At 40.2% G+C, this 144,179-nt stretch overlaps 2 protein-coding genes across 5 annotated transcripts; both read right to left on the reverse strand.

Annotated features, from left to right (window-relative positions):
- Positions 1-28,031: 28,031 nt before the first annotated feature.
- On the reverse strand, positions 28,032-70,547 carry gabrg2 (gamma-aminobutyric acid type A receptor subunit gamma2). 2 transcript variants are annotated; one of them, XM_089017146.1, is made up of 10 exons: positions 70,075-70,547; positions 61,884-62,023; positions 57,087-57,154; positions 55,303-55,523; positions 54,647-54,729; positions 51,074-51,211; positions 39,677-39,829; positions 37,430-37,635; positions 35,083-35,106; positions 28,032-31,885 (listed from the first exon to the last, which is right to left on the reverse strand). In XM_089017146.1, the coding sequence occupies exons 1-10, from the start codon at positions 70,209-70,211 to the stop codon at positions 31,607-31,609; spliced, it is 1,449 nt and encodes a 482-aa protein (XP_088873272.1). In that variant the 5' UTR covers positions 70,212-70,547; the 3' UTR covers positions 28,032-31,606. The 2 variants fall into 2 exon arrangements, with proteins under 2 accessions (XP_088873272.1, XP_088873273.1); XM_089017147.1 differs by lacking the exon at positions 35,083-35,106.
- An 18,540-nt stretch (positions 70,548-89,087) lies between these two features.
- On the reverse strand, positions 89,088-122,756 carry gabra1 (gamma-aminobutyric acid type A receptor subunit alpha1). 3 transcript variants are annotated; one of them, XM_089017145.1, is made up of 10 exons: positions 122,529-122,756; positions 120,865-120,969; positions 115,143-115,240; positions 113,489-113,556; positions 111,461-111,681; positions 109,575-109,657; positions 106,722-106,865; positions 105,698-105,850; positions 95,767-95,969; positions 89,088-94,393 (listed from the first exon to the last, which is right to left on the reverse strand). In XM_089017145.1, exons 2-10 carry the CDS (start codon positions 120,942-120,944, stop codon positions 94,073-94,075), a joined length of 1,371 nt encoding a protein of 456 aa, XP_088873271.1. In that variant the 5' UTR covers positions 120,945-120,969; positions 122,529-122,756; the 3' UTR covers positions 89,088-94,072. The 3 variants fall into 3 exon arrangements, with proteins under 3 accessions (XP_088873271.1, XP_088873270.1, XP_088873269.1); XM_089017144.1 differs by lacking the exon at positions 122,529-122,756 and adding an exon at positions 121,863-121,994; XM_089017143.1 differs by lacking the exon at positions 122,529-122,756 and adding an exon at positions 121,305-121,375.
- Between the last annotated feature and the right edge of the window lie 21,423 nt (positions 122,757-144,179).

Consider the following 144,179-nt stretch of genomic DNA (forward strand, 5'->3'; position numbering starts at 1 on the left):
TGGAGATGAAAAAAATGCTCATTGTGGACTTATTTGTCTAGTTAGGTGATCATAAAAATGATTGAGCAATCATTTTTAAGTGTACAGGCAACATTAAAAAAAACATTTCCACATTTATTCAATGTTTTCATGTACTGGAATTCAATTCCATCTCCACATTGGCAGTTGTCATTATCATCAACTTATTGATAAGCAGCAGTCATAGCAACATGTCGTTGGCCAGGTGTTTTGATGATAACCACGGATGAGAAATCAATGACTCGGCGGGAATGCGTTCAATATAGTGTTGAGTAAGATAAAACAAGAAACAAAATAAATAAATAAATTATAAAAAATGCATTTTCGGGTGTATAAGGCGCACCCAAAAGCCTTGATTTTCTTGAAAAGATGACCCTGTGCCTTATATGCCTCTGTGCCTGATATCTGAAGTCATATTGAGCCACAACAGGTCTCGCAACTCCTGTCAGCCCGCAGCCACACTCCAAGAAGTAGTGCATAACCCCAGCCTCTACCGTAGCGCCTTATAATGTGGTGTGCCTTATATTTTGACATTTTTTATATATTTAGATATTATTTTTGGATAACTTCTTTCATTCATTATATACTCCGGTGCACTTTATATATGGAAAAGGTTTGAAAGTACACCATTTATTGGGGGTGCGCCTTGTACTCTGGTGCACCTTGTACACGGAAAATACGGTAAATAAACAAATAAATAAATAAACAAGCATCCCAAAAAATATTCATTTTGCTTTTTAAATCCTTTTTAAAAATGTCATTTATTTATTTAAAACCATATTCATTATCTTATATCTTGTAGGCTTTGTCTCTCAAAACTGAGACACAAAAATAATGCAGGAAAAATAGTTTAAATGATAACGTTAAGCGGAGGAAAACCAATACGGATAAAAATCAGTCGCCGCCGTGGGCGGATGGTGGGTTTGTTTTGCGTGAAGGTCATCTGCACCGGGTCCTATTCCTGTGTTGAAGCGAGTGTTTAAAAGCTTTTGTGCTAATGAGATGCAAACTAGCTCTCAAGGACAAGCGCACATCATGGTGAAAAGACCAGGACACGATTTGGCCACTCTTGATTCGCGATGGAGCAAACTGCTTGGTAGACAAAAATTGAAATTTTAGTTGTATTTCTTGGAACGAAAACATGTATTAGTTGTATTAAACTTTTAGACCATATCTAGTGACTAACGGTTGGCAGTACAGTATACAGATTAAAAAACAAGCTTGATGTCTGTCATTTAGTTAGAAAAAAAAAAACATAACGAAAACAGACAGTCGATTAGTTATCTGTATTCAAACCGCCGGATGACCGATGGTCTGTTCAATTGCGAAAGGTCACGGGGACTCTAATGAGGTGCCTGCTAGGAAAATAACAAGGCCCGTATGCCTCGATAGATAGCTCCTCACGTGACGGGAGGTCAGCTGAAGCATGATGGAAAAGCTTGAGCCTGCCGATGGTGACAACATGGCCGATATTTTTTTTTGTATCAACTCACGTGGACTATACCATATTTAGGTGCGATAAAATGGCACAGTGATCGCAAGGTGGATGCCTACCGCCATTATCATCTTGATGACTGGGCATGTGTCACATTACAAAAACAGTTAAAAAAAAACAACTGAAAGTCAAAATGAAAGAAAAAAAAAATAGTTCGCGATCACTGTACATCACGAGTGTATTCATTTATCAATTTGCTCCATTTGGTTATAAATACCGTCGGGGCGGAACATCTTTTGACTTGGTGCCATGCAGTAGGGGCTATCGTCATTGTGGCCTCCTGTCAAATGGATGCTACATAATGCCTCATTTGATCGGCCCTCAAATAGACATCTTGAGGATTAATCGTCACTCCTAGGCCTTCAATACTGCTATGTCTGAATGATTCCACAGCTGTGAGTGTGGTATGATTTACTACATGTTCACGAGAAGGTTCCGTTGGCCAGTAAATATTGTGTGACTTGAATAAACCTAAGAAATACTGTCATTAAACTGTTCAAATTTTTACTATGAACGTGTGGATTCATCATAACTTCATAAAATTGCAATATTATTTGGTATTTTGGCTATCTTCTGAAATGCTAGCTTTAAAAAGTCCCTCTTGAAATTGGCTTTAACAGTATATCTGCAACCAAATCAATGTCTTCTCTCCCTTCAGCTATTGTGGGTTGACAAAAATGTGATTAAATCAACACAAAAATGTATTTGCTTATGCAGCTTACTAGAGAAACAGTGTGCTATCCTACCAGTATGCGCTTATCACTACCGGCTGGTGATACTATGATTGGCTAGTGACGAGCCAATCATGTGACTTACCAATCATAATTTGTGAAAACTCTGATGTTGCCAGCGCCTTTGAGCAGGCTTTGTGTTGCCAACTCGAACTCTGTTAAGGCAACAGTTTCATCAACATTAATTTTTATAATCCTATTGAACTGATTGTGAATGTGTCCAGGCAGATTTCTGACCCTGGTAACTCTGGTGGTATGATTGGTTAAATACGAAAACACTCATCTGGAAGCAGCACAACAGGGGAAAAGCAATAAAAGGAAACTGACAATTCATAATTATTTAATACAAATTAATGGACAAAATATAATTCACATAAGTCTGTGATTCAGATATTTTTAGGCCAGCAGAGAAGGCCTTGCAGGCCCTGACGGTCCACCACTGCATGAATTTCGATACATGGATTTTCTAGCCCTGCCTGTAATTGAAAATGAGGTATCCTCGGACACGATAGAAGAAAATACTTGACATTAAATCTACATTCAAGAGTTGTACAAAAGCCGCATTTTAACAAATACATATACGATTAATAACCCCGACTCACAATACATTTGTCATATTGCTTATTACACACCATGAGGGACGCTTTTACTCTCCAGCCATTGATATCAACGATCACCTCATCTATTCATGCGGGTTTGAAAGAGATAACACGCAATATGATGTATCTTTCCCGGTGGGTACTTGGCTCATTGTCGCAGAGCTGCAGCCCTTCTGACATGTGAGGCTTTTCATACAATAGCCACACAATGGCGGCTGTCACATTTGCGCTCTAAGCCTGCATGTAACAGGAATGGGCGCGCACGTGTCACATGCGCACCGAAAAGAAGGCAGTGCTGACGAAATGTGAAAGCGCAGCAATGTGTGTGGACGGAAGGCCAGGGTGGCAACGCGGTGTCCATTGTGCTGTTTGATGTCGGCCACTGTCACGGTTGACAGAATGCGGGCGAGGGGATCCGTCTGTGTTGTCGACTGATGATTTTGATGTTTGTTGAGGCGCTGTCATACTGTCTCGATGAAGTTCACTCGTAGAAGGAAGTGTATGGAAATTACAATAGATAGCAAAAGGCTCATGTTGACCGAACAGCACAGAGGTCGTGGCTTCGATCCCGCCTTCGGTCTTCCTCTGTGGACCTTGCATTTTCTCCTGGTCTCTGCATGGGTTTTCGCCGGGTACTCCGGTTTCCTCCCATATTCCAAAAATATGCACGGCAGGCTGATTGAACACTCCAAATTGTCCCTCGATTTGAGTCTAGATCGTCTTGTGATTGGCTGGCTGACAACCGGTTCAGGGTGTCCCCGCCTACTCCCTGACGACAGCTGGGATAAGCGCCAGCACCATACAGTTGGCACTTCTTATACAGTGATACCTCGGCTTACGAACGCCTTGGCTAACAAACTTTTCAGTTTCTGAACGTTAAATTCATGAGAATTTAATCTTGGCATACAAACTATTTTTTGGGATACACACAGAGCGCCACAATGAGTGATGTGTCGTCTGCGAACGAGCTTGTTCTCCTCACAAAAAAATGGCATCCGACTTGTATTTGTCCTCTATTCCACGCCCCCAGTCTTCGGTTCAAGCCGCTCTGATTGGTCAGAGAGTGAGAAAATGGATAGAAAACACAGTGAAATTTTAACTCGTTTCAACTTTATTGGCAGAGTGTAGCCTGCAAGGTTAAACTATCCCATGAATCAGGCTCCACAAATAACTCGCACAAGCCATCTGGACACTTGATGCAAAAAGCTAGCAACCCAGCTAAACTGAACACAGTTGATGAGGAACTAGGTAAAATTATCAAAGAGAAAGCAAGGCAACTTCACTCGGATATATTATTATTATCATTATATACATTTTTATCACGTGTATAAAATTACAGTTTGAGACAACGCCACTTTGATTCCGATTATAGGTATTTTAAATTGACTTCTCTCGACGACTATAAGAAACAGCAACTGATGGGTGCAGGTATGAAAACTTCTGTCAAAATCCGATTTGCCGTAGTCCCGCGAAATACGTTGGGATACTTTGCTGACTTGCTCACGGAAGAGCTTTCAGCTGCTCCTGCCGCCAACGCAAGTTTGCAAACGTCAGCGCCAGGTTCCGATGAAGGAGCCAATTTGCCGGAGAAGTGGGTGTTAATACACAGTTCAACTCGGCGTGACCTTCTGAATTAGCAGTATCTCTCGGGATTAGGAGATCCTGGGACATCAGGTTTTGATGTTTTAATGCCGTCTTTATTTCACTCGCTTGCGGTCTCTGTAGATTTTTTTTTTCCCTTACGTTGCCATTCCCCATCAACTTTTATTCTTGAAGCAGCCCCAACAAAAGGTTCACTTACACACAGTTTAGAGTTAGATTTTTTTTCAAATGCAATTTGGATAGTCAACTCAGCAAACTGAATTATATTCCGTACGCGTGTACTGGCAAACTATATCATTGTTAACCGTTCCTATAATTTAACCACCCGTATCTCTTGCCTAGTGTGACACAATTTTCAGCACCCTCTTGACTCATATATTATGCATGCCGTGTTGATAATCCAATGATAATCTAATATATATGCAAATTCCCCACAGAGGCAATAAGAATGATGATTCCAGATGCATTTTTAATACGTTTCTATGCCCACTAGAATTAAAGTCAAAGTTGGGTGATTGCATTGAACTTCAACAAGGGAAGAAAAAAAATAAAGATGATATTAATAATTAGCATGCAAAGAAAGCATCTCATCTTTACCCGAAACTTGCTAGTTGCTTTTGCTAGTTGCAGGGTTTCTGGAGAATATTAATGTGCTTAAATAAAAACATGTGTGGGGAAATTTTGATTATCTGGACCGTAAAGTGTCCTTGAGAGTTTTGAAAGGCGCTGAGAAATTAAATGTATTATTATTATTATTATTATTATTATTATTATTATTATTGAGGTGAAATTGCAATGTTGCTTGGAATTTGCGGCTTAGAATTGAAGCAGATTTACGTGGGGTGGGCGATGTGAGACATTTTCTTTTCGTCAATGGATGCTACAGCTGCGTGTTTGGTTTCAACATTTCACCATGACATCATTGATCCAATGGTGAAAAGGGCGCTTTGATCTTCTCCTCTTTCATCTAGAAATGCTATATAATGCAAAGGGGGTGAAGGAAGTTTGACTTAGAGATGGCACTGCGAGAGTGTCTGCCTCTTCAGCAGCTCCTGTATTTTGTTTTTCTACTTCTTCCTTTCCTTTATTCTTCCTTACACAACTTTCATAAATTTCTCCACTGGGAGACTACTAAAGGTTAATCCAATCCAATTCTTCAAAATCACAAGATTCTTAAATAATCATTCACGCGAACTCATATTTCATGTAGTTTATGAATCAAGGTCATTTTTTTGGTCAATTTTACCATTCTCCCTGGTTTCATCCACAACCCGTTGTGCTTATCGGGGCACAATGAAAATCTCCAGAGACAAATGGGATTGACTGGTTAAAATTGCGGGAAGGTGACTTACTTCAGTCTTCATATGAGAAAATCATTCAACCGGGAAAATGAAAATAAAAGCTCCTCAATGAATCGGCTCGGCTTCAGAAGTCATTATCTTGCCGAATGGGTCGTTTTTGTGAGGCTTTTTATCAAGAGTCCGCACGGGTTGAAGGGACTCTGCCATTTTTTCATCTGCGTTTCTTTGAAAGGTTTTCAATAAAATGTTGCATTTTAAACGCACGTTGCTAATACGCTGACGAGAGGCAGTTCTACTAATGATTAATTTGATGAAACCGCGCCAGACGTATGATTAATGACCAGCTTCATCCCGATGATGCATCCTAATCACTTTTCAAAGCTTTGTTTTTCACTCTTTGCGGCAAATATGGATCAGAGTTAAATTTGATGGGAGGAGAGTGGGGATTGGGAGGGGGGCTATCTGGTCGATCGGTCATTCTGCACCGTGCATCATTCTTTATCCGCCCTCCCGAATCGGACTTAGCAGGCACTTCATCAATAAACATCGGTCAATTCTGGAGCCAAAGGAGAGTCCTTGGTGGTCAAACCAGACAACCTTGGTAACCTCTCAAATCCAAAAGACATCAATCTGAGAGATAATGATGCTGTGTCATGGCCAAAATAACATGGAAGATGCTTCTTGTCTGACATACGCCTTGCACCTCCATTTTTGGAGTCATAAAAAACTTCAGAGGAACTGATATGACCCCCCGACGTCGTGGTTTGGCAACCCGTGGTTCTTCTTCTTCATCCTGAGGTTTACGTCTTTGAGGCTCAAGAAAATAAATGACAAATGGCCGATGGAAGTGTTGCAAAATCAGATTCCAATTCAGTAATATTCCAACAGAGCTTGCGCATTTATCGATAATGTTTCACCGTGAAGTTGAAAGAGAAATCAAACTTTTTTTACATCTGTTATGACAAAATATAAAGTGCCTTTCATCATCGGATCGTGCTTGAAAATGGTGGAGCATTAAATTACATTCTAATAAAAAAGGAAAATGATTGAGTGTTAATGTCACATTTTATTGATCAGGTAAACCTGCCCACACATTTCCTGTACAAACAAACCTTAACAGAGTCAATTTTCCAAGATAATAAAATGATTTAAAAATTAAAAGTGGTATTTTTTTAGAATTTTCTTCAGTCGGAAAAACAAAAAAACATGCAAATGCATGTTTTTGCTCTTGAGAAGCTCTTTCATTCCACATCAAAGCTTGCGTTCACCCATTCCCTTTTATATCAGTCCTTTTTTTGTTTACGATTTTCAGAGCTGGAACAAGGATGCCAGCCCTGTTTTTATGTGCGGGTGTGCAACTTCAAATACAATCTCATTAAAAAGGTCACAGATAGGATAAGGCTGCATCACCATCATCATGATTAGCTTTTGACGTGTGCGCAGAAAGCTATTACTTACCATTGTCGTCGCAATGGAACGTCACTACCTAAAAACTCCAGCCTCCAAAAATGATTTTGTCAGATTAATCGCAAAGCTTCACACGCAGGAAATGAGCAGCTTGGCTTCACCCATGTGGAACCGAGCACTTGAAATACTATTGCCACATCACTTCACAAATGTTTGATTGGAGAACTTTACTTTTTGAACTGTAGATGGGATGAATCATCAGAATTTTAGATGTTACCTTTTAGAGATACAATTTACCTCACGCGGAACTTCAGTTTAAATCCAAATTAACTCCTACACTGCCAGACAATGTGCAAAAAAAGTGTCCGGTGCCAGGATTTTTGTCATTTTCACTAAAATTCCAGAACCCACGGAATATTGCGTTTTAGGTCTACATAAACATTCAATAAAGCGTAAGAAACCTTAGACTCTCTTCTTTCATCAGAAACAAATGATTTATATAGCACTTTAATAACAGCTGAACCTATAACAAAGCGCTAACATGGACAAAAGGCAAATACTGCCCCCTCGTGGGAGGGAAAACATTGCCAGAGGTCTGACCAGTGCTTGATCGGCTCCCCCTGCAAGAAAAAAACTAATCCCGAACAAATTCGGGAATGGCGCTCCATGTCATATTTTCAATTCCCGAATAAATTCGGGAGTTGCAGTGAAAGATAAAAGAACATCGTGGCTACTTGCTTGTTTGTGTTTGAGGGAACAAATGATGGTGCAACACATGCAGACAGATATTATAGAATTGACATAGTAATTTTTGTATAGTATAGTGTTTGCTTTCCCCAAAGCACCAAACATCGTTTGAAATGCCCCCCTAGGTGGTCAAAGTGCAAAGACCAGATGGGAAAGCTCACCAAATTTAGCAAAAAGTGTTTATTTCTCTACATTGTATTTCATGCGTCATCATAGTATTGTTTTATATACAGTGATAAAGTCCGATTTTTTTTTTCTCAGTTATAAACATTTCCAGATGAATTGTAGTTGCGTTTCGGTGATTTAAATTATAACCGAAGATAAGTTCAATTTGTATCTTTTATCTCACTTACCACCGCAGAGACAAAGTGTATGATGATTTAAACATTCTCTCTGCACAAACTTTTGGCTTGAAGATTGGGAAGAAAAGTGATATCGCCTTAAGTTATTTTTAACACTCGGGGTAAACAGGAGGCATCCAACTATTCCTTTTTTAGCTGACTAAGGAAGTTTTTATAAAGCGATGCATTTGAGCTACTTCTGTTTTGCATTGTTCACGAGACAAAACGAGAAAAAGCTTTTGGAGACTATGAGATAAGAGCATTTGATTTTTGTTTTTTTTAGTTTGTTTGTTCTCCACTTGACTGTTGTCACCCAAGAAGAATAACTGCGTGTCTGAGGGCCCAAATGTAAACACTCAAACACGATGTAAGCAACCCAGAAGTGGCACCCGGTAATTTATTCTGCGGTTTGCCGGGATTTTCTGCGCTCACGTATCCCATCAACTTATTTATGTTGCCTTTACTTGACAACTTGACAGCCTGCTCGGGTTCATCGTGCATCCAAAAGTTCAATGCTGGATTACCCGCGGAAATCCGTGGTGAAAAAAAAATGTTCTCATATGGAGTCACTTAAACAAACGATCCCACGTGAAGCAAGACAGCTATTAACTCATTCACTGCCAGACGTGCAAAAATGTGTCCACTCCAGTGCCAGGGTTTTGTCATTGTCACTCAAATGATGAAAGAAGAGAGCCTAAGGTTTCTAACACTGTATTGAATGTTTATGCAGTCCTAAAAATCAATATTCTGTGTGTCCTGCAATTTGAGTGAAAATGACAAAAACCCTGGTACTAGAGGGTACACATTTTTGCACATCATCGTCTGGCAATGAATAAATTAAAATGGTTCATTTCTCAAAAATGCAAACAAAGGCATCAAAAAGTCACATTGGCTGCGTATTACAGATGTATCTGCTTCCATGTAGCATTTCTTTTTTGTTTTTAAATCGCCGGGCTATAGTTTGGTGAGCTTATTGGTGGCCTGACTGTTCTACTAATTGGCTCTCCTTTTCTCCAGTCAGCATCTCATTATATTGTGAGGTCTGTCTGGGCCAACTCAATGGGTAATGGGTAAGCATTCCCAGCACCAGTTGACTTGTCACCCAAAATTGTAACTAATGGATGTCATCCTTCTCCTCCCTCCACTGACAAAAGACTTATTTTCGCTCTCCTCACGCATCACACCCGCCGGCTTTGAGGCGGAGGGTGGCGTCAAATCGCCGGCGAGCTGTTAATGAACAGCCTTGACGGTGAGGAGGGCCGTATTATATATTTTTTGGTTCTCACTGCTTGCTTGTTTTGTCAGTGAAGAGTCTACGGGGATACGCGAGATGTGAGGTGTTTTGAAGTCGAGTCATTTATTTCCAGGTTGTCAGCTTCCTCTCCTTTCCATCGTTCTTCCCCAGTCCACTTTTTTGTCTCGGGAGGCGAGTCCGCTTCACGCCTGCCAAGCATTTATTTTGCTCCTCGGAAATTCTGAGGCCTTGTATGTTTTGCATCCAAAGCGGCAGTCGATTCGAAAAGCGTCTTCAAATGGAAGCTTTTGTGGAGCTTTGCCACGGCTTTTCTCGGGGTGGCTGGTCCTTTGTAAATGGGGTTCATCTTTCTGAGGCCTTTCCAAAATGCAGAGATTCCGCTTGTGGTGAGAGACGGTTCATAGAATATCAAAAGTTTATAAAGCGAGAGTTTCATAAAGTGTCAGACACTGAGGCCTACTCCTCACTATCAAATTGATTTTTATATGGGCCGATTTCTTTGGAGTACCCAGATTTTTTTTTCTTTCTTACCCATTGGAACATAAAATAATTTTATCCAGCTCAAACTTCTTTTTCTACATTTTTATAATGCTTCTGTCAGTTTATAAGAATGAAGAATTTTAGAATGAATAAAGTCAATGGAGTAGTTTTACAAACAAAACAGAGTCAGAGTATACTGCAATCCTATCGTAGACGCTTGACTAGTCATATCCCCCATCAAATCCCACTCAATCTATAATAGCATCATGTTTCTATGACGGGAGGACCAGCATTTCAGTCCAGAAAGACAGGAAGATGAAATAGCAAATAAATACCGTATTTTCCAGTGTATAAGGCACACCTAAAAGACTTGATTTTCCTCAAAAAATGACCCTGCGCTTAATATGCAAGTGCACCTTATTTATGAAATAATATTGAGTCTGGTGCACCTTATACAGTATATGTAAATGTGAAAATACACTCTTCGTTACCTTATACTCTGGTGCACCATAAAATATGGTACCCTATTTTCCGGAACATATGTATCATGTATAAGGCACACATCATGTATAAGGAACATTCAAAAGCCTTGATTTTCTTCAAATGATGACCCTGCACCTTATAGTCCGGTGCGCCTTATATATGGAAAATGTTTGAATATACACCCTTCATTGGGGGTGTACATTATACTCCTTTGCACATCCAAAAGCCTTGATTATGTTCAAAAGGTGAGCCTTTGCCTTACACGCCAGTGCGCCTTATATGTGAAGTTATATTGAGCCACAACAGGTCTTGCAACTAAAAGAAGTCGTATGTAACCCCAGCCTCAACTGTGGCTCCTTATAATGTGGTGTGCCTTATATTTGGAAAACTTTTAAAGACTTGTATTTTATATTTGGAAAACATTTGTTCATTCATTGAAGGTGTGCCTTACAGTTCGGTGTGCCTTATATATGGAACAAGTTTGAAAATACACCATTCATTGGTGGTGCGCCTTATACTCCAATGCACTTTATACACCGGAATATACAGTAATGTGGGGAAAAATACCAAGTGCCTAAATAGTGTGTGGAAATGACTTTGGCTGTTTCCATTCACATTCACTTTTTCTGTAAAAGACGCCACATAGGTCATTTGGGGGTGATGGGTAGGGGGTTGAGTACGGAAACATATAATGGGCCGCCTCCTGCTAAAGTGCTGCTATCACAAGAGAAGCATGTAATAGCATGTTCAAGTATAAATTACCCAAGTGTGTCCCTATTAGATTCCTATCCAGAGCCCATTTCCATTAGTTCGAATGCACATTGATCGGATCCAGGCAGGAATGTTGGATCGGCGCAGTACCGTCCTTGTGTGTGTTTGTAAGCGTGTGGCCGTGTGACTTTTGTTAGGCCACCGCCACTTCGATAAGCTCTTAATCGGTTAATTTAATTGCATTTTAATGGCAGGCTTTGAAACATTGTTTATTTTCTCCATGGTACTCGATCTACTTATAATGACTTCCCTTCTTGACTTGAGACATATTCCTTAAACTTTTTTTTCTGCAAGACTTCACTTGAACCTTTTTTTTTTGTTTTCTTTTGTTTTGTTTTTGTATTACTACACTACGTCACTTTACATACGACACTACCTCACTTCACTTTCAGAAATTACATGTGTTGTCTGTTGTCAATTGTCTTTTTTTTGCCACATTATAAATGCCTTACACGCTGGGTCTGAGAGGACATTAATTTCATCATTGCTGTATGTCATGCATATTAGCATATTTGACAATAAAGCTGACTGACTTTTTCACTTTGACTTTAAACCAAATCCTCATACGCTACTCGTCTCTTGCCCTACCTCACCTTATGACATTTTTTATAAATATTGGGCCTCATATGATTTCCGAGGGGTGGCAATTGTAACCTATGACGCTCATTTGTCACCCACCGGTGATACAGACGCTCCCCAAATTACGAACGAAATATGTTCCGAACGGTAGTCCGTAAGGTAAATTAATTCGTAAGGTGAATTTGTTCGTAAGTTTCTTCAGTGTTATATTTTGTATTTTTAAGGTTCATATAAGTATGTTTAAGGCTTGTATAAGTAACCTGTATTGGTTTGTACTGTAAAATAAACATTGAAGAAAATATATGCTCTATAAAGATATGTACATGTACAACTGGAGAAAATACTACATATATTACTACAAAAAAGTTTGTATGTACCATTGTTCGTAACTCGAATGTTTTTAAGTAGTGGGGGCATCTGTAGTGAACGTATTTTATCCATGAGACCAGTTCTTAGTGCTGATGACATATTGCTCATATTGCTAAAGAAAAAGGGTGAACACTCGCCAGATTGCTTCTGACAGCGCTGGGGAGACGATTTTACAGGCTTGCCATATTTTTAGTATACTGTCGCTTCACACCGTGCCCACTGTGCACATATAAACGACTAAATGTATAAAAATAATGCCTATATGTCCTATACTTAGTTGGCGCCAGGTGTGTTTATCGTTAAGCGCGTGATCCACCCATGAGTTCTTTCTTTTTACATGGTTGACCTGTTTTGATGAGATTTAAAGTGAAGCAGGAAAATGTTTTGCCACATTGTCTATTTGGCATTCAGGACAGTAGCGGGCACACACAAACGCACACCTACCTGAAGGACAGTTTGTCCTTTCACGCTGCACCATGATTCATTCTAGGTGTTTGTGTGTTTACGTATGTCTACATGCATCAGAATCAGAATCAGAATCAGAATACCTTTATTCGTCCCGCAATGGGGAAATTTGCATGCAGCGACGTACACGTCTGTAGGCAGACGGCAGCCTGTGGCCAGAGCTAAATGAAGTCCCTTCACCTGTTTGTGGCTTTTTTAAAGAAGAAAGTATTTGTGAGAGTCCACGGAGGGGCGGGGCTGATGCCACGCTAACTTAAGGCCTCTGCAACGCTCAGCAGAACCAACATGGCCCGACTGATTGCGAGAACCTGAACTTGTGTCTCAAAATAGTTTCATCGTGACTGTTTCTGAAGGAAAGACGTGATGATAAGAGTGAGGCATGGCTAAGTTCACAATTTGAACTGACAGTTTATGTAAATTGGTCGATAGGTGTGCAATGGTGATTTTTAAGCCACATTGTTGGGTTATACACATATTTTGAAGGCGTTACACAGCTGCTGCTCGATAATAATGTCATTTTAAAATGGAGGCATATACATCTACTTCATTTGTGGTAAGTTTCTCTTTAGTAAACTTAATTTCAACATGTCCAGGTGGAAATCATAGTCATAAATATTCCATTATGTTTGGGGATGTTCCAATGAAAAACTCACACGACATTTGGTGGTGGGGGACTTGATTAGGAAACCAGCCGTCTGTTGTGAAATTGACCTTCCAAACTTCAGTTTTCAGAAAATTGTTGTTTCTTTCATGTGACTCCAGCTCCTGAAAGAAATCAATCTTCAACTTCATTATGTGAAGATTTTTTGATTGCTTATTAATTGATCATAACTGAAAAAAAAACAAAAAAAAGGCAAATATCATATTTTCCAGTGCATAAGGCACACCGGAGTATAAGGCACACACCCAATGAATTGTGTATTTGTTTCCAAATATAAGGCGTACCACATTGTAAGGTGCTGCAATAGAGGCTAGGATTATGCTCTACTTCTTCTACAGGGGGAAATGGAGTCAGTGGCTGCTGACAGTAGTTGCGAGACCTGTTGTGACTAAATATGACTTCACATATTAGGCGCACCGATGTATAAGGCGCACGGTCATCTTTTGAAGAAAACAATAGGCTTTTGGATGTGCCTTATTTGCGAGAAAATACTGTGATAATCTTCTCCTAGACTTACTCCGACATTCCGCTCTCCTTTCAAGGAGAAGTCCAAGAACTATGGATAAGGATTGTCCCACAGAGAATATGTGACCTTATTTCCACATGTCTCTGGGATATAATCGCTTTAAACACTGCAGGGGAGGGAGGATCTGACGGTAAAAAAATGTCTATATTTCACCTTCACGTACGTTCACCTTGGCCCTTAAAAGTGAGGCTAATAAGGCTGTCGAAGAAAGAAACAGTGAATACATTGTAGAATACAGATAAAGCCTCAAGTCTTGGGAAATGATCCTTCCTTGTCAATCTCACCTGTGGCTTGCTCGTGTGACAATGTTGGAAGACCACGCAAAGCATTTTGACACAGTAAAGCACTTTGAATAATTAATCGGGCAAGAGCAAATATGGCGTACCTCGGAGACTGGTCTGCAATCCTTTCGTGGAAGTACGCCAAAGCTACTAACGCTTGACGACCGCAATCGGCGATGCTCCGAATGACCATTGAAACCTGCGAGATGCGCTTTGAACAAACTTCTACCATCCATATTCTTCTACACGATTCTACTGGTTATTTCATATTAGGGTGTAAACATACCAAGAAGTACTTTAAGAACCAAAATCCTAATAGATAAAACAGTCAAAGCAGGGACTCACTCGGTAGAAAATCTGAGTCAGAAATGGCATCCCTGGTTTGTAAACCAGATGAAGCAATGCATGAAGATGTACATAACACAAGCCAAGTTATCAATCTGCTAAGCAATCATTAAGATGATACGCAGTGACGGAGATAAACACGCTGCTCTGCTCCACGGGGGCCTTCGTTCGACTCTCCATGTTGCTGCTCTGGGATCTCTGCGGAGAGTGATTGCGGTGGTCCACAGATCAGGGAAGAGACCTTACACACACTCCGCCTCTGGTCCAAACCCAATAGTGCTCTGCTAGAGAGGGGCTCAGGGACCCCCAACTCTACACAGAAGCCATATTACCTGATAAATTGCCTTCTCTGGCAGGATTACACCGCGGGAGATTCCCCATGGTCTTCCCTCTTTGAGAATGAGGGTCTCAGCAGTGGGGCAATATGTTATTGAAATGGACAAGCAATGATGGGCTTAAATCATGTACTTTGTCATATACTGGGCGTTCCATCACATTTAGCTATTAAAAGAGTAATCCTATTTCCAACATCCGAAAGCAACGGAATCCACGGAGAGTTGTCTTTGCGTACTCGGGTCTGAGCTGAATTCCAATGAGCGGGGAAAAGGAATTCCGAGTCATTTTCGGTGGAAGAGATACCATTATACATACAACTAGTTGTCATTGCCTCTAAATGTGTACCACCCATGTTTCACTCTAAAATTGTTCGTTTTCTCGCAATGTTACCCAAAGTCTCCTCTGGAATCCAAATTAATATATTGCCTTAAAAAAAATTATGGCGATGATGATCTAAAATGAATACTGCCACCCTTACTAAATGACTTTCACTCCTGGTCAATTGCATTTGAGCAAACATTGACCTTATTCACTTTACTTTCTTTTGTAGCCTCAAAGAGTTTGTGTTTTGGTACCATCTAAGTTCTTTCTTTTGAGGATTAATACCTGGAAACATTGTTCCCACTTTCAATCAATCATGATATCGCCTCACTTCCTCTCAGTTCCTCGCACTAGGCTGCCATCAAATAAACCCAGTGTTGCATGACTGTTCCTTCACGGCCCAGAAATTGCAGGAATCATCCCACTATCAGGACGAGGCGACATTGCTCCACAGAAACAATTCTGACAGATACCTGACACAAAATATAAGGGGAAAAAAATAAAAGGACCATTGAAATCAAAAGTTGAAAGCACAAGATCTACTGGAGCTAGCCGGCTAACCTTGCTAATGCTACTTAAAATAATTACACTTTGAACATGATCCAGAACCTCCATGATTGTGTATTACTGTTGTAAGTATGGGAATTCCTCAGGAAAATATGTCTCAATCCTCTTCTCCGTCTACAACTACCCATACCCTTCTGTTATGGCAGGAATGGTTTCTTCTTCTCAAGGCCTTGGCATGAAAACCCAAAGTCGATCCCCTCGGAATTCCGAAGGTGTCAAAGTCGACACTCCGCCTGAAATAATTAGAGCTTTCATTAGCATTGAAGAGTGTGACCCTATTCGTTACCTGCTTGGGGCCTCTGTAATTGGCGACAGCACTGTCAGAGGCTCATGTCCCCTGACACCAGTCACAGAGATCTCCATGATAGGTCACGAGACGAAAGACTATGCTATCAGGCGGCTTTGTCGATCAAACATTTGGAACTTTCACTGCAGTCACCGAAAAACTACACCATGGCAAACTATCGGTCAACGCTTCCGTCCGTCACAATTTCAAGAAGTTGCCAAATATGAGAAGGACTCTTCTTCTGATGCTTTACCATTGAAGAACTTTTGGAAAATTGCAAAATAGCATGCAGGGTTTTTTATTTTGGCTAGCAGCTCATTCTTGAGCTCAATTAAGAATAGGTTAGCTGAAAATGGCCATGCTTTGGGTATGCTGTTGCTGATAGTCTTTTCATTGGAGAACATTTACACTCGAGCATTCTCGATTAATGTTCTATTGGTAATTAAACTTAACAGATCATGTTGGGAATGGGGGAGGGGGTGTTATTGCCACATGTTTAATAGTGTAACCCAATTATTGGTAGTGAAAGAAAGATTTCGGTTGATGACTAAAAATATGCATATGCAATCTGCCCGGCAACAGCTTGCTCATTATTCAATAGAAGTTCTTGTAAATCGGTATGTGTTGCCAAGTGTTCATTTTTTTTTTTTTTTTTTTTTTTTTTGGGGGGGGGGGGGGGGGGTAAATGGAATAAGTCTGCTTCTCCAAGATAAGAAGAGGTCACGCTTGGCAATCCATAGCGGCAAAGGATCAATAGGGACAGAGGATGCTTTTGAGTTGTTCCCCTTCTCTTTTCATGGATCTTTTTAATTGGGATTTATTCCCCGTGGCACGCTAAGCCACAAAAAAGTGGCTTTTTGATGCACAATGTAATCACTTAGCTTCTGGAAATGGATGAAAGAAGTCCACAAAACCCATCCATCAATTAACCTTTATAAAAAGTTACTTTATTTGTTTATGTATTCATTTTTTTTATGCATTTACAACCCGTGGTCGTTTTTCGTTTCTCCGCTAGATCAAGCCCTCGCTGACCACGGCCGACAGAAAAGGTAAAAAAAAAACAATATGCAGTGATGCAGCATTTTTACTTGAACGTTACACTTGAGGCGGTCATAATTTAAGTGACGAAAACACGATTCCGTACAAAACGTATTTTGCTATAAAAATAGAAAAGGTTCCAAAACGGTTGCCCGCATCCCATCTACGAGGAGCCCTCACGTTATGGTTTTCACATCAAGAACACAAGCAGGGAATACAATCCCTCACATCCTGGACATTCTCATGCCTTGGGGGAGTTATTCGACATTTCTCTGAACTATGTCAGCCATTACTTGTACGGCATCCTGGTCCATTCTTGCCATGTAAGCTGTCATGTTTTAACTTAAAAGGGGTGAGTCTCAAGGCCAACGTAGATTTGCTTAAAGGAAAAAAATACCATCTCTGACGCAACGACGTGGGTTCCGTCAATAATTCAGTAGCAGGTTTTGACAAAAAGTAAAATCAATGAGCATTTGTGGTGTGTTACGTTGAAGAGCTTTCTGCAGTCGGCCTGCTTAGTGGTATGGCTTTGGGGAACGGGGCAACACAAACTTACATGGAGCTTCACTAAGTGGTTTGGTGGCGTGTGTAGCGAGAACAAAATCTGGCTCGCAAGACAAGAAGACAACATAACGTTCAATTTACCGACCGGAATGGCAATCCGTTTAGAGTCTCCATTTAATGGAAGTTCAGTGGTAGTTGTTTTTCAGACACTTTGATCTGGTTTACTTTGAAAACAAAATGTATGACGTTATTTAGAATTTTTTTTCAGTATCCAATTTTAACTTATTCACTGCCAGACGTGCAAAAAGTTTTTGTCATTGTTACTTGTCACACCCACAGAATATTGAGTTTTAGGACTACATAAACATTCAGGACATCGTTAGAAACTTTAGACTATCTTCCTTCATCAGAATAGAAAAAGTTAATTCCTGAATGATATGGGTCTGGAGTTATATGAGCTTTAAATGAGGGTGGATGTACAAATTATGTTACAATACATACACATTGGTTTATATAACGGTTTCACAACAGATGAAGCTGGAACAAAGCGCTAACATGGAAAAAAGGGAAATACTGCCCCTTCGTGGAATGGAAAAAAACATTGCCAGAGGCCATGGCCAGCTCTTTATTGGCACCCAAGCATGAAAAAAAAAACAAAACCCGAGCAAATTCGTGAATGGCGCTCTACGTCATATTTTCAATTCCCGAATAAATTCGTGAATGGCAATGACTGAGTTAAGGACCATTGGAAGCTCTGTCCACGATAAGAACAAAAAAAACTTTGTTCATGGCCTGCAATAATTGGATGCTTTTTTTTGCACACAAAAAATAGAAGGGATAATGGAGACAAAATCACTCACTCGTAAGAAATTTGATAACAGGTTGATGAGGTGTAGGATGGCACCAAGGATTGAAATGTAACCTTGGTGTGTGACTGTTGGCTTAATGCAATCCCCATTCAGTCAACATTCTTTTTCTTTGACTTCAACTCACAGCAGCGTGAGCACCCCCCCCCCCCCACACACACACATCTGCTGGATGGCGTGAAGCGCCTGACAGGTCAGTGAACAGCAGCACCCCTCTTTTCATTGGTTTTAGCTTGAGGCTGTGGCAGGTGGTGTGCGACTGTGTGTCTCTACATGCTCGTTAACAAAGTCCATAGACGTATTTTTTGTGTGTGCAAACTTTAAAAGTTGCAAGCGTAGTTGGATCGTTCCTGTTATGATGGTGCTGTGAAGTCAATATTATAATAGTGGTCATTTCTTTGCCCTAACTTCTGACCTTATTGTCCTTCAAATTACATTCCCTGCCGATGTGAGTTGGCTTATAATGAGAGCAAATAACTGCAATCTTAAAACTAATGTATGCTCCCCAGATGCAAAAAAAACCCAATCAATATATAAAATAATAATGAATAAAAAATCCATTGAGATCAATTACATTTGGAATAACTATTTCCTTGGCAGCCTCTGATTGCGCCCTGTAATAAGGTCCGTTATGTTCAAGCCACATTGGTTGATTTGCCAGTTGGGGCAGGTTACGATCTGACTACCGTAAAGCGTATTTTCCGATGTATAAGGTGCACCCAAAAGCCTTGATTTTCTTCAATATATGCAGGTGCGCCTTATATGTGAAGTCATATTGAGCCAAAGCAGGTCTCGCAATGTCTGTCAGCAGTCACCAACTCCATTTCCCCCAAAGGATGAAGTAGTGCGTAAACTCAGACTCTACTGTAACCCCTTAAATTGGAAAAATATTATATATTTCTATACAGATACTCCCCAATTTACCAACAAGATACGTTCCGAACGGTCGTCTGTGAGGTGAATTTGTTCGTAAGTTGCTTCATGGCTACATTTTGGATGGAATGTGTGTTTAAGGCTTATACACGCGTGTTTAAGGTTGCTATAACAATGTTTAAGGCTTGTATAAGTAACTTGTATTGGTTTGTACTGAAAAATAAACATTTAATAAAATAGTAGAGAACTAGAGCATAACCCCAGCCTCTACTGTAGCACCTAATAATGTCGTGTGCCTTATATTTGGAAAATATTTATACATATATTATATTTGGAAAACTTTTGTCATTCTTTGAAGGTGCGCCTTTCATAGAGAAGTTATCATATGTAAAAGTTTCATGCTGTTGTATGCTTAGTCAACAAACAACAAACTTGTCAGTTCATGGGAAACACAATGTTTCCCATGGCGTGTCCCCAAGGCGTGGTATGCTAATCAAGAAAACTATGTTTTACTAATGTATCACTTTAATTTGCATGTATTCTTAATAAATAGCTTGGCAGAGGGGTGCAGAATTCAGACGTATGTCATAGATAACTACGTTTCCTGCCGGCAGTGGAGACAATCTTTCTGGTTCCGAGTCTCTGTCCACAGTGTCTGACTGTCATATCTCTGACAGCCTTATACATAGAAAAAGTTTGAAAGTACACCATTCATTGGGGTTGCGCCATATACTCATGTGAAAATACGAAACTTTGCCACCACACCTCAGTCAAGCACATTTGAAACTGCACAGGCATGTGTGAGGGATCGAGAAAATACATGATTGTGCAGAACATTAACAAGTAGAACGTCTGAGGCTATACCTGAGGGTCCAAATCTCGCCTTTATCATAATGTGCCTCAAGGAGAGAAAAAAGCCAAAAGGGGTAAAAGGCAGAGAGTTGCGATTTTATGCAAAATGAGGAATTGGCATGAAAAGCGAGCAAGCATGCTCAGTCAACATCCTCCGTCTATCAGCGGGATTAGGCCATCCTCTCTTACATAATGTTGGATGTAATATTAATTTGGGTGTTTTCAAGCAATGCAAATAGGAGCTGAAGTGTAATGCCTTTTTTTTGCTGCTTTGTGCATGACAAAACATGCTTTAACAGCTGGCTCTTTCCATTTTCATCAAACTTATTTTTGGTTTAGACACCCCCCTCCATCCACACCTTTCTTTCCCCCTCATTTATTGCGGCATTGCTCACTAATTGCTCATGTCTGGCTGAACCTGGCTGGTGTTTTAATTTGATTTATTTTCCTTTTTTACCTCCACTCATTGCTGTTTTCGCTATTATGGGTTAAGATTGTTGCATTGTATAAACCTTTGTTGTTTACAAAACTACAAACGGATCCATTTTGAATGTGTTCGATTTGTAGTAGTCGGTTGTTGATGCAATGTTGTCTCGAAGCTGGCATCAATCGACACGTCAATCAATAATCATTCCCACACAATCAAAAAAATTCTGAAGTGACTTATTTTTCAACAGGATTGGGGAATCTGTGTGAATTATTTTAATCTTGGCAATGCATTAATTCGATTAATGCTGCCTAGAGGAGTTGCCAGAGGTGACATGACTTGATATGATAGCGTTTTTTATTCAGATGGCATCCAAGATGGCCTCTGGTAACATTTCTAAAACAGTATTCAAACAAAAATCAACTGCTTATTTTTAAGAATCCATAATTATGCCCAGCCTGAATAGTCGACAAAATGGTAAACTAGAACTAAAGAACAATATAAGTCGAGCACATTCAATGCAAATAATGTAACACGAAAATCTTCAAGACATTATAAATTTTATTCAGATGGCCATTTCTAATCAGGGTTTGCTTGATTAGATTTTTTTTTTAGATATCTCCATTGCAGGTAAACAGGCCTCATTGTTTGTCCTCACCGGCTTTTTGTGGTTGAGTCCAAGGGTTTGCTCTTTGACATTTTGTGGAGAGCCAGAGGTTGGAAAAAAAAATCAACGAACGGAGACAGATCTGATTAAAGTCACATTAGCATTCAGAGAGATTTCATCAATCAATGCCACATCCCTGGGTATTCTCTGAAAGGCCACCAAATACCCGAGGACTCTGCAGATGTATTTTTGGCCTGCATGTGATGATATATAAAAACTATACAACCTTTGGTCAATACCTGTGATTTATCACATGACTTGACATTGTTTATTTGAAGGCACTGACCATTGACTCCACTGACAATTTGTTTTCAAAAAGGGTTTGATGACCTTGGCCTCATTTTTTGTACAGTTTCATTATTTCTGGCCACTTTCATTGTTCAGTCTCCTTGGGAAAGGTACAAAGGGTTGCTGGGGGAAAACAGGAGGCTCAACCAACCATGAAGCTCATTAGAGATGCTCGGAGCAGAAGCCGCCGCTCTTGTTGCACTGAATGGAGTCGACTGGCATGTTGGGAGATGTGAGCGGGCTGCCTCTTGATCGTTTTGCCTTCAGAGTTGCTTTAAGATTATAAGAGAAGGGAACCTCACGACACAATTTAGTCCCGAGTTGGTGGCAGGGAAAAATGGAGTCATTAATGAAGCCCTGAGAGGAAGTCTATCGGTTGTAACGTGACCACAAACTGTTGACAAGTTTGGCTTATCTACTTTGGTTGACTGGGAATTGGATCATAGCATTCACATCACAGTCACGGCATGGCGCTATATCGATAGAATAGCATCAGTGTTTCAAAGTACAATGTCATTTTCGGTTTACACTGTACATCCTGTTTTTCCACTAAATCCTTTTTAAGTGCAGTGTAAACATTCGAGACGATGGAAATCGGGGAAGAAACAAAATCGTTGCGTATGATAAGAACAGAGATGGCCTGTCAGCATCTCCGCTTAGCTTAAATAGACAGAAGCAGGAAGTGACATCCGTGCTTTAGCTTTCCGACAGTCTCTTTAACAATAACATCTATTTGCTTACGCATCGGAGAATGTGGGGTTCCTGTATGGACAAACGCACTACATATTCTGTCTCTGCGAGTTAGCTTGGGTGAGTCATTTCGATCTGGGGATAGCGGACTGTCAAGGCAACAAATCATACAAGCATTGGCCCTTCAGTCATGAAATAAGGATCCACTTTTCCAATGAGACATGTCTGTTGCTGCTAGAGTCACCTCAGGGAGACCCGGCAGAGGTGCTCATGTGGAAGAATAGAGTGGGGAGTAGTCGTGGTGGTGGTGGGGGGGGGGGGAGGCAGAGAGAGCCAGAGAGCAAGTCTCAAGGGAAATGTGCTGAAGTGTTAGCTAAATGTAGCCCACACACTAACACCCCCTCTAGTGTTAACACATAGATGGATAAACCGGCTCTGCAGGAAAAAAATCAATACAGAGAAGTTGAACATCCTCGTGATACATTACCAGAACATCAGATAAAAATACAAATCATGTCTTGCTCTCCATGACATTTATGAATTTGTAGGTGGCAGTCCTCAAATGCGGGAAGACATTTTCAGGTATATGTGTCATTGGTTCTTAGTTGCCTAGAAGACAACTGTGTTGCTTTGTGTAAGCGGGTTCAGTAAAATATTTTTTTATTGATTTGATATAATGATTTTATTATTATTATTTTTTTATTATTATTTTTTATTAGGACTGTCGTCTTAGTACTGACTGACTCGCTGCGGTGCATGCTCTGTTTTGGTCTATAGCCAGGAATCGCTCGCAAATACAATTTGCTAATATCATTAAATCTCCTTTTCTTAATATGACATTTGAAAGGCACAGATTCTTCACCTGTGTACACACTGTTGGAGAAATAATTGACCAATATGAAAATGAGCTGAAAAACAAGTTCCGCTGTGTGCTTCTCATAAACTCTGATACGACTGACTAGTTGCAGCGCATCCTCTGTTTGGTCGATAGACAGGCATCACTAGTCGAATAAGCAAATGTGATTTGCTCATATCATTTCAACTACCAGGAAATACTTAGATCTATTGCACTTACATTTCAGAAATCAATCTGCCAGTCACCATGATGGCATGAAGTCCATGACAGTATATATATATATATATATATATATATATATAGCTTCATAAAATATCTGATTAAGTCTTCCGAGACTTATCAGGTGAAGTGTTTGAACGAGCAGCTCAGAGTTTAAATATCTCTAGAGGAACGTCAAGTCTCAGCTATTGGATTGATGAGTGTCTCCATTGTGCCGAAAGCAATGAGGCGAGTGACTCGGATTATAGTCGATGTCCATCAAACACAACCATGCTCATAAATGTAGCACTTGCCGCAACCATCACGTCTCACGGAGCAGTCTTAGTCACCTCAATGGGGGACGATCACAGCTTTGACAATCCGTAGCCTTTCTTTCCACGAATGACGACTTTTACATGAATATGTGAATTAATTTATATACATATTTATTTTTGTTTTATTATTTGTATTACACTCACAGCATTCTCTTGCGTGCTAACACTCACGACAAGGGATCCATTGTTAACATCCGTGATTCCCCAAAGGGTCGTTACAAACTTTTTTTCTCACCCACTCCCATTTCCTGCCCGGCGGCTACAAAGTGATCACTGTAGCAAAAAGTAAATGACATCTGACACGTCTACTGGCAGCCATGAAGAACACTATTTTACGTTAATTTCTTTCTACTGAGTTTTAACGACATCTATCCTTCAACAATGTTAGACGGGATAATCGATCAGCAAGTGCTTAAAAAAAGACATGTTTCAGATATTTAAATGAGAACTTGATGTGAAATGTTGTCGTTCATGCATATTGGTCATATTAACTCATTTATTGCCATTCAGGAATTCATTGGGGAATGGAAAATATGACGTAGAATTTGTTTGGGTTTTGTTTTTTCATGCTTGGGTGCCGATGAAGCACTAGTCTTGGCCTCTGGCAATGTTTTTCCTTTCCACAAACCAATAAGGATGTATTGAATTGTATTTTGGACAGCTGCTCTCATTTGAAGCTCCTATACCTCCAGACTCTTATAATTTAGCTCTTAACTCTTTTTTTTAGCTCTTAACTCTTTTTTTCTTTTTTCTTACGCTTCATTGAATGTTTATTCCATCCTAAAACTCAATATTCTGTGGATCCTGGAATTCGAGTGACAGTGACAAAAATCCTGGCACTGAGGCAAACACGTTTTAGCACATATCTGGCAACGAATGAGTGAAGTAGGTTAGAAAAATTGTTGGACATTAGTCAAGTGTATGCAACCTGCACCTGTGACATAATTGCAGAAATATTGGAAAGCCTTTTTTCGTAATGGGTCAACGCCAGCCAGCCATTCATCAATGACACAGGTGTCCAAGTTAAGGCCTGGGGGCCAAACCTAGTCCGCCACATCATTTTATTCGGCCCACGAAAGCAAATCAAGCATGTCAAGTGCCTTGATGCTTGCTAAAGTCCCAACCAAAATTTCTAATTGTCATATGTAAACCATAATAATAGTCATTATTCTTGACTTCAGATTTGAAAACTAGTTATTCATTAATTTGTTGTGCATTTTAGATATAAGATGTGGGGAGATGAAACATTCTAATGTATTCCCCAATTCATAAAAGCCCCCGAGAGGAACCCGTAAATAGAATGTGGCTCGGGGCAAAAAATGAGTTTGACACCCTTGATTTATGATCCTATTGATGTACTGTTGACATATTTTGGTGGAGGGGGTGTATATATTGCCCCTGATTTTTTTCTATCTTCCTTTTGGCTGTTGACACCTCAGCCTCTTTTGAAAGCCAAGGAACCCTAAGTATATTTTCTTTGTAGACAGCAAATGGTAAATAATTCATTTGATGAAAAATGTCTGCTAACAAGCGCAGCATTTGAACATGCGTTGCTGGAAACAAGGTCAACCGTATCAGCAAAAATAAATAAATACATACATACATACAGAAATAAATGAATAAAAATGATACAGCAAAAAAGAAGGAATGTGCTGAGATGTTGAATATTTTGTTGGTGAAATGCATAGCAACTTTGAGCCTGTTCTCAATATACCACTAAATTATGAACATTGGTAATTTGTGAATCAGATTTTGTTGCAACGCTGGGGACTGACCAGCTTCAGTTTGTTGGGCATCGTAATTTTCCACTGGTCTATTTGAACAAACTGAAGTTCGACGGCGAGTAAAAATGTGCAACTCTCGGAAGGATCGTTGCAAGATTGCAAGAATATTTGCTCTCAGGATTTTGGTGTTTTCATCAAAAGTAGCAGGAACAGGCCTTCCGCTGGATAGTTTGTGAACAACAGATTTTGTTTTGGGGGAAAATTGATTTTGGTAAATTGTACTCCTGCTGGAGAGTGATGGCCGATTGGTCCTCAACTGCAATTTGGGCCACAAAAAAACTTGTTGCCATGTGGTTATTTTACAAAAGCTGCTCCAGTCATATAAGATGAAGCTTGTAGACGAAGGAACAAATGACCATAAAAGAAGAATTCCACTGAGGTCATTTCTTTTTTTTTAATGGTGCAATGTATAACCACCTTCATGTTTATTGAATGCTGAAAGTAAGAAAGTGAAGTTGAAGCCAATAGCTTTCAAATGACAATGCCAGCATCACCTCACAATGACATTTTTGAAATGCTTCATTGCGCTGTGCAAAATTCGACTGAATTCTCAAGGTGAGCGAGCGGATCACTCCAGGCCCACGAAATGCACCTCCCATAGATTCTAAAGGTGAGGACGTATTGGGCATGACGGGTGCGGGTTGAGTGGCTAATGCGGACGTACTTTTTCAGTGTTTACGTACAAGCCCAACAGCGGTTCCAGTGCAATAAGCATCCTATTCATCAACCTGCCCTCGGCGATTGCGGATCGGCACGTCTTGACGGTTAAGCCACTGTAATTAATCCGTGTTTATGTTGTGTCTTTGGCTAAGGGAAAAGCGGAACTTGTGCAACCTAGACTTTCTCAATGCAAAGTTGCTCGCAGTGAAATACCTGCAAGAAAAAAAAATGTTTACTTGGATCATTCACGCCACATGTCACAGCCTTCATGTCCAAGGAAGGTCAAATTATCTTACGGGTGACATTTTATGACGTGCATCATCAAGTTAGCGGTTCAATGGTGAATAAAATGTCAACTGTAATGAAGTATCTTACGTGTTGATGGACCTGGGGCGTCATTACGTTTCTTAAAGGATTTCATCATCAAACGCTACGCTACCAAAAAGTAGACTTCAGTTGTGATGAGAACATTACAATGAGAACATTACAAATGTATCTATCTTCCTCAATGTCTTCAAAGTTAGTCCAGGTAAACTTTTTCTGGTCAAGCTGTCTCAATGACATTGTAATCATTTTTAACGCTCATATCATTTTTAAAATAAGTGAAGTACCGTATTTCCGGGTGCATAAGGTGCACCCAAAAGCCTTCATTTTCTCCAAAAGATGCCCCTGTGCCTTATAGAAATGAAAGGCAGTCTGGAAAAATGCTAGCCTAATGTGTATCCATATATTTGATTATCATAATGCTAACAATTAGCCTGATACAAAACATCATATCAAAGCGAGCAGATGTTAGCATAGATGCTACGGTAATTATAGCAATAAAAAAAAAATCTGAAACAAAACATGGAGTAGCAAAATGTACAGATTCAATTCCTGACAGGAATATAATGTTTTTTTTGTGGCAGCAACTGTAATTTGAGCTCTGTTGGGACCTTCTTCGCCTTTTCTCGACCTCAATTAGTCATACAAGTCGTGTCTTATGATTTGGTCGGGAGACTCTCGATTTTGACCACAATACTCACAGTAGTACTCACTTTATAAAGCAACTATTGACACAATACAGATAGTTTATTCATAAGGTGAAATAAAAGAAAAATTATTATTAGTTTTTTACTAATTGAATGTATAAATAAACAATGATAGCATTTTTTGTTTTTTTGCCTGTGAATTCCCCCTGAAACCCCGTATTAAAATATTTGTTTGCATTCAAACCTGTCGCCCATTGCACTCCTTGTCCTGCCCCGCTGAGAGCTCGCCTCTCATGACATCACAATTGATACATAATTTCTACAATAGCAAACACCTGAAATATCTCCGGCAAAATAATGCCACATGCAGATGAATGCAGCGGTTTTATTGTAAAATTTCACTGTTATGTGCAATTCCCTTATGAAAAGAACATGTTCGGATACTATGCGGACGCTGTGACAAAAATACATAAATAAAACATACCCCCCCCCCCTTAAACCAGCCAAAAATTACATTAAAAATAAATTACATAAATATGATGATGATGATGATTAGTTTTTTGCTCATTGATACCTTTTTTCTAATGCTTAAAGTATTTATATCATGATTGTTTTTCAACATTGATATCAGTCAAAAATATTTTGTCGACTCCTAAAATAAACCACAAAATAAATACAGAGTGTAGCCAAACAAGCTGATTCAGTCCTATTCCACAAACCTCCTGCGAGTGAAACTCAACATCCAACATGCTCACACTTCACGGCAACCCCCATTTCTTTACATTTGACACGTTTATTATGTTTGTTAAAGTCATTATAAGTGCCTTGCAAGCTAGGTCCGAGAGGACAGTAATTTCATCTGTGCTGTATGTCATGCATATTAGCATATTTGACAATAAAGCTGACTTTGACATGGTGAATAAACTACAACTGTATGAAATGCATATTTAATTTTCTTTTTTAGTTGTCATCTGGACCGATTAGGAATATGGAGGGTCGCGTGTCACTGACGCCTTTGAGATTTGAACCCATCCCACAAACACTTGTACAACCAAAAAAATGATATGTCATTTATTTTTCTACGTTGCAGTGCGTCCAATTAGTATTTCAGTCCGTAGCACTCGAAGCACAACACACAGATGAAGAGCAGTCATGTAAAGAGGACACCAGAGTGATTGAGATTAGACAACAAGCGTGGTAGTTTATGAACCAAACATTCAATTCAAAACGTACAGGAAACCATGAATAGTCTAGAACCGAATCATATTTTTTTCCAGAAGAAACTTCTAGTACAAGCAAATAAAAATGTTTGTTGGCTGATTTTTTTTTCCTGCATAAAATCTGTGCGGCCTTTTCAGGACTTCATAAAAACGAAACTGGCCGCTGCGAAGAAAAAATGGTTTCCCACTTATGTTGTAGAGGTTTACAAATGCCTAATAACCCCCCTGCACCCTCAGAAAAAAATCAATGAAACAAATTTGAGCCCCCTCCCTCCTCCCAGTAATGCCGAAGCTCCAAAAAGCAGAATCACAATTGAACAAACAGGGGCAGACCTTTGTGAGAACATCGACCACAACATAGAAAGAACGAGAGAAACAAGAAAAGTTTATCATAAACTCCATTGACAGACTGACAAAAAAATAAAAACATTAAAAACTAACAAAATGCACCCTTGATGAATGCATATTTTTTTAAGACAATATGAACATAAGTACAATTTATTTCCATGAAATAAATACAATAAATATTTAAATAAATACCCCCACCGTTGGATTATTCTATGCCATTAAATAAGTCTAATATACTGTCATTTTATATAATGCAGCAAGCTGAAATTACAAAATATATATTTTATGTAGACCCGTTGCATTTCTTTTTTATTGTTTTTTTGTAAAAAATCCAAAGGGTTTTCTTCATTTCATGATATATATACATCAGAACGGCCTTCTTACACGTGCTTTTATGCAACGACACTAGCCAACAGTGAGTTTTAATCAGAGATGCCTCTGTGGCTCTATTTGTCATGTAGGATTAAACATGCTTTTACGTCTGTACCGTATTTTCCGGTGTATAAGGCGCACCCAAAAGCCTTGATTTCCTTCAAAAGATGATCTGCACCTTATACACGGTGTGGCTTATATGTGAAGTCATCTTGAACCACAACAGGTCTCGTAACAACTGTCAGTAGCCACCAACTCCATTTCCCCCCCACTGTAGCAGAAGTAGTGCATAACCCCAGCCTCTATTGCAACGCCTCATGATGTAATGTGCCTTATATTTGATAAGGTTTTATATATTATATTTGGAAAACTTATTTTTATTTATGAAGATCTGCCATATAGTCCGATGTGCCTTATATATGGAAAAAAATTACAAAAATACAGTCTTAAACTTCTCTGTGCCTTATAGTTTAAGTATTATTGAGCTACAACAGGTCTCACAAGTACTGTCAGCAGCCACAGACTCTATTTGCCATTATATTTGCCATATACTGTATTTGGAATACTTTTATCTGTTTATACATTTGGAAAAAAAATTCATTCATTGAAGGTGCGCCTTATACTCCGGCGTGCCTTACATATGGAAAAAGTTTGAAAATACACTGTACACCATTCATTGGGGGTGTGCTTTATACTCCGGGGCGCCATATACTCGAGGGCGCCTTATACATCAGAAAATACGGTACATACGTACTTTTTTCCTGTTTTGACTCAAAACCTTTATCATGAGTTCTAATTGACAAAAACATATTTCCCCTAATCAAACACCCCCCCCCAAAAAAAAAAAAAAAAAACATTTATAATATTTTATAGGCATCTCCGATTAAAAAATCGCTGACTAGTGCCCAGTCTAACAAATAGACAACCCCTCAGCCCCTCCCAGCCCCCGCTCCCTTCCCAATGTCTTCAGTGCGTTTCTATATTACACGACATGATACACAACATTTACAACGGCATTATTAATGTCCTCTCTCTGCTCCACACCATTCCAAGCAAACAGATCGGAGGAACTAAACATTTGGGAATTTTCGGCTCCAACAAAGCATGAAGATGCTCGGCAATAAGGCTCTGGTAGCTTTGTGTTTTGTGTCATCTTTGAAGTGAGCTTCTCAAAACCATCCGCCGTTATCTGCACTGACATCCGCTTTGGAATGTTGATGAGTTACGTGGTCGTCTTTGTGATGCTGCGTTTCTGTTTTTTTTTTCTCACAAGCAGTGAAGGGCAAGCTCACAAAGACAAAAGTACCATTGCTTGTATGTCTTCTTGCATACAAAAAATGCATTATGCAAATGCTGGCTTTTAAAAAGTAAACGATGCTTGTTTTGAAAGCTGTGAGGAATGACAAAAAAACAAATAAACAAACAACAACAAAAAAATTGGAGCTAACCTTTCCCCATATTGGAAAGATATTCATTTTTTCATGATCGAGAATTCAACCCGAATGGTAACCAGCAATAGCTGACAAAATATTTTTTTCTGGCCTTGAAAGGTACATGCAATAAATATAAACACACTATGCAGTAGTAAAATATTTACATTATTTGTACACATGTCCATAAACATCGTAACCGCCGTCACTTTGACTGTACACGTAAAAACGCTATCACATTGGCCAAATTTAAATCCCTATTCAATTAAAGATGGGCATCGTAATTGATTGATCGATTAATTGATGGTTACGGATGAAGTGGATTTGAATAGGCTTGCGGTAAAATGCAGCGCGTTACCGGACTGCAACAAACACAGGCGCTGTTGAATTGGTGTCCATCCCTATTTGGAAGACTTTTAACTCATTCACTGCCAGACGATGTGCAAAAATGTGTCAACTCCAGAGCCAGGGTTTTTGTCATTATCACTTAAATTCCAGGACCCACAGAATATTGAGTTTTAGGATTACATAAACATTCAATGCAGCGTTAGAAACATTCCACTCTCTTCTTTCATCAGAAAAAAAAGTTAATTCCTAAATTATATGGGTCTGGAGTTATATGAGCTTGAAATGAGGGTGGCTGTCCAAAATACAATGCAATAAATACATTTTGGTTGATATAGCGCTTTAACAACACCTGAAGCTGGAACAAAGCGCTAACATGGAAAAAAGGGAAATGCTGCCCCCCTTGTGAAAAACAAAAAAATCTCAGAGGCCATAGCCAGCGCTTTATCGGCACCCAAACTGAAGAAAAAACAAAACCCGAACAAATTCGTGAATGGCGCTCGACGTCATATTTTCAATTCAATACATTCGGGAATGGCAGTGAATGAGTTAAAGTGCTTGACACCTTGCAGCACAGTGATGCTATCTATTTTGTATTTGTCCACACGAAAAAAATAATAAACAAACAAACCTAACAAGAGACGTGTTGGCACAGTGAACAGAAGATTATCACGCACGGGAATACTTCCAATTGCCGTTGAACGATCTTGTCATGCCGCTTGATATAATGCTACAGGATTCGCGACGTCTCCGAAATTGATGAATCCAATCCGGTGAACATATAAAGTAAAGGAAGAGCGCGAACCAATAAATAGGTGGCGTCCTCCCCTATCCCTATATCCCCTTGCATCCCACTCTCTTGAAGAAATGTCCCAGACAACGTAAAGAGCGCGGCGATAAGGCTGGACGTGCGCTCTTAAAGATACAGATAGGAGACCCAGTAGACCAGGTTGAAGAGCCCGAACGCCGTGGGGAAAAAGATGCGCGCGTACGAGTCAATCTTGGCGATGCGGATGTGCAAGCGGCCGTGCCGCCAAGCCCCCGAGCGGCAGTCTTCGAAACAGCAGAAGAAGCTGGTGCAGTCCTTCCCGTCCAGACACTCATAGCCGTACTCCTCGTCGCGCTCTTGCATGTGCGTGGCGTTGTTCATCTGGATGGCCGTAGCCGAGCGCGGGCGGATGTCCACCGTGGGCGTCTGATTTCAAACAGGAAGCCGAGAGTTAGCGTGTGTACCTGCAGCGTTGGCTTAGTGAGTAGAAAATTTCATCTGATCCAAACCCAGTATATATAAAAACAGTATATATATATATATATATATATATATATATATATATATATATATATATATATATATATATATATATATATATATATATGCTTGATTTGTATTTATTTAAGGCATTTTTGAAAATTATGGGAATGGTAAAATATTAACTATAGGTTAACTTATAACCTTAAAAAGAGAGATACCAAGAAAACCCGTCTGATAATTTTTTTTCTCCAGACTTTCAAGGTGGAGAGTCGTTTTCTGCCTTTTAATAAATCCCTTGCCCCTCTAATCAGCAATCACGAAGCATAATCCGCAAACCACCGCCACCTCTGCGAGGAAATACGGTAGGACAAAAATGTCAGCGTCTGTCATTATCATGGGAGACAATGAGTATTTGAAGATGCCATTTCAATCCGCTTTTTTATCTTCAAAGTCATGCCACTTTCTGTTGCATAAGTTGGGATTCCAGCAAGTTTGGCAAATTAAATGCTTCGGCAGAATTGGAAAGATTCTCGACCTTGCTGATAAAGAGAGGTGTCAAATCTGTCTACTCGAAAGACTGGACATGTCGAGCATCCTAAAAAGCTCAAGCAGCATTTCGCATCACAACTTCTCACCCAACCCCTACCCGAAAAAAGTGGCTTTCTTTTTTATCTTCTTTTTCTGTGGTGATATTTTAAACACATTCTCGAAAATAGTCCCTGCCTAAGATTCCGTAGAAGTTCAAAAATAATTATTCATTGATGTCTTCCTTAGGGTGTGGGCACATTCTGCTGTTTGCATGCGTCCTTAAAGGACAACCGACGTCACTTTTTTGTTTCCTAACTGACATCAGTAAAACGTTTTATAGCATCTAAAATATCCAAAACACGCAGTATGATATTTTTATTCAAATGCAAAACACCAATAAAAATGACTTAAAGTGTCCAAAACCTGCAAAAAATTGAGCTGCGAATTGGGCATTTTCAGAAAGTCCCGTCCCCAGTTCGTGACGTCACGGCAAGACGTTTTGCATTGCTGGAGAATCAAAACAATGGCTTCAGGTTCGGAGAATATGCCTTCTTGTTACTCATCCAGTTATGAATATGATTCAAATAGTTATGAAGAGGAAAGCATACATGTTTGCAATCGATTAAAGAACTTATTCCGTGCCATTTTGAGGCAATAGGGGGTGAGGGGGAATATAGCACTAAAAAGAGGCAGAAAATGGTGACAAAGCTAAGGAATTAATCAGCCCATTTCCACAGGCTGATTAATTCCTTACACGAAGCTTACTTTGTCGCCCTCATCTGCCTCTTTTGGGTGCAACACAAGGTTTTCAGACCAAACAATACAGCAAAATACATTGACGTGATAGAAGGACTGCTACAATGTGTCCTTTTTTCAGTCAGGGGTGTTCCTTCAGTGACATAGGTTGAGGACTCGTCACCAACTCAAAAACAAGACTTCCGGAATATTCAGCGCGAGTCTATATAACTATATATATATACATATAGCTATATAAAATATAGCTATATGTGGTGCAATCTTTGTAAAATATGCTCAGTAGAAGTCATTTAAAGCCATTTTACAAATTATGGACACAGCTTGTCCGGAGACGTCGGTTGTCCTTTAAACTATCTGAGAACAATTCAACTTAACTTGACAGATGATTCCCTACAGCCTCATTTAGCCCAGCACTTGTGCACAAAGCCGTTGTCCCTTTTGAAAACGACACATAACCCCACATGGAAAACGACATATGGGTTGCTTTGAGCAATTTGTCTTTTTTTGTGTGTTGTATTTGGTTGAGTCCAAATGAACGGACAGTATGTTGAGTTAATGAGGGGATTGCGACGAGCAGGTTATGACATCGTTCTCAAAGGGGGATTGGTTTAGAACCGGAGGCGGAGCAATGAGTGGAAGCTCAGGCAGAAGGAGCATTAGCGATGTCCCACTCACGCCGGGGCTGTGCTGGGTCAGTGTTAGCAAAAAAAATAAAAATAAAAGAAAGGAAAAACACAGTGACGTTGGCAACTTTAACTGACTGAAAAGTAGACAACCTCTCACATTATAAGAGGGTAAATTCTGTGTGACACTTTCAACAGGATGACTCAGTACCCACTCGGCTTGGTTGAAATTCAGTTCGAAAGCAAATTAGTAGTGCAAAAAAAGGTTTGTACACTATAGGACTTGAGGATCCTGCAATGAGAAGAAATGAGCCTCAGCGCAAAGAACCGATGCGTATGTATAACTGACGCGGCTTGGAATTGAAGCAGATCTATACGGGACAGGAGATGTGAGACAATCTCTTTTGGGAAAGACATCTTGACTCAGATTGAGGAGTTCAAGTATCACGGAGCCTGGTTCACGCACAAGTGAGGGCAACACGGATGTGTACGGGGTCTATTGCTTCGCACCATCTAAGTTATGAGAGAGCTCAGCCAAAAGTAAAAGCTGGAGGAGACAGCTGTCCATGTAGTGCATGTGGAAATTTGGATTGTTGCTTACTCCTTTCCACCTTGGATGCTTCCTTGCGTTTCACCTGATATTTACTTCTATTGACTTCTAATTGGTCTCAACACTTTGTCGGGGTGGGCGGGGGCGGTTGTCTGTTTCAGTCTGTTAAGGCTCTGCTGACTCTCTAGGAAGTGTCAGGTTGAGAAGCCCAACGAACACAGAGGTAAAGTCTCATTGGCAGGAGGGAGGTGGTGCTTGGGAGGGGGAGGAAGCTTTTGCAGCCGTAACGCGTTGTGGTTAAAACGACAAGAGTGAAACAGGACAGAGGAAGCCAGTAGCAGTCCAAGCATGGCCTGGACCTAATGTTCCATTGGGTAGAGGATCAGTTGGATGCTCATTTAAATTGTTAAAAAAATAATAATACAAATACTTGAGTCTGGCTGGCTGCCTCCGCACTGTGCACAGCAGAGAACACATTAAATGTCATTTTTCTGAAAACCACTCATCAAATGAGGAGGTGTGTAATAAAATATGCAGGTAGGAGAAAGAGGGAATTGAGAGATGGACATTTTGGCTGGAGATCAGAAAAGCAGTATGGTGCTTGAGGCATCAACCCCCAGAAAAAATACAATAAATAAAAAATAAATGCAGCAGAGACATGCAGTTAGACACAGGCAATATACCTTGGAGTAAAAGAGCCGGAGGAGCTTTTGTCCAGACAGGAAACAAAGAATGTGAGGAATTGAATAAGAGAATCAACAACAAACAGAAAAACGAGACATCAATAACCGGAATTCAAAAGAAAGCACAAGGTAATGCATTAAAATAACAAATTGCACCAGTCGGAATGGAAAAAAAGGAGATAGTGTAGAAGGACATACAAACAGATGACAAAAATGCATTGTGGAATATAAATTGGCTATTTCAAAGTACTCTCCTCCATCAAACTTTGCATTAGCTAGGATAGGATTGCTATGTCAAAATCATCAATGGCAAAATCTGTAAAAAAAGATGCAGTGTTTATCATTAATGTCACCTTGTGTAATCAAATGGAAAACAAACATCCACACACACACACACACACACACACACACAAAAATGAACGATTGACTCATATATCCTTTCTGTTCAGAATCGACAACTACTTGGAAGGACAGGCTTCAGCCGAGCCGCATGATCCCTTGATGGATTCAGGGCGAGGCTGAAGCCAGCGCCCTGACATGTGACATGGGTCTAAATTACAACTGTAACAGATGTGCGGCGGATTAGGCGATGGTTTGAGCTGAAGGACTCGCTCACCGAGTAAAGTCGAGGTGACAGTGATCGGGAAGATGCTCCCTTAGGGATACTAAGCTTTTTTTTGCCTCCTGAGGATTAATGTCAGTGTAATACTTTGGGGGAGGGACAATGAGCGATTGAACATTAACCTACTGTGGATATATGTATACAGTGAGACCTCAATTTACGAACTTAATTGGTTCCCAGACAGAGTGTGTAAGGCGAAAAGTGTGTATCTAAAAAAAAAATCCCATAGGAAACCATTAAAATGGAAATAATCCGTTCCCGGGTTTCCATAAAATGTAGTTTTTAACTAAATAAGCCTTAAAACTACACACAACATACCTTATTCTATGTATAATAATTGTGCTATTGTATTGTAATGAAAGAAATACACTGCATTGTATCATAAAGTCACAAAGAGAGGAACATTACATGAGGACTGTAATTAAAGAAATAAACTGTGCTGTGCTTTTTGATGGTCGTTGATGGCTTATGGAAGGACAGTCACCTTCCATAAGGACTGTTGATAACTTAACCTCTGGTTTGGCTTCTCTTCTTTTTTCTTTGGAGACTTATAATTTTTGCTGATTAAAAACTTCTTAATTGACACCTGTTGCCTTCTGACTTGTAAGGTCTTACGAAACTGAGGCATCACATTATCGTTCATCATGTTGATGATTGTCATTGCAAGTCTTTTCTGGATGGAACTGTTCGGGAAAAGCCTGCACATCATTCCACTTTGCCAACATTGCCTTCTGTCCATCCGTTAATGGCTTTAAAATCCTCAATAAGCGGCGGACTTTCAGGTTGGCGCATGGCGATATCGGCGTGAATTAGCTGTGCTTTCTCGCATAAAATAGCTTTACTCGCGCTGTCGCCGGATAGCTGCTTTTCGTGAATCCAAATTAACAGAAGTTTTTCAACTTCTTTGATTGCCCGAGACGTCGCTTTGAGAGCACGGAAACACCTTTTGCAACAGACGCACCTTTGATGGACAATGGGAGCAATGGTTGACTTAGCATAGCCGTGCTCGGCCACTAAATCACACAAACGCACACCTCGTTCATGTTTTTCAATTATCTCCTTCTCAGCGACGGTGATTTTATTTCATGTCTTCTTGGGCTGAACAGGAGCCTGTGGTGTTTTTTTTTTTCAATCCCATCATAGTAAAATTATCAGCAAAAAGATTGACGTGTGCATTCAATGAGAGGGGGTGTGCAAAGTAGCGCCGGCTGGAGCGCTGTTCAGTCGAGTGCTTCCGCCGAAGATCACGCCGCCAGCCGTGGTGGGTGTGTATTATGAAAATAGTGCTTATTACAAGGTTTAAGATCCCCGACACCCTGCCCACCACCTTTTTCCAGTTACTCCCTTCAGGAAAATTCTACGGCTTCACAATGGTACCCTGGTATTATGAAAAGTCTTTTTTAGACTTATGCCATGTTTTTGTTTATTACAACCCACCGGTTGTTGTTGAGATACTAGTGTAACCTATATAACCGAAGGCAAACTCCTTGTGTGTTCTACAAACCTGGCCAATCAAGGCTGATTTTGATTCTTTTACTGATTGATTTTAAAGTAGCTCTGATTAACCCCATTTTTTTTTCCTTGACATTTTTTGTCAACAAACAGCTGAACTTGAATTGAGGTGAATGTAAGGTACTCTAAATGGTGCGAGCAGTTGTGTGCGAACTGCAAGTTATCCAAAATAGAAGCTAAAACACGAGCTCTTAGATACACAATCACACTCACCGGGTTTTTCTTCTTCTTGTCCTTTTTGGCGCTTGGCTTCCGATTGCTGACAAAGTAGTGCAAGGTGCCATACTCTATTAGCGCGGCAAAGACGAAGATGAAGCAGACGGAAACAAAGAGGTCCATGGCTGTCACGTAGGAGACTTTAGGAAGAGACTTCCTGGCTATGGTACTCAACGTGGTCATGGTCAGCACGGTGGTGATGCCTAGTAATGACATAATAGATGATGGTTGAGGACCAAGTTGTTAGCATCTGGGCTAGAATTATTGCAAGATCACAATATATGATAGATCCGTCATTTTCTCCTTACGAAAACTTTTTTGTCAGCCTATAAATGGTTTTGGAAGGTAATTGTCTGGCCCATTTGACATGAGTTGCTAAAAAAAATAAGCAATACTGAGACAAACGTAAAAATGTATTTCACGATGGCGATTCATCATATTTTGGTGCAATATTATTTATGTTAAGATGTAGCAATCCACCCACTTCCAATAGACTTTTTGTTGTTATATATCATAAATTCTAGATTCGTAACACGCAACATTAGTGCATTCATTTTGTTTTTTCTTGCTGGGTTGCCGATGAAGCGCTGGCAGAGACCTCTGGCAATGTTTTCCCTTCCACAAGGGGGCATCATTTCCTTTTTGTCCATGTTAGCGCTTTGTTCCAGCTTCAGCTGTTGTTAAAGCGCTATTTAAACCAATTTTGACCATATTTCATTGTATTTTGGCCAGCCACCCTCATTTCAAACTGATATAACTCCAGACCCATATAATTTACTCTCTGCTTATGATGAAAGAAGATAGTCTAAGTTTGTTCTGCTGCACTGAATGTTTATGTAGTCCTAAAACTCAATATTCTGTGGGTCCTGGAATTTGAATGACAATGACAAAAACCCTAGCACTGGAGTGGACACATTTTTGCACATGTCTGGCAGTGAATGAGTTAATATGAAGTCAAACAAACAAAGGCGCATGGAAATACCGGGGCTTTTAATTGATGCAAAATGAGGATTAACAGAGGCTGTTTGACTATGTGCTCTTAACAGTCGGATCCCCATGGGAGATCACATAAACAGCTGTTTTGTATTCCCTGTGATCCATACGGTTTACGGTTCATCTCCCATTGACCACCAACACACCGACACTATGTTCCAATAAACACCATCTGGTAATCCTTCGCCCAGTCTTGCTCTGATGATGTGGAACAAGGCGCATGGAAAGGGTTTATATGATCACTACAGATTAGCATTCCCGTCCATGGCATAATACGTCCGGAGTACAAATAAACAATTCCGCCACCTTCCCATTTAATGAATGGCCGACCATTGGGTATTTGGTGCAGAGCAATAGGCATCTGCCTGTCTCAAAAAGAATATTTCAGAATTATGAGTGAATTGGTTTATTTCAAGGTGGCATTGACAGATTAAGAATGATGTCATCTGAATTAATCCACTCCAACCAACCACCTGGCTGCTTGTACTGCCTGTATAATCTTTCAAAGGGGAAATTTGGATTTTCCTCTCTTGGTATAATTTTAGCAGGGATTGGACTTTGTTCGCATTTCCGCAGCAAGTGGTCCTGAAATCCACCAACGCTCGAGCTATTTTTAGAGATTGATGGCAGACAAAGTAATGACGACAGCAAGGTAGGAGGAAGCGTTCTTCCCCGGTGGATTATTGTATGTTTCTTGATGCTCGATAATGATCGCATCGCATTGTGCTTGGGGGCAAGATTTTCAGCCTTTCGGGTCCGAAAGAAAGCTGACAAGGAGAAAGCTACATGACAGGAAAAAAAGCACATTGATGCCATGTCCCCTGCAGGTAAAGTGAGTTCAATGCGGAACATGGTTTGTTGACATTTAAACCTTTTCTCTCGTTTTAAGTTCTGCGTCTTTTTTCCATTGTGTGGATCGAAGCTGCAGTATCCTTTATTCTTCTTGTGCTGAGGCTGCATCCTGCTGTACTGCATAATGAATGTCTCATGAAGGCATGCGTGAAAACATGTGCCAGGATTGGCTCTTCTTATCAAGATGGACTAGATTCCTGAGCAACGGGCTTGTCTCAGAAGGAAACGGGAGTAAAGATAGACACCGACAATGTTGACGGCTTTTAAGTCGGAGGTTAAGTGGCTCCGCTGCCCACCTCTTCATACGTTTCAAGGGCATACTGTGTGTGGGCCAGTCTCAATATGCTATTACAGATCATCTGAATTCGGCTTACCGGCATTTGACAAGCATAAACTCACCTAATGACGTCCTGGCTGGCACAGCATCTTTGTTGATCCAGAATGAGACCCAAGAGAGAACCACAATAAGCGTGCACGGGATGTAGGTTTGGATGGTGAAGTAGCCCATTCTCCTGCTCAGATCAAAGAAGACCGTCAATACCACGTAGTCACCTAAAAGAGAGGAGAAGAGAACAAAACAGATCAGATTGCAGTTCGCTCGATATAAATAAGATCCAGACTGCCTGGATATTCAATGACGATCCCGTCCACATACACATAATAGAAATGTAAACCAGATCAGGCTTTTATTTTATTTTGTTTCATTGCGAACAGTGTACTTCTTCTTTTTCTTTCGGCTTTTCCCTTCAAGGGGTCGCCACAGCGAATCAGTGTTCAGAGGTTTGATTCGCATGTTTGTTTTGGCCAAGCTTTTACGTCGGATGCCCTACCTGATACAACCATCTGTATTAATCCGGGCTTGGGACCGGCACAAGAAGACACTGGCTTATGTCCCCTTGTGGCTACAGAACAAGCAACTTTATGAACTTGATGAAGATGCTCAGTAAAAGGCTCAGTAAAACACAAAATAGTCACCGGCACAGCAACATTCAAAAAACCAATTCAATTTATTGCATCAAAACTCTAAGGGCTAATTTAGCTTGACATTAATTCATCCTAAATTTTTTTGACTGTTTGTTGAACTGGCACCAATATTAAGTCATTGGTTGCCATTAAAACAGAATTTACATAGAATTTATTCGGTCTTTTTTGTAAAGGTGTTTAACTTTTCTATGTGAACCTTCATATTTATGTTTCTTCTTAAAATCCTTTGAAATCTTGTCTCATGGATCACTTTTGGTTTCGTGTCACGTTTTCGATGTGCGAACAAAGTAGGCAGAGAGACACAGAACCAGAGAAATCACCAGAGAGTGAGAGAAGATATCTTCATCTGTTCACCGTCATTAAAGTTTATCTACTTTCGGTTAACAAGGTGCACATAGTACATTATTAATTTGCTTATTTACTTTATGTCTTGTCTCACAGATTGTAGTGATGTCAATTGTTGTTTTAGTTTTCAGTGTTCCACAATAAAAATTTTGGACATCAGTAAGAGGTGTCATTGTTGACTGGGGTAGATACAGTTTGGGATAATCTGAACTGATCTATTCAGCCTATGGATGAGCTCATTCCAGTTAGCTTTAGTAGTGCTAAAGCTACTTTTTCAGCCTCAACAGACTTTGGATCTACCTGTTGGCATCCGTTGGCTCGTTTTAGTAAAAATGGAAGATCAGTGTCGGTTTAGCTTGTCTGCAAATTGATTAACATCAAACTGTTAGCAGTGTCGGAAACCTCCGCTGGCCCTTCATGATGGCTTGTAACCTGCAGGGCACAAGCCTTCTCTCTGTCTCAGTTGTCAGTGTGATAGTGAGTGAAAGAGTGAGGGAGAGAGAGAGCGAGAGAGATTGTTCGATGGCTGCAGGCGCTTTGCGATAGACTGGCTGCAGCTGGGGTACGAACAGCTGGCTAATAATTTTCCTCATGAGAAAGGGCACACCATAGTTTATTGCGAGGGCAGCCGACATCTGTGTGTTTTGCACTGGCGCTAATGACAGAGAGAGAAAGACGCGAGACTGTTGGTGTTTATTATTTTGTTGCAGTCGGCGCCAGCGAGTACCTGGAGCATCTGGATGGGGGGGGGGGGGGACCAAGTCTGGGCAATAAGAAATAATGTTCGGTGACCCCTACAGCGCAGCCATAACTGTTCAGATGTATTTTTCTGCTGATGCAGGCATCGAATTTGTGGGCAATACAGGACTTGTGGGTGCGCCAGAGCATAGTTTACATTTTATTAGCCTGACCTGGACAATAACCCCTTATACCAAGGTCCATCCTTTTGTGGCTGGTTAATCCGGGTAATACTGATTTGGTCAGAAGCACAAAACCTATTTTACATTTCCATACATAGTGCTTGAAATTAGAGGTTACCCATTCACCGGTTTCGTTACACGCCGCATTATTTGCAAACATGACATTTTGTGGAGTTTTAATCGATCCGTGCTCTCTACTGTGGCAAACTGATGTATCAGTATCAGCCGACCTTGACATGGCAGCAAAAGGGTAATGCATTAGCTGGTTAATCACGTCCTGATTGCACTTTGAAATCACATTGTTTCAAGGCTTTGGCGCGTTGATGATATTTCACAAAAATCAAGCATAAATTTGACGCTAGCTTGCAATTTTCCTGGTCGTTAGAGACTTCAATCCTGATCCGTTCACTTCACACAAAATGACCACTTTCCAAAAACGGAGTTCTTCTTCAAACCCTAGAAATTATTATTATTTCAATGTTCCTTTTATCATTTCAAATACTTTTTTTATTTTATTTATTTACTTGTTTATTTTGCTAATAATAATACATTTCATTTATAAGCACCTTTCAAAACTCTCAAGGACACACAGGACGACAGTCACAGGATGTTTTTTCTCGGGGTGAGCAGTGGCAGCAAACACGCATTAATTTCCTTTCCTGTTGATACATTGAAATCACTTTAGGAGAAAAATTAATACAGGTGGGTTTTCTACAATGAATGTTGATTAGGTTGGCCCAGTAGTCGAGTATTAGCATGCCAACTTCACAGTGCAGAGGTCGTCAGTTCAAAACCCGGTCCTGTGTGGAGTTTGTATGTTCTCCCTTAACGCACGTGGGTTTTCTCTGGGTACTCCCACAGTCCAAAAACATATATGGCAGGCTGATTGAACAATCTAAATTGTTCTTAGGTGTGAGTGTGGGAGTAAATGGTTGTTCGTCTCTGTGTGTCCTGCGATTGGCCCGCAACCAATTCAGGGTGCCCCCCGCCTCATGCCCGAAGACGGCTAAGAAAGGCTCTAGCACCCCCAATAGCCCTAATGAGGATTTAAGCAGTCCGGAAAATGTATGGATGAATGCGTTTTTATGAGAGGAAATGTTGGCGCAGCTCACACTTTGGCGGAGTGTTTTCAGTTGAATTCTGTATTCAGTCTTTGTAACAGCACTGAAACTGGGAAAGAAGCTGCAAAGTGAGCAGCGAAACCCCTGACATGGAGCTCTCACGATCTAATGTTTTCTCTTATTCATGACCATCACCACCAAGGGGTCCAATTTACACCCGGCGGACCAGCAGTGAACGTAATGATGGAGCTTTACGTGCTGCTGTGATCTCCCGGTCTTTCACAAGTATCCGACATCGCCCACATTTTCAGCTCCAAGCCGATTCATCTCCTGCTAACAATCATCTAAAGTGCTAATTTCTTCTGTAACAAGACCACAATGACAACAGATCAGGACAGTTAAGGCATCCTCTGCGAGGGTCTGTCGTTCATTAAATGAGCTTATCATCCATCACTGAAATGACATTTCTTTTAAGTCAGACGCAGTTGAAAGAAGAATAATTTTTGCTGACCTAACCCATGCAAAAATAATGACAGCAGCATAAACCTGCCATTGAAATATTATTGTTGTTTTCTCTCTTTTATTTTTATTCTTCTCACCAAGGATCACGGTTTCTTAGATCTAATGTCATCTACGGAAAGCATCAGAAATTAGATCTTTATTGTCAGTTATAGCAGGAAAGTTTCATGTGGAACAGAAACATGCAACCTGGCATGAAACTCCAGGATTGCTGACCAGATGAGAGGAATCAAATTTTAAAAAGAGTCACATGAGGATATCAGATTGTCATTTTGCTGGCGGAGAGGTCGCAAATCGTTAGATACGCGCGGCAGCAGGGACCTGAGGCTCTGGCTGGCTAATCGAATATGAGGCTGCTAACAGGCCAGCCTATAAACGCTTGGGGATATAAGAGGTGACAGTGTATGTAAATGTGAAGGTTTGACTGAAAGATGGGAAGCTTGCTAATGACCAAAGTTAGGCCTTTGCTTCTTGCCAGGGTCAATGGTACTTAGCCGGAATGTTACCTCATCACTCTGGTGACATGACAAATGGCGGATGATGAACAAGTTCGGATGTAGTGGCCATTGTATATCTTACCTCCTGGTTGTTTAAATATAAAAGGAAAATAAGAAAAAACAATGTCGCATTTTTATATTTGACAGACTTGTCCATTGCTAATTGCAAAACTCCATCATGCAATTCATTCAACGGTTGTTTTTTCTCCTTTGTTTCTGTTTATCTTCCACCTCATCTTGTCTAAAAACAGCCACTTGTTTTTTAGCCATTTGTTTTTTTGTCCTTTTTTCACACACTGAGCCGAGATGGGATTCAAAGCCGTTATGTAAGTGTTGGCGTGTTAAAATTTAAAGCTCGCCCTCCTTCCCTCGTTGATACCGCACGTCGCCTGCGCCTCATTTTCACTACTAATACAACATACTATGACCTCTGATGTCTGACAATGACACAACAGATTGGACTTCACAATCGCTATCAAGACATTTAATAGACGTATGGATAGACGGGTGAAGTTTACAAGCCTTAAAGTACCCGAAATGGGCCTTGGTTTATCATCTCCTGTACCATGTTAATCATATTTCAGATACTGTAGCGCTTCCCTTTCCTTTTAGATGCTGCAGTTTTGTGAAATGAGTGTCTTTGATGAATGATGAAGCTGTTGTCGTTGCAACCCATCTTTTTATAACTCCTCTCCCTCTATGCTAAAGTCCAACTATTCCAGTGTAACATTCAGAAAATATTGCTTCAAAGAAATAGAGATAGCTGCACTTGCGAGCACCTTTGCATGGAAGCAGGTTAATCCACTTAGTAAACACAGTCAGAGCGTCGGTGACTTCAAACTGAATGTCATGGTGTCCTTTTGTAAAAGTTCATGGTCCTAAACCACCGTCAATTTGCTACTATAACTTTGATACTCATTATACAATAGCATGCCGATGTCAATCTAAAGCTTCTGGAGAAACTGTTGACGTGCCAATGAAAAGTAAATTCTGGAACAGGAGCACAGGTGAATAATCTGGTAACACAATTTTAGTCCATCTTAACTCATTCACTGCCATTCACAAATTTATTCAGAATTGAAAATATGACATATCATTCAGTTGTTTTTTTTTTTGCTGGAGTGCCTATAAAGCGCTGGTCAGACTTTTTGGCAATGTTTTCCCTTCCATATGGGGAAAGCATTTTCCTTTTTTCCATGTTAGTGCTTTGTTCCAGTTTCAGCTGTTGTTAGAGCGCTATATAAACCAATATGTATGTATTGCATTGTATTTTGAACAGCCGTCCTCATTTCAAGATCATATAACTCCAGACCCATATAATTTCGGAATTAACTCTTTTTTTCTGATGAAAGAAGAGAGTTGCATTTAATGTTTATGTAGTCCTAAAACTCAATATTCTGTGAGTCCTGATTTGGGTGACAATGACAAAAACACTAGCACTGGATTGGACACATTTTTGCACGTCTGGCAGTGAATGAGTTAAAACTGTGCGATTGTAAAAAATAACAATTATATTGCACCACTGTGATTTCAATTAGGGATTGGAATTATAATCATTGTTGAGAATGTGGTCAATTCTGTGGCTGGGTTATGAAGTGTCTGGAAGTCACTGGGTTCAAATGAGAGAGCACCAATGTAAGCGCGCCTAATTCCGCCATAACAAGAACAAGTTACTTCAAAACAACACCACCATTGGTAGCACTATTACGGCCTCTAAAATGTATCACCGCGGTCGAGTAAAATGATTTTTGGCAGTTGGCCATCAGTTGCTAAAACGTCCCAAATAAATAAGAGAGCCTTCAAGACATTAGCATCAATCAATTGCAATTTTATTGGAACAGGGAAAAAGGTCCTTATTTGAAAAAAAATAGCGCTTCACTCCACTTGCTCTGCGTTTGTCTTCACAAGACACAAACCTCTTTACTAATGCATGTGGAGCAAAACAGTCATCCATTTAAGTAGTGTTACCGTGCACCCTTTGGTTCCGCAAACCATCAATTATACATATCAGGAAAGGTGATTTGGGTATTGCTTGAAAGAAAAGTTGCTCCTTGTAAATCAACTTGAGTGTAACGTGACCAGTGCGGCATATAGGCATAGGTGGGAGGAGGGTGGTGGTGGTGGTTATGTGTGTCAAGGGGGATGATGGCATGCGGCGTAAATTGCTATTTAACTAGACAAAAAGACGATACGGGCTGAGTCATTTATCCCGCCCCTTGCATGCGTCACCAGCAGAGAGGAAGAAAGATAGAGAGACAGTGACGAGTGCGGGTAACTGGAGGAAGGGATTAAGAGCGAGTTGCTACAATCGCAGTGTCGTCTAGCTGTGGCTAATGAATTGTTTTGGCACTCTTGAACCTCTTTTCTCTTAATAAACGCAGGATGATCTGCATCTGATTAAAGAGATCCAGTATTTTCCCCTAGTCATTCTTTTAGTCTTATAGATTATTATTATGATGTAGATATTGATGAGTGAGCTCACATTGTTTTTTTTTCTTATGTTTTTAATACTTTTTGATTGCTAACGGGATTGACATATCTCTCTGACATGCACTCTAGTGTGATTTTATTGCCAGGTTTTATATCCAATCAGGACTACAATGTCTCTGTAACTGTAAAATAAACAATTGCCGTGTTTTATTGCTTTGCCGTTTTTTTTGTAACCACTTTTCTTGATTAAACAAGAAGCAGTCGGTAAGCGACCTTGCCTATGCATTTATTCCCGAATTTAGTCAGGAATTGAAAAGTGTGACGTTGAGCACCGTTCCCAAATTTGTTCGGGTTTGGGTTTTTATTGCGGGGGGTGCCCATAAAGCACTTGTCAGACCTCTGGTAATGTTTTCCCCTTCGACAAGGAGCAGCATTTGGCCTTTGTCCATGTTAGCGCTTTGTTACAGCTTCAGTTGTTAAAGCGCTATATAAATCAATATAAATGTATTGTATTTTATACAGCCGCCCCCATTTCAAACTCAGATAACTCCAGATCCATATAATTTAGGAATCAACTGTATTTTTCTGATAAAAGAAGACAGTCCAAGGTTTCTTATGCTGAATTGAATGGTTATGTAGTCCTAAATCTCAATATTCTATGGGTCCTGGAATTTGAGTGAAAATGGCAAAAACCCTGACACATTCTACTCATGCATTACTTATCACTACATTAATAAAAAAAGAAAAATGTCACCTGCACTTGTTTTTCACATAATATCCGTCGTTGAAAGATTTTGGTTTGAATGTTCTGAATTCCTGTTCCAAAGCCATCATCCAAGTGTGTGTGTGTGTGTGCGTGTGTGTGTCAATCAAAGTCTTATCTGATGTCCTGACCACAAAAATCAACAAATTCTTTTCTCGTATGATGTACCGTATTTTCCTGTGCGTAAGGTGCACCGGAGTATAAGGCGCACCCCTAATGAATGGTGTACTTTCAAACTTTTCCTCGGCTCACCGGCGTATATTGCATACCTTCAATTATGGACAAAAGTTTTTCAAATACAGTAAAGTCTCGTTATATCGATATTCAAGGGAGTCCGAAAAAATATCGATATAACCGGGACTATCGATATATCCGACCCTGTTTGCATGTAATTTTCTCCGTGCGTGCATAGAAATAGTATCGATATAACCGGGACTATCGATATATCCGATATCGATATAACGAGACTTTACTGTAAAATATATTAATATATCAAAGTTTTCCATATATAAGGCACACCATATTATCAGGCACGACAGTAGAGCCTGGGTTTACGCACTACTTCTTCTATGGGCTGGAAACGGAGTCGTGGCTGCTGTCAGTAGTTGCGAGACCTGTTGGTGCTTAATATTACTTCACATAAAAGGCGCACCTGCGTATAAGGGTTATCTTTTGAAGAAAATGAAGGCTTTTATACACCGGAAAATACAGTATTTAAATAATATAATGTCTTGCATTTGGTTCAACAAACACATGGCAAATTGAGGTGCCTGTCTCCATTTGTGGCTGTCATGGCCTAAAGATAGAACCATGCTATACTTGGTCATACAATAAGAAGGGTAAAAAAATCATTTCCGTTTCCATTTCGCTCGTCTTCTTAAGCTTGTTCCTTGCATAACGGCCCCCCAAAGTAGATTCCCCTCCCCTCCATCAACAAATCATCTGTAAACTGTGAAGCTTCATCACCGCGACAGGCCAACTGATGTGTCTCGGGGCTTTGTCCACTCAAGCTGAATCACACAGGCGGACAAACGCAGACAACAAAGAATGCACGGCACACGGCTTCCGGAAGGTCATGCTAAGAATAGGTTTCTATACATCACGTGCAGACAAACAAGACTCATTGAAACGTGCATGATCGTACGTGTAAACATTTGAAGCACGTTTGCACACAGTGGGTTTTGCGATTCGATCGTGATGCTTAAATGAAAAAAAAGAACTTCATGACTCATTACGAAAAAGAGCGAGAATATCCAGTGAACGAGACACAATCAGTTGGGAGATGACACGGCTCGCCTTGATGCTTGAACGGAAAAGCCTTCAGGGCATCCATCTAAGATTTTTTTTTTTTCGCTAATTTGTGCAGGAACTATGACTCAAAGACATGGCAAAACCTCACTCTGGATCTGAGCATTTGAAGCGGAACATGAAAGCACTGTAAATAACATTCCGCCATTTAGTAATTTATTAACTCATTCACTTCCATTCACAAATTTATTCGGGAATTGAAAATATGACGAAGTGCGCCATTCCCGAATTGGTTCGGGTTTTGTTTTTTCATGCTTGGGTACCGATAAAGGGCTGGCCGTGGCAATGTTTTTTTCTTTTCCACAAGGGGGCAGCATTTCCCTGTTTTAATGCTTTGTTCCAGCTTCAGCTGTTGTTTAACACTATATAAAACAATATAGATGTATTGCATTGTATTTTGGACAGCCACCCTCATTTCAAGCTCATATAACTCCAGACCCATTTAATTTAGGAATTAACTCTTATTTTTTTTTAAGAAAAAAGAGAGTCTAAGGTTTGTAATGCTGTACTGAATGTGGATGTATTAATATTCGGTGGGTCCTGGAATTTAAGTGAAAATGACAAAAACCCTGGCACTGAAGTGGACACATTTTTGCACGTCTGGCAGTGAATGAGTTCATATCTATAATGTGTTTGTCATCTTTTTTTTTCCTCCACATCAGTCGCTTGAGTTTAAACTGTGCTTTTGAACATGTGTGGAGATATCGGACGACAACAATTTTGCGCACACTCAAACCTGCCACGCGAAAATAAAATCCATCATAATATTTTTCCCTTGGAACCGTTGCGGTGTGTCAGTGAATGTGTGTGTGCGCGTGTGTGTGTGTGTGTGTGTGTGTGTGTGTGTGTGTGTGTGTGTGTGTGTGTGTGTGTGTGTGTGTGTGTGTGTGTGTGTGTGTGCGTGCGTGTGTGTGTGTGTGCGTGTGTGTGTGTGTGTGGATAAATGCCGGAAAAGGCTCGCAGGCAGCGCAGGGAGTCCTGATGCAAAGTGACATGTTGCCAGACCACGTCTTTGGACACTGGCTGAGCAGGGCAAGTGCCGAATCCAATAAAAGCAGACACCACCTTCATTAAAAGCTACGGCAACAGCAGCAGATGGTCTGTCAATCCCCAAAAGCATCCATTTCATCATAAAATCATTTTATCTTTTTTAAAGCAGGCTTCGGTCGTCACATTTTTTAAGAACCAACCTGATCGCAGTTTGGTCGCTCTTTCCCCCTAAAAAAAATGAGACTGAATGACATCCTCTGGGCTAAAGTCGCTTCACCTGCCTGCTTGTCTGCTTGCATTAACGTTACTTCCACTTGCCTTGACTGCCTCATTCTCACATCGCAAAAGTCCAAATAGGAATAATCTTCAAACTTTTAACTTTTCCTTGAATACTCCTCTAGAAAAAAAAAACAAAATCAAAACAGATTTAGCCTTCTTTCCATAAACAACCTATTTTCATCTCATTTATGCAACTCTCACCAAGTGCACAGGGTGCACTCGGTGGCCAGGCTCTCTCTTAAAAGACCACTCGTTGAGGCAGATGTTGTGCTCGCCCAACTGGCAGCGGGTCAGAAACCCAAAGTGACTGCAAAATGACACAAGGGGTCTCTCAACCGCAGTCAAGGTTCTCGGCGCTGACAAGAGAGCAGATGGCGGGTTGCCTGTTGGCGGAAATAACAAACCAGATCTGAGAGGCATGCTACAAAGTCTTCATCACATGTAATCCGCTGACACAGATTGCCTTTTTAGGACGCTTGGAAATATTTGCGATTAAATGCAAAAGTTTCAAATGCACGTTAAAAGAGAAAAAATGGCAGCTCTTATAGTTCAAGCATACTCCGTTGTCTCTCCATACCTATCAATGTGGATGCAAGTGGTCGATTGAGGATTTGCATGCTTTTGCTTGTCGCCATATATGTAGCACTGGTTCTGTCTGAAAGGCCTGGTGGCAATCAACCCCTTAGCCAACACTCCAAAATAAAAGATTGATGCTCCACATAAGAGGGCTGCTCCACTCAACTCGTATCATATGAAGCACATGAAACTCCCGGACCAATTCAGAAGCTACAGTTTGTGGCCTTTATTTTCTCAATTCCATATTTAGTCACTAATTGAGAGGGTTTAACACACACTGTATTTGCCCCAAATAGTATATGATTGTTTTTTAAAAAGTATTTATTTAGTTATGTATGTATGTATGGATGGATGTATTGGTGTTGTTATGTTTGTGTGTGTATTTATTAGTGTGTCTTTATGTGTTTGTATTTTGTATATTTATTTATTTGTGTGTTTATTTTTTGTGTATTTATGCATTCATGCATTTATTTGTGTGTTTTTATTTTTGTGTATTCATTTGTTTTTTTGAGTATTTATTTATTTGTGTTCATTTATTTATCAGTTTGTCTATTTATTTATTGGTTTACGTTTTGTGTATTTATTTGTTTGCATTTATTTTATTTATTAAATAATTGGATAATTAATATTTTTTTTTGGTTTATATATTTAATTATTTATTTCATGTATTTGTGAATTTATTGTAGTGTGTTTATATGTGTGTTTATGTATATACATGTTTGTTTATTTATTTATTTATTTTGTCAGGAAAAAACAACAAACCACTAAAAATCATATTTTAATCATTGAATAGCAAACAATGGACACACATTGTTGATGTGGGCCAGTTGATTTGATCAAATGTTCATGTCAGATAATTCGCAAAAGGATGAATGATGCACGCAATTCTGCACACCTCTTGTTCACTTCAGATTAAATATTTTGTTCATGAATGTCATGAGAAAATCCAATCCGGGCTGAACATGTTCTACAAACACACTCCAGGCAAATAACGAAACAAAAGCAGCTCACCTGAATGTTTCTCAAATGTGCCCATAATATTTTCTTTTCTCTGAACAGTTTTCATAGCACAAAATGAGACTTGGGTAAATATACAAGAAAGGGTTGATCAAAACTGGTCTTACCTGAGACAGTCCGAACAATTTCCGAGGTGTTTCTCAGGCCCACAAAGGAGAACTGGTAAAGTCTCCAAGAGCGAATGTCTCCAACTTCAACCGAGCTCCTCTTCCACTTGTATACAATCTCCTCCTTGGGGTAGCCGTCTATGCGGGAGGGAGACGTGAAAGAGGACGAGAAGCACAGGGGGATTAGCCGAGGCCAACTGTAACATCTCATCCCTTGAAGGAGTTCCCTCTGTGGAGTTGCTCACTCTTGCAACTCGAAATATAGCCACAGTGCCCATGACCTGTTTTATCACAGGAAAGTCTGCACTTTTTCATTCTTAAAAAAAAGATTACGTAAGGGCTCTCCTTGTCACATTTCTTTGTAGATCCAAGGTTAATTAAAATAACATTTACAATGGGGGAAGGGGTAACGATTCTCTTCAGGTTCGCATGAGAGGCTCCCCTCAGGCTGCTGGTGGTTTTCGGTCCAGCATATTTGTACTTGTCGAAATAGCTTTATGGGTTCGGTGCTTTCAGGCGTGCAGTGAGGCTGTGTGATGCGCGGATGTGCCTGCTTGCCACATTAAAGCCAGCCTCGCAGGGGTTTTGCTCCTAAGATGGCTACGATGATTGATTTTCTTGGAAACAAGGGACTTTTTATAACTTGACTGTTGTCAAAAATTCCAATGGTGGAACTGAGTTTTTATGTATGTGTGTGTATAATAATAATAATAACAATAATACATTTTATTTCAAGCGCCTTTCAAAACACCCAAGGACACTTTACAATAAAAACAATAAAACAAAACACATAACAATAAAACCATAAGTAAAATGCTACATAATAAAATAGCAGATAGAACTATACATTGAAAGCAATTTTAAACAAGTGGGTTTTGAGGTGAGCCTTGAAAATGGGGAGGGAGTCAATATTACGGATGTTGGGTGGAAGAGAATTCCAGAGTTTGGGAGCAGAGCGGCTGAAAGCTCTGCATCCCATCGTGGTGAGACGGGCAGAGGGCACATAGAGGTGAAGGGAGGATGAGGATCTGAGGGACCGAGAGGGAACAGAGATTTGAAGCAGGTCAGAAAGATAGGGAGGGGCAAGGTTATGGATGGCTTTGAATATAAACAGAAGTATTTTGAATTTGATACGATGTTTAACAAGTAGCCAGTGGAGTTGCTGGAGGACAGGGGTGATGTGGTGAAAGGAGGGGGTTCTAGTGATGATCCGGGCTGAAGAATTTTGGACGAGTTGGAGTTTATGGAGAAATTTCTGATTGATACCGAAGAGAAGTGCGTTGCAATAATCGATGCGGGAGGTGACGAGACTGTGGATAAGGATAGCAGTGGTGTGAGGGGTGAGTGAGGGACGGAGACGGTTAATATTACGGAGGTGGAAATAAGCAGACCGAGTTATGTTATTTATGTTATAACAATATGTTATTTATAAAAGATAGTGAGCTATCGATGATGACACCCAGGCTCTTGACCTGAGGGGAGGGGGACACGGTTGAACTGTCAATGGTGAGAGAAAAACTGTTAGTTTTGTGGAGGGTGGATTTGGTACCGACAAGGAGAAGTTCGGTTTGTTCACTGTTAAGCTTGAGAAAGTTATCGGAAAGCCAGGATTTAATTTCTGAGAGGCAAAGTGAGAGGGATGAAGGTGGAAGAGAGGCGTCGGGTTTGCTGGAGAGGTAGAGTTGGGTGTCATCCGCGAAGCAGTGAAAGTGAATGCCAAACTTACGGAAAATATTGCCAAGAGGAAGTAGGTAGATAATAAAGAGAAGTGGCCCCAGGACCGACCCTTGAGGCACACCAGAGGACACAGGAGAGGACCGTGAGGTGAACGAGTTGATTTGGATGAATTGTCAGCGATCAGAGAGATAGGAATGAAACCAGCGGAGTGGGGTATGTGTGATGCCTAGGGTGGAAAGTCTGTCGAGCAGGATAGGGTGGGAAATGGTGTCAAAGGCTGAGGTCAGGTCGAGAAGGATGAGGATGGAGAGTGAACCGGCATCGGCTGCCATAAAAAGATCATTTGTGATTTTTATGAGATGCATGCATATTTACAGTGTTGGTGGGCTGTGCATAAATTACACAGGCCTGTACTAACTAGTTACCGATTAGCTTAGCATGGCAGCACACAGAGGCTAAAATCTGATTGGCCAAGATGTACACGAAAAAAATCCCATGTAGCGCAGTGACTGTTGGGAGGGAGTAAGCGAGCACAATTTCATGCGATGTGTTCAAATTTAGTTTGCAAATGTAGGTCAGTTATAGTGTCCAGTCCAGCACAGGAGGACTTCTTGGCACTGACCAGCCCACAACAAAGTGAAGTGCGTTTGTGCCAAAAAAAAATATGTTTGAAGGATCTACTGGCTTCATCCTATCGGAATGAAATGCGCTTTGCTTCCATATTTAGGCATACGCTAGTTTCTCTTGTCTCTTGTCTTGTTTTTTTTTTTTAGATATTTACAAAGCATTTTTTCGCGGGAGACCGATCCCATGGCGGTTCTCTCTGTTGATCCGTAGAGACCTCATTACCATAACGTTACCCCGCTTTCACTCTTCCCGTGTGGCCAGTGAATCGTTTCAACTTGTGGCCCATTTGAAAATTTCCTCAGCAAATTCATGTTTGGGAAATGTTTTTCATTTTTTGGTTCCTAAAAATGTTTTATTCAATGAATTCACTGTTTGCAAACACGCACTATGAAAGCCGAGACGTTCCGGTTACGACTTTAATTGACACTATATTTTAGTCTGGATGCATGAGGAACCCAAAACGATTTTGGAGGGTGAAAACACAGTCCACATAAACTCCACATAAATAGATGCATCAATAGAATGATTGATTAAATGATTGTTTGCAACACACTGACCCAAAGTATTGACTAGCTTAAGCACAAATCAATTATGGACCGACAATGCCATTTGACTGTCATGGCTGGACAGCTCTGGGGCGATTGTGCTTTTTTGCACCTCTCATGGGCAGCATTTTCACAATATAGAGCTCCGATGCATATGTGAAACTGTCGCGGCTAGGAATTGAAGCGGATTTACGTGGGGAAAGGATATGTGAGACAATGGATGCTACAGCTTCATGTTTGGTTTCAACATTTAGCTTGTTGCAGACGTGCACATTTCACCATGACGTCACTTATCCACTGGTGAAAAGTACGCTGTGATCCTCAAAGTGGCTGCAGAAAGTGTTTAGGATTGAATGGCTAGCGATTATTTGTTATTTAGGTTTTTTTTTTACTTCAAGATGACGCCGTGAGAGTGGCTGCCTTTACAACAGGTTCTGTATTTTGTTTTTCTACTTATTCCTTTCCCTTCCTCTTACTTTCATCACTTTGCTGCTGTGAAATGTAAATGTCTCCACTGTGAGATGAATAAAGGCTAATCCAATCCAATCCAATCAAAAATGTATGCAAATAACGCCCCCGTTAGCTACAGTCGTTTACACAAAATGCAAGATTTATTTACTCATAAATGATTAATTTCACCATTGCACAGGTGAAAACTGCACGTTGCACCTCTTAAATTGACCTTTTGTTGTGCAGTGCCAGCCTATTCTATGTCCACACTTACAGCTTGAAAACTCCAAAGGACATGAGTGCTCATCCATTGGGAAGTTGTTCAATTTCAACTGGCATTCGGCATCGATGGTCAACCTGCAGAAACAAACCTGGTTTAAAAAAATCTAATAAAAATAAGAAAAAACTCCCACAGCACAGTCCCAGTACAGGAGTTGTCACGGTTATTTATCAAAACAAATAGATGTTGATCATCACTGCCGCACACCTGTCCTATCACAACACTTTTCACACTTGAGGGACCTTGAAATCATTAGTCATTAAACGTCCTGTTAATAAGGGAATGACCTCAAGTGACTTTGCCCATCCGCGGCGGGATGCTTATTGTCGTGTATCATTGTCGCGCGCAGCACAGCGGTCATCCTAATTAACTAGCGCCTGCATAACGAGTTACTCCAAATTAATGAAGTGGCAAGCCAGTGTTCTGCATAGAAGAACATCAATCATGACTTGATTGAGTCCGATGGACTTTTTTTTGTTTTATCCCTTGAGATGTTTGGTGGCGTCTGTAGAAAGCATCTGCTATATTTATGACAAGAAGAAAAGATGCAATATGCTTGATCAATGTCATTTTTTTGTATTTATTTTCAAACCGCCATTCTCATTCTTTTTGAGTGAGGCTTGTATTGAAACACATTTTTGACTTCCCACCTTAGCGTGTAGAGGATTCGCCCGTCGTTCCAAATCCGGAGCATGCGATTGGGTGTTGTGATCCAGTGGGCGTCAGCCTTCTTGGAGTTGCGAAAAAACGTGTCGGGAATCCAAATCTTCCCAACCATGTTGCTGTTGAGACGCAGAACCTTCATCGTGCTGTTGAATTTTAGCCTTCTGTCGTACCAGGTCTGGGCAAAAAAGATGTCGATGGTGTATTCCTGGAAAAAAACAAAATAAAATAAATGGTGAACTGTCTCAAAAAACACTCATAATATATTGACTTAACTGACAACATACAATACTTTTGGTTTCTTATCTGCCTGAATGGATCAGTGGATCATTTTTTTCTCACATCAATCGATCTTTTTTTTTTTTAATCCCCAATACTGAAGAGAAACATTTTGTCGCCCTCAACCTTAAAACGAACGGGCCAATGATCAACTAATAGCTCTCATTTTTTATGAGGGCTCAAGTACTCTCAAACCTCATTACAGGCTCCACCAAAATCTCCTGTCTTCTTTTCAGTCCCTTTGAGAGCAAGCAAAGAAAGTCAGACAAATGAAAATCCAGATGACAGAAGCCGGGGCGTAATGGAGAAATAAAAGTGGAGGAGGCTCATTGAAATGGAACTATCGCTCTTTTCTCACTGACTTAGTTACTCACGGCAGTTGAGCCCCGGTGTTTCAAGTAAAGTAGAGAAGGAGAGAAATAAGCGGAGGAAGGACCCTGGTGTATGAGAGGCCAGAAACTCAAAGTCAAAAATAAAGCCCAAACCGATTTGAAGAGTTGTAAACAAGTTTCACAGCTAGCTATATTTTCATTTATTTATGTATTTATTTATTTATTTATTTATTTGTCATTCATTTCATCCCCCGATCAAAAATCTTGATCTGAAAAAAAAAACCTGCACTTGCATCGTCGCATGTCAGTGTCCACTTCCCGAGCCTTCTTTCAAAGCCTCCCATCCTTAACCTCGCACATAATCAGATAGCTTGTGTCTTTGCCATATATCCTGTGGATTCACATTGCATAATTAAGAACTTGAATTCATCCACCCCACCCCTGAGACCCCCTCTGATGCCATCTGTCTTTTCACCATGCATCATAATACCTACAAAGCTCCCACATTCGTCACATTACAGTGTGAACAAAAGGGCCCGTGGCTGATTACATATGGATGTGAGGCCATCCATCAACCTTTCGTGTCAGCGCGGCACCTTCACACACACGCACACACACACACACACACACACACACACACACACACACACACACACACACACACACACACACACACACACACACACACAGTTTCACTTATAAACATTTTACCGAAAATGTTGATGTGAAGTTATTGGCACGGAACCAAATAACACAGGAGCATCTATTTCAAATATGAGATATTCACCATATTCATGGATGAGGTGTTATAAGCTGTCTGCGGTGAGAACCACTAAATAGTTCATCCGGTGTGGGGCAAAGGCCTGGTACAGCTGTTTTGCTGGCTGATCGACAGCAAAGCTGTGTTAGCGCGCGACATAAAGATTAGAATAAAAGCCACGAAAGCTCACAGCTGCGATGCTGAGGTGCACTGGAGCAACACGTCGACTGTCTGCCAGCTGTACAGACACCGAAACCACCCCTCATCATTACGCTCTGGCCTCCCCCAAAGCGGAGGAGGGTTGAGCACACATTTTAGTAATTGATATTCTTTCTCGACGAGTGATCAGACAGTTCAATCTTCACGGTGACACATTAAGAGCACATTCCGGGCTACTTACCATATTGATGGCATTCACTGGACCGATGCTGTTGACAAACATGTCTGTGTGGATCACTGTGGGTTTAACTGCAACGACAAGCAGGGTGATTGTTGAAATGAGTAATTACAATTCATTTTGCAACCGTGTTGAAATACAAATGATTTTCACAGTCATCTGGAAGTATGGGCTTGCATTTCATATGTAACAGGGCATATTTAACTCATTCACTGCCATATTGAGACAAGCACCTGTTTTTAATTGCTATTTTGTTCAAGAAGCAGTTATGAATGAAAAGATTGGTCGTTATTTTGCCTTTGGTCTCAACTCATTCGCTGCCATTTCCAAATGTTTTCGGGAATTGAAAAGTGTGATATGGAGCGCCATTCCCAAATGTGTTAGTTTTTTTTTTCTCACAGGTGACGATAAAGCGCTGGCCGGACCTCTGGCCACCTTTTTCTTTCACATGGGTGACACATTTCCCTTTTGTCCATGTTCGCGCTTTGTTACAGTTTCAACTGTTGTTAAAGCGCTATGTACTCAATATGTCTGTATTGTATTGTATTTTGTACAGCCGCCCCCATTTCAAGCTGATATAACTCCAGACCCATATAACTTAGGAATTAACTTTTTTTCTTCTGATGAAAAAAGAGAGTCTAAGGATTCTTATGCTGGATTGAATGTTTATGTAGTCCTGATGCACATTGTCTGGCACTGAATAAGTTAAGAGTATTTGGGAAACATCAGAGAACAGTATTGTTTATGAAAAGTTAACTTCCTGATTTATATCCCCTTTGCAACATGCACTCTGTTCCTTTTTCTGTACCGCCGAGCCCTATGAAGTCGCCATAATGTGAAGTAATGCAGGTCTATGCCTCGGTATACGTGCGCCAAAATGCACTCTTAAGGCGAACGTCTCATAAATTTAAGGGTTGAATGCTGCTTGATCGATTGTAGCAGACACAGTGGAGAAACTCTTGTGAGAAACTGTAGGGAGGACATTTATGAACATATTCATGCGTTATCGGTGGATAAATTCAGGAATGTGTGGGAGACAATCTCATTTTTGCTCTCTTCACCGCTCCATAAAGTTAAACTATGTCTAATTACGCGACTGTCCTGTCTCCCTCACAAAGGATGAAAACAATAATGTATTCTTTCGTAAGATGAGATGTTTGTATTCGGCCTCTCTGAAACCTTTTCATCGATAAGCCACTCTGACTCAGTGAACAGTAATATCCGAAGCACCTTTTTATATCCGATGATGATGATGATGATGATAGTTGTTTCAGTATATAGCAACAAATTATACCTGTCATAATAATTTCATGAATAATTTTGCATAATTTAGGGTAGATCTTTATATCCAATGCTCCAAGTGTGTAACGTATATCAATATCTGATACACTGATACACTTTCCATCTGCTCAGCGCAGTGACACACATGGACACAAGCAGCCTGTTGATTTGTGGTCATGTGAGACATGAGAAAACAAGACATGTCAGCGTCAAATGGATGTCCATATTCCATCAGACAATGTGATTCAGAGCCGCCATACGGTGCTATCGAACTCGTACGGCTGAATGAGCGTGACGTATAAGAGGGTTCAGGTAGAGATATGGGATGGCCTTCTCGGCCGACATGCAGTTTATATTGAGTGCTGCCTGTTGCCATTCATTTTTCATGTCAGTCGCATCGCAAGTGCATCGCAGGACATGCACCATCACGCACCATGCGTCTTCTGTGACATATATGCAGTGGGTTATTTCATGAATGTCCATGAATGTTTCATAAGCACGTAGAGACACAAAATATTGACCACGGGCTGGGATCCCATCAAGCTACATATAATTCTTCAAATCTGCAGAAAACCAATGAAAAGTCTTAAGTGTGCTTTGCTTATTGAAGCTGATCCAACTGGAAGGACAATGTTTGTCCGAAAAAAGAATATTTGCTGACAATTATTAATGTGAGTCATGCCAAAAAAGGAAGACTATGGTCCAATTCGGTATTCATGTCAATCTAGGTCATTCTGATGCATTGTATGGTTGGCGAAGAACATCTTTAGTGTATGGACAATGATTGGCTGTTGGTACAGTAGATTACAGTATAGACAGCTAATTATAATGCTGCGGTATGTGTGAAATTTTGACAGCAGGCGTTGGGCGTCGCGTAAGGTGCGAACGGGAGATCAGAGCCTATTTGAAGACGACGCTCGGTTATGGCGACGGCAGTCGGCCACAAAGAGACTTTTTATTCGTTGCTTGTGGGCTGATGCAACTACTCAAGGCAGATCTGTCATGCTGTTGAATTTAAAAGCAGAGGCGCTTATAAAGTCTGAAAAAAAAGATGATGCCCTTCAGCTATCCGTCACGCTCAAAAGTGTATTTAAAAAAGACTGTCAGGGAACTATACATAAGTTTGTTAATAAAATCAGGCAGGTGAACTTTATATGGGGCCGTGCTGCAAAGGTGCTGACAATGTGCAGAAACATTCCGGCTATTTCAAGGATGAAAGCGAGATGGAGAAAGTTGTTTAACGGAACGCCGAAGCTCAAGTCGCAGATTATAAAAAAACATGATTACAGGGATGCATCCGATAAATTAAAAATAGGGGGCCATTTAGTCCTGTTGCATCTGAAAAACAGGGCTTTATTTAACTAGATTGCCAAAGTATACAAAACTGTTTGAAATAAACCATAAATACATTCATTGGAGCATATTTCTAAATTGCAAATAGCAAATTTCTAAAAATGAACAGCGATTATTTGAGTAATACCGATTTTTCTAATACATCAACAAACAATGATAATTCAACTCTGACAAAGGCAGAAGTATACGACGAAACATGTCAGGTATTTGAACACCTACAATACACTGTAAGAAAAGAATCTGTTTTAAATTAATTATAATTCAAGTCAAATAATGTATTCATACATAAAATAAAGAAACATTTTTTAATTTTCCTTAAGCACTACACAATCAATCTTATGCAATTTTGATATTCGACGGTATTACAGAGAAGACAAAGAGAACAGACTTAGCACAATATTTCTTACTAGTGTCTACTTAAACAAATTTCTTTGCTTTGAAGATTTGCAATGTGCTGCAACAGCCCTGAAATCATTCCCATCAGCCACTAAATTCGAATCATTAACAGCAGTTTGCTGCAACGAATTGTCACTACACTCCACAGACTTATTCAATTGTTTCTTAAAATACAAAAATATGTTAGTTTGCTGACTGTTTTTAATGTCTTTTAGAATTGTATTCATGTTCAAATGCACCATACTGCAACCATTCGCCATGTTCGATGTAAATACTGCAATGCACCATGGGTAAATGAATTTTTGATTATCTCTTTCGGCAATTTCCAGCAGATCAGGAAAAAGCCCGATATATCCTCTATCACGACTTTGGAACGCACCACAACAAATGCAACGTGATTATGGCTCACGATCAGTAAGGCAAGATGACAGCCGACGAAAGTTAACACCACTGAAGGCAAACGAACAGTTTTCAATTGCTGTTGAACTAAATTTGTTTCTTTAGTTATTTTAACAAAATTATCCCATATGTGCCGCAGATCATGTAGCGATATGCGCTAATCATAATAGACTTGCGCCGGTCCTGGTGGAGCAGTGGAGTTACAATGTTGCGACAGTGGTTGTCAAAATGCGTAAATGGCACAAGAGTGCAGTCCAGATACATCCCTGGGATAGCAATTCAAATCACACAATTAACTGCATAGCCGTCAGCATGGAACAGAACCTTTGAATTTGGTCCCCTCAACCCCAGCATGTCTGGTCCTACAGATACTGCAGCGTCCCGTGTGAAAGCTTGAATATGCTTCTGTCTGTTCTGTGTCAGCTAAATAACTGAGGACACTTGGATTGACAGATTTTGTTTGCTGTTACCGACAACATATCTTTATCTCAGCCTTTATCTGTATGGTAAACGGGAGTTCTGCTTGTGCAACACATTTGGATACACAAGCCTCCTTTGGTCCCTCGAACCGGCGTTCAGTGCTTATTTTGTTTGATTACGGCATCGTGTATGAAACTAAGCAGCATGGTTTGCTTATTTTTCCATGATGATTCCTTATACTTTCATATGCATTGGATTCAGGAGCTCTAGTGTGTCCGGGGACTGTCTTATTAGCATTCCTTTGCAACACGCCATCTTTAGACAGCTTCTACGGAATGACGAATAGCATCATATTTCGGCCACGTCATTGAGACTAAAACGATTTATGAGGCAGGTCTGCATGTTAATACCGCAAAGTAGCCAAGAACACCGAAAGGGAAACATGTTAATCTTGAAGAAGCTCATGTAGGGGCAATACATCCATTTTCTGTCACCGCTGTTCATCTGCTAAGATTTGTATACCTGCTATTATAAGGAAATTATGAATACATATTAGTTGTGGATGCAGTCCAACCACGTTCGAGAAGAGTGTGTATCATATTATATCCAAGGATGTGACAAACCAGCCATTTCTCCAAGATATATGGCCTCATCGATCATGTGTACTCAGGTACCGAACAACAACACGCCCTATTCTGACAAGGTAATGGATGTACACTTGTGGACGACAGAGTCCCACCCAGCTGTCATTGTGAAAGAAGAAAGCCTTACCTTATATCTCAAAATATGAAATATTACAAGTCTTTGTAAACCACGTCGCAGCAATATATAAGTCGTACTATCGCAATGACGAATGAAAGTTCAATTTCCGGACCGCTATGAAGTTTTTGCAACAAAAAACGGAATTCAAAAAAATCCAGAAAATAAATATCTTGTTTAATAAGCGCCTACCTCCAATGTCAGGCCTGAGTTTGTTGTCATATCCGTCTAGTAGGCCATTGAGGATGTGTGTGACATCGCTCTCGTACACCTTTGGGGTCAGCACCCATGTTTTGTTCGACACCTCGTCGTCGTCATCGGTCTGGAAGGAACTGCGATGAGAAGAAGAATACATGTCACATCCGACCATCCATTTTCTGAACCGCTTCAGCTTTCGGATAAAGCGGACAGTATCTAGTGAATTGCAGTCACGACACAGCACTTGCTCGCATGCCTTAAGGGTGTATAACTGATGACACACGCACACACACTGACTCTACTGGAAGGCTGAAATATTTGTTCCGTCCTAAAGATCCTTCAAAGGCTTCCGGTCTTCTGGGAGTCTTGCCACATGACAATTTTCTCAAATAGGCTTCTTCACCTGGCAGAATGAAACAGTAATAACATTTCAAGAGCCCTTTAACCATGACTGTCACCAACGCATAGGACAAAAAAATGATGCATAAAACAAAAACAAAACAAAAAAAACAATTAGGCACATGAATAAGTAATGTATTTTCCGGGGTATAAAGTGCATCCAAAAGCCTTGATTTACTTCCAAAGATGACCCTGTGCCTTATACGCAGGTGCGCCGTATATGTAAAGTGCTATTGAGCCACAACAGGTCTTGCAAATACTTTCAGCAGCCACCGACTCTGATTCTTCTTCCCTGTCGAGGAAGTGGTGCGTAACCCCAGCCTCTACTATCGCACATTATAATGTGGTGTGCTTGATATTTGGAAAACTTTGATATACATGTATTTACGTGTATATTATATTATTTGGAAACATTTTTTTCTCATTCATTGAAGGCATGCCTTATAGTCTGGTGCGCCTTATAGTACGGTGTATCATATAATAATAATAATAATAATAATAATAATAATGATAATGAGAATAATATAGGTAATAATAATAGTAGTACTAGTAGTAATAATATCAATATTAGTAATATTTATAATAGTAATATTTATAATGCGTCTTGGCTGCTATTTAGGCTGTGTCTTATACACCGGTGCGCCTTATACATCACAAAATACAGTAAACACATCATCAAACAAATCATTGATTTATAAAGGGCTTTATCAACAGCTAAATAAATAATAATGAATCCATAATATAAAAAGATAAGCAAATAAACAAACCAACAATTAATCATATAACTAAACAAACAAAGAAATACATTCAGAAATACATAATATATAAATACAAAGATACATAAATAAATAAAGCAAAGGTCCATTATAAATGGAAGTTTAATATAAGCCTGAAGATCAAATTTGTGAATGTGAGCTATCTGAAAACAATCCCAATGTTGCATGCAGAATAGGGGCAAGGCCGAAGGGGAACACGTGGGCATACAAAGACAAAGAGTCACACATACACACACGCAGTTTCCCAAAATAGAATTCCAATATAGTGCAAAGCTTCTACCCCTTCATAAAGCATCGCTATAGATTGGGCGGGTGTCCCGTAACACACAGGAGCCCTGAGCTTTCTTTTTTAGCAAAGCTCTGAGGGCGATGAGCAGAAACAAGGCTTGCGGATAAATTAATAAAGGATGAAAAAAGGTAGGGCTGGCAGGGTCACAGATCTGATAGCTTTCTTATGTTCCAGGGCCGAGAGCCAGGGATAAGTTAGACCAGCACTTTTCCTCAAATTGCACCATTCTTTTCCGCTTGGACATCCCAGCCACAACATTAAATCTGAATTATATTTCTCGGGTGGAGCCTCTGCAAAATGTCTACCCCAGTAGTACAAAAAAAAAAGGATCCAGTTTGGATTTATGGAAAATATTAGTGGAAAAAGTAGTAAGGTCTTGAAGTATGTAAATCATGTTGTGATAGAAGCATCGGAAAACAAATGTGCAGTATATTATTTTCATCCTTTCATGTACTGTATTTTCCGGTGTATAAGGCGCACCAGAGTATAACCTTATAATAATATATAATAATTATAATTACGTTTCCAAATATAAGGCACACGACATTATAAGGCGCTACAGTAGAGGCTTGAAACTTGCTGAAGCAGCATGTGGTTTATTCACCAAGCACACTCCCACCAAGCACACTAATATTCCAAGTAATTACCATATTTTCTGGTGTATAAGGTGCACCAGACTATGAGGCGCACACCCAATGAATGCTGTATTTTCACTCTTTTTCCATATATAAGTTGCACTGGACTACAGGGCGCGCCTTCAATGAATGAAAAAAAGCTTTCCCAATATAATATATAAATATATGTTTTCCAAATATAATGCACACAACATTATAAGGTGCTACAGTTGAGGCTGGGGTTATGGACTACTTCTTCTACAGGCGAAAATTCAGTCTGTGTTTGCTGGCAGTAGTTACCTGACCTGTTGTGGCTCAATATTACTTCATATATAGGACGCACCTGCATATAAGGCGCAGCATCATCTTTTGAAGAAAAAGGATTGTGGGTGCATCTTATACAGCGGAAAATATTGTACTTATTTTTCTTCTGCACCTTTTTTTAGTGAAGGTCACAAAAAGCAAACCAAATTCCGGCATAATCCTTCCAGGCCCATAATACTGTTTCCAACATTTTTTAGTTATTTTACCGGTGTATGCTTTCAATTACTGTTGGTAAATTCCAAATTTTACCGCCACGAGCGAGTGTGACATGAGAGGTTCCACCGCATCTCAGCGCACGTGGAAAAGCTCCAAAAATATGCGGATCAAAGGGAAAAAGCCATGTGTTCTTGAGCACATGCAGATCTGTGGTCTTGCCTACTAATTGAGTACCTGAAGGTCCGCTGAGACGCCTGCGCCAAACTTTGTTTTTCTATGCATATGCATGCGCACGTCTGTGAATGCAGGGTTGAAATATCTTGTTCAAAGCTTTCCGTAGTTCTCGTCGCACATCAAAAAGAAATTGTATTGGCTCTGCACCGAAATAAAAATAAAACGGCGGATTCATCGCAACTAAAGCGATGGCCATGTTTATAATCAAGTCAATCTCCATCCATCAAGATGTTCACAATATCATTAGCGTTTTCCATTAGCATCCACATGAGCATCCCTCAGTGAGACAGGACGAGCATGCGTTAGCATGTTTTACTCGCACCGTGGCTAATAAACGTACCCAACTCAAATGAACCTTTGTGCTTCTCGCCGCTCAGCATGAAATTACTTCTACGCCCGTGAAGCAAAAAGAACAGCCCCCGCTTTGGATGTCACGTTGTGACCACAGTCCTCCTACACTGAGCCATTAGCCACTTCTAAAATCCATCTGATGCTACTTCATCAGCCCAAGAAAAAAAAAAAAACTTTTGTGAACATGCACAAGATAAGAAAATGATTTTCAGGTGGGTCAGTGCAGTTAGATTCTTAACTGACCCGTGGCAGGGAAAGCCAGGTTGTTTATGGGTTCAGCGGAAAACGGGTCACATGGGTTCAAGCAACAATTCATTCGGTACAACATAATGAAATGGAAAAAAGTGTGGTAAGAGGATGAAACTGTAGGGAAGCAACATTTAGGAAAGTCATAAACTATACAGTGGAGGATCGGTCAACAAAAATCAGAAAATGTGGAAGGTCGATTAAAATTGACAACATTGACAAAACAGTTTCCTTTTAGGGTGTTTGTTCAGTTAACACCGTCATGTGTTATTACAGTTGTGATTATTTTTATTGAGTACTTTTTAACTCATTCACTGCCATTCTCAAATTTATTCGGGAATTGAACATATGACGTCGGGCGCCATTCCTGAATTTAGTTTTTTCTTGCTTGGGTGCCGATATGGTGCTGGCCAGGCCTTTGGCAATGTTTTTCCCTTCCACAAGGGGGCATCATTTCCCCTTTTTCTATGTTAGCACTCTGTTCGAGCTTCAGTTGTTGTTAAATTGTGATACAAACCAATATATATGTATTGCATTGTATTTCAAGCTCATATAACTCCAAACTCATAATTTAGAAATTAACTCTTTTTTTAATGATGAGAAAAGAGAGTCTAACGTTTCTTACGCTGCATTGAATGTTTATGTACAGTAGTCCTAAAACTCAATATTCTGTGGGTCGTGGAATTGGAGTGACAATGACAAAAACCCTGGCACTGGAGTGGACATATTTTGGCACATGCCTGGTGGTGAATGAGTTAAAACAAAAACAACAGTAATTTACTATATACTGAAATGTTTTGGTTTCATAGGTAATAAAGGCAAACCAAGTATGGTTTCTATCAAAATGCTCTCAAACAAATGTGGTGTGAATATAATTCAGTTTGTCCTGTCCCAAAAATAATGCAAACTAATTTGCGGCTAAATTCAAAACAAAACTATAAGAGGGTCAGCAACAGCAGGGACTGAAACAGGCGAAACAAAGCCTGTGATGTGCAGACGCCTCCTCTGGTCTCACTTTGGCATGAACGCCGTGCCAACTGGGGTGAGCACAGGCCACCTCCGACCCTTGGATCTGAAATGGTTTTGACCTCAATACCTTGGTGATGAATACAACAGATTCTCTCAAATGTAAGCCAAGTGGCCGCTTGCCCTCTATTTTTTTGGTACTGTTGAAATGGGGGAATTTGAAATCTGGCCTGTTGATAGTGAGCATCAAGAAATGCAGATCAAAATCATCGCATTTCAAATTGAGTATCTCAACACGAATTTTAAATTGCTGTCAACGGAGCAATGCAATTGGGGTTTACAATTCAACAGAATGAATTAGAAGGCTCCACAATGACTGAAATTAATTACTCTGAGGCCTTCCTTCACTCATTCACTGCCATTCATAATTTTATTCAGGAATTGAAAATACGACAGGGCGCCATTCCTGATTTTGTTCGGGTTTTTTTTTTTTTTTTTCATGCTTGGGTGCTGATAAAGCGCTGGCCATGGCCTCTGGTAATATTTTTTCCACAAGGAGGCAGCATTTCCCCTTTTTCCATGTTAGAACTTTGTTCCAGCTTCAGCTGTTGTTAAATCGCTATATATACTAATATGTATTGGATTGGATTGGATATGCCTTTATTAGTCTCACAGTGGAGAAATTTACATTTCACAGCAGCAAAGTGATGAAAGGAATGAAAGTAACGCAATGTATTTTGGACAGCCACCCTCATTTCAAGCTCATATAACTCCAGACCCATATAATTTAGGAATTAACTCTTTTTTTTCTAATCAAAGAAGAAAGTGTCATGTTACTAACACTGTATGGAATGTTTATGCAGTCCTAAATGTCAATATTCTGTGGGTCCTGGAATTAAAGTGACAATGACAAAAACCCTGGCAATGGAGTGGACACATTTTTGCACATCGTCTGGCAGGGATGAGGAATGAGTTAATTTCCGCATTCAGAATGGCATCATGTATTTCCACATTGGAACCATGTGGTCACTTTGCTGTGAACGAGTATTTGTCTAGTTTCATGCTGAGTGATGCAATCAGACTTCACAACATATAGTAACTGTCAATGAGTCACAAAGTTGAGCACGGATAGGCGCCTTGAGAAAAAACGTCTTATGTAAAAGTCTTATAAGGTGAATCACGTATTTAGATTTTCAGTGCTGCTACTGAAGAAAACAGATGCTGTTTGATTTGATGACAAAGTTTAATCACGACACCAATTAACTCGTGCAATCACGTGAACGTATTCAAACATTAACAGCAGCAAGGCGGTAATCGTCACATGAGCTGATTTCACCCCATGGGCCACATGTCTTATGCATACACAAACAAGATGCAATCAACCCCCCCCCCCAAAAAAAAAATAAATAAAAAAAGATATATATATATACATACATATATATACATACATATACATACATATATATGTATATAGTGAGTGTGAGAGCCACTGTCCAGGATGAAACATCCAAGCTCCATGAATACATCAAAGAGAAGGCTCCAACGGATGATGTACTCAGAGAATGTCTCAGTCAATGGGGAACAGAGGATGAGGTGCTGGAAGAGGGACAATCATGGGAGGAAAAGCCCCTACACGGGATGTACCACCGAACCATAGCAGAAGTGGCTGATCTCAAGAAGTCCTATCAGTGGCTAGAGAGGGCTGGCCTAAAGGACAGCACAGAGGCACTCATCCTGGCTGCCCAAGAGCAGGCCCTGAACACCAGAGCCATAGAGGCAGGGATATACCACACCAGACAAGACCCAAGGTGTAGGTTGTGCAAAGAGGCACCTGAGACAATCCAACACGTAACTGCAGGGGATGCTGGCAGGGAAAGCATACATGGAGCGCCATAACCAGGTGGCTGGCATAGTCTCCCGAAACATCTGTGCGGAGTATGGACTGGAAACCCCAAGGTCAAAATGGGAAACACCTCCCAAGGTGGTGGAGAATGACCGAGCAAAAATCCTGTGGGACTTCCAGATACAGACTGACAAGATGGTAATGGCCAACCAACCAGATATCGTGGTCATAGATAAAGGGGAAAGGAAAGCCGTTGTCGTGGATGTAGCGGTCCCGAGTGATGGGAACATCAGAAAGAAGGAACATGAGAAAATCGAGAAATACCAAGGGCTCAGAGAGGAGCTGGAGAGAGCCTGGAAGGTAAAGGTGACAGTCGTGCCTGTGGTGGTCGGAGCACTTGGGGCAGTGACCCCCAAACTCGACGAGTGGTTGCAACAGATCCCGGGAACAACATCGGATATCTCGGTCCAGAAAAGCGCAGTGCTGGGAACAGCACCCGAGCTGAAATGGGGACAGACACCACCCATGGTGGGTGAGACGAGGATTTATATATATATATATATATATATATATATATATATATATATATATATATAATTTGTGATTAACACTTTCAGACTGGTAAATAAAATCTGCTAAATTGGGTGGCTGTGCCAGCTCCCATGGGTTGCCATGGGAGCTGGCTGTTCAGTCTAACTTAGTGCTTTATGCTAACAATTTGATTCGGCCAAGATAGCTGCTAGCTGTGGTAGTGGTGACAAACAAAATCAAACTCGTGCAGAGGAGTCCAACGTTGGCTAAACGTTGATGACTTCAGGCTCATCTCTGAGGCCTGAGTGACTGTGATGTCATTGTCACCTAACAGCAAGAACAGGATTTTTGTTTCTAGGTTAATTAACATTCCCCGACCATATTATTCAGAAGATAGATTGTAAACTAGTGCATCGACCATATTTTCGTTTGCCAAGACTTATATTTGAGGTGAGGCATTTCATTCACTAAATTGGATGGCGCAGCAATTTTTTTAAATCATTGAGCACAGGCCACAATTTAGGAAAACACTGTTTTTGACAATGTATAAATCTGTTTCAAAACCTGTGTCGCACTATAATAACCAAATGGCAGGTAATGCAGATTGGTACTTGGCTGAAATATGAACACTCCTGACTATGATGCAGCGCAGACCAATCAACATCAAATTTAATAAAACAACATATTTAAAATGAATAATCTTCGTAATTGAATAATACTGAAGTCAATCTGATACTGTATGCATCAAGTCTGTGTACCTAATGAAGTGACCTGAGAGTGGAGATGCCTCCATTCTTTTTCCTCACTTTCTGTCTCGAAACAGACGACTAACCATCCGTTCTCTGGCTTTTCATCATAACTATCTCGTCAATAATATTCGAACAGGCACTACAGCAATGGAGACGAACGCATTGCATTGACACTAAAAACTGCAGTAGAGATTTTCTGCAGATATTCTGTGCCTTTATAATAACCGCCTGCCATTTTGAAAAAAAATACACATGTCAAAAAGCATCCACAACATGCTCTCTTCTCTCTTCTTCTTCTGCATCCATCTTAACACAGTTGCATGTTCGTAAGAGCCCTGCGGCTTTTTGACTTAAATACACTTGATCCATACAGTCGGCTTAGCGCACACTATATGTAGCATCCCTTTAGCTCTCCTGTGCTATTTTAACAGCAGCCTCGAATCGCGACAAAAATATCCCTTAAATATTGATTGTGATGTTCTATGTGGGCTTTAAGCTCATTTTTCTATCATTTTATCGTGTGTTATATGCATATAACACGTTATTGGGCACTATGTGGGTGTGTTACGAGTGACGTTCGACACACGAATACGAACGGGAAAGACGTTATGACATTTGGCTGAATTTGGTGGTAGCATCATCGGCTAGGCGAAGGCTAATGCTAGCTCACAGTGGCAGGGAATCATGAGAACGCCGATTCGCTTTACCTGGTAGGAAGGTTGACGACAATGAACATCCAAAGGAAGAGCTTTCGAGCGATGGAATAAGGCTTCGCCAGGGCCGTCGAGCACTCGGGGGTGAAATTTGGTGAAGCCGCCGCCGCCGCCATCGTCATCCTCACCATCTTTTCGTCTCCGCGCCTGATGCAGATGCCCGTCTTGTTTAGTGGTTTCCCAGCCCACGATGCATCACGCAGCTTTTTACCCCCTTTCTATTTCCAACGCGAGGAGCGCGGCCAGGCTCGAGATCGTCCAAAACAAACAAACCAAAAAGATGATCTAAATCAACAAATAAAGCGAGCAGAGAACCAGTATACAAATAAATGAAGATGAACCCCGCCTCCCTATGTTCCGTTTCAGAATTACACACCTAGCTGGGTGTGAAAGCAGACTCTGCGTGAATGCAGATTGAAAAGAAGGCTGCGGGGCTGGCAAGAGAGGAGCCGAGGCACGTTACTGCAGCGCGGATCAACGCACGCGTGATTTCACCCCCCCCCCCCCCCTATACACACACACGCTCCCTCCACAGCAAGCATTAAGCTGCATGATAAAAGAAATAATAGTCGCGAAAATGTTGCAAAGAAACATCTGAGCAGGTTTAGTTATTGAATCCAAACCGTCGGCCAAATTGATCTGGATCTAAAACTGTTTAGCAAAAAGTCCTGAAAAGCCAAAAATCCATATATTTCATATGCTGCAACTTCTAATACAGTCTAATTAACGTGATAATGCTTGCTGCTCATTATTTATTTTTATTTTTTTGTGGACTGCCACCCTTTGCTTACAATGTTGGAACAGAGAAGTCAGGTTCAGCACCACGGACAATGCTGATGACGCTGGGTGTGATACCAATCAGGACCACAGACAGTTCCTCCCAGTTTCCTCTCATCTGGCTCATCCGAGTCACGGGCTGCAAACTGAGCAGATCAGAATAAGAATAAGAAAACCTTTAATAGTCCCACAAAGGGTAAATTTGCATTCGACATCAGCAATCTACAACTGCACAAACAAGTATCATAAAAAGTACTGTACATACTGAAGTGCAAAGTTTAACAATATATAAAAGCATATTTGATATATGTAACTGTATTGACTCGACATCAGGTGGCTGTGATATTTACAATGAATGAGTCCAGTTTTTTTTTTTTTTTTTTTCACGTGTGTCAATTAAGAAGACTGACGGCAGTATGTAGGAACGAGCGGTGGTATCTCTCTTGCAGCACGGGTGGAACAGTCTCTGGCTGAAGGAGCTACCCAGTGCTTTCAGGAGTGGGCAGGAGTGTGTGGCTTTTAGTTTAGCTAACATCCGTCTGTTGCCCACCTCCTCCAGCGAGTCCAGGGAGCACCCCAGGACAGAACTGGCCCTCTTGACCAGGCGCTCTAGTCGTTTTCTGTCCCGGGTGGTGATGCTGCATGACCAGCAGACTGATATCCTTCGACTAGTCCCAATGCTTATACACCATTGAGCTATGCCATCCAACCATGTGGCGGACACCCGAAAAGAAAGAGAGAGAGAGAGAGAGAGAGAGAGAGAGAGAGAGAGAGAGAGAGAGAGAGAGAGAGAGAGAGAGAGAGAGAGAGAGAGAGAGAGAGAGAGAGAGAGAGAGAGAGAGAGAGAGAGAGAGAGAGAGAGAGAGAGAGAGAGAGAGAGAGCGAGAGCTGTCTCTCGCAGTCATTGGGGATCTTGAACACACTGAATGCATTTAAGCTTTCAAGCCCCTGGGCAGCTCTATTGACTCTGAATGCAGCCCAATGAAAATCAAGGACATTTTTTGACCCCTAGAGTGCAGCCTCTCATATCAATGATGTCAAAGCAAATGTTATGTTACCATCAGAAACAACTTAAGGGTCGCGGATGAGTGGTTGGCATGCTTTCATGTGTGTCCTGTTACTGACTGGCATTCAGTCAAGGTTGTACACTGCTTGAAGTCAACTGAGAGAGGCTCCATTTGAACTGTGATAGCTAATAAGAGAAAAGTAATTTGTAAACCGGATGGATGGATACTAAAATGTATTCATGACTGTTGTGATTAGTGCTGCAGTGCCTCATGCTGTTTCCAATTAGTGTAGCCAGCGGCATGAATGCTTTACTTTTCTATCTCGTAAGATATCTGCATGCTTAATATCCGCAAATATAAATTTTCATAATCCGATCAGTACAATTGATGTTGAGATGAATGTTAGTCATGTTAAAAAAGCTTTACAGCTCTGTTTGCATGTCCCCGTTGGCATGTTTGTAGCCCAGATATTGTAAAATATGCTAATTCTGTGGTTTTCATTTGACACAATTTACAGTGACTCCTTGAGGGAGTCTCTTCGTGGCCGGTTGGAGCATATACTTGTGATTAAAAAAAAGTTCCCTGTCGTAAATATGAAGAATTCATATGTCAGCCTACAAAATCTAGAGAATAAGAAATGCTGAGCAGGAAAATACATGAGAAATTTGATAACATGACTATAGAGTAAGGTGTTAACTCATTGCAAAGCTTCTCCAAAGAGAATTCATTTGCAGTAGAGAAACAATATATTTTTTTTTTCTAAAAAGAAAAAAAAGCTGCAAGCCCCAGTAAATAAAATAAATAAATAAATAGCACAAAAGAGAGAGGCAGGTGCAAGCGCAACAAGCAGGTGTTGGCATATCTGTCTTAGTATGAAGTGTTAAGGCTAATTTCCCATTTGGAACATTTGATTCCACAGGCGTGCATGTAGTTCACGTTCCACACGTTTGCGTTTATTGTCCCAGGAGGCCCTCTGCTCAGTCTTTTCTATAAGCGTTCGAACTCACAAACATCATTTAGTCAGTTTTTTAAGTGTCGGGAATGGGAACGCAAACCGAACTGTAGCTGTCGCCACCTGCAGTACAATAAGTGTGTCATGCATGGGATATGAAGTTGCGCTTGATTTGGAACACAGCACCACGTGCTTATTGGTTGCAAATGAACGGAGGTAAATCATCTTAAAGTGGCCGACAGATGCGTCATTAAACATGCAGCACCGCTCAAAGTAAATCAACGTTTGGCATGTAAATAACGTATGAAGTCACATTTCCTAAGACGGTTTAGCACTCGGATGCGCATTCTTTGGCTATCTCTGCAAATAAATGTGTGTGTGCGGGATGAATAGAAGATACGCTTTATTAACGTATTTTCTGGTGTATAAGGTGCAATTCCCCCATTTCAACAGTACCAATTTTCAAACTTTTTTTTCCATATATAAGGTGCACTGGCGTATAAGACGCAGGGTCATCTTTTTAAGAAAATGAAGGCTTTCTAGTGCACCTTATACAACGGCAAATACATTGATTAAAATCGCTTAGTTGTTAGTTGGAAGTTTGGTAAAAACTGCAGTAAAGGGAAAATGTACATTTATGGGAGTTTATTTGTCTTGTGTTGCAATATTTTGTCAATAACATATATACTTGTGACCAGAATTTTATAAGTTATAAGGTTATAAGGCGCAATCAAAAGTCTATGTTCTCTTGAAAAGATGACCCTGCGCCTTATACGCAGATGCACCTTATATATGAAGTCACATTGAGCAACAACAGGTCTCGCAACTACTGTCAGCAGGTAGTGACTGTTTCCCCATGTAGAAGATGTCTTGCATAACCCCAGCTTCTATGTAGCGCCTTATAATGTAGTATGCCTTATATTTGGGGAAAAAAACTGGTATTTACAGTATATAATATATTCAGAACACTTTTCATTCATTGAAGGCGCGCCTTATAGTCTAGTGTGCCTTATACATGGGAAACAATTGAAAATACACTATTCATTGGGGGTGCGCCCTATACTCTGATGTGCCTTATACACCAGATAATACGGTACTTTGTCCTTCAGCATTATTAACATGCAGTCTGAAAATAAGCGCTAACGTTGAGCATCATTGCAGCAGTCTGTTGCTTATTTGGTTTTTTGTTAGTCTGATGCACGGACGCACACAGTCAACAAGACAGACAGAGAGGAAGATGTCAAATTCAATTTGCTTGCTTCAATAGTCAGGGGCCACATATGAGCCAGACTGGCGCTTCTCCATATTCACGTTGCACCTGTGCTCTTGTGCTCTCACTTTACCTCCATAAAGCTTTGTGTGTGAGTGTGTGTGCGTGTGTGTGCAAATGTGTACGTGTGTGTTCAAAACACAGAAGAACCGCATCGAAGCTTCTTCACAACTGATTTATACTAGTCAAATCTCATTAATATATTCACAGTAAACAAACGCATCAGTCTTTAGTGTGCATAAATTTTAACGACAGAAGGTCAGATCTAAATCATCCAAGCTTTTCATTCGTTAATCAAAGCGATTAGGGGTAGTGACAGCTCTGCTATTGCCGTGACTCAAAATCTAAAAAAAAAAATCCTAATGTTTATCGTTTCCTGAAGTGTATTGTTTAAACAGACCGAATGGCGCCGGAATCTCTTTGACTGCGATGTTGATGTGTCATCCATTTTGGATGAATAAAATAAATGATGGGTTGGTGATCAGTAAAGCAATAATGTTCTCTATTCACATGACTGATCATTGGGATTTCCTGGCTTCACTATCAGTCCAGCTTTGCGGCCCACACATATGCTGTCACAGCCCCGCTTGGTTAGCGGCAAGCTTTGGAGGCATAATGATCTACCGTAAGCGCCGTTGGATGCGAGAAGCAGCCTGGCATTCTACGTAGGGTGATGTAACCTCACAAGATGAAATGTTAATAAAAATGGCTAGAAAAAAACAAGAAATGACTTGTGCAATGAAAACCTGAAGAATGAGTTTACAGATGGATTTCAACATCGGAATATTTGCATGGGTGGTGATTTTATTATATATTTTTCACTTGTCGATAGTAGTCATGCATCATTGTTGCCAACTATCCTGTTTATATTTAGTGAGTTTCATTGAAGATTGTCCTACCTTGGGAACATTATGCAGCATTTTTAAGTGGCTCATATAAACCAACACGGTTCTCTATACGCAGCAGCCTGCCCTATAGAAAATATATTTTGCAAAAGAAAAAAAATAAACAAAAAAGCTGTGTTTTAACCAAATCTGGGACATACCTTTCAACCTTGCCCTTATAAATGAGTACAATTCCCATATAAAAGTTGTAATACGCCATATGTTATATGAAATGCTAAAAAAAACGCGAACAGGAGTGGAAATGCAGACAGTTTATCACGCATGTGTACGTTATGATTTTTTATATATATATATATATATATATATATATATATATATATATATAGGGCGGCCCGGTAGTCGAGTGGTTAGCACACCGGCTTCACAGTGCAGAGGTCGCCGGTTCGCGTCCCGGTCCGGCCTCCCTGTGTGGAGTTTGCATGTTCTCCCCGGACCCGCATGGGTTTTCTCCGGGTCCTGCGGTTTCCTCCCACACTCCAAAAACATGCATGGCAGGCAGATTGACCACTCCAAATTGTCCCTAGGTGTGAGAGTGACTGTTGTACGTCTGTGTGCCCTGCGATTGGCTGGCAACCAATTCAGGGTGTCCCCCGCCTCGTGCCCGAAGACAGCTGAGATAGGCTCCAGCAACCCCTGCGACCCTAATGAGGAATAAGCGGTACGGAAAATAAGATGAGATGTATATATGTATATATATGATATATATATATATATGTGTGTGTGTGTGTGTGTGTGTGTGTGTGTGTGTGTGTGTGTGTGTGTGTGTGTGTGTGTGTGTGTGTGTGTGTGTGTGTGTGTGTGTGTGTGTGTGTGTGTGTGTGCGCGCGTGTGTCATTGAGGATTACTTTTGCTGCATTGTCGTTGCCTACAAGCAGTTGAGACGACGAACTGCATATGAGCCAAAATGGGCTTTGTAAGATGGGTTCACAATTGTTTCCCAATCTAAAAGTTGTTCTTTGCCGTACATTATTTGGATTGGATTAGATTTACCTTTATTAGTCTCGCAATGGAGAAATTTACATTTCACAGAAGCAAATTTATGAAAGGAAGAGAAAAGGAAAGAAAGAAGTAGAAAAACCAAATACAGGAGCTGCTGGAAAGACAGCCACTCTCGCGGCGCCATCATGAAGTCAAATGAAAAAAAAAAAAAGGATTAAAAGAAGACATATACGTTGACAGCTACACTGGGACAACGGCTTGGATGTTCTTGTTGGAAAGTGTCTGTTGTTAATGTGGATATTTTTCCAGCGGAATCGGTTATCATGTAGGTCAGTGACAACCCTCAAGTGAAGTTGAAGGAGCAGTACAGAGTCAATCAGTTTTTGGGCCTTTCAGTGACCTAGTTTGACATGTTTTTGTTGTCTCTAAAAATCAGCACCATAGAATTTGGGTAATCCATTTTAAAATGCCAAAAAAAATCGTGTTTATGAAAAAAATGCCTTTTGAAATGCCTGAATACAACGAATGCCTTTTGTGGTTTTGACCATCAATTCAACCCGATTGTCGGCACACCAAATGTATCTCTGTGAAGTACCTGCCAGCAGCTAACCTATCCGCCGAGTTCAGAGCCGAAATGAAGCCCGCTGCTTTCATTGCGTTTTTATGTTGAATTTGCTCTGCTTGATGTGCCGCATGTATAATCTCCCCTCCCAAAGGTAGATTACAGCCAGTTTTGCTTTCAGCTTCAACATTTATTTCCTATTGTTGCCACGTTCCTCAGAGTCAAGGCTTTATTGAAAATAAACCATGGCTGAGCCCAAAGTCACTCATGCAGATATTACGGATTACATCTGAATGCCAAATAACAATTGTGTCGCAATTAACAGTGACAGTAAGTAGGTAAACAGTATACCGTACAGTAGATGCACCACGGAAAGCCGTAAATGGCAACAATTCAAGTAATTTATTTTATACAAATGAAATGCAGAGCGCCAATGCATATGTTGAACTGTCGGCTTGGAATTGAAGCGGATTTACTTATTGCAGGAGATGTCACACATCTGTTTTTATCAATGGATGCTACAGCTTCGTATTTGCTTTCAAAACTTAGCTTGTAGCAGCCGTGCACATTCCTCCATGATGTCGCTGATCCACTGGTGAAAAGGAGACTTTAATCCTCTCTTCTTTCATCTAGAACTTAATGCAACAAAGAGGGCACAGAAAGTGCTAAAGATTGAAGAATCTGTGTCTTTTGTGTTATCACATTCTTTGTTTATTTTTTTTTGTTTTTGTTTTTGAATTCAATATAGTGCCGCGAGAATTGCTGCCTTTACAGCAGCTCTTGTATTTTGTTTTGTTTTTGCTGCTGTGAAATGTGAATTTCTCCACATCGAGACAAATAAAGGATCATCTAATATAATCGAAAATAAATTATCACCATATAACTTGAACTCCTGTATGAAAATTAAGTGATTGTATTGTATTTTCATTCAGGAAAGCAGCACTTCATCCCTGTTCCTTAGACAAGAATTATGCAATGCAGATGCAATTACCTAACTGCAGATAAAAGCTTTGTAGCTAAATGATTGCATCAGATCCACCATGGGGCACGATCACAAGCGTCAAACTTCAAAAAACATCTTACTTACTGACATACTGACTATCAGCTCTTGTTGCTGTGATTGAAAGCCCTTCAACGCATAGCGCCGGAGAAGGAGCCATTGAATTCATTTACTCGGCTGCCATTAGGATGCCATTCAGCTTCCCTTTCAGACCAGAAATGCGTCATTCCGGGTCATAGAGAAAACGGTCAGGGGAGAAGAAGTTTTCAATGGTCAAGCAAAAATGTTACTCGCGGAGAAGAGGTGCGAGGAAGTTAGCTTTATGTTATTTTTAGAAACGTATCGCTACAATTGAACCCAATCATGTGTTTGGTGGACAAGGAGGGCTGTGTGATCATTGCACTTCCAAATTTAATCAAGCTGAGCTTGAATTTTGCATGATGGTAAATGTGTACTCATCTGGAAATGTCACTCACATATAAATACATACACTGTAGGTTATTAAATGTGTACAGAAAATGGACATATTGTCTAGTTTTGACACTCACAAGAGACAAACACGGTAGCCAGTATCACACTTGGATCCAACAAAACTCCACTCCGCTGCAAGACTAATAAATATTGGCAAATTTGTTATTGAGTTATTGGCAAATCCAATCCAATCCAAAAGGCGCCTTTTGATGAAAAATGTGCAATGTACCATATTTTCCAATGTATGAGGCATACCAAAAGCCTTCATTTTTTTGAAAAGATGCCTTATACCACTACCCCCCCCCCCCTTTGAAATTGCTGCTTTGGACTGCAAATTTCCCTATTGTGGGACGATTAAAGGATTTCTGATTCTGATTATACGCAGGTGAGTCCTACATGTGAAGTCATATTGAGCCACAACAGGCAAAAACTGTCAAAAGCCTGGGCTCCATTTCCCCGCTTAGAAGACGTTTTACGTAACTTCAGACTCTATTGTCGCACCTTATAATGTGGTGTACATTATATTTGGAAAACTTTTATATATGTATATAGTAAAGTCTCGTTATATCGATATTCTCAGGAGTCGGAAAAAATATCGATATAACCAGACTATCGATATATCTGATCCTGCGGCATGTAAATTTTCTCCTTGCGTTCATAGAAATAGTATCGTAATAAGCAGTACTATCGATATAACTGATATCGATATAACAAGACTTTACTCTATTTATATATCACATTTGGAAGTTTTTTGTCATTAAAGGTGCGCCTTATAGTGCGGTGCACCTTATGTATGGAAAAAGTTTGAAAATACACCATTCATTGGGGGTGTGCCTTATACGCCAGTGTGTCTCATACAACGGTAAATACGGTAGTGCCGTAGTCAAGACTCAGTGAGAAATATGAAGACATTATGGAATGCATGGTCTGATGTAGTGCGTTTTAGGAGTGTCGGCTTCCTGTGAAGCACATAATGGGTTTCCTTTTGGTAACGCAATACTTTTTCTGGATGGCATTCAAATTGTTTGTTGGTTTTATTATGATGTCTCATTCCACACCCCGGATATCTTCCTCCATATCTGTCTTCTCGCTCTCGCTCCCTAACCCTCGGCTCTGAAGGTTGCCTGCAAGGAACAATATGAAACGGCTGCCGAGGAGTCACGAGAGAGGTAGAGTGAGAAGGGTAAAAGGCAAGATAGCGCCGGTCCCTATTTGTCCCGACGGAGTCATATCTGATGGCCTGCCAATCACGCGCTAACCTACCGTGGCCTCACAGCATACTCTACCGTCACTGTGGCTTTTTTTCGGGATTTCAAATTTTAGTTTTGTTGGAGCAGAGTGGCCTTCTTTCCTCCGCGTGTTCGTTCATATCAGATGATGACGATTTTGGTTATCCAAATACAGGCTGGAGTCGATGAACAGTACCTTCGAAGGTTTGATTTGCAGAATATTCCAGACACACATTTAGTAATAGACAATGGATGCTTGATCACGAGTGTGTCCACGTCATGGATACATAACATATTGATTTCATCAGAAGGGCGGCATTAAGACTATGGCGCAACATTAAGGTGGCATTCTTCCAGAACAATTTTTAGCTTTTATCAATCTGTCACCAAAAAGTCTCCAGTAAGCAGTGTACCAAGGTTGGCTCCAAGAATGAACTTGGTTCACTCTGCGTATCAGAAGGTTACACAGGCTAAGTAAATATGGCGGATGACGCACATCACAACATTATTTTCATGCCATATCATTGAGAAAAGCAAAATACTATGGCAGAGACTTTACTAAACAAAATATAATCAGAAATAATCCTTCAGTTTCATTCAGTAAATTATGAAATTAAGCAGGACACTGCCTCGTGGTTAGCGGCTTTGCTACTGCTCTCATGTTCTCTGTTTGAAGTTCCTACAACGCATGATTGTTAGATGGATCGAGGTTGTCCATAGCTGGGAATGTGATTGTGAATGGGTGTTTTTCTAGATACAACCAAAACATAGTGTACGCTATTACACCCAAAGTCAACAAGGGTACATTTTTTTTTCAATTCAAGCAGAGTTTTTGACTTTTATGGCAATACACATCTTTCTTGAATGGAAGATGATCATCTAAATGCGATGATGTTGACCTCATCCGTTACTGCGATACGCATTATTTTTATTCAAGCTTCACTTATCTAATTGCTTGCCTGTCAGAGAAAGCTTTTAGCCTTCCCCACAAAACACCAACTTGTGAAAAATTCAAGGCGTAGCTTTACAAGCTTAATTTCTAGCAGTAGGGGCGACCCAGTAATCGCGTAGTTAGCACGCCGGCTTCACAATGCAGAGGTCATGAGTCCAAGATCCGGTGCGGCCTCCCTCTGTGGAGTTTGCATGTTCTCCCCGGGCCTGTGTGGGTTTTCTCCGGGTCCTCCGGTTTCCTCCTACATTCCAAAAACATGCGTGGCAGGCTGATTGAACACTCCAAATTGTCTGTAGGTTAGAGAGTGAATAGTTGTTTGTCTTTGTGTGCCCTGCGATTGGCTGGCATCCAATTCAGGGTGTCCCCCGCCAAGTACCCGAAGACGGCTGGGATAGGGTCCAGCACCCCCCGCGACCCTAATGAGGATTAAGCGGTCTGGAAAATGGATGGATTTCCAGCAGTAAATTGGAACCGGAAGCGCAGAATATACATTGGTGGCAGAGCGGACAAAGCCGGAGAGTGATCAGGAGACACATGACTGAACTTAAACCGGCACCGGTGGTACTCTATGCGATCTTGTGGCTAATAATGATGCTTGTCTGTGACTATCCCAATATTGAAACACCTCCCCCTGCTGGATTGACTGCAGTGAGATGCGCTGATGAATAATAAAAGGACCAACCAGCTCCCTATTTCATCCTTTCCCCCTCCTTGTGATTCCTTTGCAGCAGCCCATTAATAACTGTTTTTTTTTTCTTTTTTAATAAATATAAGCATTTCAAAGACCCGGCCAGAAGCATATTGATATATTGCGCTGTCTGTTACATACTAGGAAGTCTCACAGCATTAAATGACAAAATCTGGAGGACGGACCAAATAATAATAGCGACAATAATAACAACGTGGATGGGGGTATGGGGAATGAATTGCCTCGAGGGGGTGTTGGAAATGTCAACAACTGCAAATTACAGTACATCAACATTAGAAATGAGCATGTGGAGGTGTATTGTGAAAACACACACGTTTACACAATAAAGAGGTTGTATTTGAGAATATTTTAAGGAAATGGAAATACTTTGCAAAGACGGCTGATAAATATGTGTGTCCTTCAGCTGGCCCTGTGTACTTGAATCCCCCCCACTAAATTTATTTTTTTGAGTCATGTTAAATCAAACAGACCTTGAATAATTGTCAACAAACGCTTGCAGAGATTTGTTAGAGGAGGGAAGCAGAGACACATCCTCGCTCAGCAATTTAGAGGTTCATTTGGGGCAGTTTCTCAAGTTCCAATTTGGAATGATATCCAATTTTGCAAAGCAAAAGTTGGGGAACATAAAGTCGGTGGACATTAACCTGGTCATGTCTTGCATGAAGTTCTTTTTTTTTTCCTTTTCACTTCACAAAAGTCACTGAAATGATCATTACTGATATAATCTAATTGTGATTAGCTTTTAATTTCATTATTTATCAACCGTATTTTCAGGTGTATAAGGCGTATAAAATACACCCCCAATGAATGGTGTCTTTTCATTTTTTTCCCTAAAGGTGCTATTGGACTGGACTCTCAGGCGCACCTTCAATCAATGGAAAAAACGTTTCCAAATACAAAGTCTCATATCGATATTCTCGGGAGTCGGAAAAAATATCGATATAACCGGACTATCGATATATCCGATCCTGCGGCATGTAAATTTTCTCCTTGCGTTCAAATAAATAGTATCGTAATAAGCAGTACTATCAATATAAGTGATATTGATATAACGAGACTTTACTGTATTATATATACTGTAAATATATCAGTTTTCCAAATATAAGGTACACCACATTATGAGGCGCTACAGTAGAGGCTGGTGTTACACACTACGTCTTCTACAAAGGCAAATAACTGCAAGATCTGTTGTCGCTCAATATTACTTCATATATAAGGCGCACCGGCGTATAGGGTACAGCATCATCTTTTGAAAAAAAATACGGCTTTTGGGTGTGCTTTATACACCGGAAAAGACGGTCGTTGAAAAGAGTGATTTTCGATTACAGATATTTCATGGAAATTGTCAAGGATGAATGATTTTTCCTTTATGTTCCCTTATATTTTAAAACCTTTTTTATTTAGATTTTCTTCACACCATCTTTTAACTGAATTTAATGTTTGAAACATTTAATGGCAGCCTTCTTTTTTTTACTTTTGTATGGACATTAAAAGTTTCAATGCATCCTTGCATTTCACTCTTGTCGTTAAATACTCGTTGGTTTTATGTTTTTTTACATCTTTCCATTAGGAGTCTTTAACTTAATTGTGCACTTTGGCGGTTGTAAATTGGAATGCAAATTTTATGACAGCAAAACCTTGACCAATTGGACAAATTGCTTCAAAATCCAAACAAAGTAGAGCTATGCCTGTCCATATAGCTTTCCACCTTTTTCATTTTTCCATCTGCATGAATGGGTTCCGCAGCCGCATCTTCCACAATTGTGTGTGTGTGTGTGTTCTTTGTAGCAGACGTGCACATTTTGCCATGACATCCCTTATATACTGCCGAAAAGGACACTTTGATCATCTCCTCTTTCATCTAGAACTGCTTCTTACGACAAAGATGGTGCATAAAGTGCTTCATATTGAATGGCTGTCTGTCTTTTGCGTTGTCACATGATTTGTTATTGAGGTTTTTTTGTTAGTTTTGGCAGCAGGTCCTGTATTTTGTTTTTCTACTTCTTCCTTTCCTCTTACTTTCATCACTTTGCTGCTGTGAAATGTACATTTCTCCACTGTAAGACTAATAACAGCTCATCCAATCCAATGTGAAAAGTTCACATTGCCCTGACTAGCATCACATAGCGGCCTGATATAAACCTGTTGATTGCAATCAATTAGTCACGAGAAAGATTAAAAGTCGTATTTGTTCACCCGCAGCACAACAGATTTCTTTGTAACCACAACTGCTGTTCGTTCCGTCTGAGGACGGGGACCCATATGTTTTCATTTGCTGCCGGTCCGCTCAGGATCCATTTGCTCTCCCTCGTGTTTGCATTTGTCTGTTGATGGATGCCTTTAGCATCCCGTCCACTTCCCCCACCCCTCCTGGGAAACTGATGTGAGATGCGCGTCAAGTCATCGCGCGCAGTCGATCAAGCCTTGATTTACCATTCGGTGCGTGCACTTTGCTTGCTGCTCGCCATCCGTACGCGGAGCAAGATTGAGAGCCGAAGCGTGCGTGAGAGAGACACAAAGGCTGTGAGGTGCTTTAATGGTAGGAAATAGCTGAATCGAAAAAGCTTGTCCAGCTTAAATCGCTTCTTGTGCACAACCACAGTGTCTGTCACCTACACGTCCAATTAATGTTGCACACCGCGCTTGACCCTCCGCCACAAACGGTGTGCTCCTTAAAGGTTCTATATTGATTTACACCCAAAAGAACATAATTCCATATGACACGGCATTATGTACTCACAAAGTCAGATCTGCAAAGTAGAAAAACGGGGTCAATACTTTTATGCTTTTTTCCTCCCATTGCCAGAGGAAAGTCCATTAATTGGCAAACTTGAAAAGTGAAAGCAATGCCCCAACCATCTCCCCAAAAATACATTCTGCTCTTTTAATTCAATTGGATACAATTTGTGCCTTTTCAATGGCTTCTTTTTCCCTCTCAGAGTGGAAGCTTTGAACGGGGCATATCACGGTAACAGGATATGATTGAATGACAATGTGTGGCTGAGCAGAAAGGAGCTTGGTAGCCTTTTGAACCTCCGAGCTTGTTAGATCACACGCATGCCAACGATTGGTTTCGACAAAGGACATCCGCAAGGCCTCTGAGAACTTTAGGGCAGGGGAATGGGAAAAAGACAAAAAAGATGGTGGAGAGGGTTTAAAAAGAAGGTCTATTTTTATAGCATAAAATAAACATGAGCGCCTGCAGGGTAAAACTATGGTCAAAGTGAAGACGAGCCAGAAGAAGTGCAATGACCAGGTGAAACTTGAGCATGGCCTGTTAAAAGTCTCAGCGAACCCACAAACCAAATATCAGGATACATTTCAACATTTTACAATATTTGTTGTCAACCAAATCAGGTTATTTCACCAATGTTGATCAAGCCCATTGAGATGACTGTATTTTCCGGTGTATAAGGCGCAACCCCAATGAATGTTGTATTTTCAATCTTTTTCCATACGTATGGTGCAGCGGACTATAAGACGCACATTCAGTGATTGAAAAAAAGATTTCCAAATATCAACACATTTTCCAAATATATGGTACACCGCTTTATAAGGGGCTATATTAGATGCTGAGGTTACGTACTGTTTCTTGAACAGGGGGAAATGGAGGTCTCACATGGAATTGTGAGACCTGTTGTGGCCCAATATTACCTCACATATAAGGCGCACCTGCGTTAAAGCAGCAGGGTCATCTTTTGTAGAACATGAAGGATTTGGGGTGTGCCTTATACACCTGAAAATACAATATTTTTGAATTAAGGAGTTACACAAACTAAATGCTGACTTGAATTGGCTTCACATTCAAATAAGCTTTACGTTTAACTGCATGGCTGCACCATAACGGGATTGCTCCAATACATTCCTGTCACAGAATGAAATTCATCCAAACAACCCCGCGTTGAACCATAGTAGCGCATTGTTTGCATGTGCTGTGACCTTCAAGAATTAGGCGGTGTCTGCTGACGGTGTAGCTAAGTCGCTTATGGCAGCTACGGATGCCAGCGTTATTGTTCACCCTAAAAGAACAGGAACCATGAGTGGAATTTGTTTCCCAATCCTCTAGTTTTACTACGACAAATAGTAGCTCTCATATACTGCAGATATGATGTGATCCAAAAGCATTAGCGGCACTAAACAAGTCTGATGATAAAATAATCAACGCTTGTATGTATATGTGTATCTATCTATCTATCTATCTATCTATCTATCTATCTATCTATCTATCTATCTATCTATCTATCTATCTATCTATCTATCTATCTATCTATCTATCTATCTATCTATCTATCTATCTATATATATATATATATATATATATATATATATATATATATATATATATATATATATATATATATATATATATATACACATGGCCGAAATTAGTTGTTTTCAAGTCCAGTGTAAGCCATTTGCACAATCAGGTAGTGGAGACAGATAAATCAGGCTATAGATTGAAGACATTCAATGGCATCGAGTGAGCTAAATGCTAATTCTTGCACGCAACACTGTTGTTACAAGCCACTTCGCGTCTTTTGGAAATGATCACAATTGTCTAACAAAGTGGCGGTGGTTTCATCTGGGCATGCTTGTGAAGTCCACGTTTTTGCATTTCTCTGGCACAGTTAGTGTGGGTCCCCTGTTGAGTCATTATATTGAGATGAGAATTTCTAAAATGGAATAATGTGGCTTTTGTGTTTGAGCTTGTTTATTTGTCAGATGAAAGGACGATAATACATTGTTCTTCTGTTGTGTAGTTGACGTGCTTGTACTCACACTTGGACCGACACAAAGAGAAATCGGTGAAGTTGGAGATTTGAATCTGTGATGGTGTCCATGCCAAAATTTGGGAACACAATGCTACCAAGATAGGAAACAAAGACAAACCCACACAAAACAGGAAGTACATGTGAACACCTCATGTGGGATTATGATTAAAATTTATTTTATTCATTTGGCATGGACCTGAATCTCTGACACTGGAAAACTTCATAGACCAGTGGCAGTTGGTGCGTCTCTGACATGGTGTTCCGCAAAGAACGATCTCGGCACCGTTCTTCTTCATCCAGGACACTGCAGTGTTCCCATGCAAGCTCTGCCCGATGTTACACTGTGGAAATTCACTGACATCAACTGATTCTAGACTCTTTGGACTTCTCCGTCCAGCAATCGTGAATATTCATGAAAAGGTCAAAGAGCAAGCCGACTCTGATTGACTGGTGTTCACCTGAAAAACCAAGTGGACTGGTGGACAAGCAAACATGGTCTGTACTAAGGCTAGCACTGACTCAGATTACTGTAGAGGTACTTTGGTGGATAAGGAGCCCTCTTGAGGATTTTTTATGACGCAATAGTGGCACCTACTAGTAAAGAGTTATCTGCTGGAGCAATTTCAGTGGAAAAACCGAACAGGCTGCTAAGGAAGGTCAGTTCTGACATGTCCCTTGGTCTCATTGCAAGAGGCGGGGCAAAAGGAGATGGTAGACAGTGACTCCCACCTAATGCAAGACATCATCAAATTACTCAGCAGCTCATTCAATGATGACTCTTTCACCTCAAGTACTTCGGTTCTGCAGGACCTTCATTTGTTCCTGCTGATGTCACACTTTACAACCAACAATGGTCTCAATAGTTCGTACACAGGTGTATTTGGATTATTTATGTATGTGAGGTTGTGATTCTGGTGCTGGTTTCATTCCCAACTGCCTGTGTGTATGGCAATGCTGATACTTGTATAGTCGACAGAGTTGTACTTATTTTATGTTTACCCTCACATCTGCTTGTGTAGTATGCGTAGGAAAGTACATGTATATTGTTTTGGTCATAAATTATTAATTCAGTTATGGTTTACAAGCCACTCCTGATTTATTGATATGTATTTGGTTGTTGCATTCGATGCTGTTAGCTGGTTTGCTGCTATGTACCTCTATATCAGCGGTATACATAGTCACGATTTATTATTAAGATGGATGGTTTTCTTATGCCATTGCGAGAAATACTTGATTATTGGATGTAAAATTAACTCATTCACTGCCAGACGATGTGTACAAAAATGTTTAGACTCCAGTGCCAGGGTTTTTGTCATTTTCACTCAAATTGCCGTACTCACAGAATATTGAGTTTTAGGACCACATAAACATTCAGAGAGACCTTAGAAACCTTAGACTCTCGTCTTTTATCAGAAAAAAAGAGTTCCTAAGTTATATGGTTCTGGACTTATATCAACTTGAAATTAGGGCAGCTGTACTAAATACAACACAAATCATACATATTGGATTGGATTGGATTAGATTTGCCTTCATTAGTCTCGCAGTGGAGAAATTTACATTCATATCCATAATAATATAATATCATATCCATATTGATTGATATGATATTGATTATTTTGATTATTATTGGTATTGTTAGATTAGATATTAGATATTTGATTATATTAGATATTATAGCATATCAATTGATATACAGGTATCAAAATGGCAGTGACTGAGTTAAGTCCAAAGAAAAAATAACTACCAATATGTTCATTGATAAATGGTTCTTGAACAAAATATCAATTAACATTAGGTGCCTGTTTCGATATGTCAACGATTATTGACCGGATGTTTGCATAAATCGATTTTCACATGAAAACATCAATATTTGTTTGCCCTTAGATCAGAAATTGAACAATGGCTTAAATAGTTGGCTAAAATGATCAGTTTTTTTATGTGCCGCCTGTTGCGTTTGCAATTAGCCTGCTTTTATTTATTTTTTTCTTTCTTCCTATAGTATATTTTGTGTTGATCTAACTGAAGTGAGTATTTCCAATTATTCATCAACAAACGATGCCATGAAATGACCGTCGGTAGAAGTCGCTGATAACAAAGCACCATATGGGATTGCAATACCTGCTTGTTATGTGCCTGAATCCAAATTTTTGCTGGTGGTAGGAGGGGGAATACTGATGAAGTGGAAAGAGAGAAATAAAAAGAAGGGCGACAGAGTGAGAGAAAAACCTCCTCTGGTGCTCTTGTGCCAGCATGAAGCAGCTTTGTTACATAATGTTCTCCGAGATCAGCAGCTCACATGCTTCTCGGGAAGGAGCGCACGTTTCTCTGCACCTGAAGTCTCATGGCGCCGTGGCGTCATGGTGAGAAGACGGCAATGAAGCGCCTACTGTAGAGCAGAGGCGGAGAGGGAAGATAAATGTGAAATGAATAATAGCCTCTTTTTGCAGTGATAACCAATTACTATTCTTGAGTAAATTTCAATTACATTGCATATAAAGTAGGTAACCTGGAGTAATTAATACCCTTGTGCGGAATATAATATCTCATTTTGGTTTGATAAAACATGAGCACGGGCTATGTTTTGTCATTTTTGTGAACATGAAACCATAGAGACAGACAAACGCCAGAAGGTTACCGTATTTTCCGATGTATAAGGCGTACCCAAAACATTTTCTTCAAAAGATGACCCTGCGCCTTATACGCAGGTGCACCTTATATGTGAAGTAATATTGAGCCACAACAGGTCTCGCAACTACTGTCAACAGTCACTGACTTAATTTTCCCCTGTAGAAGTAGTGCTATCCCCAGCCTCTACTGTAGCGCCTTATAATGTGATTTTCCTTATATTTGGAAAACATATCTTTAGATATTGTTTTTGGAGAACTTTTTTATTCATTGAAGGTGCGCCTTATACTCCGGTGCGCTTTATACATGGAAAAACTTTTGAAACTCACCATTCATGGTGAGTTTCTACTACTTCTCCACGCCTTATACTCGCCTTCACCTTATACTCCAGTGCACCTTGTAGTTCGGTGCCCCTTATACACTGGAAAATACGGTACGTATGTTTTCTCTTGTACACAATTTCAATTTGTGAAAAACTGATCGAATGGTTTCCCTACTAGCTTAGATTTTCACTCAGTGATATTTTGAATGCCACGGTGACATGGTACCTGACTTGTGTAACTCGAAATAGGTATTGATTAAAAAAATGGAAGATTGGTGTACGTCATGAAGTAGTCGTTGATATACGAATGGAAAAACAATTGGCTAGGAGCAATTTTGTTAACCTCGGTGAGGTATTTGCCCCCACTGAAGCCGTTAGACTCTAACGACAACAAAAATCTAACGGTTAGATGTTTGTTGTCATGATTGGCTGACAAAAAAAAAAAACAATTGTTTTAGTTAACATTCCAGATAAATAATAATAATAAAAACAACATAGACACGCTCATTTGTTTCCTTTTTATTTAAAGACTAATGCAGTGAATCAGAATCTACAGGGCCATATCATAACCTAAAGAAACAAACAAAAACATTTACAGGAGGTTCATCACTTGATCTACACCCATCGGAACCCTGTTCGCAACACATCTCCGTGGAGTCTATAGTGTCTTCCGTTGTCCATACTCTCCTTATATCCACGTCATTTGTGCTTTAGAAAATGTTTCTTTGTTTTTTTCATTGTTAGTTTTTCAATGAAAATTAACCCCCCCCAAAAAAAACAACAACCTTCAGTCGATATCGAGTAAGAACAAGAAGACCAGGTGTTGAAAAGCAAGTGCTGATGATCATTGGCCTTTAAAAAAAAACATCAAACCAACCAACCAACCGAACAGATATTTATGGCAAGTAACAAATGCAATATATACATGAAATTTCTGCAAATGAGTCAGACTAGAAGATCAAAGTCGGAAGCTCACGATTGCACTGTAGCTCATGTTTCACATTCGCTCTAAGGAGCTTCAAAATGGAGCAAAACTTGCCTTGAAAGTAGCACTGGAAATTTCTTTTCAGCGTGATGCCAATCAGAACGGGCTCCCTAACTTTTTCAAACAGCTTCTTACTGTTTTGCTCCCTCTTTTTTTCATTTTGCGCCTTTTATTGCATGACCCCGGAGAAAAAGTGCAATCAACAACGAAAGCCATTTTCTCTTGAAGCACTGACAAATCCAAAGCACAAACAAGAGATAATCCGTGTTTTTCTTTGATGTCACCCTGTATATCCTTGGTTTCATGAAAACAAACCAAAAAAAGTTAATGAGTGCACAGTTGATCTAAAAAAAAGCTAAACTTCCTTTTTTCCCCTTATGTTTAAAAGCTTGTAAATCTGAAACACAATGGAGACATGGTCATTGATTGGTGGTTCAAAGCTGTCCTTGCATAGCACGATGCCGACTACATACAAGTAATGTTATTATTCATCTAAATGTGCAAAATGCATTACAATAGAATACAAACAATATTCATCAGTTTGAGCTAATATCTTCCGTAATGGAATCAAATACTGTATGCGTCATGTATTTTACATATGTATATATTTATATATTTATATAGAGGATTTTTCTTCATCTTAATCGACATACATACAATAGTTTATTTAAATCTCTCTTGTGTACAACTCTTCACCCTGAACATTGCACTTCCTTCACCCCTTCTGCTTATAAGCGGCCCACGAGGGTCATGTTCAATGCTGATGATCCTGATCATGCAAATCATGAGAAAAGTATAAACCCGCATGATAGATTGTGAGCTCAACAACAAAAACACATCAACGCATTTCCCATTTGGGGATTCAAATTTGTATCAGTAATAAATACAAATAAATATTTTACAATCAATAAATAAGATAAAAATAGAGTGTGCTGCAAATAATCTGAAAACAAACATCTAATATAATGCAAGTCACTTTCAATAAATGTAAAATATTTGGGAACTGAAGGTGACTAATGCTTTTTATCTCGGTGTAGACACCACAAACGCAACCTTTATCTGAACACAAAATGAAAAAAAAAGTGATTTGCAGCATATTAATGAAAAATGGGAATTGACGTAAAGCTACACAAGCAATCAACCCCTCACTAAGTTTCAAGCTGAGGTTTAGAAGCAAAGCCCTTGCTAAGTAATATTGCTACATTAACACAATTAAAACTGGGCTGTTCCGAAAGCTTGACGGGCCACGGCCAAGAACTTGTTCATTTTTGGAATAAGACAACAAATATAATAAAAATAGCATGAGAGAAAAACAAATAAATACACAAAAAAGAAAAACACTAGCCTGTTATCTTTCTGTGATATTTTTTTTCAGAAGTTGGGCTGAAATCATGCTACAAAAATAAATAGATTTTCATAGAACGACTCAAGTCCTCTATGCCGACATGGGTAAATGTAAGATTATGACGTCACACCTCAACGTCGACTCTTTCTCGTCCACACAGCAGCAACAAATCGATCTAAAAGGGCATCTGATACTGAAGGCAGTGTATCTGGTACTTTCTGAGTGTTGACAACTTTCAGCTAAAAAAAAAAATCAAATAACAGAAAAATGAAATATTTAAGATTTTGGGGTCACAGTGGGTCACAAAACGTAACATGCCAATGAATCAGCAAAGCCATCGTCACACTCTTAAAATATCAAAAAGGCACTTCTCCTCTGTAATGTGCCTCACCTCTTCGTTAAATAATACCCAACTTGGCTTTGCGTTCAACGCCAACCCGACCACCATATAACAGCTAAAATAGGAAATAATAATTATCCGTAACTAAAATGTAACACGGGTTTAAAAACAATTCATTACATTCTTACTCTTCACTTTTTACACTGTTTTTTTTTACATCTGTGTGAAAAAAAAAAACAAAATGTGAGATTCGTAAACAAATTTGGCAGCAAAAAAAAAAATACATTAAATAGACCATATGTGTGATTGAACGCAAAAAAAACGCCTTCAAGCATTATTTTAAATATACACTTTAGTTACCCCAACGTAATATTGACGTCTCTAACATCTGAGAATATTTACAGTCAAATGCGTTATTTTCATTTAGAAGCGGAGATTGATTGTGTTGTTTTCTTGCTGTATTTTTGTTGAGTAGTGAACGGCGGTTGTATTTATTGCTATTGCAGATATCCCAACATATTTTGAAGAACGGCTGATGGATGTCTTTTGAGCAAAAAAAAGAAAACATATCTATATACTTATCTATTTGACATATTAGATTATTTTGTTGCTTGCGTGGTGATGCATTCAATGAATCATTCACTTTGGTTAATAACTGGAGCTGTGTCTCAAATTTTTGGGTTTAACTATCAATGAAAATTCCACACAATTTAGTAGGTAGTTTTCATAAGAAAAGAAAAATACGATATTTTCTGCACTATTAACTCATTCACTGCCATTCACAAATGTATTCAGGAATTCAAAATATGACGTACAGCGCCATTCTGGAATGTGTTCGCGGTTTTTTTTTCTTGTTTGGGTGCAGATAAAGCACTGGCCATGGCCTCTGGCAATGTTTTTTTTTCTTTTCCACAAGGGGGCAGCATTTCCCTTTTTTCCACATTAGCGCTTTGTTCGAGCTTCAGGTGTTGTTAAAGCGCCATATAAACCAATAAATATGTATTGCATTTTATTTTGGACAGACACCCTCATTTCAAGCTCATATAAGTCCAGATCCTGGAATTCAAGTGACAATGACTGGCACTGGAGTGGACATGTTTTTGCACATGTTTGGCAGTGAATGAGTTAAGCACACCTTCAGTAAAAGCATTACATTTTATCAAAAGCTGTCAGTGCACTTTATAATCGGTTGTGACTTATATAGGGATCAATATTTTGATTTCTGTGTCATAGAATTGGACTTGTTTTCTAAAGCGCTTTGTTACTGATGCATCCGAGATGAAAGCACTTTACGAATAAAGCTGTATTGTATTCCCTTTAGCTTCCCTCCATCTAGTTGATGCATAATGCAACCTCAGTCATTATTGAACTGTCTATTCTATGCACCTTATACTGTAATATGGTGTGCCTTATATATGAAAACAATTTTAAAATAGTCTATTCCTGGTTATGTGCACCTTATACTCCAAAGTGCCTTACAGTGTGAAAAATATGGGTAATTCTTTTTGGGCATTTTGGCACAAACTACTGAAATTTTATATTTTGGAAGTATTCTTCATTTTGACATGATACAATACAAACGCTTGTACCTACCTCTAAATGTTCAAGTTGTACTTTGAATAAAAAAAATACAAGTTGGGGGATACATGCATTGATTGGACAGCGTCAACATCAGTAACATATTTCCTCAAATAATGCTTGTCTTACAAGATAAACAGTCATACTTTAAAAAGTCAACTAAGTGAGTTTTAAATCTGTTGCGAACCAAAACAGCAGCACCTACAGAATAACCAAAACAGTGTCTCGGATTAACAAAAAAATATGTCCTCTTACCGTATGTTGTAAGCATGTTCCCTGCGCAGTATTTTATGATGAGCCAACATTAGGTGGGAAATCGTCTTTTACAATGATAGCTTTCTGGTCGACTTAACGTATGGTCTTTAAGATGGTTCCATGTTTGAGCCTGAGTTTTTCAGCATTTCTCCATCAGAACGGTCAATTCAACAATTTTTCAATTCAACTTTCACTTGACGTGGATTTTAAGATATCGAAGACACTGAGTGATATCAAAAGATGTCTTCCCTTTATCAGCCGTTAAGTAGATAACCTTGTATACTATTTGCGGAAATACGGCGATACTACGGTCATACTACACAACAAACGTCATGAGAGACTGGGCTTGACATGAGTGCTTTTGAACAACGGACAGCACAGTTTGGATCAACCTATTTTTCCTTTTGCCAAGCCTGCGTTGGTAAAATGAACATTCTTTGTAACGTTACAGATATACCGGGCGCTTAGTTACAAGTCGTTTTCTGTCTGCATGACAGAAGCGAGAAATTGTTGGTCTGTCTCCCTCATCCCGTATTTGTTCTATTTATTTGTCCTTCCCTTAAATGATCATCACTCTCGAGAGTCCTAGCGAAAAGGATTAGAGCTGCAATCCCGCAACGTAAGAAAATATACAATGTACAAAGGAAGAAGCCCAAGACAAGATTGGGCTCTGTGTACTTGAAGAATAGCATTCTCCTCTCGGCTATATATTTACGGTAGCATTTTCTTAAAAGCATCATCCCCACACCTGAACACCACCCTTTTGAAAAGTCTGCATCTCTTGCGCTTCTTTTTTTTTTTTTTAATCCTCTATGTTGTTTTTTTTCCAAATCTTCAAAATGTAGATACAAAGAAGCAATGCAAAGACTGGGAATTCAAACCTTCATGGAGATCATGTTTGTCTGAAAATAAACACATTTTTGTTTGTTTCACTTTTGAGGAATACCAAAGAAAATGAAAGTTAGACAGGTAGAATCGCAAAGGAGCCAACAGTGGATTAGTGTGGCGTCATCCCCTGCAGTTTGGGCTTCTTATTCAAGTAGGTGGCCCAGTAGACCAAGTTAAAGGTTCCAAAGAGCAGAGGGAAGGCTATTCTGGCGATCCTGTCTATCTTGCTCACGCTGTTAAAGGTTTTCTTGGCCTCTGGGGGTTTGGGCTTTGGCTCCTCCTTGGGCTCAGTCGGGGGTGGAGGGGCGCTTTTGGCAATGGTGGCCAATCCAGGGTCCCTGGCAATGTTGGGAGCAAAGGCTGTAGCAGTGGCGGCCGGGTACGCTGTTGTGTTGTTCTTTTTCAGCATGGATTCCTTCTTCTTCTTTTGCTGAGTTGGTATGATGAGGAAAGAAAAACAAAGAGAGGGATCAGTATCCGGAACAAAAGGTGCTACGTTAAAAAAAAAAATAATAATAATGTTAAGAGGAGAAAAAAAATCTCAATTTTCAACTTTTTCATTGAACTCATTCACTGCCAGACAACACTCAAATTTCAGGACCCACAGAATATTGAGTTTTAGGACTACATAAACGTTAAATTCAGCGTAAGAAACCTTAGACTCTCTTCTTTTATCAGAAAAAAAGTGTTAATTCCTAAATTATATGGGTCTGAAGTTATATGAGCTTGATATAAGGGCGGCTGTCCAAATTATTATGCAACACACATATTGGTTTATATAGCGCTTTAAAAACAGCTGAAGCTGGAACAAAGTGCGAACATGGAAAAAAGTGAAGTGCTGCCCCCTTGTGGAAGGGAAAAACATTGTCATATTCTTTGCCAGCGCTTTATCGGCACCCAAGATGATGATGTCCTTTCACCACTTTGCTGCTGTGAAATGTAAATGTCTCCACTGTGAGAATAATAAAGGCAAATCCAATCCAAGCAAGAAAAACCAAAACCCGAACAAATTCGGGAATGGCGCTTTATGTCATATTTCCTATTCTTGAATAAATTTGGGAATGGCAGTGAATGAGTTAAAAAAAGAGTCAATTTTTGTTTACATTGGCACAATCGTGTCATCATTAACAAACAGAATGGATGGTTATTTGACTTCTGCGGTTTCATTGGATTGTTTGGTTTTAAATTCAAAGTTCCATCTTACAGTATTTTGTCATTGTTAAAATGTCACTCTCAAAAAAAAAAAGAGATGGCAAATCATGAGAAATGACTCATTATTCCGCACTGCCCAGCTGAGAAAGCTGCGTGTAGTTATTCTTCCAAAAATGAATAATAGTTATTCCTGACACTTTGCCATCTGCAACTTAATCATTCATACAAATCAATAAACCTGTTTAAAATAAATAAATAAATAAATAAATAAGTCTTCCGAAGCAGCATTGCGCCACTAACCGCCACACACAGACAAGTGGAGCAGAAAGCACGAGATGAACACTAAACTATTAATGTTCACGTCATGTTACACAAATTGAATTTTCTCGGAGATGACAACTAAATGCTTTCCCCGTCTGCTGCAGCTCCCAAAGCCGTTAAGTGCTAAACTGCCCTCGTGTGCCCCAAAAAAAACTGAAGGAGTCTCATGCGTCCTTTCTCTACTGGACTCCCACATTTGTCACCATTTTGAAAATCAATCCAAACCTTTGGAAAATGAGGATGATTGACAATATTGCAACCTTGCAAACTCTCCCATGTAATTCAATCAGTTCAAGGTCGTCTGACAATAAAAAATGAAATCCGAAATACCTTCTCTGGCACCACACTTTTTCCATCCCAGGCATAACCTCTCTTGGTGAAGTAGTTGACTGTGGCAAACTCGATAAGGGCCGAGAAGACGAAGGCGTAGCATACGGCGATGAACCAATCCATAGCGGTGGCGTAGGCTACTTTGGGGAGAGAATTCCTGGCGCTGATACTCAATGTGGTCATGGTCAGGACAGTGGTCACTCCTGTTGGAGTCAAATTTGCAATATATTAATTTACAAACAGTGAGAGCAATATTTTGCCATGAGATATAATTTTATTAACAGGGTTCTATAATTGCTCAACTTCCATCCAACTATCCACTTGAACGCTGCTTATTATGATGACGATTTTGGATGCGCTGGAACTGATCCCAGAGGGAAGAAAATGAGCTTCCATTCAGATGCAGATGCTACCGTTTTAAAAGGAATAACATCCCACTTTTTGGTATGTCATTGCGCAAAAGGCAATATTGCTGATCGACTGTTTTGATGGACAACAGAAATACATATGTCCTCGTAATTATTTCAGTCAGGCAGTGAAAGTTAGTTTAGATTAGATGTGCCTTTATTTGTCTTAAAGTGGATAAATTTACATTTCACATCAGCAAAAACAAATACAGGAGCTGCTGTAAAGGCAGCCACACTTGTGGTGACATCTTGAAGTCGAAAACAAAATAACAATTAATGTGACACAACTGAAAAGACAGACAGCCATTCATTCTTCAGCACTCGCGCCACCCTTTGTGCCATGAATCAGTTCTCCATGAAAGAGAAGAGGATCAAAGCATCTTTTTCACCAGTGGATCTAGCACATCATGGTGAAATGTACACATCTGCTTCAAGTTAAATGTTGAAAGCAAACACGGAGCTGTAGCATCCATTGGCGAAAACAGATTGTCTCACATCTCCTGTCCCACTTAAACCCACATCAATTCCAAGCCGCAACAGTTCTACACAGGCATCGGCGCTTGTAAGGTTGACTTGATGTTTGTGTACAGAGTAAAAACAAATCGGAATTTGCCCAATCATTCCTACAATTCCAAATTCAACCATCAAAAAATGTCAGATTTTTAATTTGCCATCGTGGCTGATGTTGAAAACTTGTTTTTAATAATAATAATAATAATAATAATAATAATAATACATTTCATTTCTACACACCATTCAAAACGCTCAAGGTCACTTTACAGTCAATGGATCAGTCTTTCTGTGCGCCAGCGTTCACTCAACCCAGAAGGAACTCAAATGGATAGAAAGCTAGCTAGCTAACAGATAGCAAATAAATAGCCAGCTAGGTAGCTTTAAAGCGCTATAGAAACCGATATGTATGGATTGCAGTGTATTTTGGACAGCCGGTCTTATTTCGAAATCATATAACTCCAGACTCATATCATTTAGGAAATAAGTCTTTTTTCTGATAAAAGTAGAGAGCCAAAGGTTACTTATGCAGCATTGAATGTTGATGTAGTCCCAAAAGTCAATATTCTTTTTTATATTGACTCAATTTTTAAGGATAAAATAAAGACATCCAAAATAAGCACAAAGCAATACATATCAAAACAATCCACCGAAAAACAAGACCTACAAGGTTCAACGAGTGTGTTTTCTCGATTTGATGGTGACTTCCAAATGTCAGAATTGAGGACCGTATAAGCAGTTAATGTAAACCACCATGTTCTGGAAAGGTCTATTTAACACCTATATTGACCATGGAAAAAAACATTTTTACACAAAAATGTTGGAGTTATAGGTTTTCAACTAGAGGGTTCTATTCCAAGTGGGCTTCTAATAAATTTTTATGATTCTATCGGAGCAGTCGTGCAGCTTGTTCTTTTAATAGACGTGCAGCGGTGAGAGATCTCCCCAGATGAAGCCGTAACATTCGCTTGTCCTCGGGGATACTGCGGCTGACGAATAGTATGCAGGCAAAACAGGCGTGCGGATTGACATCTAGCATAGCTGCGCAAAACACACCAGATAAATAAATAAATAGAAAGAGACAAAATGAAAATGCAAGGGAAAATAATAGCTGCTGCATGTGTCCAACCCTGCCCAATCAGTCACCGGGCTCATTAGCAGCTGCGCAAAGAATGAAAAGGAAGTGGGTCGGGGCTTCCATACAAAATAGGCAACTGCGGATGTTTGCACAGCCCTGAATATGAGCCTCAGTAGAAAAGCCATCTAACAAATTTGGGACATGAACAGATGGCATGTACACAGGGGGGGATGCAAAACATGGCATAGTAACACTTCCCATACGCATGTTGTACGTGTGTGCGCACGCTAGCTACATGGCACGCACACAAAGAGATTGCCTACCTTCTTCAGTCACATCTGAACAGGGTTAATCCGTTCATTTCAATGCATCCCAGCTGATATGCCTTTTGGGATGATAATAATAATAATAATACATTTCATATATAAGAGCCTTTCGGAACTCTCAAGGTCACTTTACAGTCACATGATAAGTTTTTCTCTGGGTGAGCAGCGGCAGCCACACGCGCCAGTGTTCACTCAACCCGGAAGTAACTCAAATAGAATAGTAAGACAAATAGAAAGCTAGCTAGCAAGCCAATAGATAGCTAATAGCTAGCCAGCTAGATAGCTAGCCAGCCAGCCAGAGCTATTGTACGATATTACAGAAAAGACAGAGAATAGACTTAGCACAATATTTCTTACTAATCTCTACATAAACAAAAGTCAAAAGAACAAAAAAAAAACTAAATAACAAATAATATGACAACACAAAGACACAGAGAGTCGTTCATTCTTCAGCACTTTTTGTACCCTCTTTGTGACATGAAGCAGTTCTAGATGAAAGAGGAGAAGATCAAAGCGTCCTTTTCAGCAATGGATCAGGGTCGTCGTGGTTAAATGTGCACGTCTACTACAAGATAAATGTTGAAAGCAAACACGCAGCTGTAGCATCAATTGACAAAAAAGGATTGTCTCACATCTCCTGTCCCACATAAATCCGCTCCAATTCCAAGCCGCGACAGTTCCACATACGCATCGGCGCTCTTCGGTGATGCTCCTTTCTTCTTATCATGGGCTTCTCAAGCCATCCATCCATTCACCCATCAATTTTCTGCCACTTAGTCTTCCCTCTCCCCAGCCACGTCTTCCAGCTCATCCTGGCGGACCCTGTGGCGTTCCCACGCCAGACGGGTGACTTAGTCTCCCCAATGTGTCCTAGGTCGTCCCTGAGGTCTTCCGCCAGTGGAGCATGCCCGGAACACCTTACTAGGGAGGCATCCTAATCAGATGCCCGAGCCACCACATCTTGCTCCTTTTTTTGTGGAGGAGAAGCGGCTCTAATCTGAGCCTCTACTGGAGGACCTAGCTTCTCACCTTAAAATCTTCACTATACACTCAAAAAACAAATATCGCCACCATAATCGTGGCCATTCTTTAAATCATGGGATGGTCACAGATTACATAGAAATAGATACATTAGAAGTGTCAAACTCATTTTTGTTCCGGGTCAATTCAGGGTTATGGCTTCTCTTGGAGGGCCAATGCAAAATCTCAATGTTATTTATTACCCTTGACAATTCGACATTTTAGTACAGAGTTCAGCAATCATTAAATTTGACACACATGATTTGCTCCTGCGGGCCACATAAAATTATGTGGCAGGACGGATCTGGCCCCCGGGCCTTGACTTTGACACATATGGGATAGATGAAAAAATGGGATTTATTTATAAATAGGAAAAAAAATGGCCGTCGTGTAGCTTTTTCAAGGTACAGTTTCATTTGAAACCATTGTTTTTTTTTTCTTTTTTTGTCTTAATTCTATTTCCTGTCTTTTTCAGGAATCCATTCACGCCTCTTCAAAAATGTACTAGCTTGAGCCTCTTAACTCATTCACTGCCATTCCTGAATTTATTAAGGATTTGAAAAGCATGGCGTGGAGAACCATTCCCAATTTTTTTCGGGTTTTGGGGTGCGTTTTTTTCTTGCGATGGGGTGCGTTTAAAGCTTGGGTCAGACCTCTGGCAATGTTTTTCCCTTCCATGAGGGGACAGTATTTGCCTTTGTACAGCCGGCCCTACTTTCACCTCATATTACTCGAGACCCATATAACTTAGAAATTTACTCTTTTTTTCTGATGAAAGAAGAGAGTCTAAGTTTTCTTACGCTGCATTGAATGTTTATGTAGTACTAAAACTCAATATTATATGGGTCCTGGAATTTGAGTGAAAATGACAAAAACCCTGGGATCAGAGTAGACACACATTTGCACATTGTCTGGCAGTGAATGAGTTAAAATATAATATCACTTGATTGCTGTAATTCCCATTTACAGTTGCATTTTTACATACCAACGTTTTTATAGCAGCAGCCAATGATGGCTCATTTGCGACAAAATATAATCACCCAAACATCTGTCGGAAAAAAAAAAACAGTTTGATGTACAAATTGTTTATTTGCTAAACATTCCGAAGATGTGTCATCTCTGTCGATTCTGACGACACAAGCAGTAATCATCCTCCCACGCTCGCTTTCGCATGCTTTTGGCTTTGCTTGTGGCATGAAGCATAAAGTACGATTAGGATGTTTCGTATTAGTCAGAGCCAAATAAGTGACTTCATATCAGAACGAAACAGGACCCCCTCTGATGGTTTTGCAGCATTTGCTGGTGCCCAAATGCGTGGTCATGCATTTCTCATGTTCGTTTTGCATTAAAAAAGTCAGTCAGTATCTATTTATTTTGGTTTTTGTATGAACCATAAATGCAACTAAGACATGTCTATCATCTCATGGGGTTTGGGGAGATTGCAATTTAAAATGTTCTTTTTGTAGTTTGGCACACACACATACAGTACACATATTTTTTTTCCTTCAAAAAAATGAGAGGGCTCTAATATATTGTATTTTCTGGTGTATAATGGGCACGCGAAAGCCTGAACGATCTTCAAAAGATGAACCTGCGTCTACGCAGGTGCGCCTTATATATGAAGTAATATTAAGCCACAACAGGTCTCGCAATTAATTGTGCCTCAAAACATAAACAAGACATAGCAGACATAAAGACAATTTCAGTAGAATTCTGACAGCAGAAATCCTTTTTTTGTGGATTTCAAGGAGTTATAAGGTTGTTAATTCTGTGTGCTGACACACACCGTGGTTTTACATTTTAACATTGAAGAGGCTCCAGAGCGTATTTTTTTCTGATATCCAGCAAGACAACTGATTCAGAAGAGAGGGTGGACATGTGCAATTATTTGAATGGGTTAACATATTTTCCTCATATTCTTGTCTTGCCATGTATTGTTCTGTATTGTTCATTGGAGGGGAAAAAAGTTGAGTCATTGAAATGCAAAAAAAAAAAATCATCCAAAAACCCTTTTTGCCGAATTTATACAAATGCAAGTGAGGAGGGAGAACTATATCACATATTGTGGTGAAGGACCAGTTGTTTCTTCAAGCAACATTAAAATTTGTGCTTAAAAATTCAATTAAGCTGCTTATTTGGGTCGGGGTTACTGAAGATCTGTCATTTTGACCCGATGGACATGCAGTGTGTACATAAAATGGGGACAACAGGAGGGTTAAACTTAGTTGGACTTAGAGACAAATGCTTTTGTGGATAAAGGCTTGTCATGTACGAATATTCGGAAGTGTGAGGGCGAGCGTCGGAGGCAGGCAGGTGCTTGCCTCAGAAGGTGTACGCAGAATGTTTTCAAACTCTACGTTTGCACGGTAAATAATTTAATTGTGTGGGGGCGGATGCAGGAAGCACCCTTGGGTATTACACAAGTTCTCCCCAAAAAGAAAAAATAGTTTGACTAGTTTTGTTACCATAGAAACAAATACTCCTTCATTGTCTTATTCTAACAAGTGAGGACACCTTGAACGGCGTGCTAAATAACCTTTAGAATACCCCTTCCTTTTTCAATCGCTCGTGCACCTCCATTTGATTTATCTTGTAGAATGTTTCAAGTTGTATGTTTTCAACTAATAGGTTTTCAATAAATACTGAGCATTTCCAACTCAAACTAATTCCCCCTTCTTGACAAGCTCTATTCCCTTGCTGTTATCTTTTTAAAACGAGTCTTCAAACGATTATTATTTTTTTATTGGTTAAGCCCAGACGGTTCTAGACGTCCGCTGTGTCAAAGCACACCGCCCAATATTGTGTAATAAGGTAAATTTTGCTGTTGAAGGTGATAAATGACAAGGTTGAAGTGACAATTTTACAGCTGCTTCAGGCAAGGACAAGCTCCCCCACTGGCAAAGCAAAGAATTAAATGTGGCACAGAAAACGTACGCGCGTTGAAATAGTTTTTGACATAACCTTGCTAAGCTTGAGAAAGTTGGATTTTATTATCTATGGGGCTGCTGTAAAGCAAATGTACAGGTGGTAAGTGATGAAATCATTAAGGCGTATTTGTTGTCAAAAATCTATTCCGTGGCATATCTTTGCAAATGTAGTTTTTTTTAAATGATGTGAACTCTTGTATTATGGTCAATAATGTTTTTTTAATGAGTATTACAGAAAGAGTCGGAGGGATTTTTTTTTTTTTGCCTACGAGAATAAAGTGTAATTGAACATCCACTTCAGTAGGTGGCAGTGGCGCTCTCTTTGCCAGATTGTGCACACAAGGCTTTGTAGTAGCTTTGGTTTTTATGTGTATTTATTCATGTATTTATTGTTTCTCATAGTGGCACAAAATAATTGCAAAGATCAGGTTTAAGTATATTTTTTCACAAGCAAAACAAGGTCACGGTGATGCAATATTCTTGAGAGTTTGGCATATTAACTTATGCCAGATGTGCAAAAATGTCTCCACTCCAGTGCCAGGGTTTTTGTCATTTTCACTTGAATTCCAGGACCCACAGAATATTGAGTTTTATGACTACATAAACATTCAATAGAGCGTTAGAAACCTTAGAATCTCTTCTTTCATCAGAAAAAAAAGTTCATTCCTAAATTATATGGGTCTGGAGTTATATTAGCTTGAAATGAGGGCATCCACGATACAATGCAATACATACATATTGGTTTATATAGCACTTTAACATCTGGAACTGGAACAAAGTGCTAACATAGCAAAATGCTGTAAAAGCAAGAACATTGCCAGAGGCCATAGCCAGCGCTTTGTCGGCAACCAAGCATGAAAAAAGAAAACCCAAACAAATTCTGAAATAGCGGTCTTCGTCATATTTTCAATTCCCGAATAAATTTGTGAATGAGTTAAAATAGACCATTATTGTCTCATTGTGATGACGCACTATTTCAGTATTAAGGCCATTCAGGACTCTTCACCTGACAATACCAAAGGGCCTAATTACCCCCCCGCACCCCACTTTGGTTCTCAACTACAAATCTAAACCTAAAAATGGGACCCAGCTCTATATCCAGTATTCTGCGCACAACGTGTGATGCTCAATTTCAGTCCTTAGTGCTAATTCCTGGTCGAACTTATATTTGTCTCCCCTCCCCCCCGACCCCCCACCTCTGCAATGAGCACATGATTGCGTGCCCTTGAAATGACAGCATTCAGTTAATCCCAAATTCAACTAATGGATCGCAACCACACAGAACAAATCTATGGGGTTGTAAGAATGGGCCTTCACAGGGAAGAAAAATGGCTGCGCTCGCTTCGGCTCTCTGCCTCGCTGGTTCTGGGCAAAGAGTTGCCAGTGACTGTTGTTTGACTGAGTGTGTCACCAATTAAACATGACAACCAAAATGTGGAATGAGGTCAAAAGCACAGTGAGATGTAGGACACTGTACCACTCACTAGCAGAACAGTGCATTTTTTTGTGTGTGTGTGTGGGGGGGGGGGTTACCAAACTATAGCTTTCTGGGGGTGAGGTGAGTTATTATTTCCTATTAGACTGTAACACAACATGAACAGTATTTGTAACAAAAAATTGAACTTTTTTTTTCAAGAAACATTTTGTGCAAATCCGAAAAAAATCCAAGATGGTGCTGAGTAGGCAACCCTCAGCAAGTCAATGCGGGACATAAAAACTTAATGTTTTTAAAATCTTAATCAATGACCAAATACATGTGAGCACTCAATTCATTTTTCAATCGCTTTCATCTTTTATCACAGAGAATTGGGATCTCGCTTCACAACGCATGGCCGTGACCAAGAGGGAGGGCATGACATTCAAAGCGCGACTACTCGTAAGTACTTTTCTTTCTCTACGCGGTTAGATGATTCATGCAAACAGCAGTGACAAAAACTAAATGCATTGTTTATACCAAAACCCCAAACAGAGATCACCTCTAATTGCCCGGCAAAGTTGAATGTATGCTAATTTTATGCAAAATGTTATTGGCACGCGCTCCCTGACCATGCATGCAATGACCATCACCCATTCAGATTAGACTGACCTTCACCCGCAGTTTATTTTCTTTGACAATTTCTGATTGAGCGCTTCTGTTGGCCAGCGGCTTGTTTTATTTTACATTGCTGAATAGTCACGCTTTCAGCTGTGCAAATGTCATTTTGTGGATGCTAATTTAATGCGAAATGTGAATAATGCATTGGCCGGCGTTCACCGAGCATATCCAAATTGACCGATGCCCGTCATGATGAGTTTGTTTATAACAAGGCAGCTTTTTAGTGCGCATTTTAATTTACATTTAACAAACCAAAATAGTTTTTTAATGATTCATTACTATCTGACTTCTTTGAATATTGCGCTCATTATTCTGTCATCTCTGAAAAATATATATTAATTACATGACTGACCTACCTCGTATGTTGCTTTGCGTGTGTGTATGTGTTATGCCGTGTCCATATGCTGCCTTAGCCCCATTGCCATTTTCCCTGTGCAACAACCAGCAGTGATTGCATGCCGAACACACACATGACCTAGATACTTTGGATGTTAAAATCCAATCTGGGCCACCCTCGCTCTCGCCTCGACACACGTGACGAGTAGGACAGGTAGATGCAATGCACTCCCAAATACTGGAACATTGCAGGAACACGTTAGGTTGTGTTGTTGTTGTTGAATGTACTAAATTTGATGTAAGGTGGTTGCACATAAATAAACAAACAAGCAAACAAACAAACAAACAAACAAATAAAATAAATAAATAAATAAATAAATAAATAAATAGCTAGTTAGCTAGCTAGCTAACTAGATAGCTAGATAGCTAGCTAGATAGATAGATTTTAAGTACATAAAACCAGAATAATAATAATAAATAATATAACTTGAAGCTGTAAAATCAAATGGTGGTGTAAATTTTTCCGCAAAAGTTGGCCAAGGGAAATACTGCCAATCGTGAGAGCGAGAAGAAAATGCAAAACAAAAAAGACAAGAAAAATAAATAAATAAAACAGAGTAAAATGAGTGTCGTGTGAGGTAATTCAAGGACATCGTGCCTGCTGCTGTGCTATAGAGTATGCTGCGCACTAGCAAGCAAGAGCTTTCCTGTTGGCCAGCGTTATGCAAGAATTGAGTGTGACCGACAGTCACACACATTCTAACGACTGCACACACCGAAAGAGGCACAAACACAGATTCAAAGCTTAAACACCACCCAGCTCTTCGTTCTGGAATTTTACTGCAGCTCCGACTGATTAAACCTCATTCGCCCTCATTGGTGCAGAATCAAGTCAAATCGAAATATCTTGTTGCATTGTGGCTTTAATAGGCATTTCAAAGATAAGCTGAAAAAGATGTCACATATGCTCGAAGGAAACGGCTCGAGGACACGTGCGATATGCCGGGTATATGCCGATTAGCTTCGGTGCAGAGTCTGATGAGGTAAATCGATAGAAGGGAGTTGCCAGGCAACCGTCTGAGACTTCAGGAAGTCACCACGCACCAGCCTTTTATGAACCGTTACTTCCTGCTAATCTCAATATGTAGCAACATCTTTATTTTTGGAAACCTTTTAGTGTTTGGTCCAACCCTTGGACGTAAATAAATGAAAAGAGGGACCAGAGGACTCACCAAAGACAGTCCTGGCAGGGACGGACTCTCTGTTGAGCCAAAAGGACACCTGGGAGAGTATGACTGTCATGATGCAGGGCAGATACGTCTGGATCACAAAGTAGCCAATTTTCCTCTTCAGGTGGAAGTGGGTCGTCATCACAACGTACTCTCCTGCGGAGCGGACGTGGAAAACGTCACGGATGATCTGAATGAATTTCCGTCACGTTGTTTCAGTTTTTGTGCATTCAGATAATGAGATGGTTGGCGAAGTCGGTGCCAGTGATGATTCCTTTCGGCACAGTGAGCAGTGATTCTGGGCTGTTAAATCACCACACGCTACCTTCCTGTTCTTCGGTTACTCACTGGTGGCATTACCGGCTTTTGTTATCCCTCTTGTAGGATGTAGAAAAAGCCCCAAATGAGTATATTCTTTGGGCCTTTGACTAAAAACTATTATGGTGCATTCAAAGCCTGTCACAAACCAAACTTCACATTCTTGATGGCGTCTGAAGTATCTTTTCTCAGGCGATAAGGTTGTCTTCATTTCTTTTTGTTGTTAGCTTTGTTGCTCAGATAATTTTGCTATCAATCATTCCGATTAGCCCACCAAGCAATGCTGTGAACAGGGACTCCCATTTTGCACTGTAACTAATGTCGGCAATTACGGCCCAAAAAGAAGTCGGTAGAAAACACAACGGGATGGCGGATGGGGAGAGTCCAAATCTAGGGCAAGGCCTGGCATTTCTCTAAATTGACAAATGGACGCCTGTGACGGTGACAAAGACATGAAATGGTTTCATTTTAAATACACCCTAAAAACACTGTTTGCGCACAAATGACAAATTAGCACAACAGATGCTACCATGTCAGACCGTTTTTATACATAATATTGCATATTTTCTCAGATTAGATTTCCATTTTTGTTAAAATCTGCCCAGTCCAACATAAAGACACACACATTTACCCTTTCTTTTTTTGCCCAAATGACATAGCCTCGTAGCTCGGCAGACAAAAAGAAGGACTTGAGCAAACTGAAACCAACCTGTGCTGGATTGAACCACTCCAGAATCCACGCTCTGTCCCATCAGATCATATTGGTTTAACCGTGAACCGTCATCTGCCACCACTACAGACTGGTCGGCCCCTTTAGTCCACACATACACCACTTCTGCTCGAGTGTAAGCATCTAAGAGCAAACGAGAAGATAAAAAACAAAGAATAAATTCAATGTGCATTCTAGTTGCTGTATTTTCTGGTGTATAAGGCGCACCCAAAACCTTTCATTATCTTCAAAAAATGACCCTGCACCTTATACACAGGTGCACCTTGTATGTGATTTTTTTGTCAGTAGCCACAACTCCATTTACCCCTGTAGAACAAGTAATGCATAACCCCAGTCTCCACTGTAGCGCCTTATAATGTGTTATTGTAAAACTTTTAGATAATTCTACATTACATTTGGAAAGCGTTTTTCATTCATTGAAGCTCCACCTTATCCGGTGAGCCTTATATATGGAAAAAGTTTTAAAATACACCATTTGCTGGTGGTGCGCCTTATACTCTGGCGCGCCTTATATATGGAAATAAAGTTTTAAAAACACCATTCATTGGGTGTGTTTTACCTATGGAAAAAGTTTTAAAATGCACCTGTTTGGGGTGCGCCTTTTCTCCAGTGCGCTATATATTTGGAAAAAATAGTTTTTAAAAAAACACCATTTGTTGGTGGTGCGCCTTATGCTACAGTGCATCTTATATGTCGAGAGGACGGTAATTTCATCTGTGCTGTATGTTATGCATATTAGCATATTTGACAATAAAGCTGACTTTGACTTTGACTTTGACTATATATGGAAAACATTTTAAAATGCACAGTTTGTTGGGGGTGCGCCTTATACTCCTGTGCACCTTATATATGGAAAAAGTTTTAAAAAACACCATTTATGGGGGCGCCGCATACTCCGGTGCACCTTATATATGAAAAACTATTTTTAAAAAACACCATTTATTGGGGGTGCACCTTTTACTCAGGTGTGCCGGAAAGTACGGTATTTTTCCACTGGTTTCCGCGTCACATCATGTCATCTTCCGACTTTATGAGCACACCATCCCAACAGGACGGCGTGACCTTAAAAGAGCCACGTCAGTGTTTTCTTGCCTACGGGCCAGGCAACCTGTCAAAACTGCAGTGTGGCTCGACCACTGCTGAGGAAAAGGATGGTCCCGCTGCAGACTGCGGCAGAAGGCAAAGAGCTAAACACTGAAATATTTAGGGAGCGGATTCAATTGAATGAGGAGGTGGTGGTTGGTGGGCTAACGCGAGGGTGTCGGCTGAGGACGGGTGCTCGGCGTTCGTGTTGCACAGCTGGCTGACGGGAGCGTGCGGCCTTACTCTCCTTGGCTATTCTGGTCTCCGTCGTTCGTCACCGCGTCTTAATGTGTGTCGCAAGGTACGTTTGGGCTTATATAGCTGTGAGCAGTGAGCAGCTGGTGAGTCGCTCTGGAAATTTTTCAAAGAGCGTTGCCTTGGATAAATACGGGTCCCCACGTCGCTTGCCTGCCAGCGCCTGGCAGGGACTTGCATGGCCTGGCAGGGTCGATGGAGACCAGGGGGGGGGACTGAGCGGACAGTGCCTCTGGGGTAACATCTGCTATCATGTTGTCGTCCATGATCACTCCTACTTCCATTTGGAGGAGGTGTGAGTGAGCGACACAAGATCGTGCGTCATGCATCTATCCCTTTTCTAGACCGCTTATCCAGTATAAGATCGGGACATGAGCTGGCATCTATCCGAGATGACGTTTGTGGAGATTTCCATTCAAGTAGGTCATCTCCAAAAGCGGAAAAAGAAGCAAAGCCGTCTTCTTTATCTCCTTAGATTTCATCTTGAATCCAAGAGGCTTCTTTTGTTCTATATTTGTGGAGGAGCATCCCTATATTTATAGCCATTATCAAAAGTGATTTCCACCCAAAACGGCTGCTTCCGAGCTGCTTAAAACACCCGATATTTAATCAGTCTGCGGCTTTCACAATAAAACCTTGTGAAGTTGGTCATTGCCGTGACCAGGTGTCTTTTTCACAGACGACAGAATGTTTGCATCAGATAAGTGAGTGACGTCATAATCAGTGTCCGGTGTGACTTTTGAAATGCTAAAGGATGAAAAAAAGTCGCAGAGGTTCCTCAATTTCTTCAGAAAAAAAATAAAGAAAAATCAGCGATGTATGGGTAATATTTTTTATATACTATATGTATAATATATATGTGGTCCAGATTGTTTTTTATGTATTTATTTAATAATTTATTTCTTTATCTATTTGAGTTTTATTTTGTATTTATTTATTAGTTGTTTTATTTATTGATTGATTTATCTGTTTTATTTGTTTATTTGTCGTTTTATTTTTTATTTTATTCTGTATTTATTTATTTGTGTTTTATTTATGTGTATGTGTATTTATTTACATATTTATATGAATATATATATATATGTGTGTGTGTGTAAATATATTTTATGTATTTATTCATTTGCATATTTATTTTTTATTTGTGGTTTATTTATTTATTCATTCATTTATTTATTTGTTTGCGGGTTATTTATTTATTTATGTATGTTTTATTTATGTATTTTTTATGTGTGGTTTTATTTATTTATTAATATAATTTTAATATTTAATTAATATTTTTTTTATTTAATAATTCATTAATTAATGTATTCATGTATTCATTTATTTGTTTGTGTGTTATTTATGCATTTATTTTTTTATTTGTGTTTTTATTTATTTATGTATTTATTGTCCATCCACTTGATATAAAATTGAGTGAATTCAAAGAAAAAAAAAAACAAACAATTTCCTTCCTGTGTGCACGTGGATGTTTTGGTGTGTCCGGAGTGCACTTACAGCTGCCAAACTTAAGCGGGCAGGCATGGGCGTCCATCGGGAAGTCTTCAAGGTGCATGGGGCACTCAGCTCGCACAGTCAGCCTAAAGCCATCACGCAGACAGGAGAAGATGATTAGGAGAAACGGTGTGCAAACAGCAACATGTAGTGTCCCCTTTTTGTTTATTTCCACTCGATCGGAGGTAAACACTGTCAAACTGCATCTCTTCCGCAGAACCACGGAAATATTTTTCCCCCCTCCCCCTGAGCATCTTTTTTTTCCTGATAGCTTGCAGAAAAACAGCATGTCAGGCCAGCCGTGACACACTAATCTTTCAACCGTCCCCTCATCTCGCTCAACTGTGACAGCAACAATGCCCCGCCTACCCTCCACCCAGTAAACATGCTAAATGAATGCCTTGCAATCTTTGCACACCACCGGTATTATGTTGTTTTTTTTTTTTGTGCACTGTGAAAACTTTCAGCATTGTTTTTAAGACGAACAGGAATAAAATGCAGTTATTCATGTATTTGGTACTTTTTCCCCTCATTTAAATTTAATCATGTATTGCAAAAAATTGCAATTAATTTCCAAAGTGCAGAAATATGTCAATTTTCTACCCATTACTGTGAATATTTTTGTATTTTATTTTTTTGTTACCAAATACTACAAAATAGCAATTCCTCAATCATTCCCTCCTTGTGTAACTGCGTTCGATGCTTAATGTTTTAATCCCCATAAAACCACAAAGCCGACCATTTGCTGAAATCTTCCCTCAGTTCCATGACAACCGACTTTGCATTTCACAAATGTCACGTTTTAATGTGGATTTGGCGTATCTTCAAAATCCCGAAAAGTAAAAATGCAAATAATCTTAATCAGCCTTTGAGCTAACATCAAAACGGTTGCACAGATATTTTGGATTTTCTGGATATAAACATCTTCCTCCATATAGATTCTCATTCCAGCTTCACGAAAATGTTTTATTGCAAATCGTGAAGCAATTTTTGGATATTCTTAGAGATGAATCGGTAGTGATTGTGAATGTTTTCTCACTAGTGAACATCTGAGGAGATAAAAAGGCTTAATGCAATCTACCATACAATACATATTGATTTATACAGTGCTTAAACAAGCTGCAACAAAGCGCTTATCATGGACAGCTATCAGTTACGGGAAATAAAGCTGTCACAAAGATAAAGCACCAGGGAGTGAAACCAAAATCAATTCGGAATCATGCTGAGTTGAATGCCAAATAGTACAAGTGAGTTTTGAGACGATATAGCTATATAGCTAATAGATAGCAAGCTAGATAGATGGCTAATAGATAGCTATATAGCTAATGTTTCCTGACTCAAATAGCTAGGTAACTAGCTATATAGCTAATAGATAGCAAGCTAGATAGTATTAGCTATATAGCTAGCCACCTAGCTATTTGAGTCAGGAAACATATTAGCCATCTAGCTAGCTAGCTATTAGCTGTCTTGGTATCTATTGGCAAACTGGCTAGCTTTCTATCTTTTTGAGTTACTTCCGGGTTGAGTTGAGCTGGCGCGTGTGGCTGCCGTAACTGTAAAGTGATTTTGAGAGTTTTGAAAGGTGCTTAGAAATAACATGTATTATTATTATTATTATTATTATTATTATTATTATTATTATTTATTATTATATTAAAGATGGGCAGCGAAAGGGCTTGTGTAGTATGACAAGATCATTTGGATGTTGTAAATTTTAAATAAATGTGAATTTTGGTGACAATTCATTGTGGTTTTCTGACATCCGACAAAGGGAAGATTTCGAATTCCCTACATAGCATTGACATTTTGTGAAAGCGGCCACCAACAGATCCGATTTGGTCTGCAAGAGTCCATTTGATGGTTTGCACGAATCCGTCATGGCGTCATACCTCATCGTGTAGAGCAGCGTGCCTTCCTCCGTGATGCGCAGCAGTTTGTTAGGCATGGTCATGTTATGGGCCACCGACTTCTTGCCGTTATGAAAGAAGGTGTCGGGTGTCCAGATCTTGCTGGCCATCAGGTTGTTGAGACGCAGTACGGCCATGGGGCCCTTGAACTTTAACCTCTCATCCTTCCAACTCTGTCTGAAGAATACATCAATGGTGTACTCCTGCGAGGGGAGAATGAAAGGCCACAGTGTTGACATGGCTCGCTGTATGAATTCAACCTTCGTGGATTAGAAAAGAATACAACCTTTTTTTTCTTTACCCTTTGACAGGCTCTTTGACTCTGAATTTTATACCTTGGCCTCGGCCTACTTTCCCCGCTGGTTACTGTCTCTTCATGTTAAAGGCTTTCGCCCATGATGCTGAGGTGCTCTGCCTTGTCGGCTTTCTCAGAGAATGACTGCCCCGGTTGGAGCGTAGTCATTCGTGTTTCTTTCACCCTCCCCAAAAAAATCATTTTGTTTTCCTTAATAAGCGGGATATGTCCAGCCTAATACAGTGCCTTACAAATTCAGCTTCTGGTCATTGGGAACATTTCGAAAATGTTCATGAGAGAGGCCATTTTACAAGCAATCCAAATGCAAATAGGAACAAAAAGGAAGCGCCCGGTTGCATTTTGACGCAGGCTCGAGATTGGAGCTGAGAGCAGATTTTAATGGTTCCACATCGCGACTCAGCGCAGTAAAGTGAGGCTGTTACAATTATAGGACAGCATGTCCCCCTCCATCACCCCTCCCCTTCTTCCAGCCATTCAGCCTCAGTGAGATAATTAGGAAGAATCGAGACACAGATCCAAGGTAGTGGAAGAAGAAAATGTCCCTCAGATGTTCTTTCTGGCCTGCATGTCAGCTGGCGCAATTAACAAGGATGATGTCAAAAATAATGCACGCACTTGTACATGTGCAAAGCGGAAAAAGTACAAAAGGACGAATTTGGGTGAGGTTAATTAGTTGCAAGCACTTATGGGAAGTTTGACAAATATTGTATGACAATGTTAGGGATAGAAAATTGGAGCAAATTTGTTTTTGTCTTTTTTTTAGTTGAGTTATTCACATTCTTTCATTTCATTCGACTGGTTGAGTAGTTGGGTTCGAGTGACAACATTATATGGTGAACGCTAGAGTCGGTTTTCAGTACCGCAAAAGATCGTATTTCTACTTGTGAACAAGAACGTTAGTCTAATGAAATAATACCAAATGCTGCTCGACACAAGAATTTGGCATTGTATTGTAACAATACAAAGAAGTCATCCAGCAGATGCTCTTGTGGGAACTATTTCAGTTTTGGTCAGGTTCCAACAGTTTCACATTATAAAAATTAAAATAAAAATTAAAATTAATTATTGTTACGACTACTACTACTACTATGACTAATAATAATAATAATAATAATAATAATAATAAATAATGTTTTTGTTTAAATAATGTGTTTGTTGTCTAATTCACAATAAGTATCAAAACATTATTTTTTTACGACAGCGTGCAGTAGTGTATGATTGTGGGAATGTGCACAGGACTTGTTTGGCATTGCTCACATTGCTTGTAAATCCTCCAATTCAATTTGCATACCGTGCTTATCGTTTTGTATGATTTCCTACTAAATTCTCCAGAGGCCTGATTCAGTTGATGGCAAGAGTTTCACTTCGACGACTGCGTCGTTTCGATTCCTGCATGCTAATAAATGACGCACTGTGAAAATTAGTGTCCGTGATCGTCACATGCGGAGGGGGTGGGGGCAGAGTAGGATTACTTAGTGTCGGCAAGCAAATACATATCACTGGAGTCAGTTTTATAAATACAACACCAGTTAGTGAAATGAATCATAGCATGAGGACTACGCTTTTAAAGAGAGAAGAACACTCCTGGGTTCACAATTGGCAATGAAAAGGAATGTTGATGGACACAAAAAGGGAAACTGGTGACATTTAGGCTGGCGTGAAACAAAACAAACAAAAGAAAATGAAAGACTTACCATGTCATGGTCCGAAACTGGCCCGATACTGGTCACGAAAATGTCAGTCTTGACTTCAGTTACACGCTCTGTTGAAGCAGGAAATTGGGAGGGTGAGTGCCTATCAGTGGCATTCCTTTGCTCTCCACCCCCTCTGCCTAAGCTGTTAATACAAAACCACCTGGCTGGGTCCCCGGTTCCCAAACAGCACAAATAAAATTGTCCCGTTTTGGATGTCACGACGCATTTCTGCTAATATTGGCTTCAATGTCAGCCCCGTTAAGTGCACAGTTCAATCTTCTCATAAATTTGCAACATTGCTGCAAATAAGCCGCTGTGCTCACATAACATTTGATGGTTTCTCCACCCCACACATTCCCGCTTTTGTTGAACACGATGAAGTTCATCCCCATCATTTCTCCTGCTCTTTTGATTGGTTGACTGCTGTAGAGCAGCGGCACAAACTTCGGTGTCCTTCGCGCGACACTTCACACAATATAGATCCCTCATTTCTGGCCAATGAAGTGTACCTGAAAATGGCTTTTTTCATTGCTTTCTTCCTTTTTTGGTGGCAAGTGATTGAAACAGTCCAGATCTACACAGATTCACCATAGCGGGGTCAATAACTCATTCACTGCCGGTCATGTGCAAAAAAAATGTGTCCACTCCAGTGCCAGGGTTTCTGACATTGTCACTTGAACTCCAGGACCCGCAGAATAGTGAGTTTTAGGACTACATAAACATTTAATGCATCATTAAACACCTTGGACTCTCTTCTTTCTTCAGAAAAAAATAGTTAATTCCTAAATTATGTGTGTCTGCGGTTATAGGAGCTTGAAAGTGGAGCACCTGTCCAAAATACAATGAAATATACACATATTGGTTTATATAGCGCTATAACAACAGCTGAAGCTGGAACGAAGCGCTAACATGCAAAAAAGGAAAATGCTGCCCCTTGTATGTAGAAAACATTGCCAGAGGTCTCGCCAGCACTTAATCGGCACCCAGCAAGAAAAAAACAAAACTAGAACAAATTCGGGATGGCGCGCTACGTCATATTTTCAATTCCTGAATAAAATCGTGAATGGCAGTAAATGAGTTAAGTGTGGCGCAAAATAGCAATATTGTACTGCTTAAACCAGCATCAATATATCATGAGGCGAATATGTGTGCCCTCATCCATTTAAAGATTGTATTAACGTATTATGTATTTATTATTTCAATGTAAAAATTTTCGATATATAATATATATATATAATATGATTTTCCCTTTCAAGTTCTTCCAAAGACATTTTTGGTGCTGTTTATTTGATCCTTTAACCAACCTAAGAAAAAAAGTAACATGGTGAGCCATTTAGGAGCGACAATAGCAAATATGGAAGTTTCATCATGCATGAAAATCACCACCATCCCCAGAGCGCTGGTCGCTGGCCAGATTTCATCTTGCACTGTGGCAAGGTTAGCTTTGAGCATTCATCGCATGGCGAAAGTAAACTCACACTTGTAAGCTTTTATAAAAATGGCGGGTTCCTATATGCAATCTCTCTATCAACTTGCAAAGCCTTTAGTAGCAACCATGGAAATTGTACGATGATATCGATCTGGATCTAACATTTATTTAGTATAGTCATACTGAGCCAACTTTGTGTGTGATGCATCATTTATGGTTACTGACCTCCTAGTCCTGGCCTCAGGCGGTTGTCGTAACCATCCAGAAGACTGTCTAGAATCTTGGTAAACACTGTCGTGTTGTGTTCACTGTCCTCCCCAGAGCTGCCAAAAACAGGAAAGAGGATGTCAGATCACGGCCGCAAAGAGCGCAAACTACCATTGAAACAAACAAAAAAGCTTAAAGAACAGTAGGAATAGAAAAAATAAAATAAATAGGCCGCTTCGGAGCATGACTCATGGTTGACAACAATGAGGAGAATGCCTGTCGTTGAAGAGGCAGCGGCGATGGAAAAAGTGCACAATAGCAGAGTGTGACGCACGATCAGAAAACTCAACCACAGAGAAAAAATACGAACTGAAGTGAGATGGTCCCGATTGCTATTTGTTGGTGAGTTAATATTTGGCGTTCAGCAAATAGATTATTTAGTTTCAGAGTTAGTTAAAGGGGTTTAATCTGAAGGTCAAAATGCGAAATCACGGCAAGACGAGCCTTCGTGGGGCTTCTAGGGAAAGTCTGGTCATAGCAAGAAATTTAAAAAATGCTTCATGTCAAATCTCAAAGTCAAGGTCACAGTGAAGGTTAGGTCGATCTTTATTTTTTTTCATTTAACACTGTGTGTACGTCTTCATAAACTGATTGAACACGTTTTGTATCAAAGTTTATGTTTGACAAGGTTGGAAGTCAAAGCGTAACAAATAAAAATCAAATTGGATTGGATTAGCCTTAATTAGTCTCACACTGGAGAAATTTACATTTCACAGCAGCAAAGTAATAAAAGTAAGAGGAAAGGAAATAAAGAAGTAGAAAAACAAAATACAGGAGCTTATGTAAAGGCAGCAACTATCGGGGCACCAGTTTGAAGTAAAAACAACAACAAAAAACTAAATAACAAATAATATGGCAATAAAAAGACACATACAGTCATTCAATCTTAAGCACTTTCTGCACCCTCTTTGTTGTGTGAAGCAGTTCTAGATGAAAGAGCATCCAGAGATCAAAGCATCCTTTTCACCAGTTGATCGAGGACATATTGGTGAAATGCGCATGTCTGCTACTCGCTAAATGTTGAAAGCAAACACGGAGCTGTAGCATCCGTTGACGAAAAGAGATTGTCTCACATCTCCTGTCCCATGTAAATTCGCTTCAATTCCAAGCCGCGACAGTTCCACATATGCAGGTTGTACCTCTCGCGGGATGAGACAATGCAAAATATTTGTTTGCTATGTCCAAGTACGCCAAGATCTGATCGATAGGAACCGTTTTATTTGATTCCTTGATCTCATATATTTAAATCTGGACCCGATTTTAGAATTACATTACTAAAAAAAAGTATTTGTTTTATCGTCCAAGTGTACAATACCATATATTTCATGTTGTTGTGTTTCAAGGGCTTGTGTGACCAAAGTCAAGTTGTATGAACACAGGCATTCCACATGCCTTATTTTGTCCATTGACTCTCCTAGGCTGACTTCAAGATGAAAATGCAAGTTTCACCTTCCAAACTTTCAAGTCACACCTCAAATTTGAAGTTGTTGGTTTGCAAATGACAGAATCATGCCATTTTCAGATCCCAATGACACGTCACTCTCAAGAGTATAAAAAAGCAGACAGCTGACGTCATTCCATATTACCCGACCCGCTCTCTGCTTTTTTTTTTTTGTGGAGAATATAACCATCTAAAACATTTTGCGCCCATATCCTATTTTAATCGCACACATTCGTTAACGTACGTATTTTTGTTGACGCAAATGGATGGTACAACGCTTCCTTTGAGGTGTACCTCATTAAGTGACTCCATATTATGGCCGTGCGTATTAATAGGCGACATGTTTGTGTGCATTAAAGCCACTTTTATTCATCGTATAGAAAGCGGGAATGCACAGCCCGCGCATACGTCGGCACAATCGTGATAGAAATTGCAATCCATTATTAATATCTTAATATGGTCTTTCAGGCCACTCAAACCCTGCTGGATGTGCAGGGCTTGAACATGAAACAAAATGCTTCGAGCCTAAACACTCACCGGTGATAATTGTGCATGCATATTTCATATATATATATATGAGAGAGTGGGAACGAGAGCAATGCAGTGAAGCAATCAGAATATTCTGATTTTTATGAACTTAATTATTTTAACTCATTCACTGCCATTCCTGAATTGAAAAGCATGATGTGGAGCGCCATTCCCAAATGTTTTCGGGTTTTTGTTTTTCTTGCCGATAAAGCGTTGGTCAGACCTCTGGCAATTTTTTCCCTTCCACGAGGGGGCAGCATATTTACTTTTTGTCCATGTTAGTGGCATTCCGTTGTTACATCTTCAGTTGTTGTGAAAGCGCTATGTAAATCAGTATGTAAGTATTGTCTTGTATTTTGTACAGGCACCCCCTTTTCAAGCTCGGATACCTCCAGATCCAGATAGCTTAGGAATTAACTATTTTTTCGAATTAAAGAAGAGAGTCTACACTTTCTAACGCCGTGTTGAATGTTTATGTAGTACTAAAAGTCAATATTCTGTGGATCCTGCAATTTGAGTTAAAATGACAAAAACCCCGGCACTGGAGTGGACACATTTTTGCACATCGTCTGGCAGTGAATGAGTTAATAGGCTAAAGGCAAAATCTCGCCCCTCTGCTGAATAAACAGCCAATGTTTGGAAACAAGCTCGCCTCGCTCAACTGGTCCAAGGAGAGGGAGAGGTCATGGAGATGAGTTTGCGGCGGACCCAACGCAACAGAAGGGAAGTGGGAAAAGGCATGGCAGCCGTGGGTGGGAATATTGCTCGCGGAGAAACGTATAAGAGGGCAAAAAATAATCATAAAAATTGTTCGAAGGAGGACAAAACATAAATAAAGGCACTGGTGCAGATGGCGATGAGGCGGGAAGAGAAGCGGGAGAGGGTCAGGAAAAGGTGAGCGAGTCTGAGCGAAGAAGCGACACGCAGCTCACCGTCAAGGCTGAGGGATTGTGGCTGATTGAGTGTAAGCTGCAGGACATTTTGCTTTCTAAATACAGATGCTGCCACACTGTCAGACGTGGATTTGTATAAAAAGGTTTAAAACATCGTTCGCCAACAGCAAATTGCACCGAATTTGTAATTATTTTCTTCTCTGATGCAAAAAAAAGTGACAATGAAAACGAACAAAAAAAGTATATTCTATAAAAGCCTAAATTAGGTGATAGCAGTTATCATTATTTATTATTTTTACCAAAAACACATGCCAACAGTGGTGGTTGTCAGGGCCAGCAAAGCCTTCTCTGCTGGCCTAACAATATCAGAATCAGAATCAGAAATCATCTTTATTGCCAAGTATGTAGAACACACAAGGAATATCTGAATCACAGACTAATATAAATTCTATTTTGTCCATGAATTCTTTAAATAATTCCAAATTGTCTTTCAGCTTCCATTCATTGCTTTTCCCCTGTTGTGCCACTTCCAGATGTGTGGTTTCGTATTTAAGCATTTAACCACTCATTTCAGGCATCATTTGCTACCAGGGTCATAACTCTACCTGGATGCCTTCACAATCAGTTCTGCAGGCCCCGGAGCATAAAAATTCATGTCGATGAATCGGTTGCTTTAACCAATCCGAGTTTGAGTTGGCAACCCAAGGCCTGCTGGAAGGCGCTGGGAACGTCAGAGTTTTCACAAACTATGATTGGCTAGTCACACTAGCCGCTAGTGATAAGTCCAAACCAGAGCTAGCACACTGTATCTGTAGCGAGCGATTGAGTTGATTTAATAGTGTTTTTTTCAACCTACAATGGCTGAAGGAGGAGAAGAAATGGATTTGTTTGGAGATTTACTGTTCAAGAAACTTTCAAGACGGACTTTTCAAGAATAGACAGACATAATTTAGATTGATAGCTCCGAAGCTAGCAAAAATAGCAAATAATATTGCAATTTTATGAGGTTATCGCGAATCCACACATTCATCATAAAAAAAACGAACAGTTTAATGACAATATAGTGTCCTTGAGAATTTTGAAAGGCGCTTATAAATTAAATGTATTTTTATTATTATGTTTCGTACGTTTCTTCCAGTCACAAATTATTTCCTGGCCCTCTAGTGGACGTGCAGTAATATCACACCACCTTCACAGCTGATTGATTCAGATGTAGCACTACTGAAGGCATAGAAGTGAAATGCACGGCCCGCCACTGCATCCCAATATAATTTAGATCTCGTACCCAAACATTCAAGACATTTTTTGTTACTCTGATGGTTCGATGATGCATTTGTCCCTTTTTAGAACAATTTTTACTGTCAAAGTAGATATGTAACAAACATCAGAGTTGATTTAAATGTAGAACCATATTTGAGTACATGATACAATGTTGCGGTCTACCATTTGCGCTAGTTTTCGTTTTCGGATGGTATTATTAAAAAAAACTTTTTCTGAATTAGTCATTCATCACCAGCACAGAGAACATAAAACTTCGTGATAAACAATTTAAACCGCCACCCCACTAACAGATGCACATTTACACGCATTTACATCCTGGCCATGTGTTTATACTGCAAGTTCAGTGCACTCCCGGTTGCGGTTGTGATGAAAATTAATAAACCATCATGTAAGAATGCAGGCGTAAAAAGATGCTCGGGAGAAGACTGCACATTGAAACAGCTAGGGGTGGTGGGGAAGGTGGGGGTGTTGTTTGTACAGAAAACATTGTGCACCATCCCCATCTACAGGTCATCTAAACCGCAACAATACCGCTCAACAATAACGTCTCCCTCACCCCCCTTTTTTCCTTGCTACTGTACATCTCATCGAGATAGTTCTCATTAAGGACGTTTGTTGTTGTTTTTTTTCAGAGGGGAATTTAAAATTCTATGATAGATTTCCAAAAGCGAATTAGATTCTATTGATAGTCGATAATGATGCTTTTGTGGAAGGCCCTCAGTGGCTTTGATGTCCTCTCATGTATAAACAACAGAAATTTGGCTGGTGACGTCACCGCGTGGCAATCATCGACAACATCAATGCAAATTGTTATGCAACTGAGTCTTTTTATTTATTTTTTGCACTTAAAAGGACACGTCGTTGTAAATGGTTTGACGAGGCCGCAGCATCTCGGCATTGAATCAACGTTTAAGTCGGCTGCGCCTCTCTTGACACTTTTGGTGAATAATTCAAGGCCAGCCCTGATTGATCCTCAACAAGGCGCAGCCCCCCCCCCCGCCCCCTGCAGTTAAACCGGCTGTAGAATTACAACCCTGCCTTATTTGCTCACCATTGATCCACTGTTGATGTATCATGACAGAGTTGCGTACAATAAACCAAAACATTTGAATCAGATTATGATGTAATCTCAAACAAGCATTTTTTTCTCCTGTCATTTCATCCAAATATGACCACTAATTTAGTCATGTTCTCCAGACCGTCGAGCGTGACCTAAAGCATCCAGTTATCCCACTCGCAGTTAATATGCAACACCACCATGACATGCATCATGGCTATTTTCCCTCTTTATCTCATTATCTCGACAAAATAACAAGCATGGAGGTGTCTTGTGGGAATGCCCCACTTTACAACCACAGCGAACACCAACACATCAAGTGAAATAGAACATCACACTCAAGACAATAAAATAGCTCACCGCACCGTTTTTTTGTTTGTTTGTTTGTTTTTTTGTGGTCCATATCACAAACAATGCAATGCTGCTATTCATGCACTTTTTGAGTATTTGTCTGAGATGGAGAATGTTATTGATGTTTACCTTTTCGCACCCAGGACGATGTGGGCAATGAGCAAGCAAGCCCCCAGGCACAGCGAGGCCACGCTGCCCCGTTCACACATTGTTGAATATGAGGACCTTTCACAGCTGGAGGTCAGAGCATAGAAAGAGAGACAGGGAGAGGTTAAAAACAGGATTGTACACACATAATTGGTGACAATGATAATACGATAACAATCTGAGAATGTTCAGTGATTAGATCGAGGTTGGTACACAGACTGTTTTATTTTCTGAACCTGCAATGTGAACGGCCGCTGTACCGCAATATCAAACCCTCGATACCCCCCTCCACTCCCCCCTGCCTTCTATTTTCCTCATCTCTGAATAAAATAAGAACATTTGCTTCCTCCTCGCTCATTATGCGAGTGTCATGATGCCAGCACCAAAAGACAACATTTTGTGGACGTGTCTGAATTACTTACAAATCAAGTCCAATGGGCTTCGCAACTATATTGGTTCTAAAAAAAATGAGTAAATCCTTTAGCTGACAAGGATTTGCAGCCTGGTGCAGATTATGTAAAAAGCAATAACCCCCCACCCTCCCAAAAAAAGAGAGCCCACTTTCAAACTTATCCCAAGCACAAAAATAACATCCTCCTCGCTCAAGGCGCCACAATGTTACGTGACACGTATCTATCGGAAAAGAAGGTTGAAGATTTAGCATGCAACTGGCATCACTGCAAGACTCCTCCGTGCATGCTGATCCCCGTTTCTGCGTAATGATGCGACGACGCGCGCGCTCTTCCGGGCGCTGGCTACGCCACTGAATTCTCTCCTCTGTCCATCCAACCTCCCGCCTCGCCTGAAATCTATTTCGATGCCTGACTCCCGAAGTCCTCATTTTCGTCCGTAATGAGAACACCCCCCCCCCACTCTCGCCTGCTGCTGCCACCCCCACCTATTCGCAACCCAACCCCAAATCCTCAAATCCTATTTTGTAGTATCCTACGGGGTGGAGGGGTAATAAATGAGTCACTTACAGCAGATGAGTTCGGAATAGACGCTTGTATACCCGATTCAAAGTTTGAATATCTTCTCTAAGCCAGAATGGTAATAAAAAAATAAAATATTAGGGGAGAAGTGGGGGGTAGAAAGTAAATCCTGTGTGATCTCACATCTGACGAATTCTAGCTGGAGGCTGCTGGAGACGATATGTATGCAGGTCTCTCTCTCTTCTCTCTCTCTACAACCCCCCCCCCCCCCCCCGCACCCCCATTTTCTCTATCTCCCTCTGCTTCAGTCAAATCTACTGACAACAATAAAGGAATATATTAAGATGATCATAATGACCCCCCCCTCACTCCTAATGAAAAACGCACTTCACCTTGCGAAGGGATGCGCGTTGAACGGATCCACAGGGAGGATGCATGTGAGGATTCCATGTCAGATTACGCGAGACCGCCCATTTTATACTATATGCAGCACTATTTAACTTCCGCTGCTGTCATCCCTTTGCAATTGGAGCTAAATATAACATAACTGAATTCCATGTATTCATTATATTTGGGGGGGGGCAGCGTCGACCCATCAGCATCCCCACACGGGGCTGGCTCTCATCCGCGGTCCTCCAAAAGGCAGGGTGACACCCCCTCAGAACAACATCCTCAGTGCAATTCAAATAAGAGTAAAGAGACACAGCGGCTCACCAGCTTGCGCCGACGTGACGAGCCTTTTCCCCCGGTTCGTTGGCTTTCTTCTCTCTCGATCCAAAATGAAATCCTGCGCGAATCTTTTTAGCGTGGCGTAAAAAAATAAAATAAAATAAAAAATAAAGAAAGTCGTAGGGGAAGATATCACGAGTGAAAATTACAAGTGTGAGAGTGTATGGAGCGAATGTGCCGCTGCATGCGCGCCACTCCACACTGAGCGCGCGCCGAGCTGCGTGCATCTGCAAGGGAGGGAGAGGGAGGGGAGACGAAAGGGGGGGGGGGTGCCGGGTTGGTCGACCAACCAGCCAGCCTATAATTTTTGTAGTCAAGTTAAACTACAAATCAGAGGACATTTTCACCCCCCTTCACCTCTTCTCATCACCACCCAATTGAATGCCACCACCACAACCACCTCGTTAATGCGCGCAACATGAGCATAAAATGACATGATGATGAATATTTTTGTGTGCGCGTGCGGGTGTGTATTTATTGTTTTTTAAAATAATTTTACAAACAGGGATTTATTCGTAATGAAGCGTTCCTTCTTCAATGACTCACGCGTTTCCTTCCGTTTATTTGCATTTCAGTAGGGGACGTCAGTTGTGCATGCATCGGTTGCACTGTATCCCACTCCCCCACATACACACCCCCACCCCGCTTTTTTACGCGTGACTAAAGTGGAGTGTGAATGATTAGTTTTGAAGCGACGTGGCGGCTGCGTTCCATCCCATCAGACTCCCCCTTGAAATGCGCCGAACGTTCTTCCTAACAAGAACAAAAATAATAATGAATAATTATTCACTCCATAAAGCTCAACTGTATTGTCAGAAGACTAAAAGTAGTCTCCCCGATCGTATCTGCGTGTGACGCGTCCCGCCTCTGAGCGCGTGCACGTCGGCGTGGAGCGTGTACAACACGTGCCAGTGCCTTGCCAGAGCGCGTGCACGCCTCGACGAGCGTACAACCGATAAAATAATTGGATATTATTTTTAACACGTGATTTCTGTAACAACATTATTGTCATGTGGAAACGTGCTGCATATCTCACTAAAGTGGGTTGGAAACATTCAGTGGTGGACTGTCCATCTGATTTTGAGAGCAGATTTCAGGTGGGCTGGCGTCGATTTGGGGCAGTTGAGGTGCCATTTGAATATTACCGGTATTTGTCCCAAAGAGACCCAGACATAATTTTAATGGTGCAGCCCATTAATCCATTTATAAACAGCAAATGGAACCAATCAATAGCATTGGACGAGCTATGTGGTCTATAGTTCACTCTATCCATCTGTCCATCTATCCATTTATACATCTATCCATCCATCATTCTCCATGTCATTAATTTGAGGTGCGCCTTATAATTCGGTGTACCTTGTATATGGAAAAAGTTTAACTCTGTCACTGCCATTCACAGATTTATTCAAAAATTGAAAATATGACGTAGAGTGCCATTCCTGAATTAGTTCGGGTTTTGTTTTTTTCTCGCTTGGGTGCCAATAAAGCGCTGGGCAGGTCTCTGGTAATGTTTTCTCCCTTCCACAAGGGGGCAGAATTTCCTTTTTTTTTTCCATGTTAGCGCTTTGTTCCAACTTCAGCTGTTGTTAAAGCGCTATAAAAATATATAAAGTGCTGTGAAATGTAAATTTCTCCACTGCGAGACTAATAAAGGCAAATCCAATCCAATCCAATATAAACCAATATGTATGCATTGTATTGTATTGTAGTGTATTTTGGACAGGCACCCTCATTTCAAGATCATATAACTCTAGACCCATAATTTAGGAATTAACTCTTTTTTTTCTGATGAAAGAAGAGAGTCTAAGGTTTCTTGCGCTGCAATGAATGTTTAGGTTGTCCTAAAGGTCAATAGTCTGTGGATCTTGGAATTTGAGTGACAATGACAAAATCCCTGGCACAAGAGTGGAAACATTTTTGCACGTCTGGCAGTGAATGAGTAAAAAATATGCCATTCATTGAATTTGCGCCTAATGATTTGGCGCGACCTAATTATGGAAAAATATTAAAATGTGTCATTCCTTCAAAGTGTGCTTTATAATCAAGTGCGGTTTATAACCTGAAAAAAATGGTACATGTAAAAATAAGAATTTCCAAAACAACACTTTAATTTTCTCTAAACCACAGATTTCATTTGTGTCCCGAATGAGGTGACATTGGGTGAGAACTGGGGTACATCGTGTATTCCAGGGTTGTGTAACTCATTTTTTGCCGCACACCACATTGAATTTATGGTTTCTTCTCAAAGGCCGATATGAATTTGGGGAAACCATTAGAATGGTTCATCTCCTCGACATATTAAATGCAGAGTGCACAACAAATAGACAAATAACTCATTTTCAAATCTGAAGTCAAGAATAATTACTGTTATTATGGTTCACACATGACAATTTGAAATTTCGGTTCAGACTTTAGATTGCATCACGGAACTCGACATGCTTGATTTGCTTTCGCACGCGGAATAAAATGATTTTGTGGGCCAGATTTGGCCCGCGGGCCATGACTTTGACACCTGTGTTGTATTCAGTAAACAAATAAGCATTCACTGGCACATTTATGCCTGTATGAACAATCTGATTCACTTCACTAAAGCGAAGATGTTTTGTGTAGCCTCAAGGCAAGAGAAAACATGCACAATCCATACGTGAGCCAGATCTAAACTCCGAATTCGGGACCTCCCGACTCGATTTAACAGCCAGTGCACCGTGCAAAATGTCAATATATCCCAATTGAAATATATTATTATAAAGTGCCAACTCAAATCATGCGCAGGACATTGTTTAACGGAGCCTGAAATCGTTTAACAAGCTATTAAGCGGACGCGGAGATCACACTTTGGATCAAAAAGCATTGCTCCGATTCTTGCTTCTGGTCATGTCACATTTGTGTTGCCATTTGATGTGAGCATCAGCGCACAGGGTTCACAACATGAGTTTGCACTTTGTAACCAGGCAGTTTCAAGGCATGCAAGGGTCGGGAACCTCTGGCTCGCGAGCCATATATGGCTCTTTTGATGGTTGCATCTGGCTCACTGATAAAACTAAATACATATTCTCGCTTTTTTGCTGTTCATTTCCTATTTGGGCTGCAGTTGACGGAAAGCGCAATTTTGATTGTATGATACTGACCTAAGGTGGCCGTTGATGTTCAAAGAGCAATCTTGATTGGATGATACTGACCTATGGCCGTTCATGTTGAAACAGGTAAATGCCCCTTTTAAATAAGCCTGACGAGTAAAAAATGACAAATATCGTATACTTCAGGTTTAATGAACGGAAGGATTCGCCTTTGCGTAGAGAAAAAGTTCTGGTTCTAATTTGCAATGAAACAATACCATCGATGAAACAGTCGAATGTCTGTGGCACTTTGACAAGCCCCATGCTAACATTAGCATCAATATACCACTGCGAGAGACAGCAGAAAGCAAGTGTGGAAGCCAATGAGCCATGTGCAGGCTAGCTAGCAGTAACTTTGCGTATGGACCCGGCAAGTTAACTTCCATTCCAATCGTTTGGCTGGATTTTTACCAATCACGAGGAATGGAAAACCATTCATGCTAATTGTGAGTCCTATCCCAAAGTTATTTCAAACAATACATTCTAACATTTTATTGAAAAGTTTTACTTTTATGGCTCTCTTCGTCAAAAAGGTTCCCGACCTCTGGGCTAGTGGTTTGGATTTTCATCACCATTCTTAGGTCAAAGCTCGGATTCGGCGATTGTGTCTTTGTATAAATATTGGCAAGAAAGACAGCGCCATCTGTTGGGACGCTGCCTCCGCCGAATGATGAGCTTTCACAGTTCTTTCTCACACCGTGAGGCACTGGGGCCGAGCCAATCCCACCTCCACCTTCGGCCAGCTGATGAAGATGTGAAGTGAGGACTAAACTAAACAGAGAGAGATTGATGGTTGTAATTTGCTTGAGAGATGTGTGCGTTATGAGAAAATAATCACTCCCAGTGAACACGCTTTTTGATACCCCCCGCTGTTTTTTTCGGGAATAACTGCAAAAGGGATGAGGGGCAGAGTCTCTCCTTTGCATCGCGCATCCATCATGCTGCGCCGTATACGCACTGATAATGTGTTTGGTTTTACACAATCTTACAGTAGGCTACACTCGAAATTGACATTCCTCAGCTGTATGTCGCAGCCAGCCTTGTGTCATTTATATGAAGTAGGAAAGGGGATTGGGGATGGAGGGGGGTATATCGAGGGGTGGCCTGCAGCCAAGTAAGTGCTGAGCGGAGATGTGTGCCTTTTCCCCGGTGTGCTCAGTGGTTCGTGTCGTATGTGTGAGTCACTCGCATGGTTAGCTTTATTAAGGAACACACTTGTGAACCGTGTTGGTTTGTTTTGCTGTGCAAACAGTATGAAACAGATCAATCGATCAATTTGTTTGCTGTACTGGATATGAGTCAGAATCTGTTACACCCAAGGTTGTTAAAGTTATAAGTGCAGTGAGGGTGAGTTAGAACCGCTGTTGTGGACTTGCAAGAAGGAGTGCCGAACCGCTGTTGGAGAGACCAATCGGGAAATTAAAATAATAATAATAATAATAATAATAATAATAATAATAATAATAATAATAATAATAATAAATAGGTTGAGAGGGTTTCATACCCCATCTACAAAAGTAGAACCCATATACAGTATTTTCCAGTGTATAAGGCACACCGTCGTATATGCTGATCCTGTGACTGTAAAGTGACCTTCAGAGTTTTGAAAGGTGCTTACAAATGAAATGTATTATTATTATTATTATCCCCCAATGAATGGCATATATTCAAACTTTTATACTTTTATATTGCACACTGGACTATAAGGCACATCTTCAATGAATGAAAAAATAAATACAAATACAATATCTAAATACCGTATTTTCCGGTGGATATGGCACTCCGAAAAGTCTTCATTTTCTTCAAAAGATGACCCTGTGCCTTATATGCAGGTGCGCCTTATATATGAAGTAATATTGAGACACAACAGGTCTCGCAACTACTGTCAGCAGCCACTGACTCCATTTCTCCTTGTAGAAGTAGTGCAGAACCCCAGCCTCTACTCTAGTGCCTTATAATGTTGTGCGCCTTGTGTTCAGAAAACTTTTTTATATTTATAAATTATATTTGGAATACTTTTTTCATTCATTGAAGGTGCGGCTTATTGTCCGGTGTGCCTTATATATGGGAAAAGTTTGAAAATACACAATTTATTGGGAATGCTTATACTCTATTGGGAATGCTTATACTCTGCTGTGAAAATACAGTATATAAATGTTTACAAATATAAGGCAAGCCACATTATGAAGCGCAACAGGCTGGGGTTACGCACTACTTCTTCTCGGTGGTGGGGGAGTCAAAAGGAGGCTACTGACAGTCGTTGCGAGACCAATATGACTTGACATACTATATAACACACACCTGGGTATAAGGCACAGGCGCATCTTTGAAAGAAAAAGAAGGCTTTTGGATGTGCCTTAGACACCGGAAAATAGGGTAATCATTTGTGATTGAGACTACCTTTTAAACAGATACATCAAAAGGCATTTCAGAAGCTCCTTTCTGAAGTCTTGAAACAAAGGAGCCCAAGTACCACTTGATTACTCATCTTGCTCTCTGCCTTTGATGAACTTTCCCGCAACCAGTTGGCGGCGATGGTTAGAATGTCAGTTCCTGAATAGGATCTCCTTTCGCACCCTTCTTGGCCAACCTTGACGCAAGGTATCTTCGTATCGTTGATCAATTCAATCTGGCAAGGCTGAAATAATTGAGGGTGGCCTTGTGACGATGAGTAAATTCCAGCGGGTGCTTATCTACATTTTGTGATTTCTATTAAATCATACCGTGAAGCTGCTTTTGCTCCAAAAATCCGCATTATATCTCGAAATAACTTTGCAGGCGGCGCAAAATAAGCCTCCAACCAGCAGATGGTGATGTGGTGGACCACATTTATTCCTTTGAAATGCAATGTAAAATGTATATTCTTTATGATCCCGTTTTGGAGTTCTGTGAAATACCTTCCAAGTCTTCATATCCATTTTTTGTCTGTTACGCAAAATGAGGACTTAAAAAGCTGTTTGTTGACAACACATTTATCCTGTTTAGTGAGGACCAAAAATTGAAATCAGGCTTGCCTCTATGAGTGGACCCTTTTTGCTTATTTTTTGCTTTTCTTATTTCTTGTTTCTTGTACTGTATTGAAAGATAAAATGAGATATGATAAGATTAAATAAGATAAGAAAACCTTTCTTCATCTTACAATGGGGAAATTCCCAATTCATAGCATCAAACGTGTTAAAGGAAGCAGTACAAGAACAAAATGCAGGCGCTGCTGTAAAGGCAGCCACTCCCACGGCGTCATCTAGAAGTCAAAATAACACAACACGAGTCTGCAGACGCCACGGCGGGCACCCTCGTCACCGTCACTCGTGAGTTTATGTAACGTGCGATTATAATCTTGCGATTCAGCCAACCACCGCGCAACAGTTGAGGTTGGTCCGAGCATTCAAATCCCGTTGACCATCTGTTCCTGTTGCTGAGTTGCTTCACTTCAAATACTTTCTCTCGTCCACTGTGATGCGTTTATTCCTCATCGCCTAGCTGTGATTGCTCCCATTGAAAAGGCTAGATGCCCTCTGAGCCTCCGTTAGGTTTTTGACACGTTATAACTGCTGCTATTAGATAGAAAGCTAGTTAGCTAGCCAATAGATAGCTATTTGCTATCTAGCTCCCTGGCCGGCTATGTAGCTAGCTATTTATTAGCTACATATCTATCTAGCTGGCTAGCTATCTAGCTGGCTAGCTATTAGCTATCTATTGGCTAGCTAGCTATCTTTATATCGATTTGAGTTACTTCCGGGTTGAGCGAACACTGGCGTGTCTGGCTGCACCTGCACACCCACAGAAAAACTGATCCTGTGACTGTAAAGTGACCTTGAGTTTTTAAAGGCGCTTAGAAATGAAATGTATTATTATTATTATTATTATTATTATTATTATTATTATGGCTGGTCAGCAGACTTGAGGCGTTGGGAAGGTGGATGGAAGGTGAAGGTGGAGGTGGATGAGTTCAGAGAGGTCAGGAGGAGTGAGGCCATTTAAAGATTTGACGACAAATAAGATCTTGTGAAGTAGGAGTTGTATGCTTCCTGTTACGAGTACCTGTCAAGAGGCGAGCAGCAGCATTCAGATACTACCAGAATTGACTCAGGGGTGCCAGATAGGGAGTAAATTAAAGACCAGACCTTCTATTATGTTTTTTTGGAGCCTGTGATGTGGGCACAAGTGTAAATTAGTTGGTTTTTCTAATTGTTCACTATTTTCGTCTTTTTGGAGCAAACTTCTTCTACGCTCTATGCCACCATTTTCACTTTTAGAATATGATGCCAGGATAGTTCAGAGCAAAATAGTGTATTCTCTTGTTTTTTGTTCACTCCCCTGCAAAATGCTTTGAATCACATCCCAATTCAAGTCTGTTTTTAATGTCCCCGCAAAGGTTTTCCCAATTCGAGGCTTCTTTCAAATTTAGTTTCTTGAAAAGTATTGAAAAATATCACTCCAACTCAAATGAAGCTGACCTTTTTTTTACACAAACACAAATAAATCTAACAAAAGCAACACAAACTTTCTAACAAGAACATCATCTTAATCTTATTTTAATTACATGACTAATACTTGTAGTAGTAGAACCAACACACCGGACCAATAGTGGAATCGCTATGTTGTCAGTATTGAGTGACAGCATAGCACAGAAAAATCAAATACTTTGTTCTTGTTATGCTTCTTTGCATGCCACTTCATGTTCTCCTCTCGCTTTCGACCATTTGGTTTCTTTGTTTTGATTTATTTATTTTTCTCTCTTTTGAGATTCTTTGAGTCTGGTACATTGCCAGAGATTGATGAAAAACATTTGTCGTCCTCCTCTTCCTTTGCGGTGCCTTGTTTAACTTGGACGTGGATGTCGTCAAGACTCAATCGCAAACTTAATACCTATTTTTTTAGTCTTCTCTGTTATCGTCTTGTTCTTTTTTTACTTTTCATCTTCATCGTTTTCTCCAAAGATACTTTGGCTTATGCGCTCTACCAATGGAGTTCACAGAACCAAAGGCGTCTTTGGCTTTGACACTCAACCCTTCTTTCCTCTTTTTCTCACGACATTCCGGCCACACGGTGGAGCCTGAAAATGAACGTTCAAGATAGGCCCTCTTATTTACTTTCTCCCAAGACATTTTGAGCCAAAAGTCCCAAAAAAGAGAACATTTGTGACATGGGCCTTCCTATTAGTTTACAGTTAACCTTTCAACTTTTTATTTCTTCTTTTCCTGCGTAAGCCGCAAGCATAGAACCTCACAACAAAAGCCGCATTGTCTTATTCTTCTTAATCTTGTTCTTTTTTTATAGTCTTTTTCCCCAAAGGAACTTTGAATCTGGTAACACCTTCTTTTACGGCGTCTTGGTCTTTATCTTTTTTTTCTTTCACGTTCTTCAAAGAATGAGAAGGGGAAAGCATAGTACACAGGAAACTTGAGTCTTCTTTGTTTCTTTTTCATCTATTCAACCCGGTTCTTGTCTTCCTCCACAGCACCAATGCATATTTTCTCCTGTTCTTCTTCCAAAGTGCTCCTCAGAGCAAACTGAATTCTTATCCCTCTTCAGAGCCTTCTTCTCGTGCTTCCGTTTCCCTTACACCGCCATAGCATCTTCTTTCTCCCGTCTTTGTTGTTTTTCGCTTTTTTCCGAGACAGTTTGAGAATGTACTGCTTGCCTAGTTAAAAAAAAAAACTTTATATTACCCAAATTTTTCTTTGTCTTATTCTTGTCCACACTTCCACGTGACAGATCCACGTGACATTTGCGACAGACATTATGATTTTTCCAAAGATGATGGAATAAAATCGCTTCCCGTTCAATTTTGACACGGAAATGTATATTCATTTTTTTTTTGTAACCTACTATCACTCTGAGATCAAATGAATCTTATAATTGCACCTCGACCGACACTTGCAGAATGATTCAACTCCAATGCAATGTATCTGCTTTTCCCATACGGTCCTCCCTTTGTCGGGCTGACATTAATGGATCATAAAATTTCTTCCCTATGAGAAAGATTGCAGTGTAGCATCATTAACTGCAACAATTATACACCGTGACAGTTCCCTTCAAACATCCCTCTGATCTGAGAAATACAGCCAGAGCGTGACAGGAAGAGCTCGGTGAGGGAATGGGGTGAGAGGTGCTTCGAGATTGTTAGCAGAAGTTAATGAAACACCAGGAAAAGGTGACATTGGCAACATGTGGGTTGACGAAGTAGAGAAAAAAAATCAAATAAAAAAATCGCAGAGACTGTTGCTGTCTCTATTTCTGGAGGTGTGGGGGTGCTTTTGTTTCAACGTGTGAAAAAGAGAAGCTGTGACTTTAAAAAAATCTGTAGAGTTTCAAAGCACATACACAACATATCTTTTGTGGGGGATGATTATTCAGTAACTTTCCCTCCTATGTGACGGTGTAAAGTGGTTTTATTTCCATCCATCCTTTTTCTTTCCCGGTTCTTGCTGACTTTGGGCAAAACCCCACAAATTCTGAATTTAGTGCTAGCCAAGCAATAGTCATCCGCAGCTATGGACACATCCGAAAGGACTTGGCTGTAATCTGAACAACAGGTCTCTTGACTTTGAGGCTTCCTCTCACATACCAAAAGTTAAAAAAATTAGCATTAAGTGCTAACTACAACGCATTCTCAAATGTCGCAATACTGGTTCAATTGCGTAAATTATTGCGGAAGGTTCTTGTGAAAGTGAACCAGGAACTTCAACAAGAATCAGTACTGCATTTAATTTGAATTTTACTCTGACTTTGATTTCACATTACCGGCAAAGGCGCTAACTGATTGTGTGAATTAGTTTTTTGGCAAGGCTATAAGACAATCATGACTTCAGTTGACTTTCATTAGATAGAATTCAGGTTGATTACCACAGAAAGGAGAATTTTGTTTTCAGGTGCAATGGACGTAGCAGAAGATTGGCATTGTGAGTGATGCGCGACCTCAGTTCAGCAAGTTTCACATAATCATGCCATTTTTAAGTCACAAATACTAGCCCCACCATGAACTACATTTAATAGTTTGTTAAGAGACTAAACGGGTGGAGTGCCCCTTCCGGGTCGGGGAGGAGATCTTGCCTCAAGTGGAGGAGTTTAAGTATCTGGGAGTCTTGTTCACGAATGAGGGTACGAGGGAGCGAGAGATCGACAGGCGGATCGGTGCGGCGTCTGCTGTGATGCGGACTTTGTACCGATCTGTCGTGGTGATGAAGGAGCTGAGCCAAAAAGCGAAGCTCTCAATTTACCGGTCGGTCTACGTCCCAACCCTTAACTATGGTCATGAGCTATGGGTTGTGACCGAAAGAACGAGATCCTGGATACAAGCGGCCACGAGGGGCTCAAATTCGAGCCGCTTCCCCTCCTCATAGAAAGGAGCCAGATGAGGTGGCTCGGGCATCTGTTTAGGAAGCCCCCTTGACGCCTCCCTGGTGAGGTGTTCCGAGCATGCCCCACTGGCAGGAGACCCCAGGGACGACACAGGACACTCTGGAGAGACTATGTCTCCCAGATGGCCTGGGAACGCCTCGGGATCCGCCAGGACAAGCTGGAAGAAGTGGCTAGAGAGGGAAGTCTGGGCTTACCTATTGAAGCTGCTGCCCCCGCGACCTGACCCTGGATAAGCGGCAGAAGATGGATGGATGGATTAAGAGACTGAAATTGTTTCATGAAGGCAATTGTTCAACCCAGGAATAGATTTTTTTCAATATCCTTAATTTCATTTATGGAATGATTTCACTCCCCAAAATAGGCTAATCAACATACTGGAATCTGCAGTCTTCAACCTTAGAAGTTTCATCGGAATAAAGATGACCTCCATGTACCGTAAAGATAATCAGATTCTGCACCTGAAGCTCCCTTTAAGGAAGATTCCTAATTACTGTTCCCAAGTAGCCTGGACGGCGAAAGGAAATGAAATATTAGTGCTTGTTGTATCAAAGCTGTGGTTGACCTGCTGGTGACGCACTGGGAGACGCTTAGAATCCCAAACACAAATGGACATACCAGTCTGCCAGCACTGTCGATGAGAATAAACCCGACTAACACATATTCCCAGTGCACAATGGCCCTGTAGATTGTCGCTCTCGCCCATCATCTATGCTTCGACAGACACATGCAAGGTTAAATGTCAAATGAAGATGAATGCTGGTGCGATGTTGGGTAGTTTTTCCTCACTTATTGTGTAGCCATGCGTGCGCCCGCCTGGGCAATGAGTGAAAAGTGCATATCTTAAGTGAGCCTTTATCTCGCGGGAATTACATCTCTACTTTGTACACATTTGTGTTGGCGCACCACGGAGACTTAAAATAATCACATATTTTCGGCTGCATTAGCTCGTATCCAAAGCTTCTCAATTGCTAAAGTGGCCTCTCATTCGAGCTCCACAGCTGCTTGAGCATGATTGATGGAAGGTGTGAGAGCGCGACGGCAAGCAAGAGGTGGTCACTGGAGCTTATAGGCGGGTAATAAGGTGTGATGACGGCTGAGGTGGCTGTGCTGGATGTACTGTAATTGTGCCGCAAACAATAGACGTAGCTTTGTGTGCTGTTCGGTGTCAGTTCCCTTGTGACTGGAGCAAGGCGGACGACGTACTGCGGTCGATTGGATGGAATGTTTGCGGAGGGCTGAAAGCCCTGGTGGGCTGGTGTGTAAACACCTTTGCGGATGGGACTTGTGACAATACATGAAGTCAGTGCACTAAAGTATCAAGTGGGCTTGTAAAGATGGAAAATAATATTGACGCCATCCCACATTTTTACACTTTGGGAGTTGGGTGTTTCCAGGGCAATAATGGCATCCTCATTACTTCCTATAGCAGCCTTTTTTTTCCCTGTCAGGGGCCAATCAGTCACATTATTGAGCAGTATTAGTATTATGTTACCACCTTTCCTCTTTGGGATCATTGGGAGCTAAAAATATTCGAAAGAAGTTGCATTCACAAATATGGACTGTTAGGACAACTCTGTTAACCTTCACCACTTGGTGGGAATTGCCAAATTGCTCCGAAAGGTATTTTTGAAGCCTCTTTAAAAAATGCCTGGCCTTTTTTGTTCACGCACATCACATATCACATTCTACCATGTTAATTTTTTATTATTACAAAAACCTGTCACGTTTCAGTTGGCCTCTAACCGGTGGCACTGTAAGGCCCCGTCTGTACCCGCCCATGTGTTGGTCATTTTAAACTGTGACAGTTAAAAGGACTACCATCCCAACCATTCAGCGTCGGGTCATTGTTTGTTTCACCCTGTCAGGTTTGTTTCATCTTGTCTGATTTTACCCATGGTTTTGTTTGCTACTTTGTACCTATTTGTTTTTGATGACTTTGTTTTTAGATTTTGTTCTTAATGACTTTAAATAATATAATTTGTCAAATACACTCTGCTTCTCCCTCCTGCCTGCATATGTGAGATGTATACCACCACCACCTCTTGCATATCGCGACAAAACTCAGTGTGCTTGGGGAAAAAAGGCCACATTTAGAAGATACAAAAAAATCAAAAAGTTTACTTGTATTCCCAAAATCAAACAAATAAATAATTACCTAAACTAATAAATAATAAATAAATGATTAAATAAATAAATAAATATGTTCCAACCATCCTATTTATATAATTATATAATTGTGGGTTTATTTTTATGTTTCAAATGTCAATCACATAAACAACTAATAGCAATTAATCATAAAATAAAATCATTCAATGTCCGTCCTCTTTTAAGAAATATATGATTTCCTTGAAGGGGGAAAAACGAAAAGGTAAATCAAAGGGTGATAGACTCCTTATTCATCACAGTGAACTCCAGGCCAAGAGCATTGTCATGTCCGACAGTTCTGTCCCCTCCCCTCCTTGTGCTTTCATGGCACTTCCTCCACCTGTGACATTTCTTCGACTGCGATTGCGAATGCTCATATTAATGGTGTGAGTGACCTCCATGGGCCCCGCACATCAAACCCGTGTGGCAGGAGTAAGATTTATGTCCAACACCTCGGGCCATCCACCTTGTTAAACAGCCCAATTTATGTGGCTACGCATTAAAGGCGCCTTGCTGCAAAGTATAGACAAAATAATAATAAAATATATTTTGTGATTTGTGTTTGGGTGTGACTATTTTGCTTGAAACATAGCAATATATTCTGAGCATGTATGGAAACTACAACGCTCATCTTATATGAAATGTGCCCCAAAACAGGACATTTTGGTGCCAAAATATTACAAAAGATATTTTATTTGTCATTATGTATTTTTCTTGAAACAACGAGAGCTTCTTGAGTCCAACATTTCTTTCCGTGCCAGTGCACCCGTCGGCATACAGCTGATGCTCTCAGCCAGAGTGCTTTAAAATTTACAGGTCATTCTTTAGTGTCTGCCTCAATGATACTTAGACAAGATTTCAATTGCTAAGAAGCAAGCTTGTGCTTTTTTCAATTATTTTATTTAAACACCGCTGCACCTGTCCAAGCTCTTCCGAGGGTTAAAAGCATCACTAGGCCCAAGCAAAATAATTCGATTTCTGTGCATGTCCTGACTTTTAATTACATTTTCATTACACAAAAAAAGTGTCTGCAGCAAATTGCTAGACCACAGCATGAGATAAAATTGTACAAGGGCAGTTCACAAAAAAATTGCCTGTATTAAAATATGAAGACTGTTTTGCTGGCCGATGTCATCAACTGCGTTGGTTGAATATTAGATTTATTTTCATAAACCTTTCCTTCATGAGAAAGAAAATCCATTGCAAGAGTAAACTTGTCAAGTCATCGTAAAGGCATCGAATATGTGGCCCCGGTTTTCAGCAATTTGCTTAAATCGCCTTGCAGTGCGATCTTAAATTGCTCGCAAGTCATTTCCGCGGGGTCTATTTTTATGACCAAAGAGTTTGTGTGATGAGAGCTCCCCCGCGCTTAGCATGGCAAAAAAGAAATGCTTTGTTTGAGTTGAGTGTCAGGCACGTGGTCATACATGCTCATATGAAATTTGTCAAGTCAACATTGGCATGAAAGTTCCCCTCGGAGCAAGTACTTGCCCAAGCAACGTCAGCACATTGCGGGCGACCGGAGGGAAATTGATACAGAATACGTGTGGACTCCTGTGGTAATTTCAAATGTGCAAAGCATGATGGGTAGAAAGAGTGTATTTGCTTTTTTATGAGCAACAGTGCTGTAGCTGTTTATGATTGCTAATTAAAGTACATTGTGGTGCTTTACAGAAAGACAATTAGGTCGGGACCCCTGTCGCGGAACAGGATGAGGCCACCGATAATGAGCCTTTTTTGACCTCATGGGCCACCGTAGTTCTCATGTTGGACAATGCAGCCTTTATGTTCAACAAAAGACTTATTTCTGCTCGGATGACATTTTGGTGGGTTTAATATCGGGTTTGTTTGCTTTCACCTGCACACGCGGAGGCTGGTGCTAGTTGCGAGGCATAGTTTCGAGAACTATGGCGGACAAACGACGAACTAACTTCACGTTGCCCCTGAGCCGACTGTGACTAATTATTACTCAGTCTTAATTATGAAATTCATACACACACACACCAAAAAAAACAGCATCCTCTGTTGGACCTTACGTGGCACGAATGCAAACCCCGCCGTCTTATGCTAGTCTTCGCCCTTATCAAATGTAGTTTCACTTATCATTCACTTTCTTCCCTGAGCCGTTTTCACTTATCTTGTTGGCACGCTAACCTTGTGCTCATTCTTTCTCTCTAATTCATTTTTCTTTGGCTGGTGCATCTTTCTGTCCACCCATCCATCCGTTCGTCCATCCATCAATCTGTTCACAAGCTAGTGTTCATTGATACTCCTCACCAGAGTATCCCTTATCGTCCTTCTACAGCGCTATTGTTCCAAGTTCACCTATGCTAGAAAGACGCAGTTCAGCTATCTGCTTCTTTCGTTCGAACGTGTCAATCTGTCTTCTTTGCATTCCATCGTCATCGCGACAACTCCCGGTTGCTCACCTCATATCAACTGTGTATGCATATGGTGGCTGTTGCAAGCCTGGAAATTTGGGATGGACTCAAATGTACCTCCCTCCCCCCACCAAATAGCTTTGGACTTGTTTCCAAGTTTTATAAGTCTAGTTTTATGATTCTGAAAGCATCTGGGACATTTCGTGACCACGAAGACTAAAGTCTTGCATGTGGCGCAGACTGTTCAGAATCAGAATCAAAATCATCTTTATTGGCCAATTATGTAGAACACACAAGGAATGTGTAGAACTCGCTGCACTACTATCATCATAAAAAAGACATGACAAATAAGTAGAGAGGACACTAATAAAAGCTAATCTAATCTAATCGAATTCTGAGTATAAGTGGTACCTCTCAGGAACAACTGTGAAACAATGTGCAAAGTATCCAGCGTAGAGAGTAGAGTAGAGATTTTATTTGGTGAGCATGGATCGGTAGTCCCTGCCTCAGGGGAGTCCCTGGAGAAGGTGGTGAGCAGGGTGCAGAGGGTCCAAAAAGATTTTCAGTGCCTTTGTCTTGATTCTTGCAATGTGCAAGTCCTCGAGAGTGGGTATGGCGGTGTCAATGATTTTTTCTGCCGTCCTGTCTGTTCGAAATTGACCATTTTTCTGGTGCCTTTTCTGAAAATAGAAATGACGCACATGCATATCTTCGTCACTCCTTTATTGGGTGACGCTCTCCATTTCACAGTTTTCGTATTTTTAGTATGAGCTCTTTGTATAAACAAGTCAAAGCCAGCAGTGTGGCCTTCGTCTTCAAATAAATGCTGATAAACGGAAGCCATAATCCATTTTATTTGGTGCACATCCTTCTGCAAATAAGAACAGGAAAAATATTTTTTCACGACTACATTTTATTTGCCGCTTATATTAATGCCACATTTTGCTCCCTCTTGTGTTCCAATGAAGAAAGGGATTATGACAGTCAGTGTGCCGCCATGAAAAATGCTGTTTAATTAATGTGCAGAGGGAAAAAAATCAATCTTACTCATACTGTGAGCACAAAAGGGATTATTTTAGATGTTGCTTTCAGCTAGATCATGCAAATCCACCCACTGCTGCACTTTAATTGTATCCGTGACGCTCGCTGTGTGGCCTCCGGCAACAACGGAAGCCGGTGACGTTGCTAATCGAGTTCGCGTAACGGCGTGAAGCATGTTGCTTTATTTGGTCATCTTAAGATCTTTGAGTGTTTCGTTTTAAATCAGCTTCCGTATTTGACTGAGCATACATTTTAGGACACTGTTGCTAGGGTAACCAGCCAATTTGGGTTCCAATTTAAGAATTTTTATCTCTTGTTCAAAACCAACCGATTTGTGTTCTGGTTTAGTTATAAAATAAAAGATTAGGATCTGATTTGATTTGTATATATTATTTCCTCGAACAAAAAGCTTCTGGAGGATAAATCTTCCTAAGCTCTCACTCCGGTGTTCAAATTCATCCCGATTCAATATGTATTGAACTGCCTTTCGCCAAAATTTGCGCTCCACTGACTGCTATTACTGATCCGTACATTGTATTGCATGAGAGATTACTCAGTCATACATGATTACCTTCTGATTTAATTAACTTGGACAGAAAAAAAAATGACGCATTCATTTAAACATTCTGTAAATCCTTTCAGAACTTTAAGTAGTATCATTTCCTGATTCTCTGTCTTGGCGTTGGGTGTTGACTGCAGCAAGATGAGGAGTCATGTGGACGCAAGGGACGTGGATTAATCACACGTCTCAGTTATAATAAAGATTGCAACAAGTATCGTCACGCGTAAGTGAGTTACTGCCGGGTCCTCAGCTGGAAAAGCAACATATTTACTTGTCATGTCGCTAGAGTTACGACTCTCCGTTGGGAGTTTCTGTGATGACGGGCCCTGTGACTGGGATTAGAAAAACAATTTTCACATCTGTATCTGTATTGGCTAATGCTCCACTAATGCTCCACTAAAAATAATAAAACACACTACGTATATATATATATATATATATATATATATATATATATATATATATATATATATATATATATATATATATATATATATATATATATATATGTTTGCATGTAATTTTCTCCGTGCGTGCATAGAAATAGTATCGATATAACCGGGACTATCGATATATCCGATATCGATATAACGAGACTTTACTGTATATATTTGGCTACCTTATGTACCGGAAAATACCATATCTTCTGTTTTTCTGGTTGACTCTGGCAAATTTGGTATCTCATGGCTCTTCAGTTGTCTTCCCCATGACTGCACGTCAAATTCCAAAATCACAGTGACCACGTCTGGTCGTCAGTGACCAGGTGATATGACGATGTGTTGTGGCTCAGCGTGCCCCCTTCCTTTTATTAAATACTACATGTTATAATAGTGTTGCCGCCCGCGGTTTTCTTAGGTCCATGTTATGTGGATTAATAGACGAACACATCCGCACAACGTCACTCTGTATCTGCACAGTAATCTCTATGTTGAGGTCACAGCAAGCTGCTTAATAGCCACGGCTCCTCTCTAGGTACAGATTGGCTTTCCCTGTCACCCACCGTGGGATTCCTTCTCCCCTCCACTGTGCTAATCCTAGCTATGAATGTCTATTTTTTTTTTCTTCTTCTTTCATGATTTTACCATAATGTCAGGAGTGTCTGTGTACATGCACATCTCATGTCCACACAATGCGGGTAAGTCGGTTTGGAATGATTTGGTTTTCTTCATTGCTCCTTGTTGACATACACTCAGTCTTCAGTTTGATTGACAATGTCCGGCAGGCACGTGAACCAATGTGCCCACGTAACACTTTCTGGTATCCCATTGTCTTGTTGTTAATGGTAGTACCAAAATAACGATGCTTCCGGAGATTATTCGGTGTATAAAAAGTAATGCAATGGCTGGATATGTTCCATTTTTACCAGCGATTGTGTTTTCTAATCTTAAGAACCAGTTGCGGGCCGTGGATTTCAATGCTAGGCATTCAGTAGTGCTACATCTGAATCAATCCAGACTGAAAAGGGTGGTGTGATTTACTAGAAGTCCACTAGAGGGTACCATTAGCCATGGAAATAACTAGCCGACCTTTTTTTAATGATGTCCATTGTTTCTTGAAAGGTCCATCTTGAAAATGGCTTTAACAGTAAATCTCCAACCAAATCCATTTCTTCTCCTCCTTCAGCCATTGTGGGTTGACAAAACTGCTATTAAATCAAATAATATATTAGCGTATGCAACTCACTCCCCATACAGTATGCTAGGTCTGGCCGGTATGCTCTTGTCACGAGCGGCTTGTGATCAGAGCGGTTTTCGCAAATTATGCTTGGCTTGTGACTAGCCAATCATAGTTTGCTAAAACTCTGACATTCACCAGAGCCTTCCAGAAGGCGTTGGTACCCTTTTTGGCGACTCGAAATCTGATTAGTTAGAGAAACTGTTTGATCGACACATTTGATGCGACAGGGCCCGCAGAACTGATTGTGAAGGCACCCAGGTAGATTTCTGACCGTGGTCATAAACGATGGCTGAAATGTGATTGGTTAAATGCTTCAATACAAAAACATACGTCTCTAAGCAGCACAACAGGGAAAAAGTAATGAAAGGAAACTGAAAGACATATTGGAATTTTTAAATAAGAATTCATGGACAAAATATAATTTACATCAGTCTGTGACTCTGATATTTTTGGGCCAGCAGAGCAGGCTTTACAGGCCTTGACGGTACACCACTGTTAAGGACTTGGAGCAAATGGCTGGCTGTCTTAATATGCATAGCATGATAAATACCTTTTCTCATTACTTAAGCCATTCATCTTCTATTAAACATACTCAATTTTAGGTTCCTGAGTGTGCTGAGTGCCAGGCGTGTGTGGAAGGAGGTCATTTGTCACAGATTCCGTATGGTTATTTTTAAACAGGCCCACAGTGTAGGTCTCATCAGAACAGGAAGTTCCGCATCAAATTAAGGAGGAATCTGTATTTTTGCCCAATGGCCTTTCACTCTCAATTTAAGCTATGCGCTCTGAGGTCACTATTAGACACAAAAGGATTTTCTGAATTTGGTAAGTCAGACATGTGACGGTCTAAGCCAAGATTTGAACCGAGAATTTCTCGACTGACAGATACTGTTGATCAATCATTTATTGTTCACTAATCCCATTCTTCATTTACATGGGCCCATGTGACACTGTTAATAATAGTTAACGCTTTCCGGGCCGTGCATCAATGACAAAAAGCGTTTTGTGGATCAGTGCTCTTATTACACATGGTATGTACGTATTCAGCAGCTGAAACGTGACGAGTGGTTCCCGACAGCAATTGAAAACCATTCAGCAAAGTCTCACGCACCGGGATGTCCCCGGCAAATGAACAGGGGATGTGAGCACGACACCTCCGTTACATCCTTCGCTGGGCGAAGAGATGGAAACGAATTAAATGACTGACAGCCAGCGCCTTCTGGGCCGAATAAAACAGCACGGCTTGTCTTCGGGAGTCACTGATGGAGTGGGTTGTCTTCTTTTTGTGTCTATTTGTGTCTTCTTGAGGAACTGCTTCCATGTCTCATTCAGCTTGTAATGTTATGCTGACCCCCCACCCCAAAATACACACACGCTCACAGACACACAGTTTTTCTTAAAGTAAGCATCCAGTGGGTAACCTCTACTTTGTGGTTTGTATAAAACAATTGATGGGGCGCCACAGGGGTCAGTCCTCGTCCCAGTCACATTTGCACCCGATTGCGTTCGACTGTGTCAATTCATCAGAGAACCATGTCTGAATTATTTTAATATTGTTTTTTTTTTTTTATCTTTATAGCACATTTAGATGAACGTAACATCAAGTAATTAATTCACAGCCAAAGATGTGCAAAAATGTGTCCACTCCAGTGCCAGGGTTTTTGTCATTGTCACTCGAATTCCAGGACAAACAGATTATTGAGTTTTAGGACTACATAAACATTCAATGCAACGTAAGAAACCTTAGCCTCTTTTTTTTCATCAGAAAAAAAGTTAATTCCTAAAATATGGGTTTGGAGTTATATGAGCTTGAAATGAGGGCGACAATTCATACATATTGGTTGAAGCTGGAACAAATCATTAACATGAAAAAATGAGAAATCCTGCCCCCTTGTGGAAAGGCACCCAAACAATAAAAAAACAAAACCCGAACCAATTCGGGAATGGCACTCTACGTTATATTTTCAATTATCGAATAAATTTGTGAATGGCAGTGAATGAGTTAATAAAAATTAGAATGCTAATAATAATAAGTTGTCAATGGAACCCACAAATGGAAACTTTGATTATCTTAAATTATGCTTGAAAATTGATTCATTTTATCAGTATTGCTGAGTTTATGACAAGCATAAGCTTGGTGATTTTTTTTTTTTATTGTTGCTGTGTGAGATTAATTCAATTGCTAATATAATTGTGATTATGAGGCCAGACCATAAAAGTTCATTTTCTGGCTTTATCATGTCTCTTTGCCCCTTTTATTGTAGTGTCAAACAAGTTTTAGCATATCATTTTTACCCCCTTATTTCACCTCTCATCTGTTGGTTAATCAAAAACTTGCAAAAGATGACAATTTAATGAGCAGATGCAGTTGTTATGGCATCCGCTGTGCGAGTTCACTGCTACCGAGGAGTTTGCTGTCGAGTAGGCGTCTTCGTTCAGTAGTACTCGTTCAGTATCATCCTCCAGCAGCGAGGGTTGAAGGCCTTTGGAGAGCGAGCGCCTTACTTATTGTTTTATTTTTTTATTTATATTTTTAAAGCCCACACAAATGTTGCTCGTGCTGTAAAGGTTGATTTTCACCACCATATCTGAAGGGATTGGATTAAAAGTGATTCTCGGTTATCACAAGCCCCCATAGGAAGTAACAGTTTCTGACGTCGCGGTCATTGAGGTTGAGTGTGGCTTTTGGGCTTTATTTGTCTGCACAAACCTTGCAAATCTGTGTGTAAAAACTTTGGGAGGTATAGTGGCACTATTGAAAACATTCAGAAACTTTCAATTGAAGAATTGAAATGCAAACCAAAGACCACATGGTTTTATTATTGTAAATGAAATATGGGGAACATGTTGGGAATATATATATATATATATATATATATATATATATATATATATATATATATATATATATATATATATATATATATATATATATATATATATATATTATGATTAGCTCAAATTTGGTGCTAACTGGTTTACTGTACTGTTTTTTTTTTTATATTTATTCACATAAATTATTTCTGCACTCATGTCAGTCCTTTTGCATATTGAGACGTGTGTGTGTGTGTGCGCGCTCCTTTTTATGCCCTCAAAAAAAGAGAACATATGGTGACTCAGTGTGAAGGAGTCATCGAGTGCCACCATGCATCGGTGTGGGATGGGATGCGAGATGAAGAGATGGATTGTGGGGAGAGATGGCGATGCACCACCAATAGGTGGCAATGTACACTTTTGTGACCCAGACTGAGAGGCCAGTAAATGCAAGCATGCGTCTCCTGTTTGATCCAAACATACAGGAAGTTAGCTTTTAAAGTGCATTGAGGCACAATAGGTTGATTGAATAAAA

Source organism: Hippocampus bargibanti, linkage group LG16 (genome assembly GCF_051943395.1).
Source record: "Hippocampus bargibanti isolate YZ-2025 linkage group LG16, ASM5194339v1, whole genome shotgun sequence".
NCBI classification, from domain to species: Eukaryota; Metazoa; Chordata; class Actinopteri; order Syngnathiformes; family Syngnathidae; genus Hippocampus; species Hippocampus bargibanti.

Coding starts and splice junctions, on each gene's coding strand:
- gabrg2 (XM_089017146.1), bottom strand. CDS start 70,211: ATGGTGAGGATGACGATGGCGGCGGCGGCGGCTTCACCAAATTTCACC. Junction 57,155..61,883: donor ACTCAGGCCTGACATTGGAG/GTAGGCGCTTAT, acceptor TTGTCGTTGCAG/TTAAACCCACAGTGATCCAC. Junction 51,212..54,646: donor TCCTTTGGAGTTTTCAAGCT/GTAAGTGTGGAC, acceptor CCTCCCGCATAG/ACGGCTACCCCAAGGAGGAG.
- gabra1 (XM_089017145.1), bottom strand. CDS start 120,944: ATGTGTGAACGGGGCAGCGTGGCCTCGCTGTGCCTGGGGGCTTGCTTG. Junction 115,241..120,864: donor ATCGTCCTGGGTGCGAAAAG/GTAAACATCAAT, acceptor TGTTTTTGGCAG/CTCTGGGGAGGACAGTGAAC. Junction 113,557..115,142: donor CCTGAGGCCAGGACTAGGAG/GTCAGTAACCAT, acceptor CTGCTTCAACAG/AGCGTGTAACTGAAGTCAAG.